Source organism: Paroedura picta, chromosome 11 (assembly GCF_049243985.1).
Source record: "Paroedura picta isolate Pp20150507F chromosome 11, Ppicta_v3.0, whole genome shotgun sequence".
In the NCBI taxonomy this organism is placed as follows: Eukaryota; Metazoa; Chordata; class Lepidosauria; order Squamata; family Gekkonidae; genus Paroedura; species Paroedura picta.
The window spans coordinates 22,206,276-22,349,583 of record NC_135379.1 but is presented as its reverse complement, the minus strand read 5'-3'; the positions used below and the strand labels follow the sequence as shown (position 1 = coordinate 22,349,583).

Here is a 143,308-nt window from a genome sequence, read left to right as displayed (position 1 = left end):
TTAGGTAACATTTTAATTTTGTCAACATACAAACTTGTGAATTCAAAACTACATGGACAGATGCTTTCACTTTTTGGTGTTAATAAAAAGTTAAAATTTGACATTAAACTTCTTTAGGCTTACTGTATGAATCTGTATTGATCACACTATTTCACTTTCCCCAAACACTGTGTTTAATAACAAATTCACTGTGGAAAACGAATCTGCATTCATTTCAGTGACTGAAGGCCAAGATAATAAGGACGTGGTGAGAAGAATCATAGAGTTGGAAGGGGCCATACAGGCCATCTAGTCCAACCCCCTGCTCAACGCAGAATCAGCCCAAAGCATCCTAAAGCACCCAAGAAAAGTGTAAAAGAAAAATAAGAGGAATTCTAAGGATGACTGATGATGATGTTATCCGTTCAGTCGTGTCCGACCCTCGGCGATTCTATAGGAAAGTCTTCGCCATGCGCCCCTGTCTCTGACTGGTTCTTTTAATTGGTTCATGGCCATCCCTATATCAGCTATGATCGTGTTGAGCCATCAGATCCTTTGGTGACCATGCCAAGCATTAATGATTTTTCTACGAGTTTGATCGCATGATGTGTCCAAAGTAAGTTTGCTTCAGCCGTAAGGATGACTGCTTACATAAAAAGCCCTGTTGGCATAGGTGGAAAGAATTTTATGTCTTCATATACAAATGCTTAAAAAGAACCCAAGCAACCTGAATAGTACAGGGCACATAAAAGTTCATCTTTTTGTTTTTCCCAGTGGGGCATAAGATCTCCGCATAATGCTAGTTGGGATCAACCCACCTCCAAGCTAAGTTCTAAGATGTAGTATTTCAAGGTACATACTTGTGAGGGAGACCATCTACCTGCTAGCGCCAATAGTCACTGAAAATCCTCTTGAAACAACAGAGACAGGCTCAGCTCCTGCCATATATAGACCTCTTTGCAGCTCCAGGCACAATGAGTTACAGAAAAGAAGCTACAGTCTCATTTTATTATATGATTATAACCAGACTTACTATACTATCATAAGAAACAACAGGACTTGTGGAATACTTCAGATCTTGAAAAACCGTAGTACCTTCACACTAAGCATTAAATCCTATTGTGCTTTCCCCTAAAATCCAATTTTAGCACAAAGCCTTCTATTTAAGTCTCTCCTTGCATGTGACAAGCATAACATAACCAAAAGCTTAAGAAATAACAAGTGTTCCTTTATGCTAAGTGAAAGCATAGGCCATAATTAATACAAGTGGGACAGTATCTATTTCTAAATATTCCCATGCATATCCCTGGAGATTGAAATAAAAGAGAAAGGATGAATGCCAACTTGATTTATTTTCCACAGTGAAGCTTTCTTCAAAATTAGAGCAAAAGGAAGCGCCAAAAATTTCACTTAAAAGTTGATTCACAGAAATATGCTAGCTTTTTTGTTCTGTATCATCTAAAACATTAAACTGTCTCTTGGGTTTGGTAGCTTCTTGCATTAGTTCTTGTAGCTGTCCAAGCTGCTCATCTCGTAGTGCTTCAAGTTTCTCCTCTGGAAGGTGGGATCCAAAGCGGGGCTTGTTAGGCGAGCTGTCGTTTTCTTTTTGATGAGTTTGCTCCCCAAGCATCGTGGCATAGTTCTGGTGGGGGACAGGAGAAATAACTGAATGACCAAAAGAAGGCAAACTAAAATATACAAAGTCCATTACTATGAGCAATCCTTCAATCTACCATGGAATCACATTTTCCAATCCTATCTAACCAATATGCTATCAAATTGAAGATGACCATTTGGATGAACTAATACCAGGCAAAGAAGGACTGTTTAACAGTCCTTCTCTATGAGCTCATGGTCAACCATGTCAAATGCAGCCAACAGATCTAACATTACAAGAATAACCAAACCACCCCTATCCAGCAGCCGTGGAGATCATCCAACAAGACAACTAGCACCGTCTCCACCCTGTGGCCAGGATGGAAGCCTGACTGGTATGGGTTGATGGCCAAAGCTTCCTCCAAGAATGTCAAGAGCTGATCCACAGCGGCCATTTCAACTATCTTACCCAGAAATGCAAGATGCAAGGCTGGGGAGTAGTTGGCCAGGTTCTGCGGATCAAATTATGGTTTCTTCAGCAAGGGACAAACATTTTATTTTCAAAAACACAAAATCAGAACACAGCCAAAACAGAGTAACAAGAAAATATTAAGAACAAAACTCAATTTTTAAAAGTTATAAGGCAAATAGGAAGCAGGCTGTTTGTTTGTTTTTTAACCTCCATGTTTGGAAATGCTTCAAGTTATAGCATCCAATCAAAAGAACACTTAGTTTGCTCCAACCCTGGCACCCTCTGTTCCTGCCTTTGTTAACTAACACTTGATGTCCTGATGCAGCTTAAAAGGCAAGATGCCAACTACATAGTGGCGTTCTTGCCTTCACAGAATATTTGACCATAGTTAAACAATAGGTAGTCAATTGACAGGCATGTCAACCCAAAGTATAATATTGATACATTATTAAACCCTCCACTGATTTTAATACTCTCAGTGCAGCTATGCACCCTTTAACTGCATTGCTTTTAAATTACACTGATTCCAGTCTTCTGCAGGGCTATGTAATTGTGTGCTAAGCTGTGGCCAACAAGCATAATTCCAAGGAAGCATATTTAGTGGAGCAGCCACTCACCCAAATCATATTATGTGGCATTAAGTCCCCTTGCCATAATTGAATTTATCTTTTTTGAAAATTATGGCTAGCCTAATCAACAAACCTGATAAACCACAGTCCTTATTTGGGCAGCTTTAAATCCACTGAAGTTCATGCAATTAAATCCTGGCATTACAAAAAGGGCCAGTGATTTTAGGACTACATTTGACATATGCCTCACATAATTTTGTATTCAGGCAATATCTGGTAACGATGCGTCGCAGAAATTAGTTGCTAGCAATGTTATTATGCTGTATCTTGTCTGCAGTTCTGATTTTCTTTATTTCTAATATGATTATTAATATAACCCGTAAAAATGAATTCTGAAGCAGTCATTTTGAACAAAAGTATTACTCAGTAAATTTGAAAAACATCATTGTTCTACTTAACTACTGTATTTGAAAACCTAAAGGTAACACAAGGGAAAAGTTTACCAGCCCCACAATTTAACTTACTACCTTAAACCTGGTTTTCACTTTTTCAACAACTATAATTTCACAGCAACCTACACTCCCTAGCCAATTTAAAATAACATCTTAAAAGATCGAATGACTGTTGTTAAGTAGATCAAATTAGAGAATTTATTAGGACTCCTAATTTCAACTGACAGCTACTTTGCATTTCAATTTGAACTCGCGTACCAACTCACCAGCAGCAATTTATCATCAGGTTAGTTCAAACTGCCTTTGCTAGTGAAAGCAATGTGCTCAACATCACATCCAGAACACTGTGCTTTTTTTCAGTGAATTTCTTCAAGTCTATGCTTCAGAAATGATCACACTGGATGTGGCCCACGTACCACTGAAAGCTCCCATAAATGAACAGGAATTGCATTTTTTACTAATCTGCCATGGAGATTCATGATCTACTGCACCGCTGACAGCTTTACATAAAGACAACAGTTTACCAACATTTGTCACAGTTAGCCTCACTCTTGCCCCACTGATTTAGCCCGACAGCCCTATTCAGGTCACATGTCCATGAGCCTGGATCCTACGATCATGTTCTGGAGGTACTTTGTTCTGGCCTCTGCACATAGTTTAAGTCTGAGCATGTGCCTGGTCACACAGGAAGAGATGTATATATACACATATGCACATAAGATATTTATGTATACACATATGCACATGCTCCACTGGTGAAAGAGGCAATGGTCCTTCCTCCTTCCCCTTTGCTTATCCATAAACAAACCACTCTTTCTTTCCTTTGCAGTCCGTATCCCCTGAAGATCAGTTACAAAGACTCTTAAGTCCACTTCAAGGAAATGCAGTTCTAAGACTGGGGTTCAACGGGTGAAGCAGAAGTGCACACTCATGGATCTTGCCCTCATTTGAATGGACCTGCTACCCCAGTTCAAATGAGACTCTGTGCAAATGCCAAGCCCCACAAGCAAGTCTCCTGCCACAGCCCGTTTAAATAATTTAAATCAAGACTTCGTCATCCACAGCCACCCATTAAATAAAGCAGGTATGAAACTCTTTGCTTTACAGTTGTATGCTAGGACTTTCAAAGGAACCCACAGGAAGCAGGTGCTCCCAGTTCGGTGAAATAAAACATGAATGTAGACCCAGACTAATTTGGGGATCTACTTGAAAATTCGACTGACAGAAAAACTCTCTCACTTCAAAGACATCTGGGTCTTTGAAAAGTATCCTGTCTGTACTCTAGATCTTCAAAGGATATGCCAGCCCCCCCCCCACCCAGGGGTGGCAACAGGGTTATTTTGCCACGCACTAAACAAGTCAGGCAGATAAACACAAGTGTATATTTGTGTGTACTTTGCCCACAAAGATGAGCTGATCCCAAATCAGAATAGTTAGAGTGCAAAAATATACACCCAGCACTAGACACCAGATGAGGGTACAGCACACAGACCTCAGCAAACTTCATCGCAGACATCGGGTCTTAGAAGCCTGACTCGGAATTTCATTTATACATTGTGCTTCTCCCTCATGGGGTCCTAAAGTAACTAATATTCTGTTCCTCCCCTTCATTTTATCCTCACAACTTCCCTGTGAGGGAGGTTAAGCTTTGAGTGTGTGACTGACCCAAAGTTTCGAGTTTCGACTGACCCCGAGCTTTCGAGTGCAAGCACTCTTCCTCAGACTAAACCTCACGCCTTGAACAAATCTTTGTTGGTCTTAAAAGTGCTATTGGACTCTGTTTTCGTTTTGTTGCGCTGCTTCGGACCAACACGGCTACCCACTTGAATCTGACCCAAAGTTACTCATCCTAGTCCTACACTCCAATCACAACACCAGACTAGCTCTCAATCTATGTTTTGCTGATGCTGTGCCTTTATATAAATAGCCCGGCTGAAATTAATGTGGGATTAATGAACAGCTGTTCAAAAAGGCAAAAGGAAGTGATCTTATTTCTGATGCAGTGGAGAAAATAGGCTTGGACCCTACTTTGGTGTTCCATCAGCAAAATGGTAGAAAGACATTTCTATTCACATTCCTGTTGTTCCCCCCCTCCATTTCTGGAGGCCATCTGACCCACAAGAGAACAATTTAAGATGGAAAGAAGGAAAGGTGGAATGGCTCTCCTCCAGTGCAACTCTGTAGATGATGCTTAGGATTCAAGACCAGGGGTAGTCAAACTGCAGCCCTCCAGATGTCCATGGACTACAATTCCCATGAGCCCCTGCCAGCGAACGCTGGCAGGGGCTCATGGGAATTGTAGTCCATGGCCATTTGGGGGGGCGCAGTTTGACTACCCCTGATTCAAGTCATAATATTTAGTCCCTGGAATGATGACTTCCATGAAGAGGTGCAGCAAAGCTCTATGAGATAAAATATTATGTAAATGTGTCTTCATTGTTATGCAACCCCACATCTATACTTCAATACAGTTTGTAGGGTTAAGATATTTTTCTTAAAGGAAAATCTTTCAAATCCTCTTTAAGCTCTTCACAGAGACTGAACAATGGGCCAGCCCCAGTTCCTTTAAAAACCACATTGCTTGGCTAGTCATCAATAAAGGAGTGTTTAAAACGAATGCATCTTTGAAATGCAACTGAAATTTCAATGTCTTTCTTTTCTGCCTCTGCTGCCATGGAAACACTTTTTTTGCTAGTAAAATAATGTGTTCTTTGTAACCAAGAATTAAGAACAGGTAAGTATGACTAATACTACTTGTGAGTTTTGATTCACATAGGAAGAGTAAACTTCTTATCACTGGTTCACATAGGAAGAGTAAACTTACCCATCTCTTACATGTACCAGCCTGTACCAAGAAGAAGAGTTGGTTCTTATATGCCGCTTTTCTCTACCCGAAGGAGTCTCAAAGCAGCTTACAATTGCCTTCCCTTTCCTCTCCCCACAACAGACACCCTGTGAGGTAGGTGAGGCTAAAGAGAGCCCTGATATTCCTGCTCGGTCAGAGCAGTTTTCTCAGAGTTGTGGCGAGCCCAAGGTCACCCAGCTGGTTGCATGTGGGGGAGCACAGATTCAAATCCAGCTCGCCAGATCAGAAGTCCACACTCCTAACCACTACACCAAGCTGGCTCTTCACAGAGACTGAACAATGGGCCAGCCAAGATACAGCCCCAGGTACAGCCCCAGATAAATCCAAGTCAGAATAGGGGAAATCATGCTGTTCTGTATCCCAAAGAGTGTGGCTTCTTTTTCTCAAACACTAGTGCCTCCCCCCATATGGTCCCAAGCAAACCATGAAACTGCAGTGAGTCTCAAACAGCAAGTTGTGCTGCTCAAACAAAATGTTTTTTTTTAATCCCTGCAGGGTGGGTACTGAAGCCCTTCAACAATCTAAAACTATCTTACATTCAAATGAGTAGCTGTGTTGGTCTGAAGTAGCACAATAAAATCAGAGTCCAGGAGCACCTTTATTATTATTATTATTATTATTATTATTATTATTATTATTATTATTATTATTATTATTATTATTATTAGATTTATAGCCCGCCACTCCCTTGCGGCTCGTGGCGGGTAACAATATCGCAATTCCCCATTAAAACCCCATAAAACAATAATAACATTGCCAATATTGCCGGCATGACAAGAATGGCAGCTCAACTCCCCCCCTCCCTCCCACTACTAGCGGGTGGAGAGGAGGTCCTGATGATGTTTTGCTTCGGGTCCAGAACCCGAGTCCCCGGGGGAGGCATAGATCTATTATCAGCCCCGGCCTCAACCATAAACCTGGCGGAAGAGCTCCGTCTTGCAGGCCCTGCGGAATGTTGAAAGATCCCGCAGGGCCCGCAGCTCTCCCGGGAGCTCATTCCACCAGGTCGGGGCCAGGACCGAAAAGGCCCTGGCCCTGGTCGAGGCCAGGCGTGCTTCCCTAGGGCCGGGAACGACCAACAGGTTTTCACCCGCAGAGCGCAAGGCCCTGCGAGGGGCATAGGGCGATAGGCGGTCCCTCAGGTATAATAATAATAATAATAATAATAATAATAATAATAATAATAATAATAATAATAATATCCAAATAGGTGTATGGGGGCTGAAGTGACTTTGCTCAAGCCTGGCCTGATAACTAAAAATCAGTATTTGCCAGGAATGTCCTATGAAATAAAAGGTGTAAGTGGCCCAGAATTTCAAGTGGAGTTAGCTTGGGAGTTTGCATGCCAGGAAAGTAGACAGTGAGACTTTGGGGGGGGGGGGGGACTAGGTTTTCAAGTTTTATTAGGCAATGATTTGGCCACGCACATCCTAAATCACACCGATGCCACTGCAATCACTATAAAATGCCCCTGCTAACATCTGCAGTCATGCAAAGAACACCACTCCACTCCACTATCCCTCCCAAACGACCTAGCGCCCATTGCATTTCTGGATGTAGTATTTAAAATAAATAAAGATAACTACAATGTTGAATGCATGAAATGGAGCTCATGAGACTATCACTGGTTGGTCTTCTTCAGCAACGTCCCCTGTGGCAGGAGTCCTTCAAGGAAGCAACTTTGCCATACCTATATTTGCAGTAATTGAACTGGAGTTGGGATTGAACCAAGGATTGTGGTACATGCCGTGTAGGGGATGCACAGTGCACCACAATCCCTGGTTCAGTCCCTATATCCTCATCCGAACAATTCTGCACATTTACAGATGATGCCAGAGAAAGCAATAGACTCTCCTCTCCAAACGGCTTTAATTAGCAAATGTAACATGCTAATTAGGTCATGACCAGTCCTCCCAAAAGAAGCAGACTGAACACATTTAAAAAGACAAAGAGCAGAAAACCAAACTCATTTTTCTTTCACAATGCAATTAAATCTATTACACACTATTACTGGCTGGCTGTCAGTCCACTAATTAAGCTCACATGTAGTTTTGGTGGTTGTGAATTGAGTTAATGGACTTCGAACATTTTACCCTTTGTAGGGAAAATGGTATCCAAAACACACCCTCTTGCAATAACTTACCTAAGCAAAAATCCCACCTCACACCCCCCTCCTTTATGTGTTCACATTTACAATGGAATAGGGCAGACAAAAAGTTTTCACAAACACATCAATAAAGCAAACAGCAGTTGTGCAGATGTTGCCCACACATTCTCTGAACATCATTTATATGTAAGGTGTTTTTTAAAAATAATTCCGGGGAGATAGAATAAATCGAAAACGTCCTCTTAAGGTGTCCTACCTTCAACTCAGTAAGAAATAAATTCATCCTCCCATTACTCAGGGATTCCTCCAACAGCTCAAAGAAAAAGTTAAATTCCTCCTGTGGAACAGTAGGGGCCATATTATTAAGCAGGTTGCCAAATTTTGTGCTCATGTGCTTAGCACACGGGAAAGACAACTTAAGCTTAAGTAAAGATGTTTTAGAGGAATTTTACTATGCATTTTTTATAATGTACCTATTAATTATACAATTTTATGTATTTTAAATTTTGTATTGGCTCCTTGATTGTGCAATTTTCTGTGGTGAAATGTTTTGTTCTTGCTATCTGTTTTATATGGCTGCAGTGCTGTATTAAAATAAATTTGAAATAATGATGTAAATTATTATTTAAATGACAAAGAAAAAGCAGCTGTCGTCAGTTTGTACCTTTTCTGTTCAAGACCCAGCACAGGAAGCAGAAGTTATAATTCCATACATATGAAGCAGCCAGGGGACCAGTTAGTATCATCTTTGCTAACTGGCAGATCTCAATCTTTTCCAGCTCTGCTCCTGGGGATCCCATGAAGATGACAAGGATTGAATCAAGAATGTTCTGCATGCAAAGTATCAGCATGAAAACTACTGCGCTATTTGGAACGCTTTAAAAATAAAATCCAAGTTTCTAATACTTATGTTTATTACCTAAAGGTAGTACTGAAAGTATGTGAAAGTGTCTAATGAAGTACCAAAACTGAATAGGAAGCTACACAGGATTCTATATGGGCCAAGGACAGAACTTTATGTTACTAGGATAGGAGGATTTACGACCAGCATCCCTGGGCTTGATTTTATCGAGGACCGCATATGTTGGGCCTAAGGCTGGAACGAGGGATGTGTGCTTCAGCTTGGCACGGCCACCTCGGCGATCACTGAAGCCCGAGGAGGTGCATAGGAGGAAACTAGGTAGCAAGATATGGATGTACCTAGACAATCACTTAATAACCCATTCAGCTAGTTATCATATGATAATAAGTTGAAGTGAGTACATGTAGAGGCTAAATGCAACCTCCACAGGCAGCATATCTCTGATTACCAGATTTGCAAGGTAAACAACAGGCATTAGTTATTTCCATCTTTTGATGCTGGAAGATCTGGTTGGCTGCTGATGAAGACTATTTATTTTATTTGTTTGTTTGTTTATGTATATACCGCCCTCTCCGAAGGCTCAGGGCGGTTTATAGGAAACAGGAGAAAGATACAGATAACAGACTAGATGGATCTCTGATTTGATTCTGTAAAGGGTTTTTAAAAATGTTCTTATGACCATACAAAACATTCTTATTCCATTTATGCTTCCTTCCTTCCATGCAGCAGCAACATATTGTATTGGGGCTGGGGGGGAGAGATAATGAAGAGGAAGCAGAACTCAAAACTTCATGCGTAAAATGCCCACTGTTAGATTTCCTGGCAGCAACTGGGAAGATCCCTTCTGTCCTGCAGAAGCCCTGCATTCTCTAGAGGAATGAACTGAGTTATAATTCTTTAATATGTTTTTGTCTCTGTGGGGTACTCAGCTTATTCAGTCTGTAATAGCTAGGCTGCCCTGCTCCAAGACTTCCTTTTGCTAAGGTAATGGCTCAGAGGGTTACTGCTCTAATAGGTAGGGGGAAGACTGACACCAGAGAAGGAAGTTCAGAAGAGGTATCTATTAAAGCTTTTAGAACTGCACTCAGGGCCCACTGAAAGAGCTCCCTGATCTGAAGATGGCTACGTAAAAGTGACAGCCCCTCAGAGCTTGACAGCATGAAGGGGGGAAGGGAAGAGACCGGAGCATCGTACCAAATGGCATCCCAAACCGACAACTAGTATCTTGTATTGTCTCATGAGTCCGGCAGTGAAGCTGGCTAACCCAGTCTTAGTAACAGCGACTGCCTTTGTATCTGGAGTTCCTTTCTCCGTAACTATTTACATATTAATAAAAAATACAGTGCAGACACTAAAACCCTAGCATTTTCATAAATGTGATAATGGCAAATTATTCCAGCAGTATGCTTCATTTAACAGCCATGCCAAGTTGCTGGTTTATAAAATGCAATACAGGACGTCAGTATTTTTATAGTCTATATACCTTGTCCATAATTTTGAGATTTCAAGATAAATGGAATTCATCTTTTGAAATTATATACCTTAAAGCCATGACTGAATCCCCTGAGTAATTTGTAACTGGTAAGTAGCAAGCTGTGTGCAGAGGGGAGGGTGATTCAGATCAAAGCTATAGCAGGGAAGGGGGGAGTAGATTTTACCTTTTCCTCTATGTTTTTTTCCCAGCCTGAAATGATCTACCAGACTTCCTACTGGCCCCACTGTGGAATCATACAAGTGACACACGAACAACCTGAATGCTTCCCCCACTTAGGCTACCCACCCTTGCTATGGCTATGGCTATGGCTATGGCTATGGCAATGAATGAATGAATGAATGAATGAATGAATGAATGAATGAATGAATGAATGAATGAATGAATGAATGAATGATCGATCTGCACTGGAGCCCCCACAACTTCTGTTTACCAATGAAAGAACACTTAATACAGAGAGCCAGTCATGTAGTTCATTTCTTCTAAATTAGGTCCAGTATTTGTCCTCATTCACAATTTGTCCCTTTCTTTGACCAGACAAGCAAGTATGTTTAATATATCTTATTCAACAATATAAAAATAGTGTTTCATCACACTCAGTACAGAAAATATTACACTGAGTTCCCTTTCCATAGTGAAACAGGAACTGGGAGGGGGGGAACTAAGTCAAAAACAGCTTTTCTGATTTAGGTTGTATTTTAATAAAAACCAAACCTTGGCATCCAAAAACTGTAAATGTGCACGTTAATATTTGCAAGAGGATTATTCTTGCAAGATAGATGTTATGGTATATGGAATTCATCTTTTGACATTATATACCTTAAAGCCATGACTGAATCCCCTGAGTAATTAACAGATCTACAAAATAAGTAGAGTCCGTTTTGCTAGCAGTACAAATTTAGCTGGCTGATGCCAGAACCCTCAACAAAGGCTTGTGCTGATAGCAAGAAACCAATTGTGTAGATTACAATGCCCAGCCAGTAACCCATTCAAAGAAGCACCACGGTTGGTGTGGGCTGAAGAAGGTGATTGTCTAGATCAGGGGTAGTCAAACCTGTGGTCCTCCAAATGTCCATAGACTACAATTCCCATGAGCCCCTGCCAGCCTTTTCTAGCAGGGGATCATGGGAATTGTAGTCCATGGACATCTGGAGGACCACAGGTTGACTACCCCTGGTCTAGATGGATGGCAGGGAACAGTTGTACAGCATGGAATATCTGCTGGGTAACACAGCAGCTCACCCTTTGGGAATGTAACACAGCACAGTGCAGTGGAACAGTAAGGTTCTGCAATAAAAGCAGGATAATCCAATACAACAGGGGTGAAAAGGGCCATCAAGCCACACCTGACATGGTGACCCCATAGGGTTTTCAAGATAAGGGACAAGCAGAGGTGGTTGGCCATTGCCTGCCTCTGCTCAGCAGCTGCGGAATTCTTTGCTGGTCTCTCAGCCAAAAACTAACCTGGTCCCGACTCTACTTAGCTTCCAAAATATTGACTGGCCTGATCCACTCAGATCAAGGCATCTGATACATAAGAATAAAACTCCACAGGGAATGAAGGTTGAAAAGAATGAAGGTCAGAGATAACATCATCCTGGCCAGGAGCCTAATAGCTTTTAAATTTGACAGTAGGCAAATTCCTTTAAACAGCACGGTTGCCAAATCTGGAGTACGAAATTTCTGGCGACAGAGGAGTGTGAGGAAGGAAGGGCACTCAACAGGGATGTGATGCCAGAGTCCACCCTCTAAAGCTGCCGTTTTCTCCAGGGCAATTGATCTGTCATCTAGACTAGCTAGAATTCCAGGAGAACTTCAGGCTCCACTTGAAGGTTGGCCAACCTCATTGGGTAAAGAGTTCAAGAACTCAGGCACCACCACAGGAAAAGCCTTGTTAGTAATGTGATGATCCCCCTCCCAGCATGTGGGGACAGAGAGTAAGATCCCTGCCAGGAAGATTACAGTGTTGACCAATTCAGCTGGGTGTATCATACCCCTATCCTATCACTCCACTGATCCAAGTTTATTTATTAAACTATTTATATTGCAACATTTCATTTTGGCTCAAGTCCCTTCAGTTGGAGGAACAGCCACTTAAGTTGCAGGAAGACTTCGTAGACTGGAGGAAGGCTACTTGGAGAAAGGCTGGATCCACCCCCCAGCATTGTTCAGGAAGTGCCCCAATATGTAAGGCCCACTTTCAAGTTTTAAGTTACTCACAAGAACCTTCCTGACAGTTAGAGCGGTTTCTCAGTGGAACCTCGGGAGGTGGGGGGTTCTCCATCTTTGTAAATTTTTAAACAGAAGCTGGATAGCCATCTGACAGAGAGGCTGATTCTGTGAAGGTTCAAGTGGGTGGCAGGTTACAGTGGATGAGCGATAGGGTTGTGAGTGTCCTGCATAGTGCCGGGGGTTGGACTAGATGGCCCAGGAGGTCCCTTCCAACTCTATTATTCTATGATTCTATGTTTCTTGACCATTTCACTAATGACCATCATTTCAATATTCCACTTTCAGCAGATACTGCTGTTCCAACAATATGGTCAAACCTTTGCCAGTTATGGACCCAGGCCCCCATCCTTGTAAATCAAAAGCACTATCTGAACAAATGATTAACTATGCACATTGCATTTTCCTCCATCTCTTTGAATTAAGCACAACGTGGGACTGATCTAAAATCAATTTAAATAAAATAAGTGTTTTCTCCATGAAATGCAATAAGGGAAGCCTGTCTAAAAAAATCAATTTAAAATCAAAGCGTCATTCCAGAGAGACTACTTTGGATCATTACTTTAATAACCAGACATTAAAGAACAACAATGAAAGGTATACGAAGGCAATAAATACTCTCCCAAGGAGGAAAAAAAGCCAGAAATGGAGGAACCATATGCTCACGAGCTAGAGACTGTTATCAAATACTATGTGGAGAGCTGCAATTTACTACTGCTGTAACAATGAAATTTATTACAGAACTTTTTTACACAATGCCCTACAGCTATTCATATTGGAAAGCTGTTAATTATATTTTCTGGGCTTTAATTTTGGAATATACACTAGCAAAAAGTGCACCTGCAATTAATATTTAGTCACTAAAGAAACTGTTTAAGACAATAGAAGAGTTGGTTCTTATATGCTGCTTTTCTCTACCCAAGGAGTCTCAAAGCAGCTTACAGTCGCCTTCCCTTTCCTCTCCCCACAACAGACACCCTGTGAGGTGGGTGAGGCTGAGAGAGCCCTGATATTACTGCTCGGTCAGAACAGTTTTATCAGTGCCGTGGCGAGCCCAAGGTCACCCAGCTGGCTGCATGTGGAGGACTGCAGAATCGAATCCAGCATGCCAGATTAGAAGTCCGCACTCCTAACCGCTACACCAAGCTGGCAATATACTGAAATGCCAGGTTCAACATTCCTCTCCTAATTGCTGCTACGGCGGTCGTTGTATTGAGAGCTGCAGTTAACAATGACATGGGGAGAGGCTGCAGCTCATTGTCAGAACATATCCTTTGCATGCAGAAGACCTCAGGTTGAATCCCAGGCATGTCCAACTGGGAAGAATTCCTCATAGCAGAACCGGTCTTTGTCTGAAGCCTTGGAAAGACCCAGCCACCCACCAGAGATAGTGCTGGATTACAGAAACCAATGGTGTGACTTGATATAAGATGACCCCATATGTTTCTGTGGCCTACTAAACTCAAACAATGTGACTCAGAGGTTAAAACTAGAGCTAGGCATGAACCTGAAAAATGGAGATTTGTGGGGACTCAAACCCCAAACTTACATAAGCCCCATTGTGTTTGAGGACCCGATCAGTTCAATGGCTTTGTTATACAGTAGGCTGTGCTAGAGATGTGAAATTCACTGTGCAGCCCCCTGAGTGTATCACCTCACTGTGGACATGGTTTCTGGGTGTGGGCCACCCTTCCCCTCTTTGCTCCACCCACCTCCCCACATCATACCTTTAGAGGGAGGTGGTCACCCACACACCTCTCCACAACACACTTTTAGGGGCTTCTGAGTGGGTATGCTGAGAGGCAGATGGGCTTAGTGGACTTCTGGGTGGGTAAGCTGGGGACAGATGGACTAAGTAGACTTCTGGGTAGGTATGCTGGGAGATGGGTGGGTTTATGGATGAGTATGTAGGGAGACAGAAAGGTGTACTGAAGTCCAGGGTAGGTTTGCTGGGAGATAGATGGGTGTGGTAGACTTCTGGGCAGGTGGGCTGATAGAAAGAAGGGCTTTACAGATTCCTAGGTACAGACGGTAGAGATATAAGTTCGGGGTGGGTATTCTTACAGATAGATTAGAATCATAGAATCATAGATTTGGAAGGGACCTCATGGGTCATCTAGTCCAACCCCCTACACTATGCAGGACACTCACAACCCTATCGCTCATCCACTGTAACCTGCCACCCCCTTAAGCCTTCACAGAATCAGCCTCTCCGTCAGATGGCTATGCAGCCTCTGTTTAAAAATTTCCAAAGATGGAGAACCCACCACCTTACGAGGAAGCCTGTTCCACTGAGAAACAGCTCTAACTGTCAGGAACTTCTTCTGGATGTTTAGACAAAATTTCTTTTGAATTAATTTCATCCCATTGGTTCTGGCCCGTTCCTCTGGGGCAAGAGAGAACAACTCTGCTCCATCCTCTATATGGCACCCTTTTAAATACTTGAAGAAGGTTATCAAATCCCCTCTTAGTCGTCTCCTCTCTAGGTAGTTTTTAATCCTAATCATGTACACTAGAAAATAGATTGTATTTTATTCTAATGTTTTGTTTGCTTAAGATTCTAAATTCAAGTGCACATGTTCTATAATTCATAGAAATCAAATACATGTCTGTAACTGAAAATGCAATCTAAAAGACTTAAAAGAACGAAAAGAACCTTGTGTCCTGTCTCTTTTTTTCCTGCCCATTTATCCGGGAGCTTTGTGCATGATGCACCAACAAAATATTGGGTGCATGTGGCTGCTGTACCAGAACTAGGGCACCCTGCCGCTCTGCCTGATATCCTCATTGCATGCCACTGCATCGTTTGCTGTGACCCATGGGGGCCGTTCCAAGCTGGTGCTGCAATTGTCCAAGCTATAAAGGCTTAGCACAGGTCTCTGTTGCCATCTTGTGGCAATCCTCAGAAACTGCAATGTTATATAACTAGAACAAAAAAAAAAAAATGCAGCATCACTCACATACCTGGGAAAGGAATCTTTGCCTCTCCCCAGGACAGCACAAGTTGGCAAAGTGGTAAATTAGCTGGTGACACAGTGTCCGTTTCTTGGCTATAAAAATGTCATCCTCCTACTTCTGCAAGACAGCAGCTCTCACACTTTGGCTTAGTCACGCCCCCCCCCCCCCCCCCGCAGTAGCCTTGCTGAGAGTTGCCTCATCCTTGGGTCAACATTTTAGAACCCCAAGAGACCATTCTGAACCCTTGTTACAAAGGCTGGGTTAAATGTAAGAAAGCAAGCAAATTTTATTTACAGTCGTTCGGACCAAAATTTAAACATACGTTCAAAATCAGGTAAGTACAGAGATTAAAACATTTAAAGTATTAACAGATATAAAACCTATCCCGATTAAAAGCTGTTAAAACACCATTACCAAAGTATCGAGTCATTATAGTGTTTGATTAGGTCGGTGGGGGAGATACGTTCTGTACTATGCATGACACGATCCAATAGCAGCAGCAGCACAAAATTTAGCAGTGCAGGGGGTTATTTGTCTGTTTTCATCATTTAGCAGTTTCTTACCCTTCTTTTGATGGAAGTCTTGGGTGTCTATCTAGAATTGACTGAATCAATCTGCCTCTGATTAAATTAGCGTGATAGAACCTGTTTGCTTGTTTCTATCTGTCCGCTGGCACAGGGACACCGTCTCTGAGGAAGGGAGATTTTCTTATAAACAGGGTTAAATGCCTGCATGGTCCAGCCTTCCTTCCCAGTTTCTCTGCTTGACTGAGGGGATGCTGTTCATAGAAAAGGATCGAGTCCCCAGCGGCAGAGATGCCCAGAGCATGGTAAACAAAGAGCTCCTCCTGGCATACACCACAGCCCTTCACAGAACTGAGAATATTCTGTTGCATCTGGGTCTTGCATATCTGCTTTGTGCCACTTGTGGCAGGGCATGAGGATGTCACAGGCATATGGCTGCATGTAGATCAGTTATACATATGGGAGCACCAGGAGCTGCTCTGTGATTGCTGGCTGACAGCAGCGCCCTCATGGACTCCACTACTGTTGCTATGCGCTCTGTTGCTTAAAGTAATAAGATTTTATGTGTCATTTCTTGGTTGCGAGAGTTTAGATGATGCCCTAGGGGGACACTGTAGGGATGCTCTGGGAATGATATTAAGGAATTTTAAGAGCCAATCAGATAAACTGAGAAAATCACCTCTGACAACAGTTTAATCTTGATGGTACGTGCAAGTCCAAGCTATCATTGTGGGTTTCATTCCAGTCGTAGATTTTTCTTGCTCAACAAAATACCATGGCCACCAGCAGTTAAATTACAGATTGACTCAGTGTACAGGTCGACAGCAAGAGATCTGCAGGAGAGGCCTACTGGGGACAGTTGTGGCACCTCTACTTTTTAGATCATACAGACCACTGGACTAGAGCACATAATATGGACTCCGATGCAAGTTCTCATAGTTTCTTCAAAATGTTAAGGAACTATTCTTATTCTAACATCCTGTTTCACACTGGTAACCACCCGGTTGTCCTAGAGGGCCAACCAGCAGGCAACAAAGGCCCTGATGTTACCTCCAGACACCGATATTCATATTTACTGCCTCTAGATGTGGAGGTTCGCTTTAGTCACCAAAGCACAATAACTTCTCCCCATTTTTTCAGATCTTTTTCTGACAATTTCTTATGTATCTTACATAGATTTTTTTTCTCTGAACACTCAAGACTGTTCAGGTTTTGGTGTTCAGTAAATAAGCAGCACGTATGCAAAAACACATCTATTCCCTTATGGCAAAACTACAAGGATAGATAAACACCCTTATAGCAACCGCACATGAGTCTCTGTTTTGAACTTCAAAATGGCAGTGCACAATTCTCATTTTAGTGCCTCCTCCCATTTCACCATGACCACCCAAATAGTAGAGTAGGGGAAAAGGCACTTAATTCACTTATAAAAAGTTAAACAAAGGAAGTTAATCAGACTTTTCACTACATCACCACATAGAAAGAAATAAACAGAGAAGTGCTTATTTCAGCAGTGGTTAGAATTAGACTAACTCCAAAGACAACAGTTTCTTCTTTCAAAAGCTCTTTCCTGTTATAGTTGGGTCCCACAGACATAACTGACCAACTATAGTTAGACATTGTTGGTGACAAGCTGAAAGTTCACCATATAGCAAACCTTTTTGAGTAAATTCCACTGGCCATTAAACTCATCTGGATGTTCTTGATGTCAGATCAGGTCTGGACCAATTGTTTTCCACTTCCTTGGACCAACCTAATCTACTTCATAACATGCTTATGTGCACAAATGCACCTCTGGCATGATTAGAACCAAGGGTTGGAATGGCAGCAGCTTCAAGATGTGCATCCTTCTGGTGAGATGGACACCGTAAACGGTTCTGTGCAGTCCACATGGCAAAGATCATGTTTCCACATGGCTTGCCACAGGTACACACGGTTCCATGGAGTCCCTTCCCCACCAATGCAAGTTGCTTGCTTTACTTATGCACAATGATTTCTACCTATCTACTACTTCTGGGGGGAGGTTTATTGTTTTGATGTTTTGTTTACGATGAATTACCACTCTTCAGAGAGATCAAATGTATTCCTAAAGTAGGGGAAGTCTACATCTTCTTGGGTGTGATGCACAAGCAATTAACTAACAAACCTGACCACAACACAAGGTATCACTCAACATGTCTTGCCCTATTGTTATTATTAAGCAGCTTCCTGTTTGGTCTAGCTAATCTCTCTGCAGTTACCTACTTTGGCCAACAGTAGGCAGCAATGTGCTGGTTGACTCACTGCCTGACAGCCCTCAGGTCCCAGATCTGCAGGCTTAGGAGCTTAAATTTATGCAGATCTGGATTCAAATGTCATGGTTCTTTTGATTATAAAGCACCTTACAAATGATTATGAAGCACCTTGCTAGAAATCATCATTATCAGGGGTAGTCAGCCTGTGGTCCTCCAGATGTTCATGGACTGCAATTCCCATGAGCCCTTGCCAGCAAATGGGAATTGTAGTCCATGGACATCTGGAGGACCACAGGTTGACTACCCCTGATCATTATCATCTCCAAGGCAGGAATACAAGAGGGGGCAGACAAAGAGAGGTAAGCATGCTATAAGCAACACAGGTCAATCTGGAGCAAGCTTTCTCAGCTAGGGTTTCCTGAAACCCTTGGGTTTCTTGATGGTTCTGGAAGGGTTTCCAGAATAGGTGGGAGTTAATTAATTTTATATATTATGTATTCTGGGGGTTGCTAGAAATGATATTTTGATGTTTTATGCTATGTTTTATTGTGAACCACCAGGAGCCAGCTGTGCTGGGAGTGGCAGTATATAGAAATATATAATTAATAAAATAAATATTTTAAAATGTTAAACATTTACCTGGTGGTAGGACCTTATATGTTGACCTGCCCCCTCAATGGCCAATGGACTTGGAGGGGGTGGTAAGGATAAAGGCCACAGGTAGGCATGCACACAGCTATGCTTCCCAACCATATTGTGCATAATCGTGCCACTTCTGGGGTTTCTCATAACCTGAAGAATGATTCAGGGGTTTCTCAATGGTAAAAAAAAGCTGAGAAAGGCTGATGTAGAGCAAGGCAACACAGCAAAATACAGAGTGGTGACTTGCCTCCCATTCCTGCAAGAAGCGCTGGGCCTCTGCAGAGCCCACAGATTTGTGTCTCCTGAATTCATCCTTCACATACTGATCTCCCAAGGTCTTCAGCTCCAGCGGCAACGCACGGTGCAACTGCAGAATTTTCCGGTACAGAGTCCTTACTCGAGAAACGTGGTAGCTTACACTGCTTGGCATAACCCCAAGGAAGCGCCACTGGCTTCTGAATTCCTCCAGTGCTGGATCTAGGGAAACCATTTCAAAGACAAGTCAGCTGGGGGGGGGGGGGGGACAAGGCAGCCAAAAAGCACCAGAGGCCTGAGGAGAAAACAGCTTGGGATCTAGATGGAGGTGCACAAATGCAGCATATTTTGCCTCCAGAGAAGTAAGCTGAAACAAATCATTTGCTAGGAGACTGTGGTATTTTACAGTCTAGTTTCTGGGAGCAACATGGCTGCTAAATACTTATTGTATTCCTCCAGGTATCGTGTGATCTTAAAAATGAGTGGGCCCAACAAGACTGTCACAGCCATTTCTATCCTCTTTCCTGAGCCCCCCCCCTTATTCAAGGCCATACAAAGCTGTCATCACTATTCACACCATCACTGTTGACTCCACAGAATTTTCCGGAGCAAGTAAGAACTGAATCACTGCTAAAGGGACAACGTACCTTATCATGGTGTCAACTCTCAAGAATGAGACTTTTGATTGCTTGTGTTTGGTCCCAGACAGTAACTATCAGAATAACCATCTTAGTCAGTGCATGATCATCAATTAATATGATATCGTAAGGTCAGAAGCCCTGTGGTAACATTATCAGTTTGAGCCCTGAGGAAGGCCAATAGGGCCAAAAACTGGTCAAGGTCAATATTTGTTACTTTGGGATGTCAATGGTAACTGAGGCTAATGTGGGGGCTAATATTTGTGAAATATATACATGTATATTTTTGTATATCTGCCAATATTATTAATTTTTAATTTAACCAACATTGTTATTGGACCTATATATTGTTGGAAGATGAGCACTGTGCATGAATCAACATATTAAAAATACCTTGCAGGGGGCATCAGAGAAGTGTATTTAAACACAGTGACATTAGGAACTTCCCGATATATTTAAAATAGTGTCCTGTCCGTGTCCTCTCTGCCTCACGTGGGGACTTCTTTCTCCTTTGCACATGCTCCTTCCATAACTGCCTGCAGTAGGAACTGGGCTGAATGAATGCAGAACAAGGTTAATCCGCTCGCTCACCGCGGTTTATCTTCCTGAACAAAAACGGTTTTATTCTTTTTAGCAGTTTGATACTCCGCTCCCTCTGCATCCTGAAACTAACCTTTAGGGCAGGGGTAGTCAACCTGTGGTCGTCCAGATGTTCATGGACTACAATTCCCAGGAGCCCCTGCCAGCGAATGCTGGCAGGGGCTCATGGGAATTGTAGTCCATGGACATCTGGACGACCACAGGTTGACTAACCCTACTTTAGGATACTTACAGTTTGGTTTGGATTAAGTTTATTTCGCCCGTTTCCAGTTAAATTTAAAGGTGACCCATCGCAAAAAGCCACTTTGCCATTTCTGATAAGACTCCGAGCCCCTGCATAATCTGAGACTTGAACCCCAGCGGGCTTCTTTGGGGCAGCAATCCAGACCCGCCACAGCCGGTAGCGCGAAAGAAGACAACGTCGCGCGTAGAAGAGGCGCGTGTGAAGGGCGGAGTTCCCGCAACAGTAACCGCTCCCGTTGACGAGGCGGCGAGAAACACACCGCGCGGCTGCTGCGGGACTGCACCACGGCCACACCGCCCGGGAAACCCACAACAGCCGTAGCCTTCAAGCCCCCAACACACACCCACACCCGCCCCTTGCCTGCTGCCGCGCAGTTCTCGAGGAGCTCGCACCCAGGCAGGCGCCCAGACGAAGGCCGAGCGGGCGGGGCAACTCCTCCCCCTCCCTCCAAAAAAGAAGCCCCAACCCGACCTTGAGCCTAGGCGGAAGGAGAAAGCACGCGCGCTCTCAAGGACACTGACTCGGCTTCCCTGCAGGCCGGCCGGCGGGCTGGCTGGCTGCCTGGCTTCCTCCGCGGGCGGAGCACTGAGCGGGGAGCACCGCCGGGCAGGCAGGCCCGTGACTCCGCCCCGAGTCGGCGGGCTTAGTGTCGCCGGGCTGCGGGAGATCCGGCCCCCGCCCAAGGTCTTCCCACGGGCCGCCGCCCTCCGACCGCGAGGGCCCAGCGCCCTTTCTCCCCGGCTGCCCGCGCAGAGAGCAGCAACGCCGAGGGGGAGGACGCCGCTTGCCTTTGCACGGCTTGGTGCAGCCGGCCTGCCGACCTGGAGCCCCGCGGGGAAGAAGTCAGATGCCAACGTCCAAAGTGGCGAAGCTCCCGTGCATTTGAGAGCCGTGCAGGGAAGGCTGAGCCAGGGGGGCCCTTTTCAGAGGAAAGTGACATTCCGTTCTCTTGCAGCGGACCGACCACCCCTCCTCCTCCTCCTCCCCGTCCGTGCAATTGTGTGTGGATGGACCTTTTTAAAAAGTTTACTTAAAGAAGTCGTTGTCCTCTCCCTTTCCAGTACTTCGGCCTGTCTTTCCTCCGGGAAAACAAACAAGCCTCTTGTCCTTTTCACTTCCCGTTTAGGGGCTGCACGAGTGAAACTGGGATGTGGCCCTTGAAAAAACAGGATGAGACCGAGTGCTAGATTGACAGGGATTGGGGGTTGTTTGCACAAAGGAGCCTTGCGGCGGTGGGGGTGCAAGTTAAGCCTTAAAGTCTTGGAGGGTTGTTTTTTTTTTGTGGGGGAAGGGGTATGGCTTCTGCCACCCAAATTCTATTTTAACCAGAGATGTTTAATTATAGGCTTGGATATTAAGGTACTGTTTGGCAAGAACATATAAGCCCTGTGTGTGTGGTGCAAACAAAGTTTTTTATTTGGAAACCAGAAAGGTAAACATGAGAGGACATAACCTGGGCTGCAGGGTCACATGCGCCTGCTCAAGATCTAGGCATGCCAGTCAGAAAGCATGGCATGTACCACATGGGAGCCTCTCTCTGACTCTGTGGTGCAGCGGCCAGGGGGGGGGGGGGCAACAACATGCCTTGGGTGGCCCTGTCTGTCTGAGACAAAAAAACCAGCAACAACATGTCATTTGAAAATTCACAGCTAATAACTTTTGAGTGCAAGCTGGGCTGATGAAATAATGATCCTGCTTCCCCAGTTCTTTCCTCATATCTTCCTGTGGAAATGTTACTGTGTAAGATTTTTATACCCAGCTTTTCACTACCTAAAGCAGTCCCAAAACATTTATAATTGCCTTCCACTTCCCACAACAAACACCCAGTGAGGTAGGTGAGGCTGAGAGAGCTCTGAGAGGAAATGCTCTGTAAGAACAGCTTCTAAAAGGACTGTGGCCAACCCAAGGTCACTCAGCTGGCTGCATGTGGAGGAGCCAGGAATCAAACCCAGCTCACCAGTCGCCACTCTTAACAACTACACCAAATTGGCTCTACTCCGGAAACTCTTGGGGGGTTTTGTTGCCATCAAGTCACAGTCGACTTATGGTGACCTTCTGGTATTTTAAAGGCAAGAGACATTGAGAGGTGGTTTGCCATTGCCTGTCCCTGCACCGTAACCCTGGGATTCCTTGGTGATCTCCCATCCAAATATTGACCAGGGCTGACCCAGCTCAGCTTCTGAGAACTGTTGAGATTGGGCTGAGCTCTATAGTCAACCTGTGGTCCTCCAGATGTTCATGGACTACAATTCCCATGAGCCCCTGCCAGCATTCGGAAGGCCACAGGTTGACTACCCCTGCTACACAGTCTAGCAAATGGCTTCAGAAACAGGACTTGCAGGGTGCCAGAGAGGAGCAATGCAGAATGATGATGGTTGCACTCTAACTGCTCTATATTTACACTTGGTTTGCTTGCCTTTTTGAAAATGAGGGGAGGTCCAAAGCCTGTTTTCAGTCCCTACATTGCATCTACAAAGGCCTTGGTTTCAGTTGCTCTCAGGACGCTCGGATTCAGTGGTTTTAATATTTCCAGCCGCTGACACTTTAAAAAGTCAGCGGACATGGATGAGAAATTGAAAAGACACACTGCATTCGTTGCACTTGGAATCTGTGGCCTTTTTCAAAGGTATGTATTTGCAATTGTATGAGAAGCAGGTTTACTTGTTGATTATTCAGTACCAAAAATGACATCCCTGCACTGTTTCTTTCTGTTTTTGTCTTCCAATATATTAGCTGATATTCTTCTGAACCTTTGCCTTGCAATGTCCTCTTGTGTGTATGTATGTATGTGTGTATGTATGTGTGTATATATAACAATTACATCATTTTCCCTTCTTCTATATAAGCCTCATAACAACAACCCTGTGGTGTAGTAAGGTAGACAGAGAGCGACTGACTCAAGAGTACCTGGTGAGCTTCCATAGTAGAGCAGGGATTCAAACCTGAATTTCTTTTCTCTTATCCCAACATTCTAACCACTAGGCCCATGCAGTCATGGCAAACACCCAACCACGCTGCCCCCTGGAATTGGCCCTGGCTGATGTCGCCCATTTTGTTTGCTCTCTGTATTTCCATGACACTTTTCCTTGATGCTCAAAGCAGAATACAATGTGATCAGACAGTTCAAAAACAAATGGAAAATGTATGCCATAAGATCCCTCAAGGGATGGTACGGAAGGAAGGGTAAGGCAACTTCATATCTAGCCAGTAAATTGCCATTCATTGTTAAGAAGAAGAAGAAGAAGTTGGTTCTTATATGCCGCTTTTCTCTACCCGAAAGAGGCTCAAAGCGGCTTACAGTCGCCTTCCCTTTCCCCACAATGGACACCCTGTGGGATAGGTGAGGCTGAGAGAGCCCTGATATCACTGCTCGGTCAGAACAATTTTGTCAGTGCTGTGGTGAGCCCAAGGTCACCCAGCTGGCTGCATGTGGGGGAGTGCAGAATCGAACCTGGCATGTCAGATTAGAAGTCCCCACTCCTAACCACTACACCAAACTGGCTAGAAAGCAAGGTTGTTTTATTTTCATTTTCATTTATATTTCAAAAACACTAAAACCGTGTCATATAAATATGATGTGTCCACTTCTCTTTGCGGTGCGGTGATCCTCAGTGCAGTGCCCATAGCTGCCAGGGTGCAATTTGTTTTCCAGTGCTCACTTTTGTGGTCCCTAAAGTAAAGATCGAGGCCTGGCATTCCTGCCTCTTACTGGACCAGGACGTAGTGCAGAAGGATCCAAAATGCATCATCTTAGGGCAGAGGTAGTCAAGCTGCGGCCCTCCAGATGTCAGTGGACTACAATTCCCATGAGCCCCTGCCAGTGTGGCAGGGGCTCATGGGAATTGTAGTCCATGGACATCTGAAGGGCCGCAGTTTGACTACCCCTGTCTTAGTGTCTGAATGCAGCACCCATTTAGGAATAGCTGCCTCTGTTAAAAGACTCTTGGACAGGAACCATTTTTTCATGGCAGCCTTTTGGTTTTGGCCATGCAGTTCTGGCTGCTATTTTTTTGGTGGCATCTATTACCTGTTTTCAAATTTCCAAAGTTCCCACCAGTTGAAGGGGAATCCTAATCTAGTGTGTCCTTTCCTGGTGCCTCTTTTCCCCTCACCAATTAAAATCTGCCTCCAGCAGTTAAATAGCTGAGCCTTCATTTGATTAATTTACTAGTTGAATCATAAAGAGTACTAGTTGAACCATAAAGAGTTTTAAGATCAACTTTATGTTACTTCAAAAGGAAATGAAATATAACAGTAACATGCATTTAAAAGTAAGTTTATTGCCCCGTCTCTTGTTCTAATTAAACATGTTTTCTATCAGTGCAAGTTATGTGGTTTCCTTGGCAAAGTTGCTGCTCTGTGAAAATTCACTGTAATATTATTTGGCTTCGTTTCCCCCCTTTCTAGGTTTTTATATTTTCCTTAATACTCTTGTGTGGCTGCTTCAGTTTTGGCAACCAGACTTCTGGCAAAGGGGTTGAAAAAGTTCAAGTCATTCAATCACAGAAACGTCATCACCTTTTTAAAATTTTAGCAACCAGGGAAGAAGATACCTGACTGAGGGTTTGAGCAAAAGGAAGGCAGCTTGAAGGCACCATTCTAGTTCAGCGACAAAAAAACAGGTGAACATCCTCCATAAGATAGGAACGACACAAGTTGAGCACCAAATCTGAACACAGCCAAGCTTGAGCATTCTTCACATTGAATACAGGTGCAAGAGGATCACTGAGCATTTTCTGCCCCATTTAGGGTGTTGGATGAGTGGAGGTTATTGGAGATTGATGGATGTCCATTATTGATAGTTTTCCTTTCTCGTTGAAGCCAGATTACATAGTATAAATTAGTGTCATTGAGTAAGATGTCTGATAAACAATGCTAGGACTAGGATTACAGAAATACAAAACATAGGATAAGTATTAGACATTAGATGTACACCACCCTGAGGCAGCCCACCAGCAGGGCGATCTAAAAATAAAATAAACATTGCCCAAAAGTGAAATGACATGGGAAGAAAACAATGTAGTGACAACAAGACAATACATAACGGCAAACAGATGCTGAACACAGTGGTGTAGCCCAGGGGTAGTCAACCTGTGGTCCTCCAGATGTCCATGGACTACAATTCCCATGAGCCCCTGCCGGCAAATGCTGGCACCGGCTCATGGGAATTGTTGTCCGTGGACATCTGGAGGATCACAGGTTGACTGCCCCTGGTGTTAGCCCATTGCGTTACATGGCCCAAATGTTCTTATTAAAATTCCATCCAGAAAAATCCTGTTTGAGAGTCTTGTTAAATTAGGAACATTCAGAATAGGTCCTATGAAGTCTGAAAAGGTTTGGATCTGAGAAAGTTGGTGCCGTTTGACGCCACTGCATGTGCGTGTGGTTCTGGAGACTGTTTGCTGCATAGTTCGTGTCCCTGTTACACCACCCCTGCTGCTTATGCAGTCAAGAGGATTGCAAGAAATCTTGGTTCCTCCTCCATCTGTCTTTCACTTGTCATCAAACAGCCCAATAACCCAAATGCTGGCCAGGAAATTGGGGCACAGGGTATCCTGGTACTATTGTTGGCATCTTCCGTTAATGGTCTCAGGTGGGAGGTGTTGGGAAAGGCTTTTCTCCGTCTAAGATCAGAAAGAGCTCCTGGCAGTCAGAGAAAACAGGCTGAGCTTGCCTCATGATTTGATTAAGTATAAGGCAGCTTCATGGGTTCTCAGGACCCCATGTGTCTGTATTCCCTTTGGAATTGTTTATGCTTAGGCAGATGAGAAATAACACTGTACAAGTAAGGCTGATAAGATGAAAACATGCATTTAAAAAATCCCACTGGACTGAGATTTGCTTTCCATTCATCAGGGAACGGCTTCTGGCCCTTTAATTCCAAGTCTGCAAAGGCACTGTAGTGAGTCATTTAGTCTCTGTAACAACCTTGCTCTAGCCTCTTTACTGGCATTTGCAGACATGCCACCCACCTTGAACTCCAAATGCGGATCCCAGGATTGCTGAGCTGTGAACGCCGTGTTTGTGTAACTCTGCCAGTATTGTAACCACCCAGCTAACCTCAGGAGAATCAAAGCAAAACCCTGCTGAAGCAGTCAAAAATAGCTTGAACACCACCATTGAAGAGGAGAACATTTGCTGGCCTCTGAAGCCAGACTTTTAGAAGCACGTTTGCTAGAGGCCAAGAAAACAGGCCTCGCCTGGCCTCTTGATGGAAAGGTTTGGGTTCAGTTAGATTTTCTCATCCCTAGCTATCTGACCTCTACATTTCCATTCCATCCTTTAGCTTCTCTCATCCCATTGCTTTTGGGGTTTTGGCAATGAAGTATTTGTATTTTCTACATGCATTGTTCAGAAGTAAACATTTATTTATCTCCTTCCTTTAGGCCCCATCTTTCTCTCCAGTGTGGACGATGTCGGGATTTGCATTGTTCTCCAGTCTGCCATTTCCCCCCTCACAACAACCCTATGGGGCTGCAAGGCCACCCGACAAACCTCTGCAGCAGGATTTGAACCTGGGTATCCCAGATCCTGGTTCATCATTCTAACTGCTACACCACATTTCAAGTACTGTGAAGTGCATGTAAGCCACCCCCCGCCCCGGAGACCCTCTAGAGAGGGGTGGCATTTAAATCAAAGTAAAAATAAATAAAAATGAGTGGATGAAGTCACAGCTGACTTATGTGACCCGAGCAAGAAGCTTTGAAAGCAAATGAGTACAGATGTGGTTTGCCATTGCCTTCCTCTGCAGATCCTTCCTTGGGGGTCCCAGCTGCAGAAGACGGGCAGCGGTAGCACAAGTGGGGCTCAGTGGCCAGCTGCTGCTGTGTCCCTTACTCTTCAAGTTGCCCTGGTCTCCTCCTGGCTTCATGCCAAGACGGAGGAGCCAAGGGTGGGGCCAAGCATGGAGCACAGATGGCCTCAGTGCAAGCGGTGCTCAGTACCGACTCTGGCCAGCCACCAAATCAGATTGCAGCAGAGTAGGTGTTTCTGCATAGTCTGCGACAATCTGGTTCTCGTGTATTTTCTCTCTCTCTAAAGAAAAGAACTTGGAAGAGAAAAGAATCCCACAACTCATCAGGCTTATATTTGAGCTTCCATCTAACAGATTCACAGTCTCTGAAACCCAGGACTTTCTCCCCAGACAGACCACAAGTCTCAAGTTCACCCCAACTCTCATCTTGCAAAAGACATTTCACATGAAATTTCATATCCTTCTAATGTTGTTTTTTAATTTCAAAAATACTCTCATTGATGCAGTTACTATTGTCTAGGCTATGGTCTCCTCAACCCACCCCAAGATACAATGCAGCCATTGAACACTAAAATATCAAGAGGTCACGTCCACCGACAGACTCCATCTCTCTCTGCCTTTCTGTTCTGTTCTCCCACTTTCGGAGTGGGGGTAGTACGGGAAGATTTTTCTGTCTTATTTCCCTCCCCCAACCACCACCATGCAGCTTGCCCTGCTGTAACTACAAACAGAATCTAAGGTCAACCTCGAGGCAGACATTAGAAGAATGGAGTCTCAAATGTTGGGCCAGGGTTCCTGGAATTCCATGTAGCATTTCCAACATTGTGGTTGTATACTTTGATTTTATTATTTCAACATAAATCTGACATCCCTAGAATAAGCACATAAGACTGCTATGGTCGCCCCTTCTCTTGACTTTATATCCTGCCTGCCCCCCCTTCCACTTGAGCAGAGGACTGGGGCCTTGTAGGAAAAGCCTTGTTTGGTGACGTAACTCAGAGGTCACAAACACTCTCCCGTCTCTTTGCTCTCAAGGGCGTTTTAGATTTCATTGGGTGGAGGAGTGTAGTACAAGAAGACTTCAGCAGGAAAGGACTGGATTGGAAGGTCTACTCTTGGACCTGCTGGAAACGCAATAGCCATACACACACACACACACAAAATCCTTATACTTTTAGACCATTCATTGTGCTTACACATAATAATCACAGCCATGTTATGAATAAAGGTCAATCAATTGCCCTTTTTTAAAAAAATCAAGGAAAAAGGATATGTTGATTTGGCATGTAGTCTGGCTCAAAAGGCTTTTGATTGGTTTGTTTATTGTGCAGAACTGGAAAACTGTCCTTCAGTATGGGCCCTTAAGGGAGTGGAATAAGCATCCCATGCCAAATGTCATGGTTTTTTCAAATTCTTTATCTTATTTTTAATTAAGAAATCTCATTAAAATTGTCCATGATGTTAGTGGGGCATTCCCATGGCACCCCCTGTCCATCACAGATAAGAGGACTGTTGGTGAACCTATGAAGCTGCCTGACACTCAGACAATTTGTCCTTCTTATCCAATATTGTCTGTTCTGATTGGGGAAAACTTTCGAGCATCCCAGATAGAGAAATATCTATGTCAGCATCTGCCTCCTGGGATCCTTCCATTTAAGATGCCAGGGACTGATCTTGGAACCTTCTTCCTACACATGAGGTGCTCTGCTACTGAACAGCAGCTGCTTGTTAAGACTGTATCTGATAACTTATACTATTCACTGCGCAAGGCAATTTTCAGAGTACGAATAAGAACTAAGGTTGCCTAGTGGTTAGAGAATATCAAACTATGATCCAGGAGACTCAGTCTAAATTCAGCATCATGGAAACCAGCCATGTTGTGTGTGTTGGGTGGGGGGATATCTGGGGGGGGGGCAGAATTAAAAAGAAAAATAAGGCCTTGTCTATTTACAGGATGTTCTTACCATAGAGACTGGCAATTCCTAGAACTTCCCTTTGTCACTTCTGGGTAGCTTTAGGAATCACAAGACACTCTATGGGATGAACTTCCTATAAGTTGACAAGGCCTTATTTTCCCTTTTTAATTTTTCTTCTGCCACCCTTTTCAGAGACAGCAAGGAACAGAACGTGGGGGCTTCATTGTCTTAGTTTCCACTCTGCCACTGACACTTGGGCCCACCCCATACTCTCAACTAAACCTACCTCTCAGTGTCATTGTGAGAAGAAAATGGAGAAGGGGAAAATGAAGTAAGGCTCCCCATTGCAGAGAAAAGTGGGTTATAAATGAAGCAATTAAAATTAAAATTAAATAAATATTGTAATAAAAATAAAACAATGCTATAATAATGCACACTGTACAGCTTGCATGGCATAGTAGATAGGGTATTTGACTTTACTGGCATCTTTCCATGGTATTTTTGTTGCCTGAGTCGAATTGTGAACCCTTCTCTTGCAGTGAGATGGTTTTCATTTTAGTATGTTACGTTCACAGTACAAACAGGCAACTTGACTGGCCACTAGGTGTCACTGGGATGTCACAGCTGTAACAGATTCACCTTAGTACAACTGCCCTAAGATTTACCTCCTAGCAGCAGCACCTAGAGACACAAACCTGCGGAAGAAGGAGGAATGGTAAACTTCGTGATTGCATTGGATCCATGATCTTTTGGTGCTCTCTTAAACAGCTCCTCAAAGCATGCATGCTTAAGGTTTAAAAAGGCATTTGGGTCACAGCTTGGAGACACAAACAAGCACGTTGGCTGTGATTCAAGGTTCACATATGTTCTAGTCCATCGTAATGGTGGGGACAGGTCTGCCTGTGCAGAAAAAGGCACATGGTGTCTGGTCGTTACATCAGTAAAATACAAAATACAGGACTTGTTTGCTTTCTAGCTTATTTTTAGATATGATCCGGTGTTGTGCTTGTCTTTCTGAATAGATACAGATGTTTTGCTTTGTCTTTTTGAAGGTAGATATTGCAGACTTAGTTGGGAATAGAGACAGAAACTGAATTCACACATGTGTGCACACACATATGATAAGCAGTGTATCTTCAAGGAGAGAAGCTAACTTTTTGCTTGTATTTTCTGAAACAGTTATGGGCGCATGCTATATTACTCCCTATCCCTCCGTAGATAATGCACTGATGGGTAGGAGAGACAATTTTGCTTGTACCTTCTGGATGACAGGCAGGTAAGCAGACCAAAGCACAGGAAAGAGAAACAAATCTCTTCCTTCCCAAAACTGAGCCAGACAAATGAAAGTCATGGGATAAAGAAGGATCAGGGATCCCACATCCTCTATATGAAATATCATGAGGAAGGAATTTCTGACCTCTTTAAAGTTCACGTAAACACAGCGTCACTATTTCCTAGTTTACACCCACCTGAACTGCTGTTACTCTTGCTATGAAAAGGCAGGCAAATTCCCATTAACATTCAAAGACAGTACATCCCTAATTAGGATTACTGCTAGTAAAAATAAAATGTGTGGGTTTCTTTTCTCCTGTACTTTTGGAAGCCTGTGAGTATCTTTACTAAAAGCTGGAAGGACATTTGTTTCAATAAATTCAGTGCCTATTGTATAAAAATGAACTGGAGAATACTGTTAGTAAAAATGACCACAAATGTCAAGAATAAAGGAGAAGTATTTCTATTGTGACTTAACAGCCATGAGACTTCTTTGAAAAATAATGTATGGCCATAATTTTAATCAAGAAATTATACTTTAAGTTATGTTTTTAAAGCAATTGAGCCGAAAAGTTGAAATATGGAAGTGGATCTTCTATTTTTTCAACTATTGTATTTTAAAAAATGTTAGAGGTTTCCTAATTCACCATATATAATAATATTTGTAATATAACCAGCAAGTTCCATTTGAGGTTAAGATGTAACATGAATACAGAAGCAAATATCTGGCGGTAATCCCAGATCTAGATTTTACCAAGTGACTCAACTTTCTGATGAACAGGAAACATTTCTAGGCTTGAATGGAAAACTTTTGCAGTTAATTATTTTGATACTCTGTTTTTTAAAAATATGTAAAATTGGAATCTTAAAAAACTCTAGGGCAGAAAACAGTCAGAAGGTGAAATCTCACACTGAGGACTGGGATCAAACTGCAAACTATTACCAGTCCCTCAACTTCAGTGAAGTATTTCCAGAAAATCAACAGAAAATTGTAGCCATTTGCCTTCATCTCCAGGTGGGAAATGGTTTACATTCACATTGGCCTTATCTTACCAATGTTTCTAGTTGTGGAAGGAGGGAAACATTTTGACACTCTTGTGGGGCTTCTGTAGACAAAAGTCACAAAGGACCAAGATGGCCACAATGAGAAGGGGAATCAAGTAAGATCAGGCAGAAACATGGATCAGATCCAACAGATTAGTAATACTTCACCTCAGGGGCATATCTATTCAGCCACCTGAGGTCTTCGCAGAGCAGGACTTCTGTGCTTTCCTCTTCCACTTTAGTTGACTGAGTTCCCTGAAATTTTGTTTGGCTGAAGTGGGTAGAATCAGAGGACCAATAGAATTGGGACAAATAGGTTCACAGTGTGGGGGAGGGAATTAGCAGAATTAATTGCCCTCCTGCCACTATCAGCAAAGGCTTTCCCTCAGAGGAATTACGTAGTTAAGATACATGCCAGTGTCTTCACCTACTAGTTTGCACTGAGGATGATTGAAATCTTTCTTCCGAGTGGGCTCTTCTGAAGATCGATGGACAAGATTTGTAGTGGTCATACATAATTTCTGTATTGAGCCCAAATTATTTTATAGAAGCAATGTAGTTAGATGTGGTTTGTCTCCACAAATACACTTGTGACCAAACACAGCTTGGTGTAGTGGTTAGGAGTGCAGACTTCTAATCTGGCAAGCCGGGTTCGATTCTGCGCTCCCCCACATGCAGCCAGCTGGATGACCTTGGGATCCCCACAACACGGATATTCCAAGCAGGAATATCATGACTCTCTCAGACTCACCCACCTCACAGGGTGTCTGTTGTGGAGAGAGGAAAGGGAAGGTGACTGTAAGCCACTTTGAGCCTCCTTCGGATAGGGAAAAGCGGCATATAAGAACCAATTCTTCTTCTTCTTCTTCTCCAATGCATGCCACAGTCAATAGTTATTGTGGGAAGAGCAGAATATAAATATATACATTAAAAATAATATCTTCTCTTTTTTAATACTTTGTTCAAAATATTTGCTGGAAAACTGGAGCATGAGGTGGTCAATTAGTCTCCACAAGATCTGGATCGCTATAGCTGTGTCATCACGATTCCTTCTGCCATATCCTTGCAAGGAACTCTTGGAGTTTTCAGTGTAAAATAACCTGAGGTAATCCAATGATGTCAAAATGAAATGCTGTCAATGCCACGCTATAAAGATGACATAAGGATGTCAGGAATGAAAGGGAGAAATATCGTCATGTGCTCTACAGCCACTCAACAAATTGCAAAGCTAAGAACTGTTCCACAACTTGGGTCTCTGCTTTGTTATGACAGAAATGCTCAAATCTTTACCGGAGAGGCTAGTATTTTTAGCAGCCAAATACTTCTTTTACCCAACATCAAAATTATCCCAAATGGGTATTCCCCTCCCCCCCCTCCTTTTTTTTTTGCTTAGGACAGTAGTAGTAGTAGTAGTAGTAGTAGTAGTAGTAGTAGTAGTAGTAGTAGTAGTAGTAGTAGAAGTTGTGTGTGTGTGTGTGTGTTTAAAGACCTCCATTTTTGTCTTAGTCATATACTAAGAGGAATGGGAAAGCGACTGTAAGCCGCTTTGAGCCTCCTTCGGGTAGGGAAAAGCGGCATATAAGAACCAACTCTTCTTCTTCTTCTTCTTCTACTTTTGTTTCTTCCTCAAGATGCCTTTTTAAGGTCTGTGATTCATTTTAAAATAATGGTCACTTTTCCCTCAGGGATATGAAAAACTGTATAAAGATAAAGCCATCACATTCAGCTCTCTATGAAAGGCTCTGAAGCTGTCCTTTCATAGAGATAAAATGACACCCTGTCCGATGGGCATTGTTGGGCCGATCCGTCTCAGTCTCATTCCTCCAATGTTCTCTTAGCCGGTGTTCACAAATACTTTGAAAGGCTGACTTCCGGTGGGGTGGGGGAGAAAGTGCTTCAGTCACGCGATTATTGATTTCAGTACAATACTGGAAACCGTGGATGATCAGTATTGTTCAGTAACAGAAACATAATCTGACAAGATGATTTATGAATACAGGGATCTCCACATTCAGGATATTTAAATGATCTAACTCCTTGGCAGCATCTTAAAATAAATAGAATGGTTTGGCACCTGCAAAATCTTTGAACGGGGAGAAATGTAGTCTTGAAAAACAGTTTGCTCTTCAAGAAGTTTCCCCAAAACTTTATGAAGCCATCAGAATTGATATGTTCAATGTTTACTCCCCTAACTCTGCTGACTTCCTTTACGAAGTGCTAATGTTTCAAAAGGCTGGTTTATGTGTGCGCATGAGGTGTTACTTCACAGCTAGGAGAGAAGAACATAAAGTTGGTTGGTTATGCAGGGTTGTGGTTGAGAATGTAACCTGTCTAATCACAGAGCAGGATCCCAAAATATAGGTTCATATTTCTGTTTACTAAAGTTACATGAAAAATATGAGTATAACATGAGATGTCTCATGCTGGTCAATATCAAAATAATCCTGAGGGTTTGATCTGAGGTTAAGAAATTCTCTCAGTAACTCTGACAGGGCATACCTGAACAAAGACTTGGCTATTTTCTCTGCCCAGAGAAAAATAGTGTGTGTGGGGGGAGGGGGGTACAGGACACTAGGATCTGCTGAAATAATTCTGTATGCTACACTAAATCCCCAGGAGACTTTGGGAAAAGCCATGATCATAAAAGGTCTAAAAGTAGCCTATGTTTATATGGTAGCATAAGCCTCAATGTCTCCCTAATTCTACTCTATTTAATTATTTAATTAATTATTTAATTAAAAAAAAACGTTTTACTAATTTCTGAATTGACTTTTGACTCCACAAGAATATTGGAGCCCTTATAAGAATCATTAGTTCACATTAAAATTGCTTCTGAAAGTTTAGCCATGGTAATTAGGGGGACTAGATACAAGGTCAAGGGATGCAGAATGGTACGATGCAGCCCAATCTCAGCATTTCTCAGAACCTCTACAGGGTTGGTGCTTGGATCAGAGACCACCAAGGAAGGTTCTGCAGAGGAAAGCAATAGCAAGCTCCATCTGCTTCTTACCTGCCTTGGAAGCCTCTTGCTGGGGTCACCTTAAGTCAGTTTTGACAGAGCACATACATACATATGGATGCATACAGAGATGGATGGGGGTCTTCACAAACTGTGGCAAAAAGGGAATTCTACTACATTTACTTATGGTATAAGAGACTGAATTTATTAATTTAGCAATAAAAATATTATTTATAATCTGCCTTTCCCTTGCAGCTCAAGACAGCTTACAGTTTCAAATTTTAAAATATGCAAAGTACAGTAAAAACACAATTAAGCCACATCCCCAAGAAAACGCCTGCAACCTACACCCTGTTAAAGGCTCTAATGAAGGCACTGGCCTTCTGGCTCCTCCTAAAATGATTAAAGATGGCATCCCCCCCCCCCCAATCTGGCATCTTCAAGGACCTGTAGGCTGTTCTTCTCTCTTCCAATTAATCTCACAACAACCCTGTAAGGGAGCTCAGGCTGAGAGAGAGTGTCTGGATCAAGGTCACTCAGTCAATTTCATGGCTGAAGGTGAGGGGGAGGGAGTTGAACAAAGCTGCCAGGGCTGGGATACTTTTGCATACGGTTGCCCTGTAAGTCTCCAGGCTTCTCACATTCCTTCTTTTACCAAGCTTTAAGAGACTTGGCCTTCTTTACGAAGGGTTACTCTAATAAAAATATCACAGGTCTGATGAAAGAATTCTAGGTTGCAGAGAAGTTCCTATGTTGATTAGGAATCTGTTTCAGCACCTGAAGCTGCAATTCATAGCCCATTTACTTCAGAATAAGGTTTACTATAGTCAGCAAAGAGACTTCTCCAAAGGAAATGGACTATGGATTGCACTGAAAATTCATTTTCCGTTAAAAAGCGAATCCTCAATTTCAACTATAGTCATTTCCATTTTCAGCCATTACATCAAATGGACAACTTAACATAGCGCAAGTTGATCTTTTCATTTCTAATTGATAATGTGGTGCTTGGGGTTCTCATTCTGAGAATAGATGAGCTTTTATCAATCATCTTTCCCCCAATTTTGGATGTCATATAATGATTGGGGGTGATTTTATAATGCTCTCGTACAAATTAGCCATTTCTTTGAATAGCCATATTTGATTATATTCAAGAATAAGAGAGGAAACTCATTCAGACACTTTGTAGGATACAAAACTAATGGTATGGTTCTTTACAGTGCATTCCTGAGGAAAATGAACCTTTCTAAGTACTCTATTTTCAACGGATTTGGGAGGGTGTGACTTTGTTTAGGATGGTACTGATAGTTACTTTAATTCTGTCTTAAGAAGTTGGAGGTCACACTTCTTTTGAGATTCAGCATTTAAGTATTCAAATTCTCATGCAGTTTCTTTGTCAAACCCCCCTACCAATTTATGTCCCAGTAGGCAAAAGACATTAGGACACTTTCAGTCAGAAAATTACAAAGTGTTTCACTCAGGAAATCACAAACACAGGAGAAATGGAGTTGCTCTATTAGTGATGTGAGACATAGCGCAAGCAATCTGCAAAGTCTGGCAGAGTAATATCCATCAGATCAATCATGGAATGCCTATCAATATAACCATCAGCCAAGTCTACGTCCCAAGTACAGATGCTGATGAGGAAAAAAATGAAGGGGAGGGAAAGTGACCAGCCCCAGGTCACCCAATGAACCTTGTGGTGGAACATGGGTAAACTCAGTGATAGTCCAGTGCTTTAACCCAGCCTTTCTTAACTTATATATTGCTGAGAAACCCCAAAAACATTTTTCAGGCTTCAAGAACCCCCAGAAGTGGCATGATCATGCAGAATATGGTTGGGAAGCCCCTTCCCTTCCCACCCCCTTCAGGTCCATCATTGGCCATTGAAGGAGGGGCAGGTCTATATGACCATATATGGTTTTATATATATTCATATCTCCCAATAAATGTTTAACAAATCTGAGAAACTCTTCCAGGGCCATCAAGAAAACCCAGGTTTTCATGAAACCATGGTTGAGATAGCCTGCTTTAACCACTAGACCACACTGACTTTTATAACAAACTGTTATTGTTTGGGAGATCTTTGGAAGGTCTGTGTTTTGAACAAACCTTTAAAAAAAGCTTCTTGGGCTACAAGCAATTTTCCTTCCAATGGGATCAGTTGGAAATCAACTAGAAATGCAATCTATAGAAGAAGAGTTTTAAAAGGAAATGTAAGAAACTATTGTTTCTAAGCAATCTAAAATTTCAGTAACAGATGAGCATGTAATTTGTTATAGACATCTGGAATCTTTAACTTGACCCACTAAGGACTTATGCAAAGCTGGAAAGAAGGGATTGTTGGTCTGAAAGGATAGAATAAAAGCCTGGCTAAAATACTCGTTCGTTACATTTTGTACAGAGGAAACTGTTTCATAGATATTTTTACTTGGCTGGATTTTACGATCCAAAATTCATTAATTTCAAAAGGTCTAATGCATGGAAACAATTTTTTAAAAACATTTTATATTAGTCCTGTGCTATTTTTTAAAGTATGTATATGATTTTGTCTTCTTCCCTCATGTATTTCCAGTGTCAATGTTATGACAACACATTTCCCCAGTTTAATGATGTCTTGCCTTTAGTCATCCGTTTTGCAAAAAACAAAATCACCAAGGTTTAGATTGTTATTCCAGTCACAGATGTATTAAGAAACAGGCGTGATTCCTTGTAGGGATAGATCACCAATTTGTTTTATTTCCTGTATGGTCAAGACTCCTAGGTAGAACCTGCACTGGGCTTTTTATCTTCAGTGACCCCAAATTCATTACATGTTATTCGATTTCCATTCTGATATTTAGCATTTTGAATTTTCCCTCTGCAACATCTGTGATTGATCCACAGTGACACTACCCTTCCCCCACAATATCCAGGAGCAGATATAGCTCGCTATATTTGAGGAATCTGCTCCGAGAGCCCTGGTATTAAGTGCAGATCTCTGCATTTTGCTGGATTAACTTCCTCCCTGGTGCCTCCAACACTGACCTAGCAAAGCAGTCTGTCGCTGATGGGTCAGGGCGTCAGTTCAAAGACTGCCTGGTTCCCAGTTGCCATTCTCTTGCAAGACTTATTTTTGCTGTCATTTTGGAATCTGTTTTAAAGTGGCTGCACTCCAGAAGCCCACACTTCTCTCAGCAAAGATTTGCCTGTTGGACTTACTTTCCCCTCCTTGTTCTCTGTGAGGCTCATGCCTCCCCTCCCCTCTCCACCCCACTCTTGCAGGAAAAGAAAGATAAACAAGCAGCTTCATGCTCCACTTGCCCCTCCCCCAGCTTGCTCTGGCTGTATCAATCAAGAAATAAAGCACTCTCCAACCTTGTGCTCCTTTAATGGCAGCTGGAGCTTCACCCAACACTCCCCCCCCCCCCCCAATCAAGCGGAAAGGAGACCCCATTGGGACAATGCAAGTGCAGAAGGGTGATGTGTTTAAAATCGGGGAAAAAAGGAAGGCTGCAGATACAAGTTCAAATAGACCAGAATTAGGCAAGATTTACAGAGGGGAAAAAGGAAATGCAGAACCAGCCCTTCTGCAAGTTCTTGCATCCTTTCATCTCTTCAAGGCCCCAGTGAATCTGTCACCCTCTCCGATATACCTTAGCAGAAATAAACAATTGACGTTTCCATTCCACTGCTTGGATCTTCTGCAGTGCTCAGAGTATGCTCGGCGGGTAGAGCGGGTGCAGCTGATTATGGTACGTTACACAACAGGGGGACCTCTTATCACAGGTCGGTTGTGCTGCTGGGAGGGGGGAGATGCTTGTAAGATAGTAAACACAGCTGTAGAAGGCATTTTTGTTCCCTTCTCACTTTGACTGAATGCACCAAAATTGCACAAATGTATAAAGGTGGGGGGGGGAGAAGGCTTCAAAATGTAAAAGCACAATGTTACTATGTCTCCCACGTGTATGCAGATGTTGTCTCTTCTAGCACAGGGATGGAAACCGTTAAGAAACCTACAATCCAATTCTCAACAGAGTTACACCTTTCTAAGCCCATAGATTTTGAAGGACGTTGGCAGTTATAACTCTGCTGGAGAAGTGTGCCTGCACATGAAAGCTTATACCCAGAATTAAGCTGTGCTGGTCTTTAAAGTGCCACCGGACTCGAACTTTTTTCCATTGCTTCAGATCAACACAACCACCCACCTGACCTGAAACTATCCACTGAGAATTGTGCTAGGAAGTGAATGAGAACATCCTGTGAAATTTAGTGAGCCCTACTCTTGAGTAAACACACATAGAACACACTATTAAGCGGAACCCTATTTACTTGGGAGTACATGCCACAGACTTAGGCTTTTAGCTTTGAAGCTGAGACAACTTCCTAGGCATGGCATGTTTACCGAGTTCTAGGAGGAAAAAAATTATACAACCGCCCCCTTCTCCCCGGGTTCTGTGTTGGTTTGTCTGTTTTAGAAATGGACTTATTAACCAAATCTGTATCCTGCCCCTTCGGCGATCTGCTCAGGGCAGGGTTTAATATTGTTCAACTTGAAGCTGAAGAGTGGCATGGGGGAAAGGACCTTGTACCAAGAAGAGGGATACATACATAGATTTCATTCGAATAGGGCAGGAGCAGTAAAGGGATACAAGAAAGGCAGCACATAAAAGGTTTTGTGGAGCTGTTTGAATGAAGAAAGAGGTGTGGTGTTCAGGAAAGCCTTTCAGGTGCAATGGGGGAGAAAGAGGCAAAGATAGAGTTGCCTAACTCCATGGACAGATAGGAGATCTCCTAGAAGGATGGAAGGCTGAGTCAACCTTGAGCCGGCTGCTGGGATTGAACTCCCAGCCTCATGGGCAGAGCTTTCAGACTGCATGGCTGCTGCCTTATCACTCTGCGCCACAAGAGGCTCTTCTGGAAAGACATCTTCTGGAGACCCTGAAGAGCCACCGGCAGTCTGAGCAAATGATACTGATCTCGGTGATCTGAATTAGTTTAAGGCAGCTGCGTGTCTTCATTTTGTGGCAAGAGAGCTGAGGAGAGAGGAGGGAGGCATGGCAGCTGATGAGCTGGAAGGTTCCACTAAAGGCAGGACATGGTCGGCCGGTGTGTGTGAAGGGCACAGAGTGAGAATGGCCAGATGATGGCTGAGTGGTACACAGAAAGCAACCCTGACTTGACCAGGCCCTAAATGTGGGAAGCAAATGGGGAGGAGTCATGAAAGTTAAAGCCTGGGCATCCTGTGTGAGCAAAAGAATGCATGGCAAGATTGGCAGATGAATACAGAGAGCTCCCAAGAAGAGGAAAGTTCAGTCCGAAAGATGAGAAGCTCTGTCTTGGCTGCTGAATCTGAGATGCCAATGAAACATTCATGTGTTACTAATCAGGCAGGAGGCTGGGGATGTAGAGATGAACTGAAGGGGGAAGTTCTGAGGTAGGAAAGCTGAGATGGGTGTCCTTAGGGTCTAAGTCGGCCTTTCTCCACTTATTTACTATTGAGAAACCCCTGAAGCATTCTTCGGGTTTTGAGAAATGCCAGAAGTGGTGCGACCATGCAGAATGTGGTTGGGAAGCATAGGTTTGTACATGCCCACCCAGCAACCCTCCCCATCCCACCCCCTTCAGGCCTGTCATTGGCCATTTTGAGCGGGGGGAGGGGGTCGACATGACCCTATATCAGAGGCAGTCAACCTGTGGTCCTCCAGATGTTCATGGACTACAATTCCCATGATCCCCTGCCAGGAAACGCTGGTAGGGGCTCATGGAAATTGTAGTCCATGGACATCTGGAGGACCACAGGTTGACTACCCCTGCCCTATATGGTCATATCACCTGATTAACAATTTTTGAAAAATATATTAAACAGTAACTCCCACTCATTCAGGAAACCCTTCCAGGGCCATCAAGTTACCCAGGGTTTCAGAAAACTCTGGTTGAGAAAGGCTGTTATATTATTTTGATGATTGATGATTGCCTTGAGGGATAGATATAAATAAATATAAATAAATATGCCAGCATTATTGTTGAATCTTCAGCACTGAGAAATTTTTTTTGTGCTATACACAGTGATTTATTTAACTGATCATGGTTTCCCGAGTGAAGATTTTTCTCCTAAATATCAAATATTGATCTTTATCAGAACTTGTAGTCAGGCAATTAATTTCAAAGAAGTGTTTTGTTTTTTTTAATGGAGAAAATTATGGCTGATGTCAACTAAAATGCTTTTATCACGATGGTAAAAATAAGCTACAGAAAAATTCTAAAGAGGTCACATGAAAGGGGTCTGCAAACTCTGACATTTAGAGACAAACTAGGTCAACATTCTGAGCAATAACTCAACAAACAGCAAATATTTTTTAAAAACATTGGCATAATGGAAAATCTGTCATTTGCACATCATGTGTAATTTACATTCACTGTGCAAATTAATAATCCATAAAGTTTCCACAGCCCAAACACTGCTTGTGGCCAATACTTTATTAGGAGAGGAGCCCTGTGCAATTAGTTTACAGCACTGGCATAAACCTGTACATGCTTGAGCACCTGGATTACTAGCAAGCATTCACCTGTATCTCTTTCTTTTTTAATCTTAGGGTTATCAGATGTCCTCTAAAAAGAGGAATGTTTCCTTTTTTGTGTGTGGGGGGGGGCATCTATCCTCTTCTGGGCTCTTTTAAAAAAGAAACCAAATAAAATGTCCTGTTTAGGAGTTAGGAAGTTGATCCTCTCTTGTCCTATAGTCCTCCAGCAGAGGCAAGCTTCAGCTTAAATAGTAGTAGAAGAAGAAGAGTTGGTTCTTATATGCCGCTTTTCTCTACCTGAAGGAGGCTCAAAGCGGCTTACAATCCCCTTCCCTTTCCTCTCCCCACAACAGACACCCTGTGAGGGAGGGGAGCCTGAGAGAGCCCTGTTATCACTGCTCCGTCAGAACAGCTTTATCAGTGCCGTAGCGAGCCCAAGGTCACCTAGCTGGCTGCATGTGGGAGAGTGCAGAATCAAACCCAGCTCACCAGGTTAGAAGTCCACACTATTAACCACTGCACCAAACTGGCTCTCGGAGGTATTTAAAATGAGATTTGTCATAGTAGTGATCAGTTGTTTGAAGTAGTTTGGAAATATGTCCCCTTTTTTTGCTTTTCATAAAAGGGCAAATATCTCATCCCTATCCTGCTTGGTGACCAAATGCATTTAATGGTAGAACAGTAACAAATAGTAGCACAGTAACAAACTTTTGAACAGAAGGCTTTGCTGGGTACTGTACATCACACTGGTTCTTCTGGGCTTCCAACCCCCCTCCCCCAGCTTGGACTCTGTGCTTGACATCAGCTGCCATTGCCACATTTGCAATGTGATTGCACTGGTACTGCTGGTTCTGGTACTGCTGGTGACCCTGTAGGTTTTTCAAGGCAAGAGATGTCCCAAAGTGGTTTGCCATTGCCTGCCTCCATGTCAGCCCTCCTAAGCTTCTAAGATCTGAGGAGATCAGACTGCCCCGGGGTCAAGGCTAGCATGAGAGTAATGTGAGTCATTAACTAGGCAGGTGCCATTTAAGACTGTGGCACCTTTCCGGATTTATGAATTCTAACTGGACCTCAATGAATATAGCCATGAATTCATTTGATCAGAGCCTGTTCACATTGCAAGGCATTCTGGGATTCACCCATCAGATGGGATTCACTGTTGCATCAGCGCAATGGGGGCCCAGACCTAAACTGTGACTGAAAGTTATAATCTGGTGCAGATGGGAATTGACTCTCTCTTTTCAGTGGATCGGGCTCCCCACCATTTGGCCACCACAGTCAGAGAGCTGAGCTCCCACAGCTGGTTGTTCCCTTGTGCCTCGACCCCTTGGTGAGTGCTGGACAGTTGGCTTCCATGATTCTAGAGCAATCAACTTTTGCTCCTGGGCATTCTCACACCGCCCCCTGGAGTCGGATCTCCCTCCTTGCTGGGCCAATGGTGCTCCTCAACAACAAAGCATTATTTACAGAAATCGTCAAGGCCATCACTAATTGCATAAATGTAGCCTCTTGTGGCGCAGAGTGCTAACCGGCAGAAATGCTGTCTGAAGCTCTGCCCATGAGGCTGGGAGTTCGATCCCAGCAACCAGCTCAAGGTTGACTCAGCCTTCCATCTTTCTGAGGTCGGTAAAATGAGTACCCAGCTTGCTGGGGGGTAAATGGTAATGACTGGGGAAGGCCCTGGCAAACCACCCTGTATTGAGTCTGCCATGAAAACGCTAGAGGGCGTCACCCCAAGGGTCAGACATGACCCGGTGCTAGCACAGGGGATACCTTTACCTTTAGCTATATATAAAGGCAACTCTTTGAAAAACGTTTGAGATTTGCGCATGTGCAGCTTTGCAGATGAGCTTGGCAGCCATGCACGGGTCCCACACAGGCAGGCGAGAGACTTCCCACCGTCTCTGCATTCCGCCTTGGACCCCCACCCCCAGGTCTCCTCCTCGGTTCCTCCCTCTGTGAAAGGGGGATACATGGGGAATGGGACATATCCAGGGGTGAACTCTTGGCTCACAGCTGGCACCAGACCTTTACCGCATCCCTGGTCGGCCAGATGTCTTTCCGGCCCATCTTTCCCATGCAGATGCAGCCGCTGGAATGACCCGAGGGCCATGCCCCTGAAGCCTGGAGAGCAGAGGCCCACGGCAAGAGAAGGGCCTGGTTGCCGTCCCGGCTGGGGCGGGAGGGGGGAGCTCCTGCCAGGCACAAAGCGATGCGAGCCTCGGCCACGAGATGGCACTCTTGGAAAAGACTTCCGCGCCTCTCCGCAGCGGTGGGGGGGGGGGGTGCCTCGAAAAACTTTCTTCCTGCCGCCCACCCGCCCTCCCTCCCTCCTCCCTGGTCGCCCAGGGCCCACCCAGCACAAGGCGGCGAGCGGCGCTTTCTGGGCCGGCTGCTTTCCCAGCCACAGGCTCCGGCCGTGACCGCTTCGGCCAGCCAGCGCCTGCCCCCTCCCCCGATCCCCGGGCCCCGAACAATGAGCGGATTGTGCCCGGGCGCGCCGGCTCCCTGCGCAGCAGCCCTCGCCGCTCCGGATGTGCCAAATATAAACCACGGGGCGGGGAACGACCGCGACTCCGGCAGGAAGCGGGTCGGTCGGGGGCCTGGCGCGGGGGGGGGGGCAGCGGCGCGGATCAAAGGCGGCAGGCCCAGCGCAAAGAGAGACGCGCCCCCCCCGGAAACCCCAGGAGTCCGCCCGGGGAGGTTTAGAACCCAAGCCCCGCGGAGAACTGTGCCCATCTCAACGGGACTGGGAAATCGCCACGCGGCTGGGCGCCCGAGTCCAGCAAGGCCGCTGCCCGAGGCGGATCCCGGGGCTGGGGGGGTCGAGGCCGCAGGGGACAAGCCCACGCCTGCCGGTCCGGCACGGAAGCGGCCCTTGGGGGTGGCGTTGCGGCGCCTGATCACCCGGGGGAGTTGGGGACAAGTCGCCGAGAAGCAGAGTTCAGCGTCGCCGAGGGGGGAGGCAGAGAGGGGTCGTGGCGCCCCCCGCCGCTGGGTCCAGCTCCCCGCAAGGCTTTCGCGGGCCTGCCCCTCGCCAGAACCGAGAAGGGCCAGGAGAGCCACAGCGCGCCGCCCCGTCGGGGGTCGAGCGGACGGTGGGAAATCACCTCCCCGGGACCCCCCCCCCGCCCTCGCTCTCAATAAAAAGTCGTGTTTGGTCATTGCACGGAGGCTGGGGGGGGGGGGCAAGTCCTAGAATTAAACGGTTCGGGATTTGTCCGACTGGATTTGGCTGGCCAAGACGGGCGCCCGAGCTCAGCGGAGGCCAACAGTCTAAATCGGGCGAGTAAATAAGAGTTCGGTCAACTTCGCGCCCGGACTTGTTCGCCTCTCTTTCCTCGGCGTCTCGCGAAGCAGAGCCCTCCTCCCCCCACGCCGCCCTGACAGTTGCGAGAGGGGGCTGGAGCGATGGCCGGTGCAAAGAGACCCCACCCCGTAGGAGGGGGGCTTTTTTGAGGGGGAGGGGTGTCTGTTGTGCTAATATTGCTAATATTTTTTGACGCACACGCCCCTTCCAGAATTGTTGCCAAGGACGGAGCGGGAGGATCCCTTTTTGGCTCTTCGGGGATGGGGGGCTGGCTTACTCCCAAGTAAGCCTACGGAGACTCGCAGTCCCGGCCCTCCCCCGCTCTCCCCTCACGACCAAACGAGGCTCGTCTCCGGCAGTGTTGGGAAAAGTCTGTGAAGAACTGAGCCGCCAGGCGTCCTCGGCCCCACGTGTACGCCAGGCCTGGGGAGGGGGCGATCGGAAGCGGGACCTCCGTTGGCGAGCGGGGGGGGGGGCATTCCTCCCGAGAGTAATCGCCTCTCGGAGCTGTCACTGGCGGGGGCGGGTTCCGGGAGGAACCGGACCAGTTTGGGTTCTTGCTGGGGGGGGGGGTCGACTCCATTGGGAGTTCTCTCGGAGGGCAGAAGCGGAATGGGGGCACATCTGGGGGGACTCAAAGCATGTCGGCTGCAGAAGATGCACCCCGGAAATGGGGGTCCCCTGACACACACCCCTCCGGGGGTGCTCTCCGCGCAGAGTCCAGCGCTGCAGCCCCCCCCCCCCCCCGCCAGCTCCCGTGGCCCTCCGTGGCTAGCCTTCCTTTCATCACTGTTCCGATCCGGAGTGATCGGCCCGGGGTTAGTCCGGGGAACGGGATTTCCGGTCGCGGTCACAGAGGCTCGTTTAGCGCACATTGTTCAGAAGGCAGAAATACTCCCCCCCCCCCCCGCCCTAAGTCCCGTCGAATCTGCTCGGTGGGTCTTTATTATGTCCATTTCACAGACGGGAGAAACGAGGAGGAGACGAGGATCTAGTGCTGGATCCAGAGAGGTGGGAGGCGGCTGTGAAAACCCCCCTGGGCAGCCCCTCAAAGGGAGAATCGGCACTCCTGGCCTGGGAAAGGGGGGGTCTGAAAGGAGTGAGCCCAGACGCACTCTGCCTCTGCCTCTGCTGAAACGGGGTACCGAAGGGGGTGGGGGCCCACGCGCACGCTTTCCGCCCCTCCCCCGCCCTATTTACTCCTCTGCGCCTATTGCACGGCGCCCGCCCTCCCCGCCCTCCCCCAGCCCACGGCAAATGGTGGCGCTGGAGCTCCCCCGGACAGGCACTTCGGAGGGGACGCAGAGAGAGAGACACAGAGAGGGAGAGACGACCGAGCCGCCGCCGCCGCCGCCGCGCGCTTTGTTGTGCTCAACTCGTCGGACGAGTTAGGGTGTCGCTGCTCGGGCGCGCTCTGGCCAATGGCACCGGCGCCACCCCGCTGTGCGTAAGAGCGCAATTAAGGATTTAACCAAGCCTCGGCGCTCCCCGCCAGCAGTCTGCCAGAGCCAGCCCCAGCGAGCTCGCCGCCGCCCGCCCGCCCCCGCCCTCCCCCCGCCCGCCCGCCCGCCATGGCTGCCTAGAAGACCCCGCCGCCCGCCCGCCTCCCAGCCATGACGGGCGTCTTTGACAGACGCGGGCCAGCCATCCGCGGCGCCGGAGACTTCCCGGCTCCCTTCCCCAGCACGGCGGCCACCATGCACCACCCGCCCCAGGAGTCGCCCACGCTGCCCGAGTCCTCGGCCACCGACCCCGACTACTACGGCTCCCCCGGCGGCGCCCCGCACGGCTACGGATCGCCCTCGTCCGCCTCCTACGGCAAAGCGCTCCACCCCTACCAGTACCAGTACCACGGCATGAGCGGCGCGGCCGGCGGCACCTACCCGGCCAAGGCCTACGCGGACTACGGCTACGCCAGCCCCTACCACCCCCAGTACGGCGGCGCCTACAGCCGGGCGCAGAGCGCCGCGCAGCCAGGTGAGAGGCCGGGCCGGGCCGGGACGGGAGGGGGACTCGCCGTCCGTCGTCCCCCCCCCCCAGCTTTAATCCGAAGGGCGCGCGTGAGGGTGGGGGCGAGGGGGGAATATTCTGCCTCCAGCCCGGCCACAGTTCCTTCCGAGCCCAACTGAACAAGGTTCATTTCCCCTCCGCGCTGCAAGGCTGCCGCTTGGGGAAAGGGTCCCTGCGGCGCGGTCCAGCCCCGGGACGGAATTCGGGAGCGAGCAGGGGAGAGGGCAGAGCCTCCCCCTTGGACGAGACCAGCAGCCGCCCGGGAAGGCGAAGGGCCTCTTTGCAAGGACTGGAAGGGTGGCGGTGGGGGCGGGGTGGCCGCCGCGGCTCCCTGCGGAGTGGGGGTGGGAGGGTGTGGAGGAGGACAAGACTGGCTCGACCCCCCCCCCCTTGGACAACCGGGCCAAGAGGAATTTGCCGCGGAGCCGAGGCGCAAATGCCACCCAGGGAGAAGCGCGGTCCGGCAGCTCCCTTGCGGTTCCTCCGCCCGCAAACCCCGGAAAGCCCCCCCCCTCGGGCCGCCCCGGCCTCCGCTGCCCCACACGACCTTTGGGCCAAGGACCGGCCCGTCTCAAAGCCGGGACGACCCGCCGCTGCCGGGCCGCGCCTCCTCGGCGGACGCGGCAAGAATCGCCCAGGGGACGGCGCGGTAATTGCATCGCGTCCTCCAAGCTCTTGCGCGCCTCGCCCAGCCTTGCCACGGGCGGCTGGCTCCCGCCTCAAAGCCGCGGCCGGGGGAAAGGCCAGGGGCGCGTTCCGTCTCTGCAAGAGGAACCAGACGCATCGGAGCCGCCGGCCTGCTCGGCCCCCCTCCCGCCTCCCCCTCGGGCCGATCGGCGGCGAGATTATGGCGCAGCATCGCCGCGCTGTCTGGGCCCGCTCCGGCTCCTTTCGGCCCCCGGCGAGCAGAAGGGCCTCCTTGTGGCCAGGCTCCCTTTGAACTCCGCCGCCGCCCGAGCGGAGGGTCCCCAGCAGCCCCCGAGGGTGCGGCGCGGGCCAGCGGGAGGGCGCGCAGGGGGGCCGGAGCAGGCCCTCCGTCGTGGCCCCGGAAAGAGGGCTTCCGGGTCCCAACCGGGCGGGCCGAGCCCAGCCAGGCCGAGGCTCGCTCCTCCTCTGCGAAGGCCTGCGGGGCGAGACCCCAAAGGAGTCGTTCGGAGGGCTTCGCTTGCCCGCCCGTGCTCAGACCCCAGCCCGTGTCTCGGTCTCCGCGGGGCTATAGCGGCGCCAGGTCGGCCCGTGTATGTGTGTGTGTGTGTGTGTGGGGGGGGGGAGTCCTCCGGCACATCGCTGACCTTCCTTTCTTTGTCGTCCTTTTAGAAAAAGAGGTGGCCGAGCCGGAGGTGAGGATGGTGAACGGCAAACCAAAGAAAGTGCGCAAACCAAGGACTATTTACTCCAGTTTCCAGCTGGCGGCCTTACAAAGGAGGTTCCAGAAGACTCAGTATTTAGCTCTGCCCGAAAGAGCCGAGCTGGCTGCGTCGTTGGGCCTGACACAGACCCAGGTAAGGGCCGCGGCCTGGCCACCCCCGCCGCCGGGAGACTTTACACCAACCCTCCCCCTCCCCGGCCCCCAGAGCACGAAGCCCTCCGGGAGAGGTTGGTCCAAGGGCTCTCCCAGCGCAGGTGTCGTCTGTTTGGATCCAAAGGCAGGCCGCTTTTCTCCGAGGGTGGCATGTCCGGGTCTCAGAAGGGGGCTGGTTGCCAAACTACCGTGCCTTCCCTGAGGGAGAGGGGATGGGGTGGGGGTGGTGGGGCAGGCAGCGGCCCCGAGGCCTTCCCTGCCATCCCGCTGCCACGTCAAATCCTGTGGAGAGGCTGTCCCCCGCGCCATCGCGCTCGCCCGCCGAGAGGGGCTTCCAGGCCGGCTTTTGTCTCTTGCAGAGGCTGGTCGATCGTGTGGCGCCAGTGCACCTGGCCGACCCCCTGGCCCTTCCCTAGGCTCCTGGAGCTGGGATGGGGTGGGTCCGTCCGAGGGAGGCCTCTCCCCAGCGAGTGGCGCTGTTGGGGAACTGGGGCGCTGGTCGTCCTCCGGAGAGGTTGGGGAGCAAAGCACACCGAGAGAGTGGGAGGGAGGGAGGGAGGGAGAGAGAGAGAGCACACGCCTGCTGTCAAGTGGCCAGGAGAAGACGATCCAGGGCAGCTCTGGCAGACCCGGCCTTGTATCCCAAAGCAGGCGATTTTTTAAAATTGCGTGCGTGAGGCCCCGATCCTGCTCTCCTAAGACCTGGAGGGAGGCTCAGGAGAGACCGGTGGGTCCTGAGAAGACGGCCACTTCGCCTTTGCAGGGCGAATCTCTGTCCGGGTGGAGAGAACCTTTCCGTGGGCCTCCCATTCCGTTTCGGGGTCGCAGGCTTCGTTGGGGGTCCGTTTCGGCTCACCCAGGCCAGCTCCAAAGGGCTGCGCGGCCCTCCAGGCTTCAGGCTTCTTTGCCTTGTTGTCTTGGCAAGGCGACCATGTCCCCCGTGGCCTCAAGCGCTGCTGGCTAAGCAGCTGGAAAAGGGGGGGGACCTGTTCACCCGGCTCCCTGCTTGGCTCCGCTCCTTGAAGTCCTCTAAGGCCGCGCCTTCCTTGACGGCTGTCCCCTCTTCCTCCTGCAGGTGAAAATCTGGTTCCAGAACAAAAGGTCCAAGATCAAGAAGATCATGAAGAACGGCGAGATGCCCCCGGAGCACAGCCCCAGCGCCAGCGACCCCATGGCCTGCAACTCCCCCCAGTCCCCGGCCGTGTGGGAGCCCCAGGGCCCGGCCCGGCCCCTCAGCCACCACCCGCATACCCACGGGGCCACCGCCAACCCATCGTCTGCCGCAGCCTACCTGGAGAGCTCGTCGTCCTGGTACCCCGGCGGGACCCCCCTCAGCGGGCATCTGCAGCCGCCGCCTGGCTCCCTCCAGCACCCCCTGGCCCTGGCCTCTGGGACGATCTACTAGGGGAGCCCCCCACCCCACCCCGGCAACATCTCCTGGAGGAAGGAAAGGGGAAAGGCGGAAGGGGATTTCTCTTTTGGGTGGTTGTGGTTGTTTTTTTGTTCTCCTTTTTTTTAAGGGAAAGGAAACTCTTCATGATGAAATGTGTAAAGCTTGTGCATGTAACTTATTGCATTTCAAAGGAAACTTCCCCCACCCCCTCTTTTTTTTTAAGGATTAAAAAAACCAGACGGACTTTTAGGGCTGTTTGATCCGCTGTGGACACTTTCAAAGGTGCCTTGAAATCTTATGACCTCAACTTTTTTCGAGAGACTTTTTTTCAATGTCATTTTAACCCTGTAAATAACTGTAGATAGAGGAATTAAACTGTATATTCTGAATAAATAAAATTATTTCCACCGTGAGAACAGGGGGAAAACACAAATGAAAAGCCGAAGGCGTGTTACCAAATATTTCTTTCCTCCGGTAGTGAAAGGGGTAGGGTCGGTGGGGAGCGTAGATGGAGCAAGATCTCTCCCCCCCCCCTGTTTTTTTTCCCTTTTTCGGTATTTTTGGAGAAGGGGTTGAGGCTCCTCATTTTTGTTCGAATTTGCCTTTCTGTTTCTTCTGCCCCTGTCCAGTAGGCCCTGCGGTGTGAAGTGCCCCCAGTCGCTTGTCGACCATTCCCCCCCCCCTCCCCATTCAAAAATAGGAGATCCGTCCCCAGAACGGGCAGGCAGGCGGCTCCAAGAACCAATTGAAGCGAAATGGCCTCGCCTGGAAAGACGCCGGCTCGGGGGGGGGGGGGGGCGGGAAGCTGCCCCCGAGTCACCCAGCCAGCAGGTCTCTCTCTCTCTCCTCTCTACCATAAAAGCAATTACCCGCAAGAAAGCCGGCTTCCCATCAGCTCATTATACAAATTACATTTCCTTCCAGAGGAGCTACAGGACGGGACGCCAAAAATGGAGAGAGAGGGGGGAGACCCCCCCCCCTTCTTGGAGACAAAGGCAACCGGCAAACCAGTGCCCGCTGGGGAGCCCAGCCCCCTTTCTAAAGGTAGATCGCCGCAGACTTTGGCCGGCTTCTTCCGTCCCGATCACAGCTCCGTGCTGGCCGGAGGGGGCGAGCCGCGGTTAGAGCTGTCCCTCCCAGCGGGTTGCACACCAGGTGAGGGAGCACACCACTACCTGAGCACACCAGGTGAGGGAGAGCAGAGCGCAGCGGCCACGCGTGGACTTTTTTCCGCGGAACATTTTTTTAAAAGAAAGAAAACATCGCAGCCCCCCCCCCCCCCCAATAACTAGTCTGTCTTTAATCGCATTAGGGCCGGACTCAGGAAGGTTGCCAATCACCTATAGGAAAAGCCATCCGGGTCTTCCCCCCCACACACACACACATACACACACACACACACTCCCTCCTCACACACACCCGCCTTCCCTTTCAGGTCTGCCTTAGAAACTGGTCTCAGTGTGTTCTCCCCAGTGGTAAAACGGCAGCACTAAATGCGGGGGGGGGGGGATTAGAACATTAAAAAAAAATTACATCCTGTCATCTGAGGCTTTCAGTCAGAGCCGTTCCAGGGCTGGGAGACCAGACCTGAAAAGGCACGCTCTGTCGCCCCGAGCCAAGTTACCTGTCTCTCTCGACTCGCCCTGCGCCTCTCCCCTCTCCTCCCTCCCTCCCTTCCTCCCTTCCTCCCAGGCTTGTTCATCCTCTCCTTTACAGTTCCGAGCAGCCGGGCAAAGGTGCTTGGAAACCACTTGGGGAGAGCAGCGGTCGGCTGATGCGCCCCAACACCGGGACTTCGTTCGTGCGGAATTCCCCGGGAATACCCGCTGCATTGTCCACGGATCCTAGCGGCGTTGCTTTCCCTGTCCTTGAAGGGGTTGCGGGGAGGGAAGGAGTTGGCACTTCCCCCACCCCCAAGGCTAGTTCGAGGTCTGCTGTTCCCAGACGCCCGTCCTGGCTCGCGGTTGTTTTCGTCTATCCATCCTGAGCTGCGGTGGAGAATCTCAGGAAAGATGTGAGGGGGGGGAGGGGAGGAAGAGATATTAGGCAATTGCCCCTTCCCTACGCTGTCCCACCCCCAGAAGGGTCTGCTTGTCGCTCCAGCTGTGGCGGGCATCTCTCTCCCCTTCTTTCGCTGCATGCCCCCCCCCCCCTCCTTATTCCTCTGCGGAACGGCCTAGGTGAGTCCCGAGGCGCCTCTTTGTGTTCTCCTCGCCCTGTATCGCCTACGGGAGGGGGGCATGCGAACGGGCCTCGAGGCGCCTCTTGGTTCTCTCTGCCGTGGCAGCTCCTTCTGCAGCTGGGCCTTAAGGCATCTGCCAGGCCGGTTTCAATAGCAACCGCTCTGTCCCGGGACTTCCCGGCCTCTGGCGGTCACCCTCCACCCCATGCAGTCTAAAAAGGACGCTAGTCCATGGGATCGGGTCCTTTGCGCCTTGACAGCTTTTTGGCAAGGCCACCGTCCAAGTGGGGATTGTCTGGAAGACGCGCTATTCTTCCCCTTGCCCCGTCCTGGAGGGGGTGAAAGAATAGGTGCCATCTGCAGCTTGGTTCATGCGGACATGGATGGAGAGGGCCGCAGTGAACCTCCCCCCCCCCCGTGTGTGTATGTCCAGGTGCCCCCCCCCCAGCCCCTTATTGCCAAGAGCTCGCGAGGACGCCTTCCTTTGTGTGAGGGGGAGGGTGCGGGTTCGATTGTGCCCTTCCTGTGGAGCAGACAGGAGAAACGGGGCTCTGTGCGTGGCGGACGCGTCTTTCCAAAGTTTTCTTCCCCCTCCCTCCCTCCCTCCCAGGCAGGCGTCGCTTCCAAGCGGAGCTGGGGCGGCCGCGGGCGGGGAGAGGGGAGCCGAGCGGAGACGCATTCCTGTGGGTGCCGATCGGCTCCAGAGCCGAGCCGCAGGGCCTTCGCGAAGGACACAGACGGGGGAAGCGAGCAGCCCACAAGCTTCGCGGGCCTTGATCTGGCTCTTCTGGGCTGGAGCCCCACCCTGGGGCTATTCCGCCTGCCACCCACGGGCGCACCCACCCGCGCCAGGCGAGCTCACCCACTGCGCCGCCACGACCGACCGGCAGCTCTGCGAACCCCCACCCCACCCCACCCCACGCACATCAAGCCCGGCAGGTTGGGATACGTGGCCTGGACTTCAAAGGAGCAGAACGGACGGGGCCCTGCCCAACCCACCCATGGGTGGACGCCCCCTCCCCCCAACTTTGCAGTGTCTTCTGTCCCACGACTGGGCGAAGCGTTTCTGCTCCTCTCCTTGGGGAAACTCCGCTGGGCTTTTGTCTTCGCCCCTCACTTCAGGCTGGGCACTTTCCCTCTGGGTTCCTCTTGATGTGGTGGTTAAGATCGGCCGCCTCTAGCCGGGGTTGGTTCTCCATTCCTCCATGTACAGCCAGTGACCTTGGGCCAGTCACAGATCTCTCAGAGCGCTCTCAGCCCCTTCCGCCTCACAGGTTGGCTGTTGTGGGGAGAGGAAAGGAAAGGTCGTTGTAAGCCGCTGTAGGACTCCTTCGGGTAATAAAAGGGGGGGGGGTACAAAACCTCAGCTCTTCTCTCTTCTCTTACCTCGCCTCATTCTCACATAGCTTGCACCGTTAGAATGGCTCCTGGGCGGGGGGGGGGGGCTTTTGGAGCTGGGCTTGGGGAAGGTCGCCCAGGCCAAGGTAAAGGTCTCCAGCGCATGCCATCTGGTGAGGGTTGGGGGGAGTCGCCAATGCCAGGGAGGGATTGGGACCCCGTCCTGCTGCCCGCCTGGCTGCCGTAATTAAGGATTGTCCCAGCCCCAGGCACGTGCAGGGGAGCGTGGGGGGGGGGGGGCTCCTGAGCGGCCTGGGCCGGGAGGCGGCGGGCAAGTCGGCGGTCCCTGCTCGCTCGGCCTGGAGAGCGCCGACATGTGCCCTCCGCGTCCCAAAGGCAGATGGCACAGCCAGCCATCAAGCGCCGGACCACAGGAGAACCCCCCCCCCCCTCCTTCCCTCTCTTCCTCCCTCTGCACCTGATCGGAGGATGGGAAAGCCGGCGACCGTGAACTTCCACAGGCGAGACGGATTGCCCTCTTCGCGGTCTCTCTTCCCGTGGGGCTGTGGGGAGCTCTCTGTCCAGCACCGAAGCCTTCCTGGTCCCCTGCCCTGCCCTTTGCCGCTCTTCTGGCCCAACAGATCGGAGGCCAGCCAGCCAGCGCGGGCACCACGGAGCTGAGGCCCAGCCCGAAGAAGGCCTTTCCCCTGAACATCCCCCGCAGCTCAGCTTCTCTTTCTGCCTTGGGCGGCTGGGAGGGGGTCGGTCCCAGGGGCGGCACCGATCCCCCTCCCCTAGAGCCCAAGGCCTGCTTCTCGGGAAGCCGGCGGGCATGCCCCGAAGGCCCGGCGGAGCCACCAGGTTGGCCCCGCACTTGCCCGGGAGATTCGAGTCTCCCGTGGGGGCGTGGGAAAGCGGGCCAGCTTCACGCCTCTGGTCCCCCAGAGGTATTCTATCCTCGGATCACTTCTAGAGGAGCCCCCGGTTTCTCCTTCCCCCGGCTTTCGAGGCAGCTGGCTGGGCAGAGGTGGGTGGGTGGGTAGGGTCTCCCTCTCTCCCCCTGCCAAGCTGGAGGTCGCCTCTGGCGCTGCCAGGCCAGGGCCTCCCTCGGATGGAGGCGCCGAGCACGTGCAGCCTCCCGAAATGCCGGAGACAATCGACGGAGCGCGCCTCTTCGACGGCTGCTCGGCTTAATTAATGGCAATTACCACGCGCCCGCCTAATTGCCTCCGGGGCTCCCGAGGGCACGTCCAATGGGGGAAGGCGAGCGAGGCCGGGGAGCCGGTGCGCTCGGTGCGGAGGCGGCTTTGTCGTCACCGCCGCGCGAGCGAAGCCTGCCGCTCTCCCGACGCAGCCCGAATCACAGGGAAGCTCCGGCTTAACCCTTTACAAGGAAGTAGAGTCTGAGCCCCCAACCCCCAGCCCCGCTTCGGGGACGGACGGGCTCGCCTTACCAGGCGATCCAGCTCGGGGAGGGGGGGGGACGCCAAACCCGGGGCAGATCCCCCCCCCCCAATGCCGGCGCCTCTGGGGTCACGGCGGGGCTCCGAGGCAGTCCAGACCGGCGAGTGAGAGCGGCGAGTGAGAGCCGCGGCCTTCCTGGCTGGCCGACTCCCACAGGGCCCTTCGTGCACGCGTGTGCGCGAGTGGGTGTGAATGGAGAGGCCCGTGGCGCCCCTGGCCGCGGGTTCCTCGTGAGAATGGGCGACAGCGGCCTGTCCCTTCTTGCCTCGCCTGCTGATCCACACCCGCCTCTCCGGCTGCACCCTGAACAGAGAAGGGCGGATCCGAACGCTTTGCAGGAGCCCCCCGGGGACCCCCGGCTCCCCAATATGCCACAAAGCCCCCTTGCCCGTCGAGTTTGGACCCGTTAGGCGGCAGCCCCCTAATCTGTTGGGTTCTGGATTCCTGCTCCTCTGAGCCCCCCCCCGAATCAACGCCCCCCTTCTCGTTTTTGTCCTCCCAGTTTGATTTGATCGCTCCTGTTCACATTTCACTTTTGTATTTTTCCCCCCTCTTCCTCTATCATTACTCATTGAGTGCCCCGTGAAATTACAATCGCACATTTACAGCTCAGCAACCCATTTGTAATGGGGGAGAGGGAAAAAAAGTCTAAATAATGGCCGAATTAGCCCTACTGGACAGTTTCAGATGTAACACTCTGTAATAATTATATTGCAGGCTGGATTAGGATGCTATTATCATAATCTGGACGTTTACAATTATCTGTAATTTGCAAAGATGCGCCAGGTCTTGATTACAGCGGTTTTTTCCCCTCTCTCTCTCTTTTTTATCAAGCTAACCATCACTAAACAGTGACAGTAATAACAGCTAATTTTGCTGGCAATATAAGAGGTGCTGGGGTGTGCAAACAATTTCACACCTGGATATGCTCAGTCAACCACGAATATAGAGAAAGAGCTTCTGCCCTCAGACTCAGAAAAATATTCTCCACCGCTCCCGTTCACTGTAGATTTCCTTAGACCCTCATCTCTGCTTAACAGATTTGCACGGGGGTAAGTTTTTTAAAAATGTATATATTTGTCTCCTCTGCTTCCGTATCGCTTTTCCGGGGTAGGGTTTTCGCTCTTCAGGGACGCCTTGTTTTTCATTCTTTTTCAAGAATTCTTTCTGTAGCCTTGCTCTTTACCGCGGTTCATGCTTCTCTTTCCTCCTCCCCCAAACCTTCGTTTTATCAAGTCACCACGACCAGCATTTATTTATTTATTTGTTTCGTGGGAGGTTGCTGCCCCCCCCTTCGTGATAGGAATGCAGGGCTGCATTGCTATGAGGCCGGCTTGTCAATACCGGGTCACTCCCCCCCCCCGTTTTATCAAATTGACTCGACTTGTCTGTGCTGCGTGACTCACAGGTTTAGAAAGAAAGGGAAGCATCGGGGGGGGGGGGGAGGTATGGCTCTAAACCGGTAGGCGAAAAGGGGGGTCCGCTCCGTTGTCAGTGTCAGAGGGTTGTCCATTTGGCCACGAGTTGGGGGGGGGATCTTATTTGTTCAACATAAAGCCAGGTCTCAGGTTCAAGGTCTACCCTCTCTAGAAACCCACTCGATGAGCTGGCGGGTGTCGGGAGGCTGGCGGGTGAACGATTAGTTCTTTATACCTCCCTCATTGACAGAGGAATCTGAAAACGGCGCTACAGAATTGCACCTCCTGTGCTTGGCTACAAGTCCCTGTTGAGTTTACTAGGACGTATTTCCTTGAACACATGCCTAGAATCAGCCTTGCAACCCCCGCTTGGGCTCCTCCCTCTACCTCCCCCCCCCCCGGTAAATTCGGTGAGGATCAAAGTGTTGCCTGCATTTCTTTTTCAGGCAGTCTTCTCAACTGTCTCTCAAGGGCCACGGCAAGAAACGGACTTTTATTCAGTGTCCTGTCTGTACTAACCTTATCCTGTTAGAAAGTCTAGGGTTCATCCCATGTTTAGATAGATAGATAGATAGATAGATAGATAGATAGATAGATAGATAGATAGATAGATAGAGAGAGAGAGAGAGAGAGAGAGAGAGAGAGAGAGAGAGAGAGAGAGAGAGAGAGAGAGAGAGAGAGAGCGTTGGCTGGGCCTCGGGCTGCTTCGGTTTAAGGTTCCGTGGCTGGGACTTGGCTGGATATTGGGTGGATGTCTTTGACTCTTCCGTCTTCCAAACCTCGGCCGGGAGATCGGCTTCCTCTTGGGCCGGTTGGCTGCCTTGAGGTCCCGATCCCCCCTGCCCAATCCTGCCCCATATAACGCCCCCCCCCGGACATGTAGCCCTCCACTTCCGTGGCAGGTGGGTTCCCTGCCTCCGCCCCGCCTTTCCCGCGCCCCGCCTCTGGGTTTCCCCCGCGCCCCCCTCCTCTGGCAATGGGGAAGACGCCTTTTTTGTGGCTTATGCCCCGGGGGAGGGAGCGAGGGAGGGGTGTTGGGGGGGGGGCGCGGTCGAGCCGAGCGGTTTTTCTGGTCGCCGCCTGGGAGAGCGGCGGGGTCCTTGCGGGGCGGCCGCCGTGTCCTTCTGCCGTCCATAGAGGACGCTGTTTCCCGAGAACTCCCCCTTCGGCGGCTCCGAGGGACGCCTGTGCGCGTTGCTGGCGGCAGCTGAGCCGGGCCAAGGAGAGGCCTGCGCGCCTTGCAGCCCCTTTCCCCGGCCGCGCTCACCCCCGCTGCCCCGATCTAACTCCTAATCTCGCCTCTCAAGTCATTTAAAGCGGAGGCGGCACGGGGAAGGCGATCCGGGGGGACCCAGGCCCCCTCCCCGAAAAAGGAAGGGGACAAAACCGCTTCTGCTCCCGCCAAGCGGGATTCTGGGACCGCGACCGTGTCAGTGGGGAGGCGCCTCCACGTGTTTGTGCACGTCGGGGGGGGGGAAGGGGGGGCGGTGTGGATGAAGATGCGCGGATGAACCCGGGATGAACCCGGGAAGCACCAGCGGATCAAGGTGCGGTCCCGGACCGCAGCGAGTCATGGCCGTGCGGCCCACGATTTCAGCAGGAGCCAACTCTGCCTCTTAAGCACTCCGATCCGACACACGTTCACTTGCACCTGAGTAGGAAGCGTGCTCGGAGGAGAGCTGCTCCTGCAGGGTGGCTCAGCTGCTGCCTCTTCCTTCTCCTGCGGCTTGGTTGGTTTTGAGTCCCCCTTCATCAGGCCCTCTTTGGGGAGCGGATAGGCTGGCGCGTCTACAAAGGGAAAGGCTACCCCGGTCTAACTGCATGGCCGCTTTCCCTCTCGAGCACGCATCCGAATAATTCCGTGAACCCCACAACCAGCTGTACCTCTGAAGCCTCTTCCATTCTTCCCAGCATTATAATTTTGGTTAATTTTCAATTTTAGGTCCTACGTCTCTGCAATTTGTGTATGAATAACAGAATAATTTCCCTCTTTTGTTTCGCCTTTCCTGTTCCTGAATCTAAATAAAGATGGCTTTTTAGTATTAAAAGTGGAAGAAAATTACAGGTAATTATCTTTGACGGTAAAAACGCTGTAATCAGCGGGCTACATGAAAAATTACTCTAATTATGGCTGCATTTAAGAGAATGGGGGAAAAAACCTTCTTATGGATAAAAACCTTAAATTGTCCCCAATGTCTGCTTCAAATTGGATGGCACTGCAGCTGGGGGCTTTGTTCACAATTGATCCTGGGGAGAGCTGAACCCAAAGTTTCACAGTGGGAATGGGGAGGGGGGGGAAAGAAAAGAAAACATTTCCCCCTCCTAATGCAACAATGCGAATGGTAGAAAATGACAAGACTTGATCGGTTTTAAGCCATTCTGAAGACTGACTGAGCGTGGAAGTTGCTCAACAAAAAACCGGCGCTGGTATATTGGTAAGTACACTCGGCTTTTGTGTCTAATTATAGTGACTGTCCTTTTGCACGACTGTATGTAGCTGTCATTATATGGAGCACTTTGAGGATCTCCATTGACTTCTGATAAATGGCTCAGTGGTTTCAAGGTTCATAATTTGAAGGATGCCCAGGGCTCTAGCCATTAATTCTCGCAGTATGGGGCATCCTGCTTGCGTGAGGAAAAGGGGCTTTTCATGTTTCATGATGCCTCGCTTTCACACGGCCTAGGAAGGATATCATTCGCTCCGGACCCTGCGAGGTGGACCAGGGCACCCGCGTCAGGCGCGCTGGCGTATTAGGCGGCTCCTGTTGTCTGCCTGCGGAAAACCCACCCACGCCAGGCAGGCTCTCCACCCCCCCCCCACCCACACCCACACCCCCTCCTGGCAAGAACCCGCCGAAAGTCGGAGGCGGCCTTCCCCGCACCGCTGCGAAAACTGCCGCGAGGAAAGAAAATATCCGCCGAGAAGGCGCAAGAGCCGGAATTCGCGGCGCGACCGGAAGGCTCCATCCCGCTTAGGCTAGAGCAGGCCCCGGGCAGCCCCGGTGCACTCCGTGCCTTGATTGGGCAGGGGCCAAGCGCCTTAAATTTGCCCCGGTGGCTGATCAAAATGAGACCCTTAAAAAAAAAAAGAAACAGGCGCAAGATCACACAGCCGCTTGCCTGGTTAGGTAGCCAGGTCGAGCATCATCCCCTCTCCCCCCCCCCAAAAAGAGAAACACCCCACAATTTCGACCGGCTGCTGTACCTGGTGCATAATACCCCTCTGTCATGGATCCCCCACCTGCCTCTTGGATCCCTAGAGAGAACGACGACGAGGATCTCTGTCTCTCCCTGTTGGTCTTTCTCCCTCCCTCACTTCCTGCTCTTCCTAGAGGTGTCTTGGGCAGCGCCTTCCCCAAACTCTCCTTCCAGAGCAGTCAAGAGGCCTGTGATGCGGGCAACGGAGCCGCAGTCCTCGCTGGCCTCTTTTTAGGGACCGGCTGCGCTGGGGATGGGGGCACCGGGGCCGTTGCCACTCTAGCAGGGTGACAAGCGGGACAGTCCCACTCCTGCGACTGGGGAGGCGAGTCGTCTTTCCGGGACTCGGAGAAAGGCGGGAGGCTGGGGACGTTTGGAGGCTTTTACTCTCTATATGAAAGGAGACAAAACATACAAAGTATATATACAACTAAAATTCAACAAATGTACAGCAAGTTTGTTCGGGAGCTGAGAGGGCGCCGCGATGGGGCTGGGGCGGGCGGAGGGGGGCGCGACGTTTTACCCTTGGAAGCGGGGCAGCGGGGGCTGGTGCGGGACTTCCCGGCGGCTCTTCTCGTCCCGGGATCGCGGTCCACAAGGGGTGGGGGGCTCTCCTGCCCTGGCCCTCCCGGCAGGAAGGCGGGAGAAGCGCGCCAGGCCGCAGGGCCTGCTCTTGGCCGGGGAACGGACGCCGGAGCGCTGCTGCCGGTCGGTGCCAGGCGCTCTTGGGGTGCTTCGGTGGGCAGAGCAGGACCGCCCTTTCCCTGCCGGCCGCTCTCGGTTCCGCTGGCAGAAAGCAGGCCGGCTGTGCTTCCGGACAACGTCCCCGTCCATCCATTTCTTTTTAAAAAACGCTTTCCCTCCCCCCTCCCCTCTCTGAAGGACAGGCTCCCTTTTGAATCACACCCCACCCTTTTATCCAATCTATTCTGTCCGTCTCGGTTTAGCGAATAAAAATAGGATAGCTTCTTTCTCATTAAAAGAGTCCTGGTTTGTGTGTGTGTTGTGTTTTTAAGTTGCTGGGTCCTCTGGCTGGGAAGAAAAGTCTGCACATTTTTATTTTTATTTGTGTTGCTTCGCCTTGTACTCCCAAGAGAGAGGTGGTGCCTCGGAGTCCCGCTGGCAAGAGCCCAAAGAGGAGCCTCTGACGTGGGCCCGCAACGCAAACGGTCTCGTTCTGGCCAGATCAATGGCTGAGGTTAAAGGGGGGGAGGCGAAGCCCCGTCTCTCCTCCTCGCCACACGCTCCACGCCGCCCGCGAGCGGCCCCCCTGGGCAGGGCCCGGCTGGAGACGCGGCCGCTCCCGGAGCTGTTTCCCTTGGCCCGTTCACATCATTTGTGGTCTCTGCATTGTGTCTTGATGTGGAGAAGAGTACCAGTGAGAATAGCCAGGCATGTAGCTGTTGGGAGGCATGTTGACTCCTTTGGCAGACGCTGAAACGTCCCAGACGGGAGGCAGGCCAGGAGACCGCGGGGACAGAGTGGCGGAGCCCGGCAGGGGGTCGCTCTCGTGCGGGTTGCCGCCTTGTTTGAGCAGTTTCTTAAACTTGGAGCGCTTGTTCTGGAACCAGATCTTCACCTGCAACCAAAAAACGGGAGCCATGAGAGGTCGGCAGAAGTCCTGCTAAGGGAGGGGGCCCAGAAGCCAAATGCCTGCCTGCCTGCCTGCCTGCCATTAAGGCTGGCTCAGCTAACTGCGCTTAGAACAAACCTGTCCGGGTCGTGCACTTGGCACGGCTTGATGCTGCCCATTCAAAGACTCCCCCGTCCGACCGACGCGGCCCTTCCAGGCACCTACGCACGCCAGGGCCTGCCTACGTGCAGCTGGCTGAGGTGGCCTCACGCGAAATGCGCAACCAGCGCTTCCGTCTGACCCGAAGGACAGCGGCCAGGCGGACCAGACAAGTCGACGGCCGGGCCACCTCTGCCCGGTATTTCCCCCCCCCCCTCCTCATTTTGGCGCTGCGGACAGAGAGTCTGCTCCGGGCCCTCCTGCAAGCGCGGCGGCTGGGGGCAGAGGCGCCGTCCCCGTTTCAAGTGGAGAGAGGTATAAGCAACCCCTCTGGAGCCAGCAGGACTGACTGCCAAGTAAATATATTGGGGGGGGGGGGAGAGGAGTAATGCTTCCACTTTAACGAGGGAAAGACCAGCTTGTGAAACCCTCTCCCAGCTGGCCACGGGGCGGAGACTGATCGGGCCTGAATCCAGGGTCGTTGGATTCCAGCTCGGCCTAGAAAGCAGGAACAGCGAATTTAGAAGAAGTCCTTTCAAGCACCCGCCAAAGTCGGGGCGGGGGAGTGCGAGAGGAGGACAATGGATCCTCCCCCCCCCAAAGAAAAAGACTGAGCTGGCGCTGTTCGTGGGGATCCAACAGAACTGAGCGCGGCTCGTATCGGATTCGGATATCTGATCAGAACTTTGTCTTTGAAAATAAAGGTTCCAGGAGCGCAAGGCCGCACCGCAAGGCCTCTGGATTCAGGCCCCTTCAGTCCCCACCGCGTGTCTGTCTGGGAGAGGTTTCACAGGCTGGTCTTAAATTGGGAGCATTACTCCCCCCCCCCCCCCACACACACACACACACACGCACACCTTTACTGGGCAGTAAGTCCAGCTGGCTCCAGTGGGGTTCCTAAGGAGGAGCGCTTGCACCTCTCGGCTCGAAACCGTGATGGGGCCTGTGCCCCCAGCCGCCACGCTTGGAGGCAGGCTCAGGAAGAGACTCTCCTTTGGCCGTGTGAGACCTCCGCCTTTCCCGGGCGGGGATGGAAGGCCTCCCCCCCCCCAAGGCCTCCAGGCCTCGGCTCCCCTTCCTCGAACCGGTGGATTCGGGCAGCTGGCTCGTCCTCAGCCTCGGGTGTCCAGAAGATTAGAGGCGCCCCCAGAACCGGATTTATTATTATTATTTTGCTGCGTTTCGTTTCGTTTCACACTCTGCAATCCAGTTAATCGCTCTCCTCCCGAGCCAGTCCTGTCTCGCATGTCATTCAGGCTGAGATTTGCAGGGAAACCCCCGAACGCACCAACCACATTTAACTGTGGTTTAACTCGCTCTAATTTTGTACACGCTTCCTTTGATCCTCGGCTCTATCATCACCTTTTGTACATTTCGCCTAAGGGCAACCGCTGCATTCCAGTTACTCATCCAGGGTAATTTACTATTATTACTAAGATGCGCTTTCTGCGGGCCCATAGGCAGTGCCAGCCACTTTTTCCAGGCTTTGGCCCTCTCTTTAAAGCAAGGCCCGCCTGTTATTTCCGAGTTACTTCGATGCACATATTTTTTGAGATCAGAAACCGGCCCGATTAGGAGCCTGTTGACCTTCCTAAATACAACATCCAGGAGGAAGGAGGGAGGGAAGGAAGGAAGGAAGGCATCCAGGGCGCCATTTAACCGGTATACCTCGAGGCTGCCCTGGCAGCGTGCCGATCCGATCCGGTGACCGAGCCCCTTGGTCCGCAAGAGCCCTGGGCCCCTGTCCCGGCCGGCCCAGCCTTACCTGGGTCTGCGTCAGTCCGAGGGAGGCCGCCAGCTCCGCTCGCTCGGGCAGCGCCAGGTACTGGGTCTGCTGGAACCGGTGGTTTTAAAGCCTGCAGCTGGAGACTCGAGTAGATGGTGCGGGGCTTCCGAATCTTCTTCCCCTTCCCGTTGAATCGGATCTCCCCGTTCTCGATGACGGTGGTTTTTTGCTGGTCTGCAAGAGAACGAAAGGAGGAATTGGGAAAGGAGGTCACAGGCGGGCTTCACGGGGGGGGGGGGGGCACCAGCGACCGAGTCCCCTCCAGGACGGTCTAGAAGCGCTCTGGGGAGGCCAGGCGGACCAGGGCGAAGCAACCGGGTCGCTCGGGTGTGGGGGATTCGTTCTTAGAGGAACCGGCAAAGTGGTCCCATTGATTGTTCGGCCGGCTCTTCCCAGAGGGGTCAGGCCGATGCCACCGCGTCGCACACAAGCAGTCGGGAGGTCTGCGCTCAAACCAAGGAAAAGACCACGACGCGGCTGCTTGCGGGATGGATCCAGGAGCATCGCTTAGAAACAGACCCTCGTCTCCTCCAGAGGGTCAAGAGACATGCCGTGAATATCACCTCTTTCTCTATCATCCACCTGCAACCATGACAGTTCTGCACACACAACCCTACGCTGCTCAAATGCCTTCCTTAACACTCCTGCATCCCAGGAACACAAGACATTCCCGAGAGGATTGCATCCTATACATTAATCGCAAAGATCTAAATGTGCCTCAATAAATAAACAAGAACTGGTGTCCAATTGTTAAGATGCATTTAAACCGGGTTTTGTTTACCCCCCCCCCAGGGTGGGGAGAGGGTCGTTTAATGGCGGGGGTCCCCGTCCTTTGTTTTCTGATGTTGGTTCGAGAGGAGCCGGAAAGATCGACGAGGGATGGGTGGATGGGGTTGGGAGCGCCATTCCTGAGCACCGCGGCCGGCCCAGACGCCTCTCCCGGCTCCTGAAGCGCTCAAGCTCCCACCCACGAGCCCCTGGCTTCCGACCTCCTCGCCTCGGGCACGACGGCCCTTTCCCGCCTGGCTTATTTCTCGGTGCGCCGGTTCTGGTCCGCCTCCCTCGCATGCCGAGGCATCCCCTCCCGTCGCCGGCCTGGCATTCGTGCCCCAACCGCCGCAGCGGCCGGGGAGGGGGGTGGGAGTCAGGAGGGAAGCGTCCACAAAGGCCCCTCCGGGCCATGCAAGCGAGGGCCCTTCCCTCCGGACGGCTGGCGTGCGGGAGGCCTACAGGGCCTCGGCAGGCTCACGATCGGCAGTCCCTACCAGGAAGCCGGACGCGCCTCGCAAAAGACCAGGCCAGGCTCCCGGCCGCGCATCCGCACTGGCCCCAACGAGCCGGCGGCCTGGAGGCCTGCCCCTTCCCCGCACCCGTTTCCTGGGGCGCCGGTGCCACGGAAGTCGGCGGCTCTTCTCAGCGGCAGGCGCTAAAGGGGGATGGAGCGAGGGGGCCGGCTCCTGCGCCATCCGGCCAGTCGCTTCCAAGGCCCCATTTCGGGACAGACTCCCAAGTCAGGGGGGGGGGGGCGGTGAGAGAAAGAGGCGCCGAGAGAGCGGGAGCCCGAGAGCGCGAGAAGGGAGCGAGGCTGGGGAGGGAGGGAAGGAGGGAAGGAAGCAGGCAGGCAGGCAGGCAGCAGGGGAAAGCGAAGGCAGAGCGGGCGGGCGAGCGAGAGGCCTGGGCCGCGCCGGGCGGCGTCGGGGGGACCCACCTGCATCGTCGGGCCGCGTCTGTCCGGCGGCGCCGCCGGCGTGGTAGGACTGGAGGTAGGGGCTGTGCTGCGAGTGGCTCACGTAGGGGTAGGCGGCGGCGGCGGCGGCGGCGAGCGAGCGGTGGCTGTAGGAGTTGGCGGCGGCGGGTGGCGGCGGGGCCGGGCGGGTAGGGCGCGGCGTGGTGGTGGTGGTGCGGGTGGTGGTGGTGGTGCGGGTGCTGGTGCGAGTGCGGGTGCGAGGCGGGCGCCGCCGAGTGCAGGCAGTGCAGCGGGTAGTGGGCGCCCGCCATGGCCGCCGCCGGCGAGCTCTGCTGCTGCTGCTGCTGCTGCTGCTGTTGCTGCTGTTGCTGCTGCTGTTGTTGCTGCTGCGCCGCCGCCGAGTGCTGCGAGGAGCCGCCACCGCTGCCGCCGCCGCCGCCGGGCGCCTGAGCCACGGGAGGAGGAGGCGGCTGGGGCTGGGGCTGGGGCGGCGGCGGCTGCTGCTGCTGCTGCTGCCCGAACTCCATGAAGGCGGACTTGGAGGAGTCCGGCGCGTCCAGCCCGTCTGCCATCGTCGTCATGGTCATCATCCGCGGCCCCCCGCGCCCCGGCCCGGCTCGCCCCCCGCGCCCGCCGCCGCCACCGCCACCGTCGAGGGAGCCGCTTGGCCGGCCGGGCGGGAATCGGCGGCGGGGCTCGCGCGCCCTTTTTGGGGGAGGGGGGAGAGGGGCCTGGTGCCCGGGGGGGGGAGGGAGGAGGGGAGGGCGCCGGGCGAGGCGAGGCGAGGCAGGCGGGGGCCGGCGGCCAGCAGCCGAGCGCGCAGCCTCAGGCGTCCTTCGCGGGGCTTTTCCGCTCGCTCTTCTTCCCCTCCATCGGCGACTGGGGGCTCCGCGGGCTTTTCGGGGGTGGCTCCTCTCTCTCCCTCTCCCCCCCCTCTCCCCTTGTCTTTTGGGGTGGGGGCTCCGGGGTGTGTTGCTGCTTCTCCCCTCCGCTCCCCTCCCCTCCCCTCGGGCGGGTGGAAGGCAGAGAGAGAGAGGGGGGGGGCCTGGGGGGGCTGGGTTTTTTTCCCCCGGGTGCCTCCTCCTTTTTTTTAAGGCGGCTTCTCCGAAAGTCCCGCTCCCGCTTGGCGAGTGGAGGCAGGACGGGGGGAAAAGCGAGCGAGGGAGACGCCGCCAGGCGAATGGCTTGGCTCCGAAAGGGCAGCGCCTCCCCATTGGTCACTCAACCCCTGACGTCACCAGCCCGGGCCCTTCTACTGGCGTCTGCGCGAGCCCACCTTCCGCACAACTTCAGCGCTGGCAGCCCGGCAGCAGCCCTCGCCCCCCCCCCCCCCGCCTTGCCTCCCTCTCGCTCTCTCGCTCTCTCTCTCTCGCTCTCCGCCCTGCAACAAAGCAGCTCTCAGAAGCAGCCCCCTCCCCCACAACACACACCCAGGCGGCACCCGAGGCCGCCTGGATCCCGCCAGCGGTCACTTGTTGGTTGTGATGCAAAACCAGTATTCCTCCCCCCTCCCCACCACCATCCCTGTCATTGTGTCGCCCACGTGTGTGCCACGGGAGCCTCAGCCCCGTTCAGGGCTAAACAGAGGAGTGCGTGGGATCCATAAGCCTCGGGCGCTATTCGCCCCCCCCCCCCCCCGCACACACACCTAGGAGGACTCCCCCAAAGAGCGCGGGATGGACTGCCCGGGGGCCTCCTCTTTTGGCCAAGCGCAGCGTGGGACTGCTGGGCGGCCTCCCGCTCGGAAAGCGACTCCTCGGGGATCTCTCCGTCATCAACCTCCCCCCCCCCCACAGACACACCGACCCCCGGTTGCAAACAGGAGCTCCGGTGATGCCTTCAGATGTATGCAAATGAGGGATGCGGTTAGTGGTTTGGCAAATCTTGATTGCAATATAAACCACCCGAGGAAAAGTGCTTTCGCCCTAAATTTGCCTTTCGATTACAATTCCAGTTGATTTTATTTTATTGTCAACATTGTTAATGATAAAAATAGAGTCGCTTCGCAGTTATTTTTACTTTCCGAAAGGAGGCAATTAGACTTCTAATCAGGAATACACAAAAAGGAAAAAAAAAATCTCCCATGATTAACTGCACTACTTTGTTCAAATTGCAGCTATAAAATTCAGAACAATTTGCCTGTAATGATTATGGACTGGGTTTATTTTGGGAGGTGGAATAAAAGTGGATATAGCATAAATTATCCTCTAATTATACACCAGTGTCGCCTCAATTATCCTCTTATCAAAATGGTTGTCTAACTGCCGCATTTAGTTTCAATTCTCTCCCATTTTTTCTATAAAAAGAACTTCATACCTTGTTATTATTAATCCATTTATTATTTGCAAGGGGATTTATAGCTGAACATCCAGGTGGTATCGCCACATCTCTCGCAAAGATGGACTGGGGAAAGACATCAAGTTGGAACCGACACGAATGCGGATCTATTGCTTTCTCTCTCGCCTGCTCTCTCGCTCTCTTCCCTTTGAAAGCCAGCCTGTGATTTAAACCAGGCGCCCACCGAAGAGGGGGCAAAATGGGATCTTTGGAGATTTGCGGAAGAGGAGACAGGTAGGAAAGCCAGACCACTGGCAAAAGGTAGCGATAGCCGGAAAGACTGAGAAACTCTCATTCTTTCAACGCGCCAAGAGGGATAAACTTGACCAAACCGACAGTATTTTTGCACAGGTTTTAATTTTTGTTCCGGAGTCGTGCGCGGGTGCATGCTGAAGGCCCCACATCGGAGAATCCGCCCCCCCCCCGGGTCTATTTTCTGCTTTCTTTTCCGCGGCAATTTTTCCTTCGTGACACTTTATGCTGGATTAAGAGGGCCTGTTTTCGACGGTGGGTGTTTGGATGGTGCATCTACTCATCGCATCCTTGTGGAAGGACTTGTTCGGGGGAACAGGCTGAATTGCGTTTCTGTCTCAGGGATGGTGGGCTGCTGCTCTCCCCCCTCCCTTCCCCTCCCCCACCCCCCCCTCGGTATTTAACTTCTCCAGCCTCTCGAGTCGGTTCAGTAACTCTGAATGCGGTCCTAAGTGTCTGGCCTTGTTCGCATTCTTTTAACAAAAAGTTCCACTCGACCACGCGAGATCGTAACCGGAGCTGGGCATTTACCCATCCAATGAATAAAAACGGCCTTAGGGATAGAGGGGAACCGGGGGCGCGGGGCGGGGGGGGGGTTGTGGCATGTGGGGGGGGGGGCGCTAAGGTAAAACTTTGTGGCGTTCTCCTGCCAGTTTCCTGCGAGACTTTATTTCGAGGATGTCAGAGAAGTGCAGGTCGATTTGGCAGGTTTATTGCTTCATCCCCTCCAGCCTGTTGTTAACAACCACCGGGAAAGAGGTTTTCTGCAGGTGCCACGGCGGCTGTTCTCCCCCCCCCCCTCCACCCCCCCTGGAAACTGTGGGAGTGCAGAACCGAGAAGGAAGTCAACCTGAGCTGGGCACCAGCTCCTCGCCGCCAAGACCTGCCGCGGACATTGCACAAAGCAGCAGCTCCTAGCTGGGATTGAGTCCCATCGAGCTCCGCGGAGCTTCCTTCTGCGTAAACGCGCATAAGATCCGGCTGCCCGGGTCCCCTGTGGGGTTTTGGAAGCAGGGTCCCGTTAAGTGCCACTGAAATCTGCAAGCGGTGGTTTGAAGGGCATCAAAATCAGGGAAGGGATTGTGTGCAATGAGGAGAATCGGAGCCAGCAGAATGGAGCGACCCATAAGCAGTTTAGAGGCAGGAACACGCTCGGCTTTATTCCACAGGAGGTTTCTTCGGAACTGGGTTTGCTTGAGGGTAATAACATTATATGGATGGGGAAGTGCAGAAACTACATTTTCTCTCATTTATTTCCAGGGAATTCGACTGTGTTTTTTAAAAATTAAAAATGAACAAATTATTATCATTTTACAACTTCCTCCAAGGTATAGTTCCATGCTTGGTGTAGACACTTCCAGCTTCAACAGAGAATTCCAGTTGGGAATGCAGGGTGAAAGGCGGGGAGGAGGGGAGGGAGAATAATATTGCTAAGGTGAGGTCTGGAGCTTCTGGGATGACAGGCTGCGCGTCGCACGGGATTCTTCTTCAGGCCAAAGGCCCTCTATGAAACCGAGAAACAGGCTCACATTCCTATAGAACTCGCTTCTATACAAGAAAATCGCTGGACTATTTTACAATCTCCGGCCCATTGTTTCTGAGGCGGGGGGGGGGGACTTCAGAAAATTCGCTGGCCCCCACCCGCACCCTGCCAAGAATATACAGAGGGGCTCTGACAATCCGATCTCTCTTACTCCCAAACAGACCAGGGGCTTCCGGGAGACATTCCCGGACTAAACGGATGGACGGTGGGAGGAGAGCATCTCTGTGTTTCACACGTCCAAAAAGATGATCCGAAGGAGAAAGATCTACCCATAGACATAATTCTAGCAAGGTACACAATCCGTAAGAAGATTACTAACAGTCCGTCCAGCCTGGATGGGGGGCCGGATGGATGGAGGGACGGAGGAAGGGCTCGACTCCCCCCTCCGGCCCCCTCGTCTGTTAGCTGGGCAATCGGCACCGATGTAATTAGCCAGACCCGCCAGCCTTGGCGGGGACTTTCGACGGCTTCCATTGGCTCATGTGGGTGACTTTGTTGCCGGTAAATATTGATTGTTTCCGGTTGGGCTGAGCCGGAACCGCACACCTCGGGTGCGGCGGACTCTCCGGGCAGCCTGGCCTGAGGGAGGCTTCTGGGCCCCTTTGTCCCCAGCTCCCCAGGGCGAGGGCGAAGCTTGTCCCCGAGGGGCCCCTCCCTGTCCCCTGCGGGGCGCCGGGAGACAGCCGTCGGGGGTGGTAGTGACAGGCGAGGCCGCAGGGGCTCCGGAGGGCAGCCGGTTCTCCCAGTTGCAGGCCTGGCCTTTTCCGTCTCCCGAGAGGAAAGCGCCAGAGCCAGCAGCCCAGCCCGGGGAGCGAGGCTGCTCCTTGCCCTTCTCAACTTTCCGCTTGGATGGAAATGTTTCGGCTTGTGAATCGAGTCCTTAAGTGGCAAGGGAGAAGATGGCACCTGGATTACCCCCCACCCCCATAAGAAGGTCCTCCTTCCCATCTTCCTCGCCCTGCTGCAATACTGGTGTGTTGTGGAGCTGAATCTCCCGCTCTTTCCGGGAGAAAGTCGTGGAGAAAAAAGGGTATTTAATGCGGAGGAAGGCGGCAGTCCGTGTATTTGGGATGAGTTTGGGATAGGATAGTCCCACGTCTCACAGTTCCAACACGCTGCTTCAGCAAAGACTAAGAAAATGCACGCAGGTCTTTCTTTCTTTCTTTCTTTCTTTCTTTCTTTCTTTCTTTCTTTCTTTCTTTCTTTCTTTCTTTCTTTCTTTCTTTCTTTCTTTCTTTCTTTGTGTCAGGTGCTGGCTCGGCCGCCTCAGAATTTGCTCTTAGGCCTCACTCAATCCTGCAAGGAAAAGCCTGGCCAGGCGTCTGATTGCCAAGATGAGTTCAGTTACAAAGTTGATCCTAAAGAAATTAGACCCGCACAAATAGCCTTTTGAGTCCGCAGGAATAACTCGGTATTCATTTCCAAGGCATCCAAATAATGGTGCCCAGCGAGCAAGCTCCGCCGACTTCGGGGACTGAAACAAGCAGGAAAAGGAAACGATGCCTCAAAACTGCCCCCTCCTTCGTTTCTTCTGTCTGTTCCCAGCCTCACTTGTTTGGACGTAAACCCAATAATAATAATAATAATAATAATAATAATAATAATAATAATAATAATAATAATAATAATAATAATAGCTCCCTCTGTTGAAAGAAAGAAAGAAAGAAAGAAAGAAAGAAAGAAAGAAAGAAAGAAAGAAAGAAAGAAAGAAAGAAAGAAAGAAAGAAAGAAAGAAAGAAAGAAAGGCGTGGCAATCTTACCTCCCTAAACCGGAAGATGACCCCGCAGGGATCTTTCCAGCTTTCTTTTTGGTTGTGATGCCATCAGGGAAAAACAACAGCAACCAAACAAGCCGGGCACCCCCTCTTATTGGACAGAAATAAGCCCAAGCCGAAGCTGCTGGCGCGGCGCCCTTGCACAGGAGTCCTTTGCAGTTCCGCCCGTGAAGTTTGAGGCCAGCGACGCCATCCCGCCAGCAAAAGGATCCACTGGAGCGTGAATTCTTTCTCTCTCCTCGCCCCGAGGTGGGCGCTTCACCCGTCTCTCTGCAACAAACTGCATCAAGGCCCCAGGGTGTTTGCTCAGGACCACCCACCCCCACCCCCCATTTACAAAGGCAGATTGGTCGGGGGCAGAAACTCGGAGGTCCTGAGAGCGCTGGCAGGCCGACCCATGCCCATGTGCTCGGCCCTGTCGGCTGTCAGGGAATGGTTGCTTTTGCCGGGCTCAGTAGGACCCGCAGAGAGTGGCTGGCTCCGCATGCCGGTGTATTGTTGGCTCTCTTAGGCCTGACGCTTTGCAAGATTATGGCATATTCCTGTACTTTGCATGCAAGCGCAGGCCCAGCGTGTACATCCCATTCCTTGAGAGTGGGGACCAGGACGACGTGCTATCACAGCTTTAGACGGTCACATGTGCCCACTAGAAAAGCTGTTTTGTTGTTAGCGGTGATATTAATGCTATTAGTTCTTAGAGTCCGAATTAAGCATTTCATGCATGCCATTGTGTGTGTGTGTCTGTGTGTGTCAGTTCTGACACACCAATGTGTGTCGACTACCTTCTTCTCCCTGCAAGGTTTCTGGCTTTGGCGTTTACACTCTGGCTCCACATTTTTATGTAACCAAATTTCAATAATTAAAAAAATAAAAGTCTGGACAGACCAAGAAAGCTCTTGTCAATGCAAGGCAGAATTCCCTTGTGGAACTTGCGGCCACTGGGCTTTAAAAGGCAGGCAGATGGCTTTAAAAAGCCTTAGATGGTTTCAAAGGCAGGTAGGCAACTCCCCGAAAGACGAGCCCAACAGAGGCCAGGAGCCACCATGGCTGAAAGGAGCTTCAGTATCCGGGGGCAATATAGCTTGGGAAGACTGGGCGGCCGGTGCCAAGGGGAGGCGGTGGGGCTCCCGGGGCAAGGACTTGGGATACGGTGAGAAACAGGATCCGGGACTCGGATCCAGGACGGATCTTCTTATATGGACGGAGTTGTGTTTGAGAGCCTGCGCGCTTCCTGCCGTCTCCCGCCGAGTTTCCGGCCACGGAAGGCAACCCTGGAAACGTTTCACTGGGGAAGGCAAGTGCATCTCCCCAGGACGGAGTTCATTCCCGTCCTTGCATCAAATCACTTAAACGTGAACGATCAGGTCTGAAATCAGACGCGAAGCAAGGAAAAGTCTCAGCCACGCCCCTCTCCCTCTCCCTCTCCCTCTCCTCTGCCAGACGGCTGCGGGACCGGCAGCCCCCCTCCCCCCACTACCCCGATTGCCCTGACTTTTGTGCTAAGGTCTGAGTCCCCAACCTGGCAAGGCAGCCTTGGGATGCGGCCGAATTGGCGGGCCTTGAAAGTGGAGGTACAAAGAAACACCCGGCCAGGGGGTTGTGGACGGCAAGCAACCTGGCCGCCCGCGCCTGCAGGGCCAGCGAGTCAGTCCCCGCTGCTTCCGAGGGGGTCTCCTTTGGAGACAAGGATCGCATCGCAGCTCCATGGGGCCACGCCAGCGTTCAGCCCCGGGCCCCGGCTCTCGCCCGCGGTGGGCACAGGCAGCTTGGCCCCCAGGGCCGTGACGTCAGTGGAATCGTGGACTGCCAAACGTGGCTGAGAGATGGAGCTCAGGACCGCATCCCAGGCCGGAGTCGAGATGCTCTTTTCGGCATGAGTCCAGGCCTGCAAGCCCCGGCTGGGTGACCCGTCGCTTATAGCTTTGGGTTTTTTGCTTTTTGTTTTTACAAAAAAAGAGAGGACAGTAGAGGAGGCTTTTTCTCTTTTTCTTGGGTGGGGGAGGGAAAGGGGAGACAATCCATCCATAAATGCTTGGAAAGAAAGGGGGGAGCTCAACATCCCCGTGGGGTTGTGTCCTGGATTTCCCTGGGTTTCTAAAAGCCCCCCCCCCCCGCCGGTCCCCAACGAAATCTTTCCGTATCTTTTTGGAAAGGGATGAAGGGAGACAAATCCCTTTAAAATCATGCTAAACAGGCAAATGAAAGAGACAGAGCACACCAAGAAAGCCGAAGAGGTTTGTCTCAGGTGACATGGACCTTGTTCGCCGACTGCGCAAGGAGGTTAAAGTGACACCAGCTAACCTCCCTCCCCCCTCCCCCCACAATGAATGGACGGGTTGTGTAAGGCTGCTCAGTCCGATCCTCTCCAAATTTACTGAAGTTGAACTGAGTTTACTTCCGAGCAAGTCTGCATACTCTGCCTCTCCGGGCTAAAAAGAGTCCCGGGGTGCTTTCGCCCTTATTCTGCGTGCATCGGCTGGGGGAAAAGAAAAATACTTCTTGCTTCCTTCTAATAAGAACTTCTGACACGAATGGAGACAATCATCGGGATAACACCCGGGTTATGATCGTATGCAAGGAATTCTGCATTGCTTTAGCGACGCGGAATAGATGAAGATGTATATGGATGTGTAAAAAACAACAACAAGAACCATCCTGCAATCTTCCCCCCTTCTTCCCCGCCTTCGAGTTCTCTGCCACTCTATCCCAGAGGCTTGAGGCGGGTTATGCCAGCGTTTCTTGTCCTGAAGAACACCCCAGGTGTCAGAAACACAAAAGCGGGCGATAAATCCTCTTGAGCTGGCGTAATCTGTCACGATGGCAGAACTCAGAGGCATTGGGGTCGGCTCCAGAGTAAATCCACCGTGGATTAGGGATATGAGGAATGCACGAGGCAGCCTCTCATATACAGGAGTATAAACCTTGTTTGTCAGGTCGATGGCATCCCTCTCTCAATTAAATTGCGCGCCTCAAAATTTGCCACCCTTTCAAGGACGAACGTGGGACCCAGGTTCAAATTCCCACTCTGCCATCGACGCTTGCTGGGTGGACTCTCACAATGTAACCTTCCTCACACAACAGTTGTGAAGATAGGGGGCATGTCTTAAGCCGCTTTGGGGGGGGGGAAACGGGGTATAAATGAAGTAGGGAGTAAGAATGGGGCATAATGAAGTAAACCTCTCTCTCTCTCTCTTTCTCTCTCTCTCTCACCCTCCCTCCCCCTCCCTTTCTGCGTATGGGTCGGTTGCCCACATGCACCCAGGCGGTCTTTCGGAACCTGTGGTGCATGTGTCGATTCATACAACCCACTCCTTACTGTAAGCGCGCCCCCCTCCCACCCATCTTCTTGCAGGATGGGCCACTGTAAGCGACAGAATGCCGGGCTGCTTGGACCTCGGGGTCGGACCCAGATTGGGCCTGGGGGCTTTTCTTCCATCCATTCGGAGCGACCTATCCCGAATCAATGGGAGGAGGGTCTGGCACGACGACCTCTCCCCGCCCAAGCCTTGCCTTCCTAAGCCAGCCCCTGAAGACGTGGCTTCTCCCCAGGAATCCCCGACGGGACCCAAGCCTCGTGGCTTCCCCTTGCCCCAACTCTCCTTCAGCCCCCTCTTTGCTGGCCACCGCCTTTCCCCCGACCCCGCAGCCTGTCCTCCCTACCCCCCTCGCCCATTTGCTCTGCGTCTTCGGCCAGGATGTCACATGGCCATCTCCTTAGGAGCCAGCCGAGTGGGACGCGAGAGGATCCCAGAAGCCGGCTCTTTGCGGGGACCGGCAGAGAGTTCAAGGCAGCCCATCCAGGGAGGGAGGGAAGCGGCGCCCCCCTCCCCGCTCTCTCCGGCGGGTAACCCTGCAACAGACTGGCAGGCGTCGAGGGCTCTCCATTCCGCGAGCGTGAAGGAAGTGGTGGTCGGCATGGTGGTCGTGGTGAGGGGCGGTGGTGGGGAAGCTCGCAGATGGATCCCACACGCAGCTCCCGCCGGGCTGCACCCGGGTCCAAATAATCGAAGGCAGGAGGGGAAGATCCGCAGAGCCCCGGCCACTGTCTCTTGTACAGATTTGTCGTGTAATGAAAACCGGATCCCACTCCTCGATGAATTCAATGTGTGTTTTGCGGCGGCTCAGGCGGCGGCGCCTGTTCTCAGCCTCGGCCCGGACGACTGCGGGGCCGGGGGCACGGGAGGGAAGGCGACAGTGCTTCTACCCTAGCGGGGGGGGGGGTGCTCTGGGGAGGGGGTGCCAGATCTGGGCGTCTTAGGTGGGAGGAAGAGTCTCCAGCAGGCGCTGTGGTGTGGCTGAGGAAGGGGTCTGCCGTTCGAAAGCGAATTCCCCGACGGACAGGCCAGGACAGTTCCAGTCGGAACCTGGACAATGAGGGCCCAAAGCCCCACCCTCCCCCTGCTGAAGCCGACCCTTCCAAGTAGGCCGGGAGAAGAGATTGCCCCCTCACACACACACACACCCTTCTTGGCACAGGCGCAACCTCTAAGAGAGGGCTCCGAAAGCCCCTCCCCCCGCGCCCCTGCCGTCGAACCGAAGTCCTTGGCTGCCAGTCGGGAAGCCCCCAGCGCCCCCAGCCCCGCCGGTCTTTACGGCCTGTAACCGGCAACCCTCCACTCTTAGGGCATTGCTGATTCCGAGTGGCTCCGATTGCTAGGGAAAGGTGTGCAATGGGCTGCCGGATTGGTGCAAAAGCCGCGTGGGTCACTGCAGCTGCCCGGGGCTCTCGTCTTCCTCCGCTCCCAGCTTCACACCATCCCTCGCAGTGAAAGCCCCCCCCCCCCCTTAAATTAGTTTAGCCGGATTGTAGATTCGAATTGCGGCCTCTGTTTCTGACTACCGTGGCTGGGTCACTGGCTGGCGCCCCAAGGATCAGGCCTTGGGCGACCCGCTTCACAGTTCCTGCCTCCTTCGGCCTTCTTCCGAGGGCTTCAGCGTGGAGCTCCCGGGGGTCAGGCGGTCGGGTGGATTCCCGGCCCGCCTGCCCACAAGTCTGCTTGGCTTGGGCAGGAAGGAGAAAGTGAGGAGGGGGGAGGTTTGGGAGTCACCCCCTCCACCCCCCAGTAGGATCCGGATTAGGCCGCACCGCCTCTCTCTCTGCTCAAGCCCGAAAGCCGGAGAAGGCTGCAATTCTGGGATGGGGGGGATGCCCCCCCCCAGCAGCTCAGCCCACCAGAGCCAGCCGCCCAACCTCTCCTTCTGGGTCCCTTTCCCGTGAGAAAGCAAGCGTTTAAGAATGAAACTCTGTCTTTTCCTAAGAGTGAGGTCCACGCCATTCTTGACTCTCCGCTGCAGGAATGCCGAATGAAAAAGGAATGGGGTTGTAGGAAAGCAGGCCTCCTTGGAGTTGCTTTAAATAGTGGAGGCCCGGGGGTGGGGGTGGGCGGGGAGGGCGTGCTTCTCACCCTCTTCCTTTTCTCTCTCTCCCTCCCCCCCCCTCCGCTTTAATCGTCTGTCTCTTGGAAGGAAACTCCCTTCGGCTGCCTCCAAACGTAGCGGCTTCTCCCCCCCCCCCCCAAGGATCCCGGCAGAGCATCAGCGACAATTAATTACGGGCCGCCGGGATCCATTAGCTGCGCACTCCGGGGAGGGCGAGCCGCGGGCCTGCGCGCAGGGCGGGGTGCGCGCGCGAGAGAGCCTCTCACGGCCAAGCCCCACAAAACACTCTGGGGAAGTATTTTTTGTTTTGCTTTGTTTTTTTGGTGAGGACCTCGCCAAAATAAACACGAAGCGCTTTGAAAAGTTGCGCGTGTACAGCTGGATCCATAAGTCCCGTCCAAACTGCTTGGCATAGAATCTAACTTGCAAACGCTCGGATTTAGGCTCCGGGGTTGCACTGCCAGACTGTGGGCTGGTTGATCCTCTCCCACGACGGTGTTTCATCCAGCCCCCCCCCCCCCATCTTTCTCCTTGGCCCGTGTACAAAGGCCAAGCGTGGACGGCAGAGCTGCCCTGTATCCGGGGCATCTGTGTGGCCCCACCTCAAGCAGGATCCGCCGGCATCTGTCTGCCGGGCTTCTGCTCCGAGCGCTTTCTCCTTTCTTCGCCGCCCCTCCCCCCTTGCCAAGACTCCACCTGGCCCACGTGCCGCTCTCGCGGGTCTCCACGATATCTGCTCGAAGGCAAACTGCACTTCCTCCCGTGGAATTTGTCTCCTAGGGCAGGGGTAGTCAAACTGCGGCCCTCCGGATGTCCATGGACTACAATTCCCATGAGCCCCTGCCAGCGTAGGCTGGCAGGGGCTCATGGGAATTGTAGTCCGTGGACATCCGGAGGGCCGCAGTTTGACTACCCCTGTCCTAAGGAGTTTGCCCGGGTCACGTGCGTTACTGCGGCTGGAGGCGCGGCCCGGAGATGCGGCTAGCTGGGAGACACCTCGCGGCTCGGGCCGGCAGACGGAGGGGGACACTGCGGCCGGGGTGGGAGGGTAGGACGCTTGCCTGGGGAGCCCTCTCCAGCAGAACAGCCCAAACCCCCCCTCCCCAAGCCCTGCCAACTGGTGGCACCTGCAGGGTCGCCTCCTCTGCCCTCCCTGTTAGCATAGCAGAGTTATTTCATTGATACGCAGACGCTGTTTTAGCTTAGAAAGGAAAGTTTTATTTACGGAAGGACATTCTGGATAGAAAGAGGAAACAGAGGATAGAGCTCCTACATGTAGCTGGCTCAAGAGATAAGGACGGAATGGCGGGAGAGAAGTTCCGGGAAGAAATTGCCCTGACAGTAGCAATCTCGGGACAGACAAAAAGATAGAAAGGTCCTGGACTCTCTGAGCTATCTAACAGCCTTCTTGCTGCCCCCATCAGGGTCTTCTTCTTCTTCCTGGTTAACTTTGTACACCAGACATTGCATACTCCACTGCAGGGAACAACGGAGGGCTCGTTTTCGCTCCTGCGCCTCTCCTGAGAGTTCCTGCCAGGACCTCTCAAATGCTCAGACCTCCCAGAGAGGCGGCGTTGGAGCCGGGAAGCTCCGGTCGCAGGTTCATCACAGAACAACCATGAGGCGACAAATCGTCGAGTGGCTCTAGCAACAGCCACAGCTGGGGCGAATACATGCAGACTTCGCGAGTTACACAGATCTCCTTTTCCTAAAACGCTGAACTGCCCACCATCAGCGCTATCACTGGGAAATAAGCCTGGAAGAGGTCAGTGGGACTGGCCCCCCTCCCAGGAGGGCGCCTACTTGGGGTCTCCGCCCTGGGAAGGAGGCCCTGGGGACCCGGTGGACCCGACAACTGAGGCTGCTCCTCCCCCCCCCCTTTCTCACTCCGTCATCTGATCGGAAAGGATGAGGAACGGCTGCTTGCAGGGAGTGGAAATCTGTAGCCCGCTGTCATCCGCCCTCCACTCCATCTGCCCTCTGGGAAGCCCCCGGGAAGTCCTTGCCCGGGGGAGGGGGGCACCTGCCCGCGCTTACTGGGAAGTCACTCGCAATTCTTCCAATGGGGTTGCTGCGGTGTAAACATTCCGAGCCCCTCTCCAGCCCACCAAAGCCCAGGCGGAACAAGCTAGACACGCCTTTTCTGTCTTGCTGGATCTCAGAGAAAGTCCCCGGCCCTCCCACAGGTCTGCTCCAAAAGATTGCACAGGAACAAGGAAGCCTTAGGACTGGCTGGTGGAATAAACAGGCCCAATGCGCAAAGCCCGTGGTTCTACTCCTGGCGCTGCGCGATCCTAACCTCCGCCCATTTACTAAGCAACCGGTTCCCCTTGTGGCAGGGCAGACAGACTAGGTCCCTGGGGGGCTGGAGGGTCGGGGCCTTGCAGCTGCGCCTATTCAGCTTTGCTGGGAAGGGTCAGGACCAGAGTTGGCTGGGTGTGGTGGGCACAGTGCTGGTCCAGGCCTGGGAGATCCCAGTTTTCATGCCCAAACGCCGGGGAACGCACGACGTGACCTTGGGCTCGTATCTCCCTCAGCCAAAGCGACCTCGTTGGGGGGATAAAACAAGGAGAGCGAAGGGCGGGGCTTAAGATAAACCCCACCCCCTCGCGTTCACTCAGTGGACCTTGCATCTCATCCTAGAATCATAGAGTTGGAAGGGGCCATACAGGTCATCTAGTCCAACCCCCTGCTCAACGGAGGATCAGCCCTAAGCATCCTAAAGCAATCCTGTCTTCTGGTCAGTGGGTTCTCCGGAGCGGAGGGGAAGAGACTTCCGGGGACCCCAGGCAGGCCTTCGCTTCAGCCCAAGGGCCAGCCGCTCCCCGTTTCTTTTGCTGCCGCTGCCCCTGGCCGATCAGATGCGGAGCCTGGCCCGGTGAGATGACCCTTCCCACAGGGCATCGCAAAAGCCGGAGCCAGCCCGGGGGCTGCTTTCCGGAAGCAGGCTCGGTTACTGGCCTGTGAATACTTGGGCGTACCTGTTTTAGTACCACTGATGCAAGGCAGGAACTGGCCAGCGGGCTTGGATTGCGCACATAGTCAATCCATAAGGATTTTTTCAGGCTCTGGCCAGGCATATTAACCGGCCAATGCTCAGCGTCTCTGGAAAGAGCCCCTTCCAGCCCCCCCCCCCGAAGTTGCCAAAAGGGAAGAGGGGGTCCAGTAAAGGAAAGAAGCCCACAGGCTCCTTGCAGCAAGTTCCCTAGATGGGCACCGCGATCTTGAAGGCAACCGCGTCCCAGTGACGTCACCAGGACTTGCTTAGCACTGACGCCCCACTGACGTCACCGGGACCAGCAAGCCTGCCACCGATTTTCAGAGAGCAGGATCGCAACCTTGAGCTTGACCAACGGGTTCTATTGAATTCAATTGAGGGCCTTGCCTTTGGCTTATGAAAATCCCTCAATACACGGGCTTGCGCGGCGGCTGTCTTTGGGATCGGGACTGCGCTAAACAGCCAACAGTTTGGGGTCCGGATTCCTGAGCCAGCGGCTCACCCCGGACGAAAGGTACAGGATCGGTATGGGCGTGTGTTTTCCTCCGTCACTATTAGCAGTCGGTCGCTTGGATGAAGAAGCGGAGCCGGCGGGAGCCCGGAAACGTCTTCCTCCGGTTTCTGCGCGGCTTGGAAGCGTCCGGCTGCAGCTCCATGGCCCGTTGATCCGTATTGATGCAGGCTTCCTTCGAAGTCACCCCCAGCCTGCCTCGAATCGCCCCCCCCCTCCCGATTTGCTCTTCCGCGAGCCCAATCTCAGGAAAGAAAAACGCCGCGCGGGGGAATCGATAGCTCTCCTCTCGCCCGCGATTGTTCAGCAAGCTGGTGTGGAAGTCAAATGGTACTTTTCTCTAAATCCCGCGGAAATCGATGCCGGACCTTTCCTTCCAGACCAATGCGATCAGAATTCAGGTGTGATGTTCTTTGGTTCCACCAGCCATCGACGCCGCCGCGTTTCTGCCGCCTAAATATCGAACTGGGCTGTGCTTTAAAAGAAACCGGACCAACCAACCCCCCCCCTCCCCAGCAGAGGTTTTGCATCTTCCCTGCACATCCCTGGCAGCCTCCTCTTTTGTCCCCTTTTCCCCAGCACAATCCAATTGCCTGGGAGAAGACCCGGCTGGGAAGGTGGCACCCCTCGCTCTCACCCCCACCCCCTTCTCCACATTTCTAAACTCAAAATTCTGCCTCCCAACGGGTGCACAAGCATCTCTCCAGGGATAAAGGGACGCTTTTTCATGGCTCCTCTCTTGCTTTACTCCACACAATGCCGTGTTTGTGTGTGTGCTTCTTTTGCAAGGCCCTGGGAGGAAAAGGAAGTCTCAGAAGAACATGCCCCCAGCCTCAGCTGGCTCCTGCTGGGGGCTGGATGCAGGAATCCAGTGGCCCTGTGGTGTGGAAGGGCCCCTTCCCACACAATTCAAGGTGCAGGTTCTTAGCCTGAAGGCCCTCAAGGCCTTGGGATCAGAGTGTTTGAAGGGCCCCCTTCTCCTGCACTCTCCAGCCCCAGATCCTCCTCCTCACAAGCCCTCTTCTGGATGCCCCCAAAGGTGGGACACAGGAGAAGCCCTCTTCTGGATGCCCCCATCATACCCGCAGAGGCCAAATGGGTGGTCACTGGAGGCGGGGCTTTCTCAACAGCGGCACCTCCCCTGTGAAATGTCTCCCCCTCCCCCCGAGACTGGCCTGAGACCTACCCAACTCCCTTCTAGGTGCCAGGTCCTAGTCTGAAGATCATTTGATGAGGATCTTAGGCTGCTCCTATACTCTTCCTGGTTTGTGAGGGTTGGAGGTTAAAATGGGTGCTTCACTGTAATGATTGTAGTGATTTTATTGAGCTTTAGTTTGTGACTGGCCTCCAGTAGGCTACTGCAGGGGTACCAGATCCGTTTTTGAAAGGTGATGTGGACCAACTCGAGCATCCCATGGGGAGACCGCAGAGCCACTCTGCAGCTGCTCCGAAAGGGAGGGATGCCAAGAGGCTCCAGGGCCCTGGTGCTCGGTGGGATTGTAGTCGGGGCAGCTAAGGATGTGCATAATTATACAGCACTGAGAGAGGAACAAAGGGGACAGAAGAGCTGAGGGCCGAGGGGGGAAGAAGGCAAAAAAGTCAGGCTCACCAGGCAGGAATGTGCTTTGGGTGAGGCTCTCCTGAGGAATTGAGGGGTGGAAGGACACAGGAGGCAAGAACAGTGGCCCAGGAAGGAAGGGAATAGGATGAGAACGAGGCAGCAGGATCTACTTAGGAGCAACTTCCAAATAGCTGAAAATGCTGCTTGGGAACCAGGGCCGGATTTACATGAAATGAGGCCCTAGGGCAGGGGTAGTCAAACTGCGGCCCTCCAGATGTCCATGGACTACAATTCCCATGAGCCCCTGCCAGCGAATGCCCTAGGCCAGGGGTAGTCAAACTGCGGCCCTCCAGATGTCCATGGACTACAATTCCCAGGAGCCCCCTGCCAGCATTTGCTGGCAGGGGGCTCCTGGGAATTGTAGTCCATGGACATCTGGAGGGCCGCAGTTTGACTACCCCTGCCCTAGGCTATTCCACTTATGTGGCCCTTTCACCTCCCATTTTTAAGTTTGTAAATTACATGAGAGATAATAAAATACATCATTACTGTGATATATATAAACATGTTAAATGAAACATGTTGTGATTGGTACTAACCTTTATAAAACATGTGGAATATAGGCCCCTCTTGATCTTGAGGCCCTAGGCTGAAGCCTAGTTAGCCTATAGGAAAATCCGGCCCTGTTGGGAACCTTTCATCAGAAAGACAGATGTCTTCCCGGAAGGAATAGTATCCAATCCCCATGCTAATGGATCATTTTCCTTCAGAAATAATTCTTTCCTCCAGGCCCAGCGATATTGAACCACCCACAGCCTTGAAAATGACTTGGACTTAGAACCTGACAACAGTTTATGAAAGAACTTTGGGACCTAGGTGTCCTTAGACCCTTGCATTCAACCAGAAGTCCACAGAAGGAGCCGGCAATTTTTGATCTTAGAAAACTGGGATTTCATCTCAAAGTTCCCCAACAAGTTGGCACAAAATGAATATGGAAGCAGATCAAAGAGGAATTATATCTGTGCATCTTAATGCCAATATGTTAGGCAGGAGAAATCCTTCCCATTATCTGCCAAGGATTCTTTTATTTCTTCATTTACACCCCACTTTTCTCTGTACTGCATACCTAGTGGTTTTTACACTACATCATTGCTTTCTCCATTTTAGCTTCACTGTAACCTTATGCAGTGGGTCAGGCTGAGAATTTGTGACTGGCCCAAGGACACTCAGCAAGTTTTTGTGGCCAAGTATGGATCTGACCCTGGATTTCCCAGAAACTAGATCTACAAATGAGACCTATCTATCTGGCAGTGACAGCATCTACTGACCATTCAGGCCAGCACAAATAGGATGAATTCTGTACAGTGCCATCCCGGGCCAGTTTACTTGAAAGTAAAATCACTGTATTCAGTGGTGATTATCCCCAAGTGTATAGAGTGTGCATAGTATTATAGCCACAGTCTCCTTGCAGTATACCTTAAAGCAGTGGTCCCCAACCTTTTTATCACCGGGGACCACTCAACGCCGGGGACCACTCACCGGGGACCACTCATCACCTTTTACTGAGGCCCGGTGGGGGGGTAGTTTACTCCTCTACTCTCAACCACTGTCCTAACGCTCTCTGATCACTATGGTAATGTTTAAACATCCCTTCAAAATAAGATACAGACACGCCACAACAATGAAGTGTGTTGTAAAGGGCCGGGGGGGGGGGAAGAAGGTGTCCTTCGGGGCCCACCTCCAATTAGTCAAAGGACCAAATGTGGTCCGCAGCCCACAGGTTGGGGATCGCTACCTTAAAGGATTTAAGAACCCTTCTGCAAGCATGGCTCTCTCTGCCCCACCAGGGAGAGGGAGTATGGGTAGTGATCAACCAGAGACAGGACGTCTTAAGTGGTGGCACCTCACTAATGGATTGCCCTTCCCCTGGGGTTTTGCCTGGCACCTCCTTTACTGTCTTTTCCCATGCCAGGACATAACATCTCTGCTAATCAAGGCCTTTAACATAAGAGTTTCATCTTAAACAAATGTTTTAATTATGTTTCTAGCCTGATGATCATTTCATGGTTGGCTTTAATACTGCTGATGCATCGGTCTGTTTTGGTTGCGGTTTTATTAGTTTTCTTTTTTACCTTTGCAAGCTGCCTCCAGCAGTCCTTTGATGAGGCCGCCTATACACTAAGAAAAAAAAAGCAAAACCAGAACAGGTTAAAAGTAAAATGTTCCAGAGGGCAGCCAGTCTGGTCTGCGACAGAGCAGTGAGAGTCAACTCCAGCGGGGCCCTAGAGACCAGCCAAACTTTCAAGGCTTAAGCTGTTGGGTGTGCAGGCTCCCTCCATTGGCCACAGTCCAGGCAAGATGCGAGACTGGGCTGCAAACCTGGTCAGCTCATGAATGGCACAGTGTTGTTCAGGAAACATTTGAACTCAGGCCTACCATCCAGGATTGTATGTCTCCCTGCAGCTGGAAATATAATTTCTCTGCTCAAAGGAAGGTTTCTCTCACAAAAGAAGAGGGAGCACCTTGAATAACCTGGGGAGGGGAGGGAGAGAGGGAGAAAGCAATGCAGTGACGTGGGCAGTTGTAACAAGCATAGGAAAGGAAGCCACACAGTGAATCTTCCTGAGATTACTTCTCCCCACCCTCTTATTTAGGCCCTGAAGCCATGAGCTGTGGCCCCTGGAAAAAGAGATCCCTGTGCTTTTCTTTCTAAAAAGGTATTTATTCTGACGTTGCTCCCAATCGTTCACCCAAAGAGGTCTGGGCAATCATTCCCTAGAAGCCTCCCATCCAGGCACTGGCACAATAAAATCTTCAGTTCATTGCCTGGTCCAATAAAGCAACATCAAAACAATCAGCTCTTTTATCTGCTGGAAGCTTCAGCAAATGCAATTTAGGACTTTCAGCACATGGAATAGACAGATCTCCACCCCCCCAATAATGTACAACACTTGCAACAAGCATCTCCTTTATTTTGAGATTATTTCTGGACTTCTTTGAATTTAAGAGAGTTTAGGTTTCACTTCCAGGCTTCATTTGAGATCAGATGATAGCTGTTGGTTGGTTATTGTGTGTGCACGTTTAATCACAAGGGGGGAAATGAGATGTTTGCCTGCACGTAGGTATATTTTGCTAGCTTTTGAGATCCTAGCAAGAATTTACGGGAAATAAATAGCTTTTCTTTTTCAAGAAGAAGGGTCTATTTAAATAGTTCTCAGTGAGATCCCACTCATTATTATAATTTTAAATGTAAAGTGGAGGAGAATGTTACAATAGTTTCAGAGAGCAGTTGTTTCCACTCTATGGAAAACTGAGGCCTAGTGACTTGTGCAAGGCAAATGGCCGGGGCTAGGATCTGCCAGGAGGCCCAGTGCTGGTGCAGAGCAACATTCAGTGCCACCAATGGGTCAGGATGCAAGAGGTATGTGTGCAGGGAGGGGAGGAGCACAAACAAAGTGCGTGGGACCCCTGAGATCTCCCGTGAATTTCCCTCAAGCATCAGAAAGGCTCAGAAAGGCTAATGCTAATGCATTGGGGGAGAGTGCATTTATTTGGAAAGCGGGACCCCAAAAGTGGAACCCCAAGGAAAGTTAGAAGTGAATAAAGTTTGAGAACCGGTGCCTTACTCTGAGGCATTAAACAAAAGGCACTGGATTGAGTGGATTTCTGTTCCAGGAAGTAATTTCACTTGTGGCCAGGTGAAGCGAACTCAGTGGAATTTAATTCCAAGTAATGTGCTAAACAGAACTGGGCATATGGGGTGGGGGTGGGGAGGTATTTCTCCCATCACTTCTATGGGTCAGGAATGCGGTCGCTGGCTGCTCATCTATATGGGCAGAGAGGGGGAGCAATCACCTTTCTTGGTTGTGGAGTGGGTGCTGCATAGTGGTTAAAGAAACTCTGGGTTTCCTTGATGGCCCTGGAAGGGTTTCCCAAATGGGTGGAAAATTAATTTTTAATATTTTAGAAACACCTTTAAACACATATCAGGTGATATATGATCACCCCCTCCCCAAATTGCCAAAGATGGGCCTGGAGAGGGTGGGAAGGGGAGGGGCCACAGGTGGGTGTGCACACAGCTCTGCTTCCTAGCCATATTCTGCACAATATTTCTGGGGATTCTTGAAGCCTGAAGAATGTTTAGGGGGTTTCTCGACTGTAAAAAAGTTGAGAAAGGCTGGGTTAGAGTGTCAGACGAGGGGCCCAGTGATCCAGGTTCAAATTCCCACAATGCCACAGAATTCACTAGGTGAACTTGGGCCATCCCCCCTCTTGGCTAGACCTTCCTGCAGTGAAAATAAAAACAGCCACCCTATAGGGCACCTTGCCTTGTTGTAGGATGAGCAGGACCCACAGCTACAGAGGTACTTAGGGCTGCCCTACTAGCATCAATCCAGTGATGGGGGGGGGGGGAAGGAGGGCTATGCCCACTGATGAACTTCTTTGGACCTTCCTTGGCAGCATCTTGCCCCACCAAAATGGACTCCTCTGTAAAGGTGCTTGAAGGACGAAAATGGGACTTTTCTCCCAATGGGACAGGATCTCCTCGAGTAAGGAGGTCCTTCGCAGAGGCATTTTCCGGCTGGTTTCAAGGGGGCTGTGATCCTGCGCTCCTTTACTTAGAAGTAAACGCCACCGAAACTCCTGCCCCCAGGCTGCCTCCGGTCTTCCTTTCCAGCACAGCATCTTGGCGAATCTGACTCAAAACGCCTTGATTGGGTCCCAGGTCATCCGGGTCACGGATTGGGCGATGATTTAACCCAAGGCCCAGCACCTTATCGAGAGCCGCAGGGATCTTGCCGGGGGTGGGCGACCGAAACAGTAGATTCCCAAATTATTACCCGGTCCCAACGCATCCCACTGTCAGCAAGACTTCCAGCAAACAACCTCATTTAAAGACAGACAGATACACAACACCCTCCCAGAGCACCCCCACCCCCACCCCATTTTAGGGGCGCGCGAGCGAGCCATTTTTGACTATCTTCTATTTTGCAGTCGCCACCCGAGCAGGCCGATGCGGAGGGGGTGACACGAAGCAAGAGTGCCTCGTGCGACTCCCTCGTTTTTAAAAATGTGCGAGCCAACCAAACAAAGCTAGCCGCTTCCCCGATCCCCCTTTCCTTGGGCAGGGGAGGGGCGAGGCGGAAGGCAGGCAGGCAGGCAGGCAGGCAGGCGCTCCCTGTCCTAAATGGGAACATTGTGTCTGCCTGCCGCTTCTCTCGCGCCCCCTCCTCCCCGAGACGTTATTAGGTCTGACAGCGCACGGGGCTCCGGCTCGGAGGAGGGGTCTGCGCGCCGGGATGACAGACAGGCAGGGCAGCAATCAGGGTCTTCTCGGGCTCCGGCGCCCCCCCCCGCCCGCGCCCCCCGCCCGCTCCCCCCGCCCCCTCTCCTCCGCATGTGCTGCTCGATGCCATTTATCCTTGATGATAGAAAATTGCTCTGTTGCCAGGACGCGGCTGCGGCAGCTGAAATAGAGGGCAGCGGCTTACATTACCATCTCGTCGCTTGAAAGCTATTCAAATGAACGTGTAGGGAAAAAGGTTGGGAGGGGGCTTGGTCGGGAAATCTACAGATAAACAAATGAGAGGGGAGAAAAACCGAGGTCCCCCTTGCCCTTCCCTCTCGGTCTATTTTCTTCCCTCCCCCCCCCGCCCCCCTCCCGGCAATTTTAATTTAGTGTTTCTTTCTCTCTCTCTCCCCCCCCCCCCAGCCAGCTATATACATATCCGTGAGTCTCGGGGGGGGGGGTGTAACTCGCGGGCTCCTTTATTTCCTTTTGCATCTAGGTTTTTTAGTCGTCATTGTTGGAAAAATATAAGAATATGCAATAAATTGGGGGGTGGGGGGGCGGAGGGAGGGATCCTTTCCGGGGAGGGGGGAGGGGAGGGGACCGCAGGCACTCAGGCTTCAAGACACGCAAGCCCAGCCCTGCGCCGTCTTGCTAGGCGCGAACCTCCGGGCGAGGATGCTCATTCGGAAGCCGGTTTCGGGGAAACCTTTGAGGCTTTCCCTACCCGCTGACTTGTTTAGTTTAGACCCGATCCAGGAGGCTGGCGTGGAACGGCCTGGCTGGACCGCTCGCGGGGAGCTGGAGCATTAAGAGAGCCGGAGAAATGCCCAGAGCCCCCCCCCCCCCCCCCACAAGCTCGCTCTCTCGAAGGGCTCGGCGCTGTGCTGACCCACGAGCGATTCTCGCGTGTGTTTTTACACGATAAAGCAAACGAGAGACGATCTGCCTCCGGGAACCACGGTGCCAAGATGTCGGGTCTCCAAATCTTCAGGAGTCCAGAGCAGGGGTAGTCAACCTGCGGCCCTCCAGATGTCCATGGACTACAATACCCATGAGCCCCTGCCAGCGAATGCTTGCAGGGGCTCATGGGAATTGTAGTCCATGGACATCTGGAGGGCCGCAGGTTGACTACCCCTGCTCTAGAGCTTTTCTTACACCAGCAGTTACTCAGGGGTAGAGCGAGAGGGGGGCTGTGGTGCTGGGCTTCAACAAAGTTAAAGGCGGAGGCGCAAACAGTCACGTGCAAGCTCATTAACATCTTGCTTAGGAGTCGAATGAGGCTCGTGGCAATTTGCCTGAGAGTAAGCGCACTGTCCCATGCCCAGCCGCAGACACCACGAGAACTTACTTCCGAGTAAAGATGGTCTGGCTCGACGTTTACAAGTTGGGGGGGGGGGGCTCTACTTGGCGTCCAGCTCCGCTGGACATCTAAACCGGAGTCGACTGGGTGGCGGATCGGCTCCGAAAGCGCCCTCTTTTGCATCGGAGTCCTGTTCAGCAGAAGCGAAAGGCCCGCCCGGCAAAGCGACCCTCCTCCACCTCCCCAAGCGGCCCGCCGTGTCCCCCGGAGCCCACGTGCCAGCCGCGGGAAGCTGAATGCACTGCGCATGCGCCTTGAGACCCGGCAGCCCGGGAGGCGCGTGCGGACAGTGGCTCCCTCTTGCTTGTTCCGGCGCTGCAGCTGCAGAGATGGGGCGGGGGGGGGGGGGGCGGGGGTGGCCCTAAAAAGTGGTCTGAGAGGCAGACCAGGATCAGGCCCCCTGCCAACAGCGCGTCTTCATGCAGCGCCTTGGCAATGCACGTCGGACGGACGACCATGTCTGCTAACGCCGACCCTTCGTCTCTTGCAGGGGGCTCGGCTCGAGAGCCTTGGCCGGCCACCGGGTCCGGACGCTTCGATTGCCCGCTCGGGTGTGGGAGAGCACGGAGCGCAGCCGCGCAAAGGCGTGCCGGCCCTGTGAGAGGGCTGCAGGTGCGTGGCTGGTGACAGCCCGAGTCACGTTCGTGGGGATGGGCAGCTGGCGAGCAGGCGCCCAAGGGCGCGGCTGGACGGCCCATCCGGCTCTGCCCCGGCCTCCTCGGAGTCAGTCCCAGGGACGCCAAAGCGTTCCGCTTGCGGGCAGAAAGCCCCGCAGGCTCCGAACAACGCCCCTTGAATGAAATGGCAAACCGCCCCCTGGTTTCCATGCAGTCTGCCCCCTTGCATTACAGGCTGGGGTGCAAATAAATCTCCTGCGGCTCCTTTATGTCCTTAAACTCACCAGCAAAGCGGAGTGGGGTGGAATGGGGGTAGGACAACACTTTTTCTGCTAAACAGAGCAGGCCGATCCTATGCATGCTTGGCCAAGTCACAGTGCTGTTAGAGCTGTTCCCACAGAGCAGTTCTTCCAGAGCTCTCTCAGCCTCACAGGGGTGCTGGGGGGAAAGGACTCCTTTGGGTAGTGAAAGGTGGGGTATAATCCCCAACTCTTCTTCCTTGTCTTCTTGAAAGTGTTGCAGAATTTCATTGGACTGACTCCCAAGTCATTGCATACAAGAAGGAGAAATTCAAGAGCCAAGGGACTTGTGTGGCCCAACTCAAGACAGTCCTGTTTTACAGCTCCTAGACCAGACCCGCCAGTCTGGAGCCTGGAGATGAAAGACTTGGCCTTGCCTAACCTACTTTGTCTGCATGGGGAACGTATGCAGGCTGTGCATGCAGCCATCAAATCTCTATTTCCTGTCCCTTAAGGTTTTGCAGTACAATACGACTTCTCCAACCGCTGCAAGGGCTTTCTTCCCCAAGGAGACAGGGATAGGAGATGGATCATGGAAGAGGTGAGGCAGGAAGGAGGAAACACAAGGGGAGGAGTCACCTGCCAACCACTCCATATATCATGCTTTTACAAGGACTGCGAAAGGCAGAAGTTCAACCGATGCTGCTTTTCCTAGCCTGCAGCTTGGCCAAGGGAACAAACACTGCAGTGATACTTAGAAGTTCTGGTGCTGATTACCAGAAGGCCTGAAGGGCAGGGGAAAATAACAGGAGGGGCGTCCCACTCGCTCAGTTTAGGATGGGGTCAATGCCAACCAACGTAAGGATGGGGAAAGTGGCCACACCCCAAGTGTCTGTTGCTTACCCATTGCGTCCCCTATTCTCCCTTCTCAGGAGGCCACAGCAAAGGACAGATCCATGTTTTGGCTTCTGATTTTGTCTCGGCTGTCTCTCTTGGTGCGCTGGGGGAGGGAGGGGGGAATTTCTAATAGTTGGGATAGTGTGATGCAGCCCCCAACTGGAAAGGTCTCCTACGAAAGGCCCCAAAGGAGTTTTCATGCTCAGGTGAGCATTCCTCTCCCATTTGGCTCAGATAGCCAAGCAGAGAAGAGCTGAAGTGGTGGGAGTAGATGGGGGTGAGAGAGGCCCTTATTTTCTGGGGCCCACTGGGAAGCCTCAGTGGCAATCCAAGCAAAAGACAGACTGGCCCCTTCCCAGGGCGATCCCAAAGCCAGCAACCTCAGCAGGGCTGCCCTCCCACCCTTTCCCACCTCTCTGGAGCAGCAAGAGCTGGGGTGGGGGAAGGGAAAGGAAGCCCCCCCCAGCAGTGAGTCCGGTCAATTTCAAGGGCTGTGGGTGCCATCTAGGCCCTCCAGAAAGCCCAGGTCCGGGGCGCCGGACGAAAGCCTCGCTTGGCAGCAGAGAGGCACACGGATATTGCAAGACTGCCAAGGCAACCCCTTTGGCTGCCAAGGCAACCAGTCCAAGGGGCAGTCCTTTGGGTATAGTGTGTGGTGGGGGTACAATCTCTGTCTCCAGGGGCTCCTATGCAGTTCTCTCTCCCCTCTCCAAGCTTCCTATGGAAGATCAGATTGGGTCCTCGTGGATCAGTCTGGTCTGCCGTTTTTAAAGGAGAATATCTTTTGGGCAAGGCATCCGTTGCCTGCTGTCGTGAGAAGAGAAGCCCACTTGCTTTGTTGCTTGTCTGTTTGCTTTGGTTGAAAAGTTACCCTAGCAGTACTGTATATAATAAAGAGGCTGCCCCCTTCATGCTCTGATGTTGCTGTGGGCTACAACCACTGCCTATCTGCGCTGACTGTGCTATCCTAAACAAATTTACCCATCCATTCCGTGATATGGTACTAGCAGGGTGTATCTCTGCTTCCGCTGACTGACAGGCAGGCAGCCCAATGAAACAAGCATTCCGTCTCACCCCACTTTATGCTCCCGACTACCCCATAAAACAGATGAGAGTGAAAGATCCCCCCCAGGAACCACCTTGCCTGAACAAGAGTTCGACTCAAGGTCTAGCTGAGCCTGTAGCCCCTCAGTGCTAGTCTGCAGTTTTAAGAGTTTCCTGTAGTTTTCAAAACAGGCCCTCCCCGACATGGGTTTGACAAACTCGAGTGGATAATAATATTGTACCTGCTTGATGGGTTATTCCATCCAGAGTAATAACCCAAAGACATCTGCTTTGAATGGCTTGCGTTATTTCAGGTATAGTTTATTACAGAAAAATAGGCTTCTGTTTCCATGTAAGCGCTTTCCCCTCTGATCAACAATGGCCTGTGCTTCGGGTGACACTGTCAATCTCTTGGCAGGCGACTATAAAACACAACGGCCACATGTTTCTGAACCCCAGCCGACATTATTCAGCTTATAGGGCAAACCGGCTTCGATGTTTATTAGCCTTTTCTCATCGAATGCTCTCTGGGATGCTTTGTGTTGTTTTGCATTTGCTCTCTGGGCTTTCTTTCCAGCCCACCTCTAGAGGTTTGTCATGTGCCAAGGAAATGCTTAAAAATACACATTAATCCTGCTTTGATCTCTAAAGGGTGCTCACAGCAGCAATCAGGTCATCACACTGTGGGGAAAAAGCTTTTGGCAAGATATAACCCTGGGGTTTCTGGGGCCTCCACTGCCAGGTGGTAACGAGAGAAATGCCAGAATAAAGGAAATAACATGGTGATTGAAAATGAGAGATTAAAGCTACCCCAGTCCACGCTTTGGTGATTACCTTTGAGATTAAGAGCATTGCGGCTGTGCTCCCCCCGCCCCCCAACATGAAAGCGGTTGACTATAGATGGGCATGCAATGATATGTGGATTTGCTCTGAATTTAAAGGCACCATGGCAAAATATGTGCCAAAAGAGACACACAATACCTTTTATAGGACTAACCAAAATGTTGCAAAATACTGTGCAAGCTTTCTAGTTTTTTTAGAGAAAACGTCATCAAAGTGGATGTTCAAAAGACTGTGTGTATGTTCCGGGCCAGAATCTTCGAGTCTTTTGTCTGCATTTTGTGTGTAGACTGAATTAGACTAGGTAGTGTTATGTAGAGAGAAACGGCAGTGTATTCAACGTATTGGGTTCTTAATTCCTCATGGGAGAATAGGCATTGCTATGATACTTTCACAGTGCACCCAAAGCCAATGGCACCCTAATGACGAAAAAATAGTTTTTCTACGATTGTCAATGAGCGTGGCAAAAAACGGCCTGTCTCTTTACCAGGCTTACTGTGTGGAAAAAGGCAGCAGATGCTTTTAATGGATGTAAATAACATCACCTGGCAAATAACTTCTTATGAAGGCTCTATTAAAGGGGCAGGGCATTTCCCCCCTCCAGGCAGCTGGCAACCTTCCATTTTATAACAGTACCCCTCATCTTTGCAGAAAATGCTGAGGGACAGAAGGGACTTATCCTCCCCCTCCAACACTCCAAGCCCCTTCTGTCTGAGGAAGGGGATTCTTTGCTGTAGCAACTACAAAGCTGAAAAAGGACTAGGTGACAAATGCCACAGGATATAAGGATTAGGCAGCCTTTCCCACTCATCTTTGTGATGGGTGGAACCAGCAAGGAGCCCAGCAATGTGAGCAGAATAAAATGGCAGAGAGGAGAATGGGATCCCCCTTGAGGAGAAAGGCAGGGCATAAAGGAGGGAAATTAAAATAAGGGAAATAATAAGTTGCATTTAATATTTGCATTTAATATTTGACAAATAGGCACCCCTTTTGAGAGACTGCACAGTTTTCATTTCCTAATTTCACAGCATGGAACATGCCAATTTAGCATGTCTCTTAAGAGGGTTACCGAAAGCACATCCATCTGAAGGTATCTAAAAACTGCCAGAAAGCCAAGCCACGTGGCAGCAAAGCAACCTAAGTTCTCTGGGAAGTTTAATTAAAAATTAAAGCCACCCCAAGCACTACAACAAGCAGCTCCACGCATATTTACTCAGATACGACCCCCCCCACCCCATCCTGAACTCAACAGGATCCCAAGGCTGTGTGCTTAGAACCTGAGCATTCCCAAGTCCCTCTCGAATCAAATCACCCCTGCCTTTATGAAGCTTAAGCTACTTCTCGCTATGCTCATTCCCTCTGAACAACAATACGCTTTCCAGCATTCTTTGTATATAGATCAGGAAAGCACCACAGAAACCATTATGAGGGCCACGTCAAGTGCAGGGAAAGAGTGTTTTTGCTGGAACTTTAGCTCATTGCGGTGTTCTGAATCTTTTCTCAATTGGCCCTAGTTTTTACACCCCCCAATTCATCTCTCTCTCTCTCTCTCTCTCTCCCTCCCCCTCCCATAGAGAGCGAGAGCATTCTCTGAACCTTATGCTGCTGCTTCTCAACCTGTACCCCATAGTTAAGTGTTCTGTTCTCTTTCTTTTTGTAGCACCCCTGGGCTCTCTTTGTATATGCTCTGTTATTCCCACTTACGCTATGCACCCCACTGTGTTCGCTTTCTTGCTCTCTCTCTCTGGGGCACCACAGGCATCCCTCACCCCCTTCTGTTATTCCCCCTTCCTTCTGTTTTTCTCCTGAGGTCTCCCTGCATCCCTTGAGCTCCTTGTGCCCTGTGATGTTATCCTTCTTCTCTTTGCACTCCTGCCTCTTTCCCCTTTCCTTTTTCTCTTTTTTGGTGCCATACGAGACTCTTTCTATACCCTGCTCACAGTTTCCCCTCTTTTGTTCTTTTCACTGTTTCCTTCCATCCTCTTTGCACCCTTCTCTCAACAGAACCCAGGGCTTTTCATGCTTCTTACGAATTCTCAAATGTAGGCGAGCCAGGCAGAGAGCTCGTTGCACCAGGTTGGAGAAAATGAGTGCAAAGTTGGATCCTTACTATTCCTACCCCCTACGTTTCTTTCAGCGACCAGAGGGACAATGATTTGAACGGACGCTAGTTTATTTTCAGTTCATGCAAAGAATGGGTGGTATAAACATCCAAATAAATAAATAAAAATCCCTAAATAATTTATGCATCATTTTCAAGTATGTTAATAGGTGCAATGTTTCATTTCATTAGAGTGGTGGTGAGGACTGGTATCTCGGGTTTTTAACATCAAATGATGGAGGAAACCTATAGATTGCTATAATTTCTTATCTAGTTAATGTCTGAAGTCAGCATAGAGCAGGGGTAGTCAAACTGCGGCCCTCCAGATGTCCGTGGACTACAATTCCCAGGAGCCCCTGCCAGCGAATGCTGGCAGGGGCTCCTGGGAATTGTAGTCCACGGACATCTGGAGGGCCGCAGTTTGACTACCCCTGGCATAGAGGGTAGAGATGTTTCATATGAAACGTGAGGATGGATGAGGGCCGTAGAACCACTGATTAAAGACTCTGACAAAGATTAAACAGCAGTAGAACAAAATTTTAATCCAGTGGCATCTTTAATACCAACCAAGTTTTTTTTTTCATGGTATAAGCTTTCGTGTGCAAGCACACTTCTTCAGATATCAAGGTATACACCTTGAATAAAACTTTGTTGGTCTTAAAGGTGCCGCTGGAGTCAAACTTTGTCCCGCTGCTTCAGACCAACATGGCGACCCACCTGAATTAAAGAGCAGTGTTTTATTTGGAAAAATTATGGAAGTGCTGATTAAGAGCATGATTCCAGGCAATGACATAATTTAAAACTGTCTTTGATTAGCTTTCTAGTTCTCAGTGTTCACTTCTCAGGATTCACTAGGAAATTTTGTCTGTCTGTCTGTTAATTATATTTATATACCGCCCTCCCCGGAGGCTCAAGCTTGTCTTTCTAACCCAAAGGGCTGTTGGCCGTTCACTCTGAGGTCTAACCAGGCTTCTTTCAGCTAGATATATTGAGTGGATGGGTAGGCATACTGAGCTGTGAAGTCAAGAGGAAGGCTGGAACAGAACTCAAGCTGAATACACCCCTTCTCCGAAAAATCCAAATCAGAGTGTCGAGGCTGGTTTAGAACTGAGATTTATTTTTTACATTTGCTCCTAGGAGAATGGGAAGGAGCTCTGTTGCCTAGCAACTGAATTTTCCCTTTCTGAGAATGGCAAAAGGTCTGAGCTTTGGATTATAGTGATGAGCTAGGTAGGTGGGAAGCTGTCAGTATAGAACTTGGGAAATTATGCAGATTCCAAAGTATGCGGAGCGGTCATGGCCAAGTTGTTCCAATAGACTTCTAATAGAGCAGTGGTTTCCCTTGCTCTTTGAGGGTATACTGTGATATTGTTCAAAATCCTAACTACAGCAAACTACCCAAAGACTTCTGGATTTTGCTATGATCGCGTCACTTCCCATGACCCCTTTATCTAGTGCCCAAGCATCCATGTTCCAGTGATAGACTCATCCTTGTAGGTGGATTCCATTTTTAGAAGACATTTTAGAGATAAAAAGTGATATTTTGAAGCCCTAATATAAGTATTAAACAATCAGTTCTCATATGTTGGGATTTGTTTAAATAAGCTTCTACAGAGGATTTTAGTATTGAAAGTTGGGAATTTATTTTGGCTTTATACTTAGTCCATGTTTTTAGCAAAACGCTTCTCCAAAAATGAATATCTGTTTTCTTTTTAGTACCTGTCATTGGCTATAGTAAGTTGTCTAAACCTTCTTCTATCCCATGTTTCTCAAAACCAGGTCTCTTACTGTGGGATTCATAATCCATCCTGTTATTCATGTTAAAAGAGCTGCATGATAGTACAGTTTTACATCGGGTATTCCTTGCCTTCCTCTCATTTTATCATTCTGGAGGATCTTAAAAGCAATTATGTTTTTTTTTCTAATTCCAAATGAATTTATTTAAAGAACCTTGCCAGTCTGGTAGGGTTTTGTCTTTAACGTGTATTGGCATAACTTGGATAAAACATTCATTTTGATTGTTGCTATCTGAGCTGACCATGAAAAGTTAATTTTTGACCATCTTTAAAGATCCACTTGAATCTCTTTCCATACAGTTTCATAGTTATTGTCAAATAGGCAGTCCAAATCTTTATCAATGTATACTTCTAAATAGTTTAGTTTTTCCAGATTAATCTCACATCCAGTTTTGACTCTGATTTCCTGCAACACTTGGTCAGAGGTAGCCATCATTAAAATTTTTGTTTTAGTATTATTGACTTTATAATCAGGAACCTCTTGTCTTCAATGTATTTGTCAAATAAGTTTTAGGAAAACTTCACCACAGTCTATTGCTTGTAGGGTTGCTTGCAAGAAGCTCCAAAGGCTCCAGTGCTTTTTTGGCATCTAAGAAAACAAAAGCCATCTGTCGAGATATCTTCTACACATAGTCAATTACGTTTAATACCAAATGGATATTATTTTTCATATACTTTCTTGACATAAAACCAGTCTGATCTTCATGTACCACATCATTCTTCTTAAGTCTGTCTGCCAAAATCTTGCCAAAAATGTTATAATCCACATTTGGCAAATAATGGTCTATAAAATGGTGGGATTAAGGAATCTGCACTCTCTTTATGAATCAAAGTTTTAAAAGCCTGTTCCCAAGTTTCCAGAAACAATGTCTGATATTTCCATAATTTCATTGATTAGATGCTGAAGAGGTTGAGTAGCAATGTGTATCATCTTTTTGTAATAATCCATAGTAAATCCATCTGGGCTAGGAGCTTTTCCAGTCTTCATTGCTTTTATTTCATTGTTGATCTCTTGAGCTGATACTCTCTTGTTCAAAATATGTCAATGTTCAAGGGGAAACTTTTTCAGAGGGATGCCTTCCAAAAATTTTGTTAGTAAACTTAGATTATTTATCTTTAGCTTCTGAGCTATACAACTTTTGAAAAAGTTTAGGAAACATTTTTGAATCTCATTTTCTTTATGGTAAACCACTCCATTGGATTTCATTTGGGAAATAGATTACTTATGAGATTCTTTCTGAAGTCTTTAAGCTGATCATTTTCCTTGTTTGTCCACATACTCAAAGTTCTTTTAAAAAAAAATCAATTTCCCCCCTCGTATCTTCTGTCTCTAGTAAATCTCTTTCAAATATTAAAGCCTTAATTTGTTTCCAAATTAACTTGGAATGTGAGTTCTGATGTTGATTTTCCAAATTGTTAAATTGTTTTAATATATTGTTCAAATCATGTCTTTTCCCACTCCAAACATCCACCAATGCTAATCACTTAAAATTTAGGACTGCAGACTTCAGCATCTTTGCACCTTTTTTATGGGATTTATCCAGTAGTGTGTCGGGAACTACACTGAAATCTCCAATCAGAATTGCTTCCACATCAATTAGATCCACATGCTGTTGAAAAAAAAACTTCATAAAATATTTATTTTCCATTATTAGGCATGAAAATGTCTGTTAGGTTCCAATTCTACCCATCTGGTAATGTAAGCTTAATAAAAATAAATCCACCATTCGGATCTTGAGTCAAGATCTCTGCATTAAGGTTGGGATTAGTTATATAGACTACCTTCCCTTGTTGTTTGACTTTGGCAGAAGCTGCATAAACTCTGCCAAAGTTCTTCACATTTAAAATGTTTTCATGTTTTTGCTTGATATGTGTTTCCTGGAAACAAACTATGTTGGCCATGACTTTCTTCAGTTGATTGAAAATCTTTGATTTCTTAGTTGATGCATTTAGACCATTTACATTTATAGAAAGAATCTTAATTTTCTCCATATTTTCCTCTTTGCCTCTTTATCCTGAACTTGATGAACCTGATTCAGGATGGGAAGGTTGATTTGGTGGCTGCTCGGGAATATTTTGTTTGTCCTCTTTCTCTCCTCCAGGACCCTGAGAAAGATGATCAGCTAGATCCTGAGCCTGTTGAACTGTCTTGATAATTTGTCTCCCTTCTGGTAACAAAACTTGAGGAGCAAAAGGCACTCAACAAAAGTATCTAATCTCTTTCCATATCAGCTTCTGGTGCAAGAAATGGAATTCAGCTCTTTTACAAAGAGAAGCTTGGAAGATCTTGGAATATTTTAACTTATTTTTCCTTAATGGTCAGTCGTTCTGCATGATTCTTCTTAAGCACTGAATCTCTCACCAATTTGCTGTCGAAGCTTATCAACAAGTCTCTTGGTTGTTCATGGCAAACGGTTGCTTTAGAGTAGATCCTGTAGTCTTCTCAATATGTATCTCCTCATTTGGTAAAAAATCTTGGATTAATTCTATGAGTTCTTGGCAAAAATTCTGTTTCTCAAATTCTTCACGAATGCCTTTTAATCTTAAACTCCTTGCTCTGTCCAGGACCTCTAATACCTCAAATTTCTTTTCAGCTGAGTCTTCCCAGTCCTTCAATTCCAGCACATCATGTACTACATGCTGAATTTTGTCCTGGGCATCTTGTATTTGTTTAGTATTCATCTCATCAGATTTGTAAGGTCATTAATTCTGATAGTCAACTCTAACTTATACTCCACTACTTCTTTCTTTAAATCTACAGTTTCTTTTGCAATGTCTTTTCTTACATCTTCAATCAAAGCCTGAAGTTCCTTAGTATGTTTATCTAAACTCCTCATAATCTCTGAAACATCAATTTCTTCTTCTTCTGCTTCTTCTCCAACCCTTTTCACAGGTACATTCTTCTTTTTAGACATGTCTTTCGTTTTCCTCCAATGAGATATTATATCTGACAATCTCTTTTGTTTTGGGGATTTTGCAAAGTGTCTTAATTTTACAGACATTTACTCAAGACCTTCAAATGTGAATACAAAACCCTATAGTTATAAACATTTAACTTATTGACAGTACATGGAGATATTATTCAAAAGAACAGAAAAAGCAGGTTTCAGTTACTTCAAAATATTTGAATAATCTTAATGGAGCATTTGCAATATTCAAAAGAATAGTGAGGAGCAGATCCTATCTATAATAACCAGCTTAGTGCAAAATAACCTAAATTAGCATATCATTAAAGTTAGTAATAATATATAATGTTAAAATATTAACCTTCTAAGGCACAATTGATCTTAATATGGCCAAGAGCAAATAAAAAAGAGCCTACAGTAACTTGGGTAGGTGTAAAAATAAATCACCAGTGAATAAATTTAGATGATGAAAGAAGCCTTATTGTTTCTTATAGGAAAACCATATGGAGTTTTGTGGGACTGAGTTTCCCAGGGTCCTCTTAAATAAATCCAGGGCACTCTTCTGTACTCTTCTGTCCCCTTCTATCTGCTTCTATCTCCTTGTAAAAAGACAAACCAGTCACAAAAGCAAAGCTTATTTCTAATCTGAACTAAATCCTGGCATCCACATTTTGCTTAGAGGCACCAACTCAAAAAGAATTTTTCTCTCCACACTTCCTACTTCTCTGGGCTACAGGGTGAACTCTACGATATTCTATACTTCCTTCCTCTCTAGCCAAAGCAGGAAAAATCATTGGTTTGATATCACTCTAGTTGTAGAATTTATGGTGTTCAATTTTCAGTTTGTGCTCTCAGATGCTCATTTTGCAAGATGATGCTAACACAAGGCAGGATCTCCGTACCTGTAAACAAAGTCAGATCTACACCTGAGAGTTCCAAACAAAAGCCTCTTCCCCAAGCAGGAAAAGTCATTGGGCTTTAATCAAGCCGAGCAGATCAATAAAAGAATAAAATTGTCTCAACACAGTCCCCAATTACATTTCCGAGTCTTAGTATGATAGGTGTCGTCTTAAAGCTTCAGATGAGTAAAGTTAGGTAATGTAAATGCAAAAGAATCAGAGAAAAAATGAAAGTTATGTGGCAGGGTAGAGTCTGGGCCTGATGCTCAGGGTGACCTTGTTGACATGAAGAGCTCATTCTCATCCCGACGGTTCGTATTGAGAGCCCCCAGGATCTTGAGTTGCTGGGGGGAGAGTTGGGGGGGTGGAATCGCATGCCCCCACCTGGCTACAGAGCCCAGAACTGTGTCTCTCTTGCCTGGTGTCAGAGATGGCAAAAAGTTCTGCCTCGCTACTGTGCCATGATGCTCCATCTCCCATTGGACTTGAATTTTGTTCCGTTTCTTCAGACCAACACAGCTACCCACCTGAATTGAGTACCATCAGTATTGGCCAAATGACTATATTATCGGGTCTTTATTAAATGAATGAAACAAGCTCCTTGTTCTGATCCAAAACATACTTGTAACCATAACATCTTATTTCATGATGAAGTAAATACCAAGTGGTAACTTTCCATGGTGTGCATATAACCTCTTGGTAAGATGGTCATCATCTCTTACCAAGGAGTAAGATTATGCTTACCATTCCACTCTTTTCCTGGATTTTTCTTGGGGAACAGAATTATAGTAGTATTATTATCCTCCCTTGTCTTCCGATAGCAAACATAAAATCACTCCAGATATCTAGGGAAGCAGGACAGTTGTAAGTTCTTGGCAACCCTTCGTCAGGAGGACATAGAAGCCTGATTGAAGATGGACAAGAAGGACTATATCCATGTGATATTGCAGATACCCAACATCTCATTAGAACTGAGAGTTTGCTGCTATACTGCATGTATTGTGGCTGCAGGCTCAGCTTAAGCAAGGCTGTAGCAACATGTTGTATTGCTCAGTTAAGTTCCAGCCCTCCCCCGAGTATAATGTTTACATTGCATTATTTGTTTACCATTCGGTCATAGGTACATCCATGGTATTTTGCCATTTGCAAATGGTTGCCTGCATTCACCTTTCCTTGGAGTTTGATGCACACAGCGGAGAGGCACCCTCCCCTCGCCCCACCCCAAGCGTTTGGGAGTATGCAAGCTAAGCAAGTCCAGCGCTGGAAAGAGAACAGAGCCCTTTGTCTTCTAACTGAAGTTTACACAGCTTGTAGAAAGCAATTTCCTTTGCCATTTAGATCCCTTTGCTCCACTATTTCATTTTTATATTTTTCCCCATCCACCCCTGCCTTCTTTAAAGAATCCTAGATCAGCACTGTAATAAAGCCTTTGGTTAGCACCAACTTTACAGAAAGAACAGAGAATGTCCTGACAGGACTACATCCATGTTTGGAAGGATAAAATACTTTTAGCTTTGGAACCAGAGTCCTGAATCAGGTGGACAATATTTGTTTTTCATGACGCTGCTTACTGCATTCACGAAGCCTCATCTCCCTTTTCTTAGGATCATTCTAAAAATTAGTAACTGACTTGGGTTTTTCAGTGAATGAAATGGTAGTATGGATCCCCAGGAGTTTTCTGTTCTTCGATTAGTTATTTAAAATGCTTTTTTAAAACAAGTTTGACAAACATATCGTAATGACCCAGCATCCAGTATATCCTGGCTGAGATCTGCCTGTTTGTCAGCCTCCTCCCATGGTCATCTGGGATTCTTATTTGTAAGGCATCAATGAGGTGTGAATAATAACCAGTCAGCCCCAGCTGTCAATATATGGTCGTTTGCAAAAGTTGACGGGATGTTACAGGCTGATTGTTGTCCTCAGGAGGAAATCTGGATGTCCAATATCTGTCTCTCTTGGTTAAGGGTGTTCGTTGCTGCTTTTCTGAATAATACCCAAGACAATGCAGGGAATGGGTCCCAAAGCACATTTGAATGGGGTTAATTATTTTGGGGGAATACATGCAGTCAATTTCATTGTCTGATCCTTGCAAACCACTTCACTTCCTCCTTCTGATCTCTTGACTCTGCTGGGAAGAACAATGGGCTGAACATGAGCATATCTTGCATGCTAGAGAAGGCAGTGCAGCTGCATGAAACATTTTATTCTCAGTGGGATTTCCTTCTTGTGAAAAAGCATTGATCTGCAAACATCTGAAACTATGATTCAGATGTCCCCTTAATAAACGACATAGCCAGCATGGTGTAGCATTTAGAGCCCTGGACCAGGGCCAGGGAGGCCTGGTTTGAATGGTCACTTTGTCATGGAAGCTTATTGGGTGACCTTGGGCCAGTCACACACTGTCAGTCAGACTTACCCCACAGGATTGGTATAAGGCTAAAATGTTGGGAGCTAAGTTGGAGGAGAGGAGAAAGAGGCAAGCCACTTTGGATCCCCATGGAAGACAAAGGCAAGATACGACTTTAGTAAGGCAGTAAGACAAAGTGTGAGTCTAGTGCCGCTTTTAAGACCAACAAAGTTTTATTCAAGATATACACTTTTGTTTGCATTCACATGAAAGCTTCTACACAGACTGAAACTTTGTTGGTCTTAAAGGTGCGACTGGACTCAGACTTTGTTCTGCTGCTTCAGACCAACAGGGCGACCCACCTGAATCTAGTCATTAAATAAATAAACAAATGTTATCCGCCTTTTTCTTGTTATTTATTTTTATGTTATTTTATTGCCTTCATATCTATGATCATAGAATCATAGAGTTGGAAGGGGCCATACAGGCCATCTAGTCCAACCTCCTGCTCAACGCAGGATCAGCCCAATGATGTGCAAACATAAACCAAAACGGCTGTGAAAACCCTCATAGAGCAGTAAAGAGACCTCCATGAAAGACTGAGCCTGAGGGACTATTTATTTGATAAAATACCACTGAGGAAGAACACACCGTTGAAAATGGGCTATTGAAAAAGAAAATAAATTGTGTTTATGTGGAACCTGTTTTGGTTTATGTTTGCACATCATAGATATGAAGGCAATATCTACGAAATAAACTGGAAGAATTATAACCAAAAAGATTTCATTTGTGTACCAGCCAATTGGTTGAATTTTTATAGTTTGGATTATTCCATTCAGCCAGCCCTCTTTTGTATGCAGTAAGCTGGGTGACCTTGGCTTAGTCACAGTTCTCTAAGAGCTCTCTCAGGTTAACCTACCTTGCAGGGTGTTTGTTGTGGGGAGAGGAAACGTAGGCGATTGTAAGTCACGTTGAGACTCCTTTGGATAGTAAAAATGCAGGGTACAGAAAAAACAGCTGTTCTTTTTCACTCAAAGTTACAAAGCGTTATAGATGAAATAATGAAATATATTTCCGGTCAGATCACGTCTGTTGGTAGAGATGTCACAGTCCCCTGTCTGTCTGTCTGTCTGTCTGTCTGTCTGTCTGTCTGTCTGTCTGTGGAACAGCCAAGAAGAACGATAGAATGTAGGATGCTTTGCTTCTTCTTCCCTCCCGCTCAATTCAAAACTGCAGGTTTTACACAAGAATAAATTCATTTTTTACAACACCTTCATTGTCAAAAGTCATAATCATAGTTATTGTTTATGCATTAGGAAAATCTCATCCTACACAGGGCACTATGTGAGAAAGATCAGAGTCTGACACTTCAGAATAATCATTATCATTTAGCTGCTGTTCTACATGTCCATGACAAGCCTGACTCGGGGAAGGAAGCTCAAGATGCGGAGAGTCATGGACAGGTTTCAAATGTCATGTCAGGATGCCCACCCTTTTGCATTTTGAAACATTGTGGTTTCACATTGGAAGGAAATTAAATGCCCTTTTAATTTGTAACTGACGCAGGCAGAAGGGAAGGGAAATTCGTGGTAGGCCAACAAGAAGAGGAGAAATGAAGATTTAATTCTATTCATTCCCAAGTATTGCCTATTTTCTTCTGACGCATGCTCATCAAATGCAGGTGGCTATTAATGAAATCACGGGATTGGAGAGCTCCAAGAGCTGTAAAGGTTCTCTAGCCTCGGATGATCTACACGTTTGGGAAAATCACATGGTAAAATCTTCCACAGAACGGAGAATGGCATGGGGGAAATGCATTTACGTCTCACTTGTAAAATTGACCAGCTCACACATTTTATAGACTGTGTAACATTGCTATAAACTGAACCTGGCGTGTATGCTGAAGACAGAAATCTCTCTGCTTCCTCAAAGGGTACCTGTTTGTCTCATAGTATTGTTAAATCATCATCATCATCATCATCACCATCATGTTTTGCTGTCAATGTGTATGATACTTAACAGGGTCTAAGAAGCAGGGGCCCTGTGATGGGGAGCATTCAATTAAATGTTACAGTTCTCATGTCGTGAGGTAAAAACCAATAGAAAATAATCAGAAACTTGCTGGAGGGCTCATAGTTCCAAGTATTGCAATCCAGTTTAAAACCAAATAAAGCTGTTTTTACATTTTGGAACCCTAAAACTCATGCTGCCTTTCCACAGTGAGTATGGGATACCCATATAGAATCTAAGGGAGCTGTTCAAAGCAGGTCTATTCAGGAGTAAGACTCATGTTATCCCCTGGGGCTTACTCCCAGGAAATTGTCTTTTTGGATTGCAGCCAAGGCAAAGGATTGTCTCAATAATAATTCTAAGCTATCTTATTAGCTAAACTTTCAAGGATTCTTGTGGGAAAGTGTGGTAGGCAAACTCTGTTAAAAACCAACTTAAAATGTGCAATGTAGACGATAGTCTCGTCCTCACAGAAGTTCACACAATTTAGGCTTCAAACATACATGTGTAGGATTTAGTGGTTGGGTTACCATACCTCTCGGGTGATTGTACTAGTCAGAAGTCACACCTATGCATGTTTATTCAGGAATAAGCTCAACCAAGTTCAAGGTAACTTACAAGTCAGGGTGCCTTTCTGTCAACCCATCACATGGCCAGGCCTGAATATGGGACTCTTTCCCACAGCAACCCACTGAATCAGAACAACAGTTGATCAAAGTCAGCATTGTCTAGCGCAGGGGTAGTCAAACTGTGGCAATCCAGATGTCCAGCAGGGGCTCATGAGAATTGTAGTCCACAGACATCTGGAGAGCCACAGTTTGCATCTCCTGCTGCCCGGCCTTTTAAAATGGAAATGCCGGGGACTGAACCTGGGACCTCTAGCAGATACTCGACCATTAACCCTCATGGCCAAGCCTAAAAATGTCAGTATAAAGCAGGGGTAGTCAAACTGCGGCCCTCCAGATGTCCATGGACTACAATTCCCAGGAGCCCCCTGCCAGCGAATGCTGGCAGGGGGCTCCTGGGAATTGTAGTCCATGGACATCTGGAGGGCCACAGTTTGACTACCCCTGGTATAAAGAGTGCTGAAATCTTTTAAAGCCCAGTTTATGGACAAAGTCATCCATTTATTTAACTGGAATGTTTTTCTAAATAAGGTGAGTGGAGATTAGGTTCCTGAAATAACTTAAAATAAGAACTGGAGATGCTTTTATGTCTCCATTTTCACTTGAAAATCTTAAGTGTCTCACTCACCTCTGGATGAATAAGTACCTAGAATACCTACCCTACGAAGCCAGCATAATTCTGGCAAGGAGAATTCTGTATTAGGAAAGTCTGGGGCAGAAATGTTTAGCATGGAACTAGCAAGATTTGCTAACAGCTTCATACAATACCTCTTGTTAACTGTATATTGCTTTTAAACAGAAGTATCTGATTAGTGAATAATGACGTCACATTGTAAAATGGATGTTATGAATTGTTAAATCTTTGAGAGGTCACAACTACAAAACTGAGCTACAAAAATCTACAGATGTTAATTAAAAACCTTTGTCTGGGGTCCTGTGACTTTTCTGAAACAGGGGATAGCTTGTATGTGGGTCACTATGCCTAATGAAATTATCATATGTGGAATGCATCCAGAGATGCGAGGGGACAAAGAATGTTATATGTAATCGGTCCCATACAGCTATAGTAATTTATATTAATCCCATAAATATGGTAGCTTGAGTAAATGTGCATGTGTTCAGTTCCATCCAGTTGTTTCCAATTTATGGTAATCCTATGAATTAATTACCTTCAGAACATCCTCTCAACCACCTGGCTCAGATCTTGTAGACCTGGGGTGGCCAAACTGTGGCTCTCCAGATGGCCATGGACCACGATTACCATAAACTCCTGCCAGCATGGCCAACTGGCAGGGACTCATAGTAATTGTAGTCCATGGCCATCTGGAGAGCCACGGTTTGGCCACCCTGAGGACCATGCCTTCAGTCCATCTCATGTTGGGTCTTGGTCTTTTCTGGATGCCTTCTACATTTCCTGTTATTGTCTTTTCCAGTAACTCTTGTCTTCTTGTAATGTGTAGCCAAGCAGAACTGTAGCAACTTGGGCTGTATCTGTGGAATCTACTTCAGGTATACCAGGTGTGCACAAAAATTAGGACAGTTCAGTTCCAAAATACTGTGAAATAGAATGGATGGCCTTTTGAATGAACTTTCTGGGGGTACTATTAAGTAACTTGTCATGGAATGTGTCTCTGGCAGAGAACACTTTGTTCCCCTTTGGCAGTATAATAAGAATGAAGTGAGTTGGCCTTTGCAGAGGATACTTTGCAATCTGAATTTTGTTAAATGCACAGAGTGGTATCTGAAGGAAAAAGCAACTCAATAGGATGATGTTTGGATTCCTGCATGAATCTATGGAACACGGGACATTTGATCATCACATCCTTAACTAGACTCCACTGTGAGTCAGTCAAATAAGAAGCAGATAAAACCGTGGCAGGATGGTTAGAGTGCCAGACAATGTCCAAAAGTTCAAAACCTTACTCTGTTGTGAGTCTCACTCAAGGACTTTGTGCTGGTCGCTATTTCCCAACTACAATGAAGAGGGGGAATGCAAAATGAATGGAGCTCTGAGAAGGAGCAGGGTAACAAATACAAACAGGATGTCAAGCAATCATTTTAAAATAAGTTAAATACATATGCTGCTGAATACTGAGTCAGCCTATTGGTCTATCAAGATCAGCATTATCTACACTGACAGGTAGCATCACTCAGAATCTTAGGGTATTTTTTTTTACGCTACTCACCCCCTGATACTTTTAGCTAGAGGTGCCAGGGCTTGAATCTGGAATTTCCTGCTTATATCATTGAGCCACTGAGCAGTCAACCAAAGCAAAGACAGTGAAGGGATCCCAGGGGGAAAAAGCCATTTTTGAAAATTAATGTTGATTTATCACATTTATATTATATCTCATTCAAAAGACAGAAAATTATTGCCATCTTTAGCTTGTGAGAAAAACATGCTACTTCCCACTGACCCCCTCTAGTTGAGATTATATAGGAATAACACTCCTCCCCTTTGAAAACTGATTTTTAGCTACTGATTGTATAAAGTCAATTGTGTGGGCTAAATTTTTAACTATCCTGTAGGAGGGGGGGGAACTCCCTTTACTCACTTTCAACAAGTAATATGTTTTGACAAGAGTGAAAAATAGCTATCATTAATCATTCACAAGGTTAAATTATTCATTTAAAACTCGTTACATACATCATGGGAAGAAGAGTTATTAATGAAATATAATTTAACAGCAGTACCTACTGTACAGTTATAACCATTCTGGCTACCAACCATTAGTGAAGCTCTAGGAAAGACCTTAATGGAGCCATCAGTCAGTAGAAGTGAGAAACAATAATTTACAATAGATTTGGGAAAGGTGTGAGCTTTGGATCTTTCTCTCTCTTCCCCCTGCCTCCAGCTTGTCCAACAGGCATGGATTGATGCAAATATTAATGCAGCCTGAGGAAGAGTGCCTGTTATCCATGGCATTGCTCTTTAAGAGCTACATGCACCTGGCTTTTGAGAGGGCTATAACTCATTACTAGTGTGCAAGTCAACAGCAAACCACCTCTGCTTCTCACTTGCCTTGAAAGCCCCTGGCTAGCGTTGCCGTAATTTGGTTGTGACTTGACAGTACTTTTTACACACCCACTCACACCCACACCAAGACCCCTACCCACAACCACACACCCCTAATTGGTTGCCTATGTCATTTGCATGCAGAAGGCCCCAGGTTCAGCTTGAAAGATCTCCAACAGGAGATGCTGGCAAAGGTCTCAGAGAGCCAGTGCCAGCAATACTGAAAAACATCCATGATTCTCCAATGAGGTATCTGCGAGCTGCATGGTGCCCACCTGCTTCCTATTTGCTCCTGATGTGTTTGTCACCTCTAGAGCAGGGGTAGTCAACCTGTGGTCCCCCAGATTTTTATGGACTACAATTCCCATGAGCCTCTGTAAATGCTGGCAGGGGCTCATGGGAATTGTAGTCCATGAACATCTGGAGGACCACAGGTTGACTACCCCTGCTCTAGAGAACTAGAATGTTAGAGGTAAACAAAACAATAACAGAAAGCTCGTTCTAGGCAGGCATGTCACAGAGATATGCCCTTGGCTTGGCCATAGGCACGGATTTCCTTATGTGGCAAAAGGGCAGCCTCTCCCTGTATCTGAGCAGGGAGTGAATCCTTCCCTCTCTTTGGAAATAGAAACCTAACCCTTCTCCTGGTGGAGATATTTTTGCCCTCCAACCATGGTGATGGCATCCATAACCCTTTCTCAAAATTCCAAAAGTCCCTGAAGATTCAATATGTTAGCAACTGCTGACCTAGATGATCGTGTTTTGATTCAGTTTAAAGCAGCTTTCTCTGCTTGGTTTCTGCAACTTTTACAATGTCATTGCAGCCCTACCCTAGAAATTGTAGTTTGATAAAAGGCTGATAATTATCTATTAGAATCCCAAGGCCTTCACAGAACCACATTTCCAAGGTTTCTTGGAATGATCAGCTAGCTGCAGTGTAGCTAGCTATAATTACCCTCCCCTGCAAAAAAAACAAAAACAAAACAACAACCCCTAACATGCTAGAGGTTGGACATGGATGCAACATAGTCTTGCCCAGTTAAGACAATGCTTACAACAATGTCTAAAAACAGTCCAAGTACGAACACATATAAAGCCTAAAAATGTCATGCTAAAATTACTTACACTGCTTGTTACTATAATCCATGGATCATACCCTCTGCATTTGTACTATATCATGAAGGAATTAAGCATGCTGGAAAAACAGAATGCTGTCTCTCCCTGACATTGTGCCATGTAAAAGGGAGCTCCTCCACTAGGCATTTGGTCAAGGCTGACTGACCCAACAACATCCACTGCCCCCCCCAGACACCCCCTCCATGACCTGAACCAAACTGACCTTCCTAAGGGTTCTAGTTAAAGTTGTTATTCTTGTTAAAGTTGTTATTCAACTGAATCTGTGTAATATTCTGTTAAATTTTGAACCACTGATGTGATTGCTGTTGATGTGTTGTGTTGTGATTGTGATGTATGTCCTTGATGTTTCATGTAAACTGCCTTGAGCCTTATGGGAGAGCGGTATAGAAATCCTACGAATGAATGAATGAATGAATGAATGAATTTATGTCTTGGTTTCATTTTTATCCCATTTTTCTATCAAGGATCTGAAGATTGGGTAAATAGTCCCCCCTCACACCACACACACACACACACATACACATACACACACACACACATACAATTTTCTCCTCAGAGCGACCCTGTCCCATACATTAGGCTGAGAATGAGTGACTATTCCATGATCATCCAGTAAGATTTCTACATCTGGGCATCTTCTCCACTAGGCTTTTTATCCCCGGTGACCCCGAATTAAAAAAACTCACCAACACCTTATTTGATTTCCAGCCCAGAGCTGCAAAGAAATGAGCGGTATAGAAATACAAATAAATAAATAAATAATTTTTTATATTAAGCACTTTAAAATTTCCCTCTGCAACATCTATGATTGATGTGTGGTGACACTCCCTTTCCCCTGCGATATTCAGGAGCAGTTATAACTCGCTACATTTGAGAAAACTGCCCCAGTATTAAGTGTAGATCTCTGCGTTTTGCCAAATTATCTTCCTTCCCCTCCTCTGCACCTCCAATGCTGATGTAACGTGGTAGTCTGTCGCTGATTGGTCAGGGCATCAGTTCAAAGGCTGCCTGGTTCCTGGTTGCGATTCCCTCGCAAGACTTATTTTTGCTTTCATTTCTAAAGTGATTGTGCTTCAAGCCCACACTTCTATGTGCTGAGATTTGCCTTTTGGATTGTCTTTCCCCCTTCATTCTCCCCCACCCCCACCACTTGCCTAGGAAAAGAAAATGAAACAAGCAGCCTTGTGCATTAATTGCAAGAATCTAAAAGTGACTTTGGTTAATCAAGAGTTTCCAAAAAGTCAATGATTTATTGGTGTACCTGTGAGCTATCTTAATTGGAACAATAATATTGAGCACTAATGCTGCTTAAACTGGAAGAATTTACTCCATCTTACAGAATGGCTCTTCCATTATGCTGGAGGAACTTTGCTTTCTGGAGTAGGATATAGACCACTGTGTTCAAAGCAGGCTATGAAAATTTACTCAGTGAATTCATGAGCCATTTTTTCTTTGTATGCAACATGATAGTCAAGATATCTGAGTTTACTTCTACTGGAGAAGTATCTTTCATATAGTGGCTAGCTCACATACTGATTTTCAGGTCTCCCAAAGGAGCTGACATACCTCTAGAATCTTTGTGAGTTATTTGCCAGGTGAATCTGATTTGACTTACAGTTCTTTCAAAGAGATCATATGCCTGATAGCTCCTTGTGAAGTTAAAGAAAAGGCAAGAGTGAATATATTATTTCATCAAATCACAGTGTTTTTAAATGAGGTTAAATCCTTCCAGAAAAGATATTCTATAAGGAATTTTATCAACTAATCTTGTCTTTCTTGTGTGACATTCTCCTTATTGGTGTCTTCAGCCATCAGTATTGACATCAACAATGCAGAGTGTTCATTTATTTGGAAGTGAGCATTCTTCAGCATTTCAGGCTGTGAGGCTGTTTTTGCAATACTGAGTTCCTTTGTTGAGTCTGTGATTGTGTTAGCTTTCGGTTTGTAGGCCCACCTTCTGAATTTTCACTGTGCTGTGATTGTCTTGACCCACACACTGTGGTCAAGGTCGGGTATGGTCCATAGATCATTGCAAGGGTATAGTCTGAAGACAATTTTGCTGAACAGGAGCAGACAGGGAGGCAAAAATGGCCCTAAAATGACTCTACTTCCATACGTCAGCAGGGAGTGATAAAGAGGACCCCCTTACAGATGGGTAAGAGGAGCAGGCTTGCCATGGCTTCCACCCAGCTCTCACTAGGGTTGCCAGACCCCCTGGTGGGTATGGGGCTTACTCTAGATTAGCGGGCCATTGGAGGGACTTACCTGGAGAAAGAGAAAGGCCCAGACCTCATTACTAGCATTGCACAGGAAATGCTGTTATCACACCATTGACGTTTAGGCAATGCTCTGGTATTTGGGCAACAAACTCTACAGCAGAAGCCAATTTTACCATCGAGTTATGGCCCAAATAGAGCATTGCATGAACATCACTTCTTGGATGACAGCAACAGTAGGGCTTAAGCCTTTCTTTTTCTTCAGACAAGTCCCCCCATCCCCTGCTGGTTGCCAGTAGAAACCTGGCAACCATTATTCACACTTACCAGCTCACAGTGGCTGCCAGCGCACAGAAGCACAGCTACCAACTCACTTTGTCTAGGGGCTTCTGTTGGGTTGGAGTGGTCTTGGAAGGAGTCAGTCCCCCAGCCATCAGCCCACCAGGATTTTCCTTGGTGGCCTTAATAGACAATTTTTTAAAAATATATATATAATTGTTATTTTTCCAGAAAAGATAGAAACAGAGTAGATACATATAATAAACATTAGTGAAGCAATTGTTTAGAATCTAAGCATATTAGAACAATTTGTTTCTGTTGCTGAATCTAAGGGTCTGGTAGGGACATCCTGGGAACCCCGTGTGTATTCTCTTGCTAGTGTGGGGTTGGTCCATTCCTCTTTAAAAAGGAATTGTCTGACATTCATCACACATCAGCTAAAAAGGGAGTGTTTTACATTGTTTATAGTCTGGACAATGAAATATTAAATAGCTATTATTAGTATTATTAGATTCTGTGGCCTTTTTGTGTGAACTAAACAAATACTTATGTCTGTCATATGTATGTATGTATATATTTACCCCCCCCCTTTTGTTTGCTTGGTACAACTTATTCTGCCAGACATCATTTCACTATACTTCAAAGGCTCCTTCACATATAACATTAAAAAATCACTTTGATATTATGAATTTATGGCTGACTATCAAGCCTGGATATTGTTGCTTAGTAAGTGATTAATTGTGTATCTTTCATTTTTTGCAGTTGCTGTAGAAGTTGACATGAAGCTTTGGTGGTTGGGTAGGACATCATCTTCAAGCATCTCCTTACCTGCTCCTTACCATTGTTGGAATACAAGAAAATAAAATGTATTAAAGACCCCCAAATTACATTGCAATTACATTAAGCTGCATTCTGTTGTTGTAGCATGCAATGCCAACCCAAGCCATGTACCGATCTCAAAATCTCCTTTATGTGATCTGTGAAAATCACCTGCAATGATACGGACAATGCAATATCAATATATTTGAATGCCTGATACAGACATGATTGATGTTGCCCTACAAAATACATTTACAGGTATCCCATATAGAGAATTAATTTTTTAATTTAAAGTGTACTTTCTCATTGCTATGTGGCAATGCGACAATGTTTAAAGCATTTTGTATTACTTCTGCATCACTATGGAGAAACACCACAACGATAAAGCATTCCTCCCCCTTTTTTGGGATGTGTGTTGTTTTGGTCTCTGTTTATCTTCTGGTAGATTTGTGGTGACTGGACCCCAAAGAGTGATTGTATGTAAACAGTAAGGCTTAAAAACAAGGGGCACAGATGCCTAGCTGACTGGGAAAGGGCTGCTTCATCACACACCCCGCTCTTTCCCTGTTCATTCTCCACAGCCAGAAACACAAATGGGACTGTGTTTTGCCTTCCCAATTCCAAAAATATCATGGACACTTAAGGGAACATTTTATTTTGACGCAGGCAAAGTCGCTTTGCAGTCTTGAAGCAATGCAGGCCGCACCAAGTTTTTTAAAAAAATTCTCAAGCAAGAAATGGGGAGGGGAGGGTGGGTGCGAGGGCAAGCAAAACACTGCAGGATCTGTTGCGCATTTCTCCCTCCACAGACATGCCTTTAGTTGAGCCATGACGTGAGGCAAATTTCGTCAAAACACGAGCCGGCCCCTGGACAGCCTTGGGATGCTGATGACATCATGTGGAAGCAGCACTAAAACCCACTAACAACCAGAGGCTGCCCAGGGGTAGATTCCTTGTGTGGAATTGGTCCTAGAATTTGCTTTCCCAAAAATATTTGTTTATTTTACTGTTGTAGTATTTATTTGGTTAGTATAACATACATAAACACTGCTAGGAAACCCTTGATGTGTCCTCAGGGCCCAACTGGTTAACAACCAATTACACCTGTGAAGGTAATTACTATGTTTTGTGTTGTATACAAAAGCATCTCTCATCTACTTTGAGAGTATGGAACCTGTCCCATACATCCTGTGAACTTTTTCTTTTCCCCAACGTTCTGCGAGAGAATTGTAAAGATAATTCTCAACCCATTCACCAAACAACCAGGACTCTTTCAAGTGGGAGTAATGGCAATTAAACCAGAATAAACACTCTTCTAATTCCTGCTGTAATGTGGACTTACTGAGTTAGTTTGGGCGACTTGCAACTATGCAATCTCAATTCTTGTTCTTAGTGATCGGGAATACAGAATAATCCATGGAAAATAGCCAGCCAATCTGGTGGTGCTTAAAACAAATATTAGCTTTACATTTTCCTTCCTGTAAATTCAATCACATTCTTTTTGTCCTTTTTGACCACAAAGATATCCTTTCCCTCTTCATCCCACCTTTCTGCAAATGTAAAAGCTGCCATCAGATCTTCTGCTGAGATTTGCAAAATAAAAGTTAGGTTTTTGAATGCCAGGAACTTCTTCTGAACATTGCCATAGCATGGTACATTTTAGCGTATTCATTTCATTTATTATTATTGACTTCATTTATACCCCACCTTTCTCCCCAGTGAGAACCCAAAGCAGCTCCCAAAGGTTTAGCATTCCCAATCCCAGACTATCTCAAAGAGATAGAATTATAATTAGGATTAATTCTGACAGGATGTTAGATGGCACTTGATGCACTAACTTGGCTAAAGCTAGTTTGGTGTAGTGGTTAGGAGTGGGGACTTCTAATCTGGCATGCCGGGTTCAATTCTGCACTCCCCCACATGCAGCCAGCTGGGTGACCTTGGGCTCGCCACAGCACTGATAAAGCTGTTCTGACTGAGCAGTGATATCAGGGCTCTCTCAGCCTCACCTCCCTCACAGCTGCTTTGAGACTCCTTCGGGTAGAGAAAAGCAGCATATAAGAACCAACTCTTCTTGGATCCTGGATGCCTCAGGCTGATTCTGCACTGAGCAGGTGGTTGGACTAGAGGCCTGTATGGCCCCTTCTGATTCTATGATTCTATTCCAGCATTCTATGGCATGCTTCCGGAACCTTTTAACTGGAGATGGTGGGGACTGACCCTGGGACATTTCACTTAACCACTAAACTACAGTCTCTCTCCACTTCCTTGATTGGTGGGAAGTTCCAGGCCAAGCATGAAATGGGATGGTTTCCTCTGGAGAACAGAGTATTGGTGATTTGAGGCAATTTTGTAATACTGGGTTTATTTATCAGTATACAGGTAGAGCACAGGTGCGGGCAAAGGGAAATTTTCACTGGGCGGCAGATACACTCCCCTACATTAGGTGTCTGGAGAGAAATACCCTACCCTAAGGTGCTCCAGCCAACGCACAGCGCTGCCTACTTGCTCATTTCCCTGTCTCTTTCAGAGTCTCGACAGCACTTTTTTTGCAGTCAGGCATGCATTTGAATCCAGGAAGAGGGCTCACCTTTTCCAGGTCCTGATGGACACTTGACTACTTAAGTATAATTTCCTGACACTTAAGGCCCATTGAGGAGAAATCCTCAGTTGTTAAGACACATTAACCATTCTTTTGGTTAGATACAATAGACAGACCTATCATAATCAGAATTCAAGCTGTAACATTAATTTTCCAGAGCTGAGTCCATGAACAGAATCCAATATTCTTGCTGAGTTTCTGTCTATGGAGTCGTCAGCGGAAAACTTATATGGGAGTTGGCCTTAACTGTGGCATCTGCAATTGTTCCCTGACTTCCATGCTGCTGAAAGAAAGGTTTCATATAATGGATCAGAAACGTTGACATTTGAAGGACAAGACGCCTGCAGGAAGTTCTTTGGGTTCTATCCATATTTTGTGTGGGGCTGGATTCAGATGTTTTGCTTTTCTTCTGTCCCAAGAAACCCCAGGAGAAGAACTGTTGTGAGTCACAAATGAAATGCAAATGTGCATATATTGTCCCAGAAACTGATTGGGCGGAAATGCTAAACCACAATGGATTTCAGTACACCACTATATAAATTCACAGCTTTGCATATAAATATGTCTTGTTCCAAATGAATGCCTGGGAGCTCACAAATGTATTAGGATTTAATTAATGCCATGTTAGTAAAAGATGCATAATTCATAATAAAGAAATACCACAGGCTAAGGTCAGTAAACTGGTTTATTTGTTTGTTTGGAAGAAAACATGCTACCCACTGACAGCTGCTTAGGAAATGGTGACAACCAATGGACGACAGAAATCATAATGAGCAGCATCTGCTTTATTTATTTAGCACTGCACAGTTATATACACATTTCTAATTTCTTGGGAAAAGTAAGGTCAGTGTAGAGCGTGGAGAAGAAATGGAATCCAGACACACTATTTTGGGCAAATGAAATACAGATTTGGGTACACAATCCCAACCTCTTATTCATTGTTTCCTGTCTCTGCATTACAGTGCTTCTATTTAAAGCTACTGAAAAATGTGTTATGAATGATATCAGAGGAAGAATTAAAAACCTTCTGAACAATGTTCTTGAATGAAATTTCAAGTTCTCTTTTGTTTAAGCAGGTTCCCAGTCCAAAGGTTATGAATACGCTTCTAGGTAACACTGTGTGTGAAAGAGACCTTGGAGTACTTGTGGATTGTAAACTAAACATGAGCAGGCAGTGTGATGCAGTGGTAAAAAAGGCAAATGCCATTTTGGGCTGTATCAACAGGGGCATCACATTAAAATCACAAGATGTCATAGTCCCATTGTATACGGCACTGGTCAGACCACACCTGGAGTACTGTGTGCAGTTCTGGAGGCCTCGCTTCAAGAAGGACGTAGATAAAATAGAAAGGGTACAGAGGAGAGCGATGAAGATGATCTGGGGCCAAGGGACCAAGCCCTATGAAGATAGGTTGAGGGACTTGGGAATGTTCAGCCTGGAGAAAAGGAGGTTGAGAAGGGACATGATAGCCCTCTTTAAGTATTTGAAAGGTTGTCACTTGGAGGAGGGCAGGATGCTGTTTCTGTTGGCTGAAGAGGAGAGGACATGCAGTAATGGGCTTAAACTTCAAGTACAACGATATAGGCTAGATATCAGGAAAAAAATTTTCACAGTCAGAGTAGTTCAGCAGTGGAATAGGCTGCCTAAGGAGGTGGTGACCTCCCCCTCACTGGCAGTCTTCAAGCAAAGGTTGGATACACACTTTTCTTGGATGCTTTAGGATGCTTAGGGTTAATCCTGCGTTGAACAGGGGGTTGGACTAGATGGCCTGTATGGCCCCTTCCAACTCTATGATTCTATGATTCTATGAATAAACTGTGACCAGCTAACCTGCCCTGGCAACACAGAGTTCAGTCTGCACATAGCGTTTTGCTGCCATGGAATTTGCTCTTTTGATGCTATGGAGAAGCTGGGCAGCCTGAGCCGGGTCATCTGATTCCTAAGGAGTTGTTGGAAGGCTTTAGCATTTGAATTCCAAATGCAGTGAGAAGCTTCTGTATCTTGCCTTAGGAGTATTGAGGAGCTCTGGACTCCCAAAGAAGATCTCGGGTGATGCTTACTGCTTCCGGTTTACAAATATTGTGCTACAAGTATTCAAAATATGTTATGAACTTCATATAGGTTTCTCTGACAACTTCTGTGCAAAATAGACGGTTCTTGTTCTCATTTTACAGTTGATGAACTGAACGTCCTAGAAGAAGATGTGCTTGCAGGGCTATTTCCTACGTAACACTATAGGATGGGTGAGACTTCCCTTAGCAGTAGTACATATAAAAAGGATCTAGGGGTCTTAGTAGATCAGACTCTGGACATGAGTCAGCAGTGTGAATTGGTAGCTAAAAAGGCAAATAGGATTTTGGGCTGTATTAAAAGAAGTATAGTGTCCAAATCAAGGTGAGGTGATGTTACCACTTTGCTCTGGTTAGACCTCACTTGGAGTACTGTGTTCAGTTTTGGGCACCACAACTAAACAAAGATGTAGAGAAACTGGAGCATGTCCAGAGGAGGGCTACAAAGATGGTGAGGGATTTGGAGACCAAGTCGTATGAGGAAAGGTTGAGGGAGCTTCGTCTGTTTAGCCTGAAGAGAAGATGACTAAGAGGTGATATGATAACCATCTTCAAATACTTTAAGAGCTGTCATATAGAAGATGGAGCAGAGTTATTTTCTGTTGCCCTAGAGAGTTAGACCAGAACCAATGGGTTAAAATTAATTCAAAATAATTTTGGTTAAACATCTGGAAGAAGTTCCTGAGAGTTAGAGCGATTTCTCAGTGGAACAGGCTTCCTCGGGAGGTGGTGAGTTCTTCTTTGGATGTTTTTAAGCAGAGGCTAGATAGTCATCTGACAGAAATGCTGATTTTATGAACTTAGATTGTGAGTGAGTTGGTAGGTAGTTGTGAGTTTCTGAATTGTGCAGGGTTTTGGACTAGATGACCCTGGAGGTCCCTTCCAACTCTATGATTCTATGAACAGAATGAATATTGTTTCCATGTAGAATATTCTGTACTACTCACACAGCAGCACAAATTGATTCCTAGGGGCTTTCCGCACCGGGATCCTTGTAGCAAATTGTTTGCTGAACGAAAAATCGCCATTTAAAATAGTGCAATTCGTCATTATGCATACCTGACTTTGTAGTGGAATCCAGTTGCGTTTCTATCGTTTCCCACAAGCTTCCGGTCTCAGCAAAAATCGCTAGACAGGAAGCGCTATTGCCAAGCTCGTCCCGCCCCTGGCCGTCAAGCAGCCAATGGGCAGCCGTTAGCATGCTCCCAAACAGCCCCTTTCCCTTTAAGAAAGGTTTAAAAAAAAAACCATTGCAACGAATATGTGTTGATTTGTTGCAACGGAGAGACCCATCAGCTGGCAGGTGTGTTTGAGCTGTCGTTTCATCGTTGCCACGCTCCCCCCAAGTGAAAAAAAAAATCCCCCCCCCTCACGGGCCCGATTTTCGGCCGAAAACAGTGTAAAAAATAAAGGGAAAATACATCAGCAAACGTTGTTTGTGCTTAGTGACTAAACAGCTCTGGGGAGGGACTGAAGCCGGGGAAGCCTCTAAACAGGCTTGCTGGTGGGTTGAACTTCGCTCGCTCAGAGAAAAAAAAATGGCGATCGCTTCGCCAGAAGATCAGAGGAGAGAGCCAGGGGGAGGGACTTTGTAGAAACCACAACAATGGTAACGCACAGAACTTTCCCGCTAGTGTTGCAGATTGGTTGCAGGAGTGTAGCGCTTTCCGGAGGGTGAATCCACTTTTGGGGATTTCCCTGAAAGCGCTACAAGGAAGCGCTTTTTGCGGATCGGTTTCAGGTGTGTGGCAGATTGTCAACGACGTTGTGCATAATGGCAAATCAGTAGCGTTTTCAATTGGCAACCATTGTGCGATTTTGAAGGTGTGCGAAAAGCCACCTAGTGTTGCCTGGATTATGCCTTGCTTACATACAGCAAGAAGTTTTCATCGGCACATAGACACATTATTAACCAAACACTACCTGTAATGTAGGGTAACAATACCCCCAGCATTATAGATTTGAGATGTGGTATGAAAGGTAAGATGCCAGCCTCCAGGTGGGATTCCTCCAAATTACAGGTCTTCTCCAGACTACAGAGATCAGTTCCCCTGGATAAAGTGGATGCTCAGGAGGCTTGACTCTGTGACATTGTATCCCATTGAAGTCCCTCTCCTCCCCAGGCTCTATATTCAAATCTTTAGGTCAGGCTTTCTCAACCAGGGTTCATGAAATACTGAAGTTTCTTGACTGGAGTTTCTTGACTGCTCTGGAACGGTTCCCTGAATATCTTGGTGTAGTGGTTAGGAGTGCAGATTTCTAACCTGGTGAGCCGGGTTTGATTCCCCACTCCTCTTCCACATGCAGCCCGCTGGGTGACCTTGGGCTTGCCACAGCACTGATAAGGCTGTTCTGACTGAGCAGTAATATCAGGGCTCTTTCAGTCTCACCTACCTCACAGGGTGTCTGTGGTGGGGAGAGGACAGGGAAGGCCACTGTAAGCCACTTTGAGTCTTCTTCGGGTAGAGAAAAGCGGCATATAAGAACCAACTCTTCTTCTTCTTCTTCTTCTTCTTCTTCTTCTTCTTCTTCTTCTTCTTCTTCTTCTTCTTCTTCTTCTTCTTCTTCTTCTTCTTCTTCTTCTTCTTCTTCTTCTTGATGGGAGTATATTAATTTTAATATATATTTTAATTTTTTAAAATGTTTATCAGGTAATATGACCATATATGGTCATGTCACTCTGCTCCCCCTCCCAAAATGGCTAATGATGGGCCTGAAGGGAGAGGGAAGGGGAGAGCCTCAAGGTGGGCATGTACACAGTTATGCTTCCAAAACATTTTCTGCAAGATCGCACCACTTCTGGAGTTTCTTGATGCCTGAAGAAAGTTTCAGGGGTTTGTCAATGGTAAAAAAAAGTTGAGAAAGACCACTCTGAGTTTCCTAATATGAATCTGGCAACCCTACTCCTCGATCATTTCTCACTGGTGGCCAGGGGAGTTCTAGCAAAAATCACCCAGTAAACTCAGGACTTAAGTGATATTTGAATGAGATACTTTCTAGTTCCAGTACCCTCAGAGGTTCAAGAGCCCTAAAAGAGCCTGTTGACTATACCATCATGGGTTTATCATTAAACCCTTGTACAAGTAGGGATAGTCCTGAACCAACTCATGAACTAATGTCTGTGACAAATTTTGGTTTGTGGTTTGTGAACAGAAGTTCATAGCAGGTCAACTGGCACAAACTTTCCATGAACTTTCAGACTGCTTGTGGCGGTTCACACTCATTCTTGGATACATTTCTAGATAGACTGTCTCAGTTCATGCAAAATGTTTCTAGTCTTCAAAGCAACTTTGAAGAAACAATGGGAATGGGATTCTCCATCCCTGAAAACACCAGTAGGTTCCCTGTGTGTTTGATGTGAATACTTTTGAACTTGACCTTTTGAACCTGCACCTGACATTTCCCCCAAAAGTCTTCTTCTTTGCAGATCCATTAAGTTTGAACTACACATAACTTGGAGGATATGTAAAAGAGCATCATAAAGAGTCCCAATGTGAGTTTGATGTCTCTAGCTTGCACAAGGTCTGTTCTATACATTCCAGAACTTCTTGCACCTGCTATTTTCCCAAGAAGTATTTTCCTGGGGCCACCTTCTGGGTCCCCCCAGTAATTTAGACCCATAAGCAGACCTCACCAGACCTGAAGGGCAGGTAGAGCAGAGTCAGACAGAGATCCTCTGTGAATTTGGTATCTCTAGTATGTCTGTGTTCTACAATGTCACAAATCTCATAGACTGAACTGGTTCATTTGGCAGCTAAAAGTTCATGAACTGGGCATACTATGAATCATGAACCAAACCAAACTGCATTTTCCTGGTTCAGGTATGCCCATCTTTATCAGCAGTTCTTGACATCTACTTAGGGCCAGTCCAGATTAAAGTAGCTATAGACCTGGACTTCAACACCTCAGCCCGCCCCCAATATCTGGAATTATTTGTTGCATTTGCTCCTGCTATGAAATTGCTAGGACCCTTGGCAGGGTAACCCAATCTGAAAGTGCCACAAGATGTGAATCAGATCAATTCCTGACACTGAATAATTAGCCTGGGTTAAAGAGCTCCAGTTATTGATATCAAAGCTGTGAAGTACAAAGTCCAATATGGTTTTTGTCAACGTATTTCCAAAGTAAAAACAAAGGGACTGGAAAGTGTATTTGCCCTGCCTTCTAGAGTCAGGAGACCTTTGTTTTGGTTTAGTCTTGGGAACGAACCTTCCTTCTTGCTTCTTGGACCTGACATCCCATAAAGATGTGGCAGCTCAAAAAGATTTAACTAGAGTTTGGGGCAGGGGCCATGTAGCTCTCCCTCTCTGAGAGGCCACTGAAAATATACAATCCCCAGACGGGAGTGATTTGGTGAAATTAAAAACATGCAGGTGTCAAATGTTCCCCCTGCCTCCCTTGGATTTTGTTTGATGTGGCTGCATTCTGCCTACCTGCCTCCCTCTGCTCCTCCACTGTCTACTAAAATGCCAAATGTGATGGGAAATTACAGCAAGGACAGGGAGACACGAACATTTTTAATTGAGTGCTAGTATGTGTTAATTAGAATGCATTCAAAGCAGGGGAGAAACCAGACTTCAGCAGGCCTCAAGGAAAACACAACATCTCAAAGGCCTTGGAGGGACTCCATCACTTCCTTTGGTCTTTTGTTTGATTATTCTCTGCCATCTGAAGTCTCTCTCCCTTATTGGAATAATAGTTGTGTTATACGGACTACAACTAGCATGGAAGAAAGGAATGAAAAGGACAGGAAGAATAGACTTTGAAACCTACGGAGCTGAACACAATATTTTTGGTCCGTAGTCACTCATTCCATTTGGAAAAAAACTGCAGCTCAGGACTTCTAAAAACCTAGAAATACATAAAGTGCTTTATTCTAAGACAGCCCAACTGTGGTCTACTCTGTGAAAGAGTGTCTCTGCAGGTTCCCAAGTAAGACTTCCAAACACCTGCTACCTGAGAGTCTTTGAAGTAGAGATGCCGGGGATTAAGCTTTGGACCTTCATGCCAGACATGTACTTTCCACTGAGTGAAAGCTTCTCCCAAAGGGCTGGTTGTAGCTTAATCTGGAAAGTACTTTTGGTTCAAAATGAATAGCTGAGTGGTCTGAAAATGCAATATTCCCTCTGCATAAGGGCAACCTTGAAGGCAGATGTGTAGTTTGTGCTCGAACTAATGAGAAACAACTGTGCATTTATTGCACCACAAAAGTGTGTTGCAGGAAGGCCTATAAAGCAGCAGCCCATCCCTGACAGCACTATCACTGGCATGGTTCCCCCCTTATGGTAATTTATTTGCTCATGTGGGCTGGTTTAGAGCATATTTCTTATGTTTGCCACCCCTGGTTTAGAGCATAAGGTTACCGTGGTGCAATGCTGGCCTCGCAGAACGAAATAGCTGACCACTGTCAACACCAGCATGAGTCATCTAGACCCCATTCTAGGCACCACAAATCCATTGATGCCATTGCAGAGGGAATGTGCCAGACATATGGCACTCATCGGAGAGGAGGGAGCTGAAATTCACCCAAAGAGCTGTACAGCCTCGCCTTGCTTCTGTCACTCCACTGGCGCGTGCCACTGAGCATGATGTCACCGCTCTGCAAGATCCTTCGGATGGAGGGCATTATGCTCTTCTCTCTTGCCTGATGCACAGCGACCACAAGCCGGGCAGGCAGGGAGGAGGTCTGGTTATCTTTCCTTTTCAGCAACCGGCCTGTGTTAAACAGTCCGACCCCCCCTGGTTTCTGCTCAGGGCAATTCTGCTTAGCCTAGCGGAATGTCCTGGAAACTCCTGGCAACAACTTAGCCCCAAGACTGGAACACGTTGAGGAGAGACAGAAATCCTCTGAACAACTCGTGGCCCGGGGCCAGAGTCAACAAGTGCGGTTCGTGGAGTTGTGGTAAGAAATGTCTCTCTTTCAGTATGCAGTGCAAATCCGCTGCCAACGTTTGCCATAAAGTTATTACACAAAGCTGTTTTTCCTCTCAGGGAGACAAACCCAGCGCAAGGCGGCTTCTCGTCCAGGGCCTTGCTGACATTAGGCCTCTGATAGTCCGTCCTGCCAGCAGAAACCTGTGAGCTGCGGTTTTCTTTTTCAGGCTGCGTTTGTCATTAAGGCTCGTGAGGCTTCTGGCAGAAAGAGAGAGTGGCGGGTGAGAGCCGCGGGCTCCACACACACGGTTCCTTTCAGGATAGCAGGACAAGCCCCAGAGTGAATGCTGGTCTCCCTTTCCAAAGCCAAGCCAAGTTGGCCCAGGAGGCAAGAGTCCTTCTGCAAGATAACAAGGGGGCTGTCAGTACAGGAAGGGCCAATGTGATGTGCTGGTTAAAAAGCAGCCGACTCTAATCTGGAGAGCTGGGTTGGATTCCCCACTCCTTCACCTGCAGCCAGCTGGGTGACCTTGGGCTTGTCACAGTTCTCTTAGGGCTGTTCTTGGAGAATAGTTCTCTTAGAGCTCTTTCAGCCCCACAGGGTATCTGTTGTGGGCTGATGAAGGAAATGTTTGTAATCCATTTTGGGACTCCTTTGGGTACTGAAAAGCAGGGCATAACCCCGCCCCCCAGCTCTTCTTCTTCATTGCTACACCTAGGGAGGGCTGTGGCTCAGTGGTAGTACATCTGCTTGGCATGCTGAAGGTCACAGGTTCAATCCCGGGTACTTCCCATTAAAACAAATCAAGTGATGTGAAAGACCTCTCCCTGGAGAGCCACTGCCAATGTGAGAGGACAATACTGGTTTGTTGGCCCAAGGGTCTGATTTGTGTGAAGCAGCTTCACGTGTCCAAGCAATGTTTTCTTATGTTTGCTACCAGATTCCTGTCAGAAACAGAAGTGGGGCAGGCATGAAACATTGTCACATGATGCTCCTGCCTTCTACTGAAACAAGCCATCAGTCCATCATAGTCCGTATTGTAGACGAAGGCTGATAGGAGCTCTTCAGGGTCTCAGGCAGAGGTCTTTCCTATGACATACAGCCAGATTCTTTAACTGGAGATTCTGGGGACTGAACCTGGGACCTTCTGCATGCCAAGCAGATGCTTTGCCCCTGAGCCAACAACTTGGGCATAGTTATTTGACCACCAGCATGCTGTGATGGGCCAAGGACTACCCCCCCCCCCGCTATGTGATGTTTCCACATGCTAAAATATGGAGTACTACTGTTAGTGTTCTGTACTCCTAGAGCCAATGTCCCCATTGGGGCGGGGCTATTGCTCAGTGGCAGGGAGTCTGCTTTGCATGCAGAAAGTCCCAGGTTCAGACTCCAGCATCTCTCGTGAAGAGGTAGTTGGTGATGTGAGATCTCTACCTGATGCGTTTCATGACTGCCAGTTATAATTCTGACCATGCTGAATAATTTGTCTGACTCAGAATAAGGTGGCTTTGTGTGTGTAGGTTTGTTCCTATATATCCCAATGTGGTGCCACATGACAGTGTTGGATTTACAGTGCTGGATTATAACTGAGGAGACAAATTTCCATTTACCCCTCAGTCCAGTGGATGAGCAGAGTTCCCCCGTTGTCTCTCAGCAGCTTACTTCACAGTTGATGTGAGAAGGATGACACATGCTGTTCTGAGCTTCTTGGAGGAAGGATGGCATAAAAACGTTGTCAGTAAATAACACAGAGGGAAATAGATACCACCGGATGACCTCTCCACAGCTGTACTGCACAGGATATGCTCGTAATGTCAAGTCAAGTCTTTATTATTATGGTACTAGACCAGTAGTCAAATTACAAGGTACATAAAAACATCTGGCCTTAACAAGATAAAAGAATAATTGATAACTTAAATATTATAAAAGAAAAAAACATGCTAGTAATGATTGGTGGACTTTCTACCCCTGGCCCCAGCACTGAGAGCCAGTGTGGTATAATGATTAAAGAGCAGTGGAGTCTAATCTGGAGAACCAGGTTTGATTCCCCACTCCACCACGTGCACCCAGCCTGGGCCAGCCACAGTTGTCTCAGAGCTCTCTCAGCCCCACCTACCTCACAAGATATCTGTTGTGAGGAGAGGAACGGAAGGTGATTGCAGACTGCTCTGAGACTCCTCTGGGTAGTGAAAAGTGGGGCACCAAAACCAACTCATCTTCTTTGATGATATTCCACCTTCCATTCTGTGATGGATGAAAAACAGAATATAAATGCAAGTAAGAAGCAGCAGAAGAGAGATTTATCATACTGTTGAACTTTATTCGGTTAGGAAAGCAGGATCAATTCCTCTTTCTTTTAACAGTACTAAACTCTGCCTCCTGTTTCTCCAAGCCCCAGGCTTCCCTAGCAACCGCAGAATGCATTTTCTTCACATTTACCATGTCCCCTTAATAAACATGCATTATATTGTGCTCTCTGTGCTGTGCCCAGCAGATATAATAATAACAATGTCCACTGAGCTTTTTACGAGGAACCCTGCAATAAGACCACCTTCCCCTCTTCGCGGAGTCAAAAAGAGAACGAGCTGACATGCATTCAAAATGCACCATACCCACGTAATGATAGCAAATTACACAGGGAAGTAAAAGGTTCCGTGGCATATGTGTCATTTCAATCCACTCTTACAAGGAAACATTTGGGCTGCATCGTTTGTGTCCTTCTTATGCCTCCCTTCTAAATGACCATTTGTGCTCTTGGGGTCAGTAGGAGAACCTGTGATGGAAGGATGTGAAGAACAACCCCCAACACAATAAGCATATTTTGCCAAATGTATGAATAGGTTGTATTGTGTTGAGGTTGTGTTTAGAAGAGATGAATGGGTTGTGTTCTGGGATTCTGGATGACTCACCGCTATGGTGGTCTGATGAGGAGGAAAAACATGGGGTGCTTGCACAGCTTGGTGCGCATTATTCAAGGCAGAGGGTGGAGTCATCTGGGGAGGAGATGCTGGCTCTTGGCCCAAGCGACAACAGCTGTGGCCACACAGAGAGGGGCCAAGTGACAGAGAGAACCCCCTTTCCTCCAGCTCTGAGACCATGGGACTACCTCAGGCCCTGGCTTTAAGAGATTACTCTGGTTACTGAACTGCAGCACTCAGTAACCAGAGTAATCTCTTAAAGCCAGGGTGGGTTTATGGCTTGAATGCTCACTCAGATGATCTTAATGCAACTCTATTTCTTTCCATTCCCGAGAGGACCTGAATGGTAGCCACATAACACACAATGTGGAAAAAACAAAGAATGCTTGGCAATAATTTTCCTGGTCAAAACTTACAGTGCAGAGACCACAGTTGTTTATTTATATGACAGAATCAGAACATATTATCAGGCTGGGTATCCACTGTAGGCAGCTGAGGGAGATGCACTTACATAACAGAAGTATCAACCACATGTAGGCACAGAACGATCTTTACAAGCCCAACTCAAGAGTACATTCATCACCTTCAGACCTGTTTGCAGTTCTAATGGACAGAAGTCAGACATGGGGAATGCAGCCAAGTACAGATCACTGGACACACTCTATGCTTTTGGATTTGTGCCACTGCAAACCTCCACAATCTTGATGTTCCCATTTTTTTGTATTTTAGCTCAGAGGCCTTAAGTCTTTTGAGCCTGTGGGAACTTTTGGATTTCTGACTCAGGGTGGTGAGCACAGCCACAAAATAGCTGCAACAGGAGGTGGAGTCAACCACAACATGGCTGTCAGAGGAGGCAGAGCCAACCAGAAAATGTCAGGGGGGGGATGTTATGCACAACTCTTCGACATCTTAGGCAGAAGCTCCCTTTCACAGGATGCCTTTTAAAATAAACATCTTGTTTTAAAATATTTCCTGGACTAAACACAGCTTACCTTCAGTGGCACAATGGTGATTCTTGTGCTGTGGTGACGGCTGCTGCCAAAACAAGGTTTAAAAAATCTGCACAGTCAATCGGATCTCTAATAGCCAATCAGTAGCACTGATGGACAAATGCCCCACCTGGATCTTCCCACGTTCTAAAAGCATCTGGAAAGGTGCCAGTGAGAGCTGTGGGGTCCCCTAAAAATGGTTCTTTCTATACAGAAATTATACTCCTGATTTCGACTGCACTCAGTTCAGAATGACTATCCATCCCCATCCCCCCTTCCATCTGTACCTCTTTTTAAAATCTGATTTTATTATTATGCAAAGTATATATTCTGCATTCCATATATTTTGTTGCTGTTCTGGTCATTTCCCCCCAGTTGAGGGGCTGGACCATTGCCCTCTGATTGGCTAATCTGAGGAAGGGCATGTAAAGCAATATAAAGGAGGATCCCCCCTCTCCAATCAGTTCCCTTTCTTCTGGTGGTTGCCATTTCTGCAGTATGAATCAGTTGCCCCTCCTCCCCTCAGTGTACCGAACTATTATGTATCAATGTTGTGCGTGTATGCGATTATGTGCGTACACGCTAGCCATAAAAACTCTATCAGAAGAGCAGCTTTTTGGTTTTTGTTTTAAATGCTGGGATTTCCAGCTTTTATTAGTATTTTTTAAAGATAACGTAAAAAGTAAAAAGATAGAGATAAAATACATCAGAAATTGAAACCATATATGATTATTCCCTCACTTATTCAGCTTCCCCCATGTCAAGAAACAGTTACGCCATATCTTGGTGTTGGGTTATGGCTCCCTCTTGCCACTTCCCCCATGGAGGTTGTTGTTGGAGAAAAGGATAGTTGAGTTATACCGCCATGTATTTACTTTGATGCTTGTAATTTTATGTTGTTTTGATTTTAATGGGGTTTTATTGGAGTTTTTAAAAAATTGATGGATTGACTATTTGTAACCCTCCAAGAGCCGTTCCAGGGGTGGCAGGAAATAAAAATAAAAATAAATAAAAATATTGACTATGTAATCTGTATAAAATGCCATAGTTCTTTAAACTCTTTTATATAGATCTATTGTTCATTAAACTGGTCAGCTTTGCCATTTTGGCTAAGTCTCCAAGTTTATCTTTGGAATCTTCTATTGTTTCTAGTTCTTTGTTATCATGATTCTTGCCGCAGTACTTGCATGGAAGAAAAAGTCTTCAGCCTTTCAGGGAAGATTATCTAGCATAATACTTAACAGCATATAATCAGGATACATAGGAAATTTAATATTTAACATTGCTGCAATAACATTATGAATTTTAATCCAACATTTCTGCATTTTTTTTACAATTCCAACATTTACCATCATGATCTTTAGACATTTTGCTGCATTATATACCATCTATAGAACATTTTTTTACCAATTTTCTCTCAAAATTTGACATTTCATTAGTTTTATAGTTTTACCCCACAGTAACTCCCACTCATCTAGTGGAATGTTTCTTTTTAGGTCCTGCATCTATTTGACCGTATAGTTTTTAACCTGTTCAGTCTCAGTCTCATATTTTAACAATAGTTTATATATTTGCCCTTGAAGATGGGTTTTGGCTTGAAATAATTTTTTCAAATTCAGTTAAGATTGGACAAGGCTCTGGTTGATCTTGAAATTCCGCCTTAAATCTTGTTACAAGTTGAAGGTGTTCAAGCCAATAAATGTCTATCCCTTCCTTATTAAGTGTCTCATAGCTCCTAAGATTCCTTGTAGCAGTCAATAAATCTTTATACCTTAAACATTCTAATCTTTTCTGCTGAGCGTTATCAAAATAACCCTCTGTAGGTGATTTCAACAATGAGCAGTTAAATGTTAATCTTACTTTGTACCTTTTCCAGAGTCCTTTACTGGACAATCTTACTTTGTACCTTTACTGGAATCAGTGTCCAATGACTGAGATCAAGTTTTTTTTAGTATTTATCTATTTATCTATGTATCTATCTATTTCTTGGGTTTATATCCCGCCTCTCATAACTTTTGTTGCCTCGAGGTGGCTTACAATTAAAACTATAACAAATTTCTCCATAACCCCCCTTAAAAACAATAGCAATATACATAATATGTAGGCCATAAAAGACTGTATAGACCATCTTCCAAACCAATCATCTCAAATCCCAAATCCCTTGAATTCGGATTCTGCTTTGAAAAACTTTGGATTGAGGATGAGGAAATAAAAATAACTGAGGAAAAACCATTTTTAAAAACCTGAAAAAATGTGTACAGAATGCATCATCAACTCTGAAGTGAGGAGAAATAATGCAGAAGTTTTTTTAAAAAAACAAATGGACATCAGCACAGAAAGTAGGGTTCATTCAGAATTTTAAAAAATGATCAAAGGTGAATTCACAGTAAAAATGGAGGAAACTACTAGTGTAGAAAAGGCCTTATTATATTTGCTTATTTCTTGCTCCTCCAGGATTAAATATATATATACTTAAAAATTGATGTACAATATTGTAAACAATTTCATTCACAACATATCCCATTCTTACAAAACCAAATGACAGACTATTTATACTCTGCCCCTCCCAGCATGCTAGCTGGCTAGTCTCTACTAAAAGTCCTCTACCTGTTTTGAACACATCTATCTACTGTATGTTTTCGTCATGCTTTAAAAAATGTGATATCTTTGCAATGAGATATATAGTACTAATTCAACAATTTACTGGGGATGAGGGGTTGTAGCCTTCCATAGACACAAAATTATTTTGTACAAATTAATTTCAGTTTTTATGCCTTTCTATGATATTACTATTTTCTAAACATATCTCCATGAGATCTACCAAAAGTTATAATTTAGTTGTCGCTTTCATTTTCAACATATTCAGCAACGTTTAACTTCAGTGCATTCCCGCCAGGCAAATATAAATGTAACCACCTGACCATATTTTCCATACCATTTCCCCCATTATCTAAGATAGAAAGTACCTATACATATTCAAGTCTATACCCAGAAGAAAGATCCTAAACATGATGTAAGAACAAGCCAAAGTTATCTTAAAGCAGCCTTGAAGTTCATTATGTGAACATTTTATTTGTTTTAGCATTTAAATAAGCTTAACATTCACCACTTTCAAACATGGGGAGTCATCATTAGAAGCCAACAATGTGTCTCAATGGCTAACTGGTTCATAGCTCTCCATCCCCTACTCTGAGGACTTGGTCATGCCAAAGGAAAAGATGGCTCCCACACACAAACGCTAGGCCTGCATGATGAACATTCATGAGTTAATACTCTATGGTCAGGAACCAAAATGGTTTGAACGAGAACCTTTATATCTGGCTCAGGCTTCTTTTTATGATGAGCAACTCATTGGCAAAGCCATGTATTCACACACTTTTGCCATGACTATTGTGACCCCATTTTGTATTTCTTTGCTGTTAGTGTTTAGATAGAGTTGTAGATGGGTTCAGAAACGGTCCAGGGGTAGGGTGTGTGGGCCTGGTATCTGCCGCCTCTACCATTCTATTAGAATATGTAGGTATTAAATCCACCAAGTGTTTGGGCACGGGTTATTTCTGTGTCCTTGAAGCCCAGGCTGGGCTGTTGTGTCTTTTCATTTCATCATGAAAAGTGATTGGGGGGGGGGGGGTCATCAGGTGTTTTTGTGCCTGAAGTTGGAATCAGAAGAAGGGAGGGAGTATACTGATATAGGGATGTTGGCAGTCTATGACCTCATTTCAAGGTCCCTTGAGCCAGGAAAGTTTGAGAGTTCAAAAGTATAAAATACACATGCTGAAAGCCTCTGTAGAGAAATGCTACATGTAAAAAATAGTGGAAGGAGTGTGACATTTTGCATGCAGAAAGTCCCAGTTTCAGCCCCTGGTATCTCTAGCTAAAGGTCCTTAGGTAGTGGGTGCCACATTTCGGTGAATGAGAGTCCACTCAGATAATGGGGTGTGTTGAAGATTCCGTGCTGAAGCTTCTGCCTTTTGTACAGAAAGTCCGAGGTTTATTCCTCAGTACATCCAGCTAAAGAATGCCCAATGCCTGGAAGGATTGGAGAACCACACTTGATTCACACATTATAAAGTCCCTTATCCTGTGCCAGATGTAACATCAGGTGTGAGTTGTGGGTTCCTCTCAATTCCTGCTTATGCAGTGCCTTATTGGGACTACGGTACATGTGGAGAAGGGGATGAATGCTGTTTTTCCGTCCTACAAGGATCTTGGAACAATGCTAAGGGGTCTGTTGTGGAAACCCTCACAGGGAATACAGGAAACATGTGCCAAAATATCACCACCTAAAGATTGCTTCAGCTTAGGAAAATGGGGCACTGCTCTGTGCAGAAGTCGAGGGAACGTGCAGCTCGCATCTGACTTATGACCCAGGATTGAAAATACAAGCTGACATTTTATCATGTTCATAGAGATGCAAAACTAAAAAGGGAACGAAACCCAACTTTAACAAAGTCAGGAACCCAAAAGTTGAGTTATAAAACAATATAAAATATTAACAATTATTTATTAAAGTGCACCAATATTAGGTGAAAAACAAAGTAAAAACTATTTAAAAATGATACAGATCTAACTGCACATGAACAGACCAAACATGTTTCGACCCTACTGGGTCTTCCTCAGTGGTCAATAATATTAAATAATGCACTCTTATATAAAACCAATTATGAAGTATAGCTGGGTTGTCAAGGGAAATCTGGTAGGTGTAGCCCCAACAAATACTGGTATACTGTTTCTTTTTGGAGCCCCACCTTCTAAGATATTTAATATCTAGGAACACCACTCTCAGCTATTATTTTACTCTGCATAGAGAGTGCATCTCATGTGTGTCAGAAAAAAATGCAATTGTAAACTATACTTTGCACTTGGAATAATTAATCTCCAAAGCTGCTATTCGGTAACAATCATGTTCTGGTCAAGCCAAAATCCTTCCATGAAAAGATGTCTGAGCCAAAGACAAAGATGAAGAAAACTGTCAATCCCTGAGCTCATTTCTTTCCTCTGCCAATATTTAGGACTGCAGTGGAGTTTTTTCAAAGCCAGAAGCAGACATTTGCTAAAAGGATGAAAAAGGGCTTCACTACCATTTCTTGCATCCCTCTTTATGTCCTTAGGAAGATAGCTTTTTAAAATGACAGGGCTCTTTATTATGGTTATTATTAATATTGCTTATTTTCCTGACCAATTTGAAGAAGGATGTCGAGTAGCCTCGAAAACCAAACTCCTTCGGAATATGCCAAATTATGGGCTGTCAAGCTTGGCCGCTGAGCTATCAAGGAGAACGAGTGAGATTATTTTGTCCGGATAGCTTGATTGGATTGACTGCGTTCTTCAGCCCATCCCTTTTCACTGCCCTTTGGGTGTCTTTGCACATGGCTGGCAGTCCAGATCTCCCCATCCCCCCCCTCGCAAGGAAACTGCCATCCCTCCACTGAATCTCTGCTTGTGTTTAAAGAGCCATAACAGAAATGCACTTGAGAATTTGGTACTTTCCATCTGTTCTGGTACAGAGAGGAGTTAGGGGTATCTGGACACTGTCAAGGAGTTGTAACACATATCTCAAAGTGACTTTGTTATAAGAAAGGAGTTTAATCACTTCTCCTCCCTCCCCCACCATCCATCTTTGTAACCTTGTGAAATTTCCACATTAAAAAGCAATCACATCTTTCAAACCCGGAGTGATTGTAGTTGGCAAGGTGGCTAGGACTCCCTTGTGTACTGGACAGGGCTTGTTTTCACTAAAACAAAATCAACTTTCAAAATAAATCATGGGCAACAACATTATATTCCTCAAATCTGATAATCCTATTAACAGGGCTGGATGTTTTGTGTCCTTTCTCCCTGCTACCCCCCCCTCCTTCCCAATTGCCACTGGACTGACACAATTGGCCAGGTTTCAGAGTGGAGAAACAGAACGTCAGTTGAAGGGAATAGCCAAAAAAGCACAGCCGAAGCGCAAGCTTGTGGTTAAAGATCTCTTAATGACCATTGTAAGCCCTTAAATATAATCATCTGTATTTCACTTCCATGCTGCCTGTGTAGCATGTTTATGCGCTCAGACAGCAGCTAGAGAGACTCAACAAATAATTCTGTGAGAAGAACTGGAGGGCACCGAGGTCGCCATGGCAATTCCTGTGAATGAGGCCTCTATCGGGCTTGCAGAAGGGTGCCAATGTCCTCAGTGAAATGGTGCCCAGAATTAACCTCAGCAAAGTCTTCTTGCCAGAAGTGGAAATGATGTGGTAATATCAAAAAGTAAATGGACTTACATATAATTCTAGATTTCTCTACATGTGTTTTTATTGGAAAGGGGACAGGAAGACTAAATCTTGCAAGTCTTTTTACTGGCTCGCGCTTGCAAACCCTTAGGCATTTGAGTACTCCTAGTGGGAATCCACACATAAATAAGGACTACTAAGGGCTTATATAGGATCTGGCACGCTGTCCTTTATGGAGACAAAACACTCAGTGAACGAAATGGGAAAGGTAGCAATTAATGTCCAGAGGTACGCTACAGTCTACGTGAATCACAGGCTCTGAGCAAAGTCATAACAATCCAAATCCCCCCTTCCCAATTAAAAAAAAATGTTTCTAGTCCCTCAGGACTGTGCAGGTAACTTGATGCCAATGATAAAGGCAGCAAAAAGTTTTAAATAGAAAATGGGTTGAAAATGTTATTGTTTCTTCTGGTCATAAACAGGCATTTCCTCTGTCTCACTGAAAGCATAGATCTGACAGACCTTGCTGGTTCGAGGGAATTTGTACAGCATATTCACCCGTTGCAGCTTGACAATATGTCCAGGCTCCCCCTCCTGCTTATGTCATAGTAATTTATTTAATTTAATGATCATTTGCGGTATATTCCCTCCCAACCAAGAAAGGTCAGCAGTAGCACTGAGACTCTCAACCAAATAGGCTTAAAAACACGCAAAATACTAAAATGGAGCATTAAAACAAATAACAGGATAAAAATACAACTTAAAATAATCAGCCCCCGGAAGTTGAGGTCCTGCTAAGAATCATGGGAGGGAGATCATTCAGAAACTCCACCCAATCCAAAGCATTGCCTCTTGAACAATTCTGCAATCCTCCAGGGGTTTGAACAGACTAATGTAATGCCCCACACTGCTTCTCTGCGGCCCTCAACATTGAATTCCCTTTGATTTATATCATATTAGGCCATGTTTTGCATCCCCCCCCCTTTGGTTAAGTTACAAAATGACATTTATACACTTTTGTGTTGAAAAAAAAAGGAATAGATTGGAGGTCTGCAATGGGAGGGAGAACTATCAAAAATCACACACACAGAGACAATTTGTAAAAATGATTAGTGGATTCCAGCCTATTCAGTGTAACAGACTACTATCAGTTCTCTAAAGTTGATTGACTGCTGTCAGGAAAATGAAATAGGACTATCCATCCACAGGAAGACCCTGCGGCAAGGTGAGCATTTCTTCCCCCCCCCCATGTTGGAATGGAATCCCATGATCTATCTATCTATCTGTCTGTCTGTCTGCCTGCCTGCCTGCCTGCCTGCCTGCCTGCCTGCCTTCCTTCCTTCCTTCCTTTCTTTCTTTCTTTCTTTCTTTCTTTCTTTCTTTCTTTCTTTCTTTCTTTCTTTCTTTCTTTCTTTCTTTCTTTCTTTCTTTCAGCCATAGTAGTCGAATGAGGCAAACCTTCCATGAGCAGTGCTGTCCACACACACTTGGCTTCTATTTATTTAAACAGAGCTAGATATTATATCAGGCATAGTCATTTAGTTTTATGTCGACATGCCCTTTTTATTTTAGAAAGGCTTCCTAGGTGAGCAGCCAACGCCAGTGAAAGAAAACAGGAGCAAGTGGTGAAAGAGTGGGAAGTGAGCCTTAGAACAGCAGGGCTCTGCAGGAAGATTCCCCTCCCCCTTCAGAGTACCTTTTTATTTCCACACAGAACAGCAATTCTGAATAAGAAGTACAGACAAGCTTAAAAAAACAACTTTTTACCGTTCAATTGCTTCGCCAATACCATGGTAGTTTTAGGGGCAACAGAATAGAGACTCTCCAGAAACTTAAGCATAATCTAGGGACATGTATGTGTGCAAAATATGTGTATCTTTTATAAAAGGAGAGTGAAATGCCCTAAATAAGCAAACACACCCTCCACACAAAACCACACACCAACACTGCTTCTTATGAGGAGATATTATGATAAATAATTGTATAGCTTGATTAATTGGGTTGGAACCCATGTTAAATCTTCAATGAGAGAGGAGATTTTTAAATCAGGGAGACCTCCCAACCTCTCACTTCCACTGGCCTCTAAAATGTCTCCTAAAAGGCATGAAAGGGGAATCAGAGGTCTTCAGTGACAGGAGATAAAAGTTGTGAAATTTGCCTCTTCCCCAGTCTGTCAGTGGAAATCTTTACTTGAGCCAACTTGTGATTGACTTCCTTTTTAATAGAGATGTTATATAGTGAACGTTTCAGATAATATCTAAATTACATTCCCCCCAAAAGGCTTCTGAACATGCTAGGAAGAATCCAACAATTAGTGCTCTTGAGACTCCCATTGAAATGAGTGGAAGTTGAACAAAAGCAGGACAGCACAGGTATTAAACAGAGTCCATTATATTTCGATGCATTAGATATGGGTGACAGATATAGATATTAGACTGGATCCTGAGTAAATGAGTAATTTCCCCCTCCCAATACAGATCCTCACAGAGTGCCCCATTTCCCAGGAACATTGTTTCATAGAAATCAGGAACTATCATGGGAAGGGGGAGGCATGGAAGCTATATTCTACAGAGGGAAGATTTATTTCCTACAGAGGGAAGATTTATTTCTCAAGAAAAGAACCATTATCTGTTCTTGAACCACAAGCTTCAATTCCCCCCCTATAGAATCCCTCAGGAACAGACCACAGCTAGATTGCACAATGTGTAAAGCCCCTTTCCAAATGTGCAAAGCCACATGAAGCCCAGAATCCAACATCTACATAGGCTAGCATGAGACATCATTGTGAGGCTAAGCCATCTCTACAGATGTGGATGCAGAATCGAGGCACACGTGCATGGAGATGACCATGCCTGTGAACATTCAGTCATTGCAATGCAGTATCCGGCATGGACTTCATACTGGTGTCCCTTTCCCACTGTGGTTCAAAGCAGTTGGCAATATGCGACACCAACCAATTCAAAACTGCTTCTCTTTTTATGGCTTTATAACAGACGACATCCTGAACGCGCACACATGCACACACGTCTCAGGAGGTATGCAGTCCTGTACGTTTGACATACAGGACAAGGGGGAATGGCCACTAGGGCCCTGGCTCAATTTGGATTAAAGAAGTTAAGATTAGCCACACCATACAAAGAAATAAAATGCCCAGCAAGCCCTGGAGAACCTCAAGACACTGTTGTGAAGCCCTGCCTTGGATGTCTAATAATAATTTCCTGGTGACTTCTGCACTCTCCTTCTCAAGATTTAAATTAATCAGTTTCAACCCAAATGAAAAAAGGTATCTGAAGTCACCCCGAGAAATGGGACATGGACAATGCCAATCCAACCACTGCCCAAGCTTGGTTATTTTAACTCAGTAAAGTTCCTCCCACCCAGCCAATCTCTTTGGATCTCCAGTAGCTCTACCAGAAACTGGATTTTTCCAGCCTAATGCTTTGTCATTCCTAGGAGCCTCCTCTCCCCCCACCCCCAACCTTCAAGTAACCTCAGATCATGCAGCCTCCCCTTCTGTTCTTGTTGGACAGGCACAGTATATATTCTCCCTCTTAATCCCACCCTCCGATCTTGCAACAGATGTCATCTTTCAGGGTATCTTTGCATAGGAATAGAGTACTGGTCTGCCAAGCGGGTCTTGGATGTTCTGCTGCTTAGTTTTGAATTTTCTATCTCCCTCTGCTTTTAAAAAAAGAAATGTCACTTTTATTCTAAACGAAATTATATTGTTGAAGTGTCCCTTTCCTCTTTCCATTTCTGGCTTCTGAAGGGTTTGAATCTGTAAATGTAGTGGACAGACCAGCCTCCTAGGCAACCCAGGTTTGAATTTCCACTTCTGCCATGGAAGCTCACTGAGTAACCCTGAACCCATCACAGACTCTCTGGCTGGCCTCCCTCACAAGGGCCATGGGTTTAAGAAAAGGAAAGAGGGGCAAATGATGTGTCAAAAGCCACTTTGAATCCAAATTGGGTGAGGTGGGGAAGGAGTGGTATATAAATGCATCAAATCCATATGAATGCATGCCCATGCTCTGACACCAGTTGGTGCAAAAGGCATTTCGTTTTTTGATGGATGGACAATGCTTTAATAAAACATTGTATTGGCAGAATCTGGAATGTATGACCGCATGCCTCCTTTTGAAGTCCAACTTTTATTATCTTACAGACATTTGAATGAGCTGAGGGGATGGCAGATGTCTTCATTTCAGTCAAGGGCTAAATGTTTGCACAATAGCTGCATTGCTTTGGAAGTAGAACATCCAACTCGGGGACCTGAGTTTCTTCTCCCAGTCCTGGGGAATCTGATTGGCACCACAGAGCCTGCAGGATCTGCTCTGTGTGTCCTTCATAAACCACACTCTTGGGTCATATGAGGCAGTGGCTTTGAAGAATTTTACAGGGAGCTGTGTGCATGCCTTTTCGTTGAGTAAAAGCTTGTTCTGACCCCATTTGGGGGAAAAAAGAAATGGCCCAAAATAAGTAGCAAAAGTTGAAGGAAGCCTCTTTACTGTCTCTATATCCCTGCTAAAACTTAGACAATTTTTTGTATGTGGAGCTGGGGCATTTGAGACCTTGAATCATGGAATAGTGCCTAGAAATGCAAACTTCTCCAGCAACTCTTTTACTGTATCAGCTACTTAGATCACTGGGCGCTGCTCTTTTGCATGAAATATAACTGCATGGTCCTTTTTCTTAGGCAAAAGAAGCCCTCAGTGCATTACACCTTTGGTAACTTTGAATAATTCCTCAGCTTAGGGTGGTTTCTTAGTGGAACAGGCATTTGCTGGCAGGAGCTCATGGGAATTGTAGTCCATGAACATCTGGAGGACCACAGGTTGACTACCCCTGCCTTAAAGAGACCCAAAGAGGCTTACAATTGCCTTCCTTTGTTTTCTCCACAACAAGACCCTTGTGAGGTAGGTGGGGCTGAGAGAGCTCTGAGAACTGCGACTGGCCCAAGGTCACCTAGCAGGTTTTGTGTATGGAGGAGTGGGAATCAAGTCCAGGTCTCTAGTTCTGTTAACTCCACTCTTAAGCAGTACACTAGGTTGGCTCTCTGCGGGTGTAGCACTGAACTTCCTAACTATCCAACAGAAAAGGCATCATAAGAATAATCTTGCATCCTCTCTCTTGACTTCTAGAGCTAGAGATACTGAGTTGCAATCCCCTAGCTCTTTAGCTATGGGAGGACCTTTCTTCCCCCAGATGGATGTATGGTTTTGGTATTAAAACAGAAATGGAGCAAACATTCCCCCCTGCAAGTGTTGCCCTGGTCCAAACAATCCTGTTTCATCATATGTGGCAAAGTTGCAAGATTGTGCCTGCTCTCACAGACTATCCAGCACCTCGATCTGTTCTCCAAGGACATTGGCTTGGGTCCAGTGATGTGTAAGCAGAAACAAGACATGGACTTACTGCAGCTCCACTTGCACAACATCTTGCTCAACATCTACCAATGACCTCCCTATATTTTACAGTGTTCAGAAACTGGTTGCACAAAATCTCGCACAAGCAGAAATGCCAGTCTGCATACAAGTTTGACAAAGTGCAAGAGGTTACCATGGTCTTTTACTTGAGTTTTCACTTGTACAAGAGCACTAGTTTAAGTATGTATGGTATAGTTGAAATGCATGGGCACATGCATAGGCAAGATCTAGGGAGCACAGACCCCTATAGTGTCCTGTAGCATGGGTAATCAACCTGTGGTCCTCCAGATGTTCATGGACTACAGGGGCTCATGGGAATTGTAGACCATGAACATCTGGAGGGCCACAGGTTGACTAAAGGTAAAGGTAAAGGTAAAGGTAAAGGTATCCCCTCTGCAAGCACCGGGTCATGTCTGACCCTTGGGGGGACGCCCTCTAGCATTCTTACCCCTGTCCTATAGAGACTGCAGGGAAAATCTAGGAATTGACCTTGCAGTAGGAAACTGTGCATGATGAATTTTACATATATAAACACCCTATTGAAATATTATACTTAAGTAGCCTCAGAAGTGATTTTGTAGCCTTCATTTTGAGCAAGTTCGCCAGGTGGGCAGAGAAGAAACACGGAAAATTCTTGCATTCACTACCATGCTCAGAGAAAATCCAAACACTTTCAACTGCCAAGTAAAGCTCAGTGTAACATGTATTGAGAAGATGCTTGCTTCCAAAACTGAGAAGACCCATTCCATTTGTACTGTGCATTCACTCATACATTATAATAAAAGCTGGGGTCTGCCATCTGTCTGTCTATCTGTCTGTCTTGGGTTTCGTATTCAAGCAGGAGAATTATTCTTATTCACAATATTCCAGCAGGAGAATTGTTCCACATTGTCCAGTATAAATAAAGCAAGGATCTGAGAGTGGTGATTAGCTTTGCTTGGGTGAAGCACAGCCCAAATGCTCATCAGCTCATCCAAGTTGAACCAGAAATCCCTTCATATGCATGTAGTGATTAGAGATAGAGCCCATGTACATTGTTAGTGAGATATCCTCCCACATGCGGCTTGGGTCCTCTGTTTGACTTATTAGGAGTGCTCTGCTTTCCTTTGACCAAGATCAAGTTTGTAATATTAACATTGTTATGGCTTTCGATGAACCTTCAGTCATCTTCATTTTAAAATAAATTAAGGTAAAAATCACCTATGTTTGTATGTGTGCCAGTTGAAGTTTTCAGTCAAACAGCAGATCTTTCACACGTGCATCTCCTCCACATACAAAGCAAAGTCCAATTTCTATAGTCTGCTCCCCCCCTTGTGGTTACTTTTTCACTTTGTACTCTAATGAGTGCCATCATGCCCCCAGGATGAGCTCCACCTGTCCTCCGTGTAAAACTGGGTGTGTGCCCACAGCACAATGCTTGAGTCACTCAATGTGCTTCATAGAGACCTCACCCAACCCTTTACATCACAGGTGACAGTATTTCTCTTGCCTATGACATATATCCTTATCCTTATCCTCACATATAAAATGTTGAAAATGAAAGCTAAGAGCTTAATGACAAAACTTCCCCTGTTCTAAATATCTCAGGAGGAAACTCTGACCTCACAAGTATAGACATAAACTATCCAGTAACTCACTGGTGCTAGGAACATGGGAGGTGAGAAATATGTACCTTTTGTGGTACATTTTATTTTACTTATTTTAAAATATTTAGCAATATCGGCCTCGAGGTGGTTTACAGACTACATGGAACCTGTTAGCTACAGTACATAGCCTTTGCTAGTCCCACAAATATTGCCAATTAAGTATTCCCATGGCTACTTTTCTATTACTGGTACTGGAGTTATGCAGTGGCTACAAATGTGAACTGGGTCCCCTGTTGATCTCCCTGTTGCCATGAATTTAACAAGCAGCTTCACCTCCCCTTCATTTCACAATATGAAGAGTATAATGTATAAAGCGTTATATAAATCCTTGTCCATAACTACAAAGCCAACCAGCAGCAATCTTGCTTCACTTTTTAAAAAGTTGCAAATAGAGGTATAAAAGAATATGTTTGTGCAGAAAAGTCCAGTCACCAGTGATTTAACCCCCCCCCTTCCCAAACACCAATCATGCAAGCACAAACAAAATAACAGAGAACAAGAAGTAAGGATGGAAGGCGAGCAGGAAGGAAAATGTCAGACAATAACCTTCCTTTTCTATTATTAAAAATCTCTTTCCTCTCTATATTTTAAAGCGACAACCTAGATCCTTATTCAGTGTTGTTCCCACTGTATGACTTCTTCCCCACTGTACAAAACATTAGAATCAACCGCAGTTTAGATGAAAATCTGGAAAGGCCATCCACCCTCAGATATATCACACAGGAGATTATAATACTGGCATGACAGGATCTTGCAGAAGTGTCATGCCAGACATAAAATGTGGCTGGGTTGTGTGTTTTGATGATGTAGGATGGAGGCTTGTAAATGTACTTCTTGAACAGCAGTCCCAAGGCCACAGAGCCCACATGTCAGGAAAGGCCACTGACTTCTTCCTGAGCTCATCCGTCCTAGGACTTTTTGCCAGCAGAATGTGAATGGACGACAGTGATAATCGAGTGGCAAGTAAACAATTTGCCATGCACTGCATGATCAATATCAAGTTGATTAAAATCAGCAAATGCAACAACTGGCTTCCCAGAGCTCGCAAAAGAGCAATCGCTTTCACTTTGCCCAAACAAATCCCTCCCTCCTCCCCCAATTCCATTAGACATTTGCACAAAAGCTCACGTCTCTTTCAGGCACTCTAAAGTGGTTGAGAATTTATTTTACAAAGAACATGTAGCCTTATGCACCACCGACAGCGATTCAATCTAGACAAAATTGTAGTCAAAGCTAAACTGATTATATTACTGTAAAACGAGAAAGAGTTAAACTTAAAATGAGAATAAAAATGAAGACAACAACCTCCCCCTTTCCCTTATCATATTCCCCTCCGAGAATTTCCTCTTAGTATCTTTTTGACTCTTGCAAGAGATGTTATTTTCCCTTCCAGTACCAATTTTAGCAGTGATGGCCTGAAAGGTTCTGGTGCCCCAGGTGAGACTAGATTATAGGACTCCATATGGGGTCAAAATTGGAGAGCCCCTCTTCCCTCCCCCATCCCACTTCCTTCCCTCAGAAGCAAGATTTTCCCTCCATTTCTCCTTCCCTTTACTGACTGAACTGCCCTAGTAATGTGTTTTCTTCTTTGCTGAAGAAGTTTGGCAGTCCCACCTTTTCACAGTGTGATATTTCGGCTGTTAATTCAGCCCAGGAACCTGAAGAAAGGATCAAGAGCCACTTTTAACATAAACAAATGGCACCTTAGGCATTTTGAAATTAAAAAATAACAAAATATTTTATTTAACATGGAGGGAAAAGGTCAGGTGAAATCAGAGGTTGGAAATTTCTGAGGTAACTCAGAGATACTTTAAATCTACGTTGAAAAGTTTTTGTCTCAGTGTTTTCCAAACACTCCATGACCCTTTCTTTGAATATTATTTAACTTTTTTGGTTTCCAGAAGGCTGGTACACTCTTTCTAGTACCCAAACCCTTTTTCTTGAAATACTAATATTTATCTTGAGTTTTTAATTGACTCTTAAGGTCTCTAAGGCAGTTTCTAAGTACATCAGACTAGGGATCTCTGCACTGTTCTGAGCTAACTCTTTGTAACTTTGTAGGGAAATTCTCCTCTCACTAAAATATCTATACCTTCTCTTTGGCTTGAATTGGAGTTTCTGTCTAACTACCCACTCATCCTTGCCAACGTTTCCCAGTTCTCCTGACTGTGTTAAACTCAGTCAGGGCTGAATTCCGCTGTTTGTACAGCACTTCTAAGCTTTTAGAAAGTGCAGTCTGTCACAGATGGGCTAAATGGTTCTGAAGATCCAGACAAGACTAGATTATAGGATTCCACATGAGTCAAAATAAGTGAGTCCTTTCATGTGTTTACCCAGAAAATAAAAGCCATCAATTTTATTGCACTTCAAAGAAAAGGGCATGCTGCATCCATCACCACTACTACACCCAGAACATAGATGTAGATTGATTTTGCCAATAGGTGCCAACAAGGTCCTTGACAGCATGAAAGCCAACACGTGTGCTCTTGACCCATGCTGGCTTTTAAAATTGATTAAAATTGTTAGTGCCTCACTGACTGAGCAGACTCTGCCTAGATCTCTGAAGCAAGCAGTTATTAGACTTTGATTTAGAAAACTTCATTTACTAAGCAAGAGATGACCAATAATAGTCTGGTCTTCAATTCACTTTTTCTGGGGAAGATGATAGAGACAATTCCAACTGCCTTTGACTCACTTCAGCCTGGTTTCAGTTCAGGGTCTGGAACCAAAAAGGCTTTCATTACACTTCTGAGTGATCTTCATTTAAAGCTGAACAGCGGACAGTCATCTCTATTGATATTGTTGCATTTATCAGCGGTTTTTGACACAGCTAACAATTCTGTTCTAATCAATCAGCTGGAATATGCAATTGACATTAAGGTAGTAGCTCTTTGATGGTTTCCATTTTCTTTGTCTGGTCAAACTCAAAGAGTTTTCATTGGTGGAGCAGAATCAATGGAATGGGGCTTGTTGTATAGAGTTCAATGAGATCCTATTCTCACACGTATGCTCCTCAACATTTATATCAGGTCACTCAATGAGACTGTCCAGAGTCCAGGGTTGAGTGTCCTCAACATGTAGAAAACACAGGTCTATATTTCATTATGGATGTCTCCATACAAGCTCTTCGGGCTCTGAGTCAGGGCTTTGAGGCCATGGGCTGATGGTTAAGGCAGAACAAACTGAAGCTGAATCTACACTAGGAAGAGGTGGATTGGTGTTGATATTTGCAGAGCTAGTTAAGAGCATGGGTGTGCTTATGGACTTAACCTTGCTGTATGAAACACAAGTTGGTGAAGTGCCCAAAAATGCCTTCTATCAGTTACATCTTCTTCCTCAACTCTCACCTTTGAATATTCAGATAATCTGGCCACACTGTTCCATGCTTTTGTATAATCGTGGTTGGACTGCTTTAATGTGATCTCTGTTAGGCAGCCCTTGAAAACAACCCAAACATTTCAGCTGGTTTAAGATATAGCAGCCCAATTATTGTCAGTAGCTAGCTGATAGGATCATGCCTCACCTTTTTTAAAACAGTTACATTGGTTGCCAGCTTGTTTCCAAATCCAATTCAAAGTGCTTTTTTATGACCTTTATCACAGCCAGAACACCATACCTAAAGGATTGTTTCCTCCCATAGAGCTTAATGTACCACGTACAGACCTTCTGGCTGCCAACTAATGCCTGTTCCTACACTTGGCATCTACCAGGGCCTATTTCTTCTCTGCTGCAGCTTCGGCTTTATGGAACAGGCTTTTTGAGGAAGGAGAGGGATGCTATCTTTAAAGGTTTTAAGGCCATTCTACTTACCAGAGCTTCCTTGGACTGCAGATTGCAGACATTTTTTGGGGGAGGGGAATTATTTTATTCCGTGTGTACATTGTGATCTGTAATCCGCTTAGAGTCACAAAGACAGGTAGGATATATGTATGTATGTATGTATGTATGTATGTATGTATGTATGTATGTATGTATGTATGTATGTGTATACACACACACAAAAGCTCTGCTAAAGAAAGCCTGCATTTTAAAGAAAATGTGTCATAGATTGCACCCCCCAGTAAAAATAATAGGCCCTGATCCATTTGCCCCATGTTGGGTGTCACAAATAATCTGATAGGGATGTCTAGAGTTATGGATTGCCAGCATCACAGTAGAGTTCCCATATATTTCAACCATACCTTGAACACAGACAGAATGGGATGGTTTCATATAAATGGCGTCATGCCTGAGCAGGTGCTTACAAATGCTGTCTTGACACTTAAAAGAAAGATCCAACCTTTCTGGTAAAAAATAGAGGCCATTAATTTCTCATTCTCTTGTTTTTGCAGGCTGTAACTTGCTTGTGGACTCAGAAGGAAAAACAAGGCAAGGATCAGTAACAATGCCTGTTTGACAATCTTGTTCTCTCCCACTTTGTCTTGTAATTTCACAAACAATATCTCCATTGATAGATTGCTGTGTCGCTCCTATACTTCCCCTGTTAAATTTTTGCTGCATATTTTTCCCCTTATAAACAGTGTTAATATATGTTATAATTATAACTCTTTCAGGGTGTTTCCTCT

The 143,308-nt window shown here is 47.6% G+C and overlaps 3 protein-coding genes and 1 long non-coding RNA gene across 9 annotated transcripts; 2 read left to right on the top strand and 2 right to left on the bottom strand.

Annotated features, from left to right (window-relative positions):
* Positions 1–1,312: 1,312 nt before the first annotated feature.
* On the bottom strand, positions 1,313–21,625 carry SDHAF3 (succinate dehydrogenase complex assembly factor 3). 6 transcript variants are annotated; one of them, XM_077303209.1, is made up of 3 exons: positions 21,508–21,625; positions 19,230–19,459; positions 1,313–1,621 (listed from the first exon to the last, which is right to left on the bottom strand). In XM_077303209.1, exons 2-3 carry the CDS (start codon positions 19,410–19,412, stop codon positions 1,415–1,417), a joined length of 390 nt encoding a protein of 129 aa, XP_077159324.1. In that variant the 5' UTR covers positions 19,413–19,459; positions 21,508–21,625; the 3' UTR covers positions 1,313–1,414. The 6 variants fall into 6 exon arrangements, with proteins under 6 accessions (XP_077159324.1, XP_077159321.1, XP_077159326.1 ...); XM_077303206.1 differs by lacking the exon at positions 21,508–21,625 and adding an exon at positions 21,191–21,406; XM_077303211.1 differs by lacking the exon at positions 21,508–21,625 and adding an exon at positions 21,241–21,264.
* Positions 21,626–45,713: 24,088 nt separating this feature from the next.
* On the top strand, positions 45,714–49,844 carry DLX5 (distal-less homeobox 5). Its single transcript, XM_077303694.1, has 3 exons — positions 45,714–46,451; positions 47,802–47,986; positions 49,082–49,844. The coding sequence occupies exons 1-3, from the start codon at positions 46,088–46,090 to the stop codon at positions 49,409–49,411; spliced, it is 879 nt and encodes a 292-aa protein (XP_077159809.1). The 5' UTR covers positions 45,714–46,087; the 3' UTR covers positions 49,412–49,844.
* Positions 49,845–59,373: 9,529 nt separating this feature from the next.
* On the bottom strand, positions 59,374–65,474 carry DLX6 (distal-less homeobox 6). The gene is given in 5 exon segments (XM_077303435.1): positions 59,374–60,578; positions 62,497–62,580; positions 62,582–62,691; positions 64,226–64,371; positions 64,373–65,474. Coding segments are annotated over 5 exon segments (1,638 nt in total). The 5' UTR covers positions 65,419–65,474; the 3' UTR covers positions 59,374–60,326.
* A 527-nt stretch (positions 65,475–66,001) lies between these two features.
* Positions 66,002–111,404, top strand: LOC143820508 (uncharacterized). Its single transcript, XR_013225375.1, has 2 exons — positions 66,002–66,775; positions 110,946–111,404. It is a non-coding gene; the product is annotated as an uncharacterized LOC143820508 (long non-coding RNA).
* Positions 111,405–143,308: the final 31,904 nt, after the last annotated feature.

Coding starts and splice junctions, on each gene's coding strand:
- SDHAF3 (XM_077303209.1), bottom strand. CDS start 19,412: ATGCCAAGCAGTGTAAGCTACCACGTTTCTCGAGTAAGGACTCTGTAC. Junction 1,622..19,229: donor GCTTCTTGCAGGAATGGGAG/GCAAGTCACCAC, acceptor GTCCCCCACCAG/AACTATGCCACGATGCTTGG.
- DLX5 (XM_077303694.1), top strand. CDS start 46,088: ATGACGGGCGTCTTTGACAGACGCGGGCCAGCCATCCGCGGCGCCGGA. Junction 46,452..47,801: donor GCAGAGCGCCGCGCAGCCAG/GTGAGAGGCCGG, acceptor TCGTCCTTTTAG/AAAAAGAGGTGGCCGAGCCG. Junction 47,987..49,081: donor TGGGCCTGACACAGACCCAG/GTAAGGGCCGCG, acceptor TTCCTCCTGCAG/GTGAAAATCTGGTTCCAGAA.